At 42.8% G+C, this 144,179-nt stretch overlaps 1 protein-coding gene across 1 annotated transcript; it reads left to right on the top strand.

Moving 5' to 3' along the window:
• The first annotated feature begins 85,578 nt into the window (after nucleotides 1-85,578).
• ASB5 (ankyrin repeat and SOCS box containing 5) lies at nucleotides 85,579-140,355 on the top strand. The gene is made up of 7 exons (XM_069744262.1): nucleotides 85,579-85,758; nucleotides 123,425-123,504; nucleotides 128,839-128,946; nucleotides 129,559-129,709; nucleotides 130,553-130,687; nucleotides 130,765-130,956; nucleotides 139,667-140,355. Exons 1-7 carry the CDS (start codon nucleotides 85,647-85,649, stop codon nucleotides 139,810-139,812), a joined length of 924 nt encoding a protein of 307 aa, XP_069600363.1. The 5' UTR covers nucleotides 85,579-85,646; the 3' UTR covers nucleotides 139,813-140,355.
• Nucleotides 140,356-144,179: the final 3,824 nt, after the last annotated feature.

Raw genomic sequence — 144,179 nt, 5'->3', positions numbered from 1 at the left:
ATGCCTGGGTCCTGCTGCATCGGGAGGGGGCCGGTCCGAAAAGCCATGCCAGGGTCCTGCGGCATCGTGGTGTCAGTGGAGGAGGTCCAAGCCGGAGCAGCGGTTGTCACGGTGGTGGCGGTGGGATGTCCAACAGCACTCGTCATGGTGTTGGCACTGTAGTGGAGTACACCTGTGGAAGGAATTGAGGTGGCCGTGCAGTGGTATGCAGCAGAGGTAGGAATGGAGGGTAATCGTGACAGTGATGGCACAGTTGGATATGCCGCCACTGTCTGCTGTAAATTGCGACTCTGCTGCATAGCCTGCACAAAAGCAGCATTGCAGGCCTGCATCACACTGAGCTGGAGATCAGGGCTAAGGTGTTCCAACATGCCCTGCTCAATTTGGTTGAAAAAATGATGAGCTGGCCTCTGAAGGTCGGCTTTAACTTGATCAAGGCTTTTGGTGACCTCCTGGATACGGCAATTCAAGAGGTTATGAGACACATCCATTCGGTCACCTAAAGCCTTGATTGCTTCGTGTAAAACCGAGGTCAAGTGCAAAAACTCGGACATGAGTGACCTGTCCGAAGCCCTCTATCGCTGCCGGGATGAGCCCGCATAAAAGGGTGCAGTGAAAGAGGACTGCGAAAGGGGAAGACCTGATGGGCCAGCTCTCTGGTCTCCACTTAGTGTGGAAGGCCCACCTGCTGCGGCGCTGCTGGATAGCTGGGACGGGTCCGTGGCTGCCGGCTGAAGGACCGCTCCAGAACCTGGGGCGACAGTCGTGCTGTGTGTGCTGTGAAAAAAGGAAACAGAAAATTAATACCAAAAAATAACCAGACGCTAAATCCTGTGGAATTTGAAAATACATATTATGTCAATGCAATACAACCGGAAGCATGTGAGAAATACTTACGTTCTCTGGAGAAGGACCGGTCTTAAAAATGACAGCACACGATGGTATTTGTACAGTCTGTGCCTTGCTCCGGAACCACTTGCAGCACGACTCTCTTCACGCAGGTCCTTGTTGAAGCGGTCCTTCATGGAACGCCAACGTGTTCTTATTTTGTCCACTGTTAAATAAAAATAAAATATAATGGTCAGTAAATGGACTTTTGGCCGTGCAAAGACAACTGTGTGTGATGAAAGAAACTCCGAAGAGTTTCTTTCATCACACACAGTCAAGAGAGCACGGCCAAGGTCTCTGCTGCTTCACACTGCAGTGCAATACTTACCAAATGCATTACGGACCCGTGGCGTGGCATTGTCCCAGCTATCCCACAACGCTTGGGCCACCTCACTCCATAAACGGTGAAGCGTGCTGTTCATTGAATGCTGTGGATCCCAGCTGTCCCACAACGGAACTCGCTCCTGGACCAGGGTTATCAGGAGGTCGTTGTCGATACGGTCATCGTCCCGTCGTGAAACCTAAAATTAAAAGAAAATCATTAAAGTTTTCTCAATCACATAAGTAAAAGAAAGATAACAGATGATGAGAAATGGCATGAATATGAAAGTCTACATACAAAAGGATTCCAGAAGAAAAATTTAAAGAAATTCAAGGGTAAAGAAAGGAAGATTCAAGAATAGTACAATGAGGAAAGTCTGCCTTGTATACATACCCGCTGCCGTCTTCCCACCGGACCTTGACTCCGCTGCTCCGGCCCTGTCTGTGCCTCAGTAGAAGTGCTCTAAAAAAAAGGAAAAATCAAATTGTCACATGTGTCGATGTGACAGTGAATACTTACCAAGCTGACGGGGCAAAAACTCACCTCACTGACATGCTCCACTTCCGACTGACGTGGCTGATATTCCTCATCAGATGAAGACTCCGCAGAAGACATTCTGATGCATGTAGAAAGAAATAAATGGAAGAAATTAGGACATGTAGTGCCAAAAAATAGAAAATAAAGGCATTGGCTAGGATATACTCACATTGATCTGGGTCTTGTCCTCCAAAATGCGGCCTGACAGTGTCTTGTCTTCTTGAGAGTCTGATGAGAAGTGTCCTGAAACTTCCCCCAAGCTCCCTTTTATCACCTTGATGCTAGGGGGTGGCTTATCAGTGTCTAGACATGCTTATCTTAATTGAAACGCATGCGTTCAAAAACGCATGCAAACGCATGTACGTAAAAAACGCATGCGTTTCCATAGACTCCAATGCATTTTTTGACGCAAAAAAAAAACGCAAACAAATGCATGCGTTTTTATGCGTCAAAAAAACGCCTCTGGAAATTACTACATGTTACATTTCTGCAAATAAACGCATGCAGCAAAAAAACGCATGCGTTGTAAAACGCGATCAAACGCGTATAAAAAAAACGCATGCGTTTTTAATGTTAAAGATAGGGAAAAAAAACGCATGCGTTTTTTTGCATTACAAACGCTGCAGATCAAAACGCAAGTGTGAAACCAGCCTAAGGAAGAAAAAAATCACATACCTTCCCAAAGGTTTGTCAACATCAACAGAAACAAACATCTCAACAATCTGTACGTCAAACGAATGGTAAAACAGGCAATATAAGAAGAAATTAAAAACATTAACCCCTTTCTGCCATTAGACGTACTATTGCGTCCATGTGGGGTGGGCTTTACTTCATGCGATCGGCAGCGCTCACGGGGGGAGCGCCGCCGATCGCGGCCGGGTGTCAGCTGTTTATCGCAGCTGACATCCGGCACTATGTGCCAGGAGCGGTCACGGACCGCCCCCGGCACATTAACCCCCGGCACACTGCGATCAAAGATGATCGCGATGTGCCGGCGGTGCAGGGAAGCACCGCGCAGGGAGGGGGCTCCCTGCAGGCTTCCCTGAGCCCCCCGCAGCAACGCGATGTGATCGCGTTGCTGCGAGGGTCTCACCTCCCTCCCTGCTCCCTCCAGCCCCGGATCCAAGATGGCCGCGGATCCGGGTCCTGCAGGGAGGGAGGTGGCTTCACAGAGCCTGCTCAGAGCAGGCACTGTGAAGGCTGCAGCGCTGCATGTCAGATCAGTGATCTGACAGAGTGCTGTGCAAACTGTCAGATCACTGATCTGTGATGTCCCCCCCTGGGACAAAGTAAAAAAGTAAAAAAAAAAAATTTCAAATGTGTAAAAAAAAATAAAAAAAAATATTCCAAAATAATGAAAAAAAAAAAAATATTATTCCCATAAATACATTTCTTTATCTAAATAAAAAAAACAAAACAATAAAAGTACACATATTTAGTATCGCCGCGTCCGTAACGGCCCGACCTATAAAACTGGCCCACTAGTTAACCCCTTCAGTAAACACCGTAAGAAAAAAAAAAAAAAAAACGAGGCAAAAAACAACGCTTTATTATCATACCGCCGAACAAAAAGTGGAATAACACGCGATCAAAAAGACAGATATAACTAACCATGGTACCGCTGAAAACGTCATCTTGTCCCGCAAAAAACGAGCCGCCATACAGCATCATCAGCAAAAAAATAAAAAAGTTATAGTCCTGAGAATAAAGCGATGCAAAAATAATTATTTTTTCTATAATATAGTTTTTATCGTATAAAAGCGCCAAAACATAAAAAAATGATATAAATGAGGTGTCGCTGTAATCGTACTGACCCGAAGAATAAAACTGCTTCATCAATTTTACCAAACGCGGAACGGTATAAACGCCTCCCCCAAAAGAAATTCATGAATAGCTGGTTTTTGGTCATTCTGCCTCACAAAAATCGGAATAAAAAGCGATCAAAAAATGTCACGTGCCCGAAAATGTTACCAATAAAAACATCAACTCGTCCCGCAAAAAACAAGACCTCACATGACTCTGTGGACCAAAATATAGAAAAATTATAGCTCTCAAAATGTGGTAACGCAAAAAATATTTTTTGCAATAAAAAGCGTCTTTCAGTGTGTGACGGCTGCCAATCATAAAAATCCGCTAAAAAACCCGCTATAAAAGTAAATCAAACCCCCCTTCATCACCGCCTTAGTTAGGGAAAAATTAAAAAAATGTATTTATTTCCATTTTCCCATTAGGGCTAGGGCTAGGGTTAGGGCTAGGGTTAGGGCTAGGGTTAGGGCTAGGGTTAGGGTTAGGGCTAGGGTTAGGGTTAGGGCTAGGGTTAGGGCTAGGGTTAGGGTTAGGGCTAGGGTTAGGGCTAGGGTTAGGGCTAGGGCTAGGGTTAGGGCTAGGGTTAGGGCTAGGGTTAGGATTAGGGTTAGGGCTAGGGTTAGGGCTAGGGCTACAGTTTGGGTTGGGGCTAAAGTTACAGTTAGGGTTTAGATTACATTTACGGTTGGGAATAGGGTTGGGATTAGGGTTAGGGGTGTGTCAGGGTTAGAGATGTGGTTAGGGTTACTGTTGGGATTAGGGTTAGGGCTGTGTTTGGATTAGGGTTTCAGTTATAATTGTGGGGTTTCCACTGTTTAGGCACATCAGGGGCTCTCCAAACGCGACATGGCGTCCGATCTCAATTCCAGCCAATTCTGCGTTGAAAAAGTAAAACAGTGCTTCTTCCCTTCCGAGCTCTCCCGTGTGCCCAAACAGGGGTTTACCCCAACATATGGGGTATCAGCGTACTCAGGACAAATAGGACAACAACTTTTGGGGTCCAATTTCTCCTGCTACCCTTGGGAAAATACAAAACTCGGGGCTAAAACATATTTTTTGTGGGAAAAAAAAAGATTTTTTATTTTCACGGCTCTGCGTTATAAACTGTAGTGAAACACTTGGGGGTTCAAAGTTCTCACAACACATCTAGATTAGTTCCCTGGAGGGTCTAGTTTCCAATATGGGGTCACTTGTGGGGGGTTTCTACTGTTTAGGTACATTAGGGGTTCTGCAAATGCAATGTGACGTCTGCAGACCATTCCATCTAAGTCTGCATTCCAAATGGCCCTCCTTCCCTTCCGAGCTCTGCCATGCGCTCAAACGTTGGTTTCCCCCAACATACGGGGTATCAGCGTACTCAGGACAAATTGGACAACAACTTTTGGGGTCGAATTTCTCCTCTTACCCTCGGGAAAATACAAAACTGGGGGCTAAAAAATAATTTTGGAGGGAAAGATTTTTTTTTTTAATTTTCACGGCTCTGCGTTACAAACTGTAGTGAAACACTTGGGGGTTCAAAGCTATCACAGCACATCTAGATGAGTTCCTTAGGGGGTCTAGTTTCCAAAATGGTGTCACTTGTGGGAGGTTTCTACTGTTTAGGTACATTAGGGGCTCTGCAAATGCAATGTGACACCTGCAGACCATTCCATCTAAGTCCTCATTCCAAATGGAGCTCCTTCCCTTCCGAGCCCTCCCATGCGCCCAAACAGTGGTTCCCCCCCACATATGGGGTATCAGCGCACTCAGGACAAATTGGACAACAAATTGTGGGGTCGAATTTCTCCTGTTACCCTCGGGAAAATACAAAACTGGGGGCTAAAAAATAATTTTTGTGGGATAAAATTTTTGTTTTATTTTTACGGCTCTCCATTATAAACTTCTGTGAAGCCCTTGGTGGGTCAAAGCGCTCAGCACACATCTAGATAAGTTCCTAAGGGGGTCTACTTTCCAAAATGGTGTCACTTGTGGGGGGTTTCTACTGTTTAGGTACATTAGGGGCTCTGCAAACGCAATGTGACACCTGCAGACCATTCCATCTAAGTCTGCATTCAAATGGCACTCCTTCCCTTCTGAGCCCTCCCATGTGCCCAAACAGTGGTTCCCCCCACATATGGTGTATCATCGCACTCAGGACAAATTGGGCAACAAATTTTGGGGTCCAATTTCTCCTGTTACCCTCAGGAAAATACAAAACTGGGGGCTAAAAAAATAATTTTTGTGGGAAAAAAATTTTGTTTTATTTTTACGGCTCTGCATTATAAACTTCTGTGAAGCACTTGGTGGGTCAAAGTGCTCACCACACCTCTAGATAAGTTCCTTAGGGGGTCTACTTTCCAAAATGGTGTCATTTGTGGGGGGTTTCAATGTTTAGGCACATCAGTGGCTCTTCAAACGCAACATGGCGTCCCATCTCAATTCCTGTCAATTTTGCTTTGAAAAGTCAAACGGCGCTCCTTCCCTTCCGAGCTCTCCCATCCACCCAAACAGTGGTTTACCCCCACATATGGGGTATCAGCGTACTCAGGACAAATTGTACAACAACTTTTGGGGTCCAATTTCTTCTCTTACCCCTGGGAAAATAAAAAATTGGGGGCAAAAAGATAATTTTTGTGAAAAAATATGATTTTTTATTTTTACGGTTCTACATTATAAACTTCTGTGAAGCACTTGGTGGGTCAAAGTGCTCACCACACCTCTAGATAAGTTCCTTAGGGGGTCTACTTTCCAAAATGGTGTCACTTGTGGGGGGTTTCAATGTTTAGGCACATCAGTGGCTCTTCAAACGCAACATGACGTCCCATCTCAATTCCTGTCAATTTTGCATTGAAAAGTCAAACGGCGCTCCTTCCCTTCCGAGCTCTCCCATCCGCCCAAACAGTGGTTTACCCCCACATATGGGGTATCAGCGTACTCAGGACAAATTGTACAACAACTTTTGGGGTCCAATTTCTTCTCTTACCCTTGGGAAAATAAAAAATTGGAAGCGAAAAGTTAATTTTTGTGAAAAAATATGATTTTTTATTTTTATGGTTCTACATTATAAACTTCTGTGAAGCACTTGTTGGGTCAAAGTGCTCACCACACCTCTAGATAAGTTCCTTAGGGGGTCTACTTTCCAAAATGGTGTCACTTGTGGGGGGTTTCAATGTTTAGCCACATCAGGGGCTCTCCAAACGAAACATGGCGTCCCATCTCAATTCCAGTCAATTTTGCATTGAAAAGTCAAATGGCACTCCTTCGCTTCCAAGCTCTGCCATGCGCCCAAACAGTGGTTTACCCCCACATGTGGGGTATTGGCATACTCAGGACAAATTGTACAACAATGCTTGGGGTCCATTTTCTCCTGTTACCCTTGGTAAAATAAAACAAATTGGAGCTGAATTAAATTTTTTGTGAAAAAAAGTTAAATGTTCATTTTTATTTAAACATTCAAAAAATTCCTGTGAAGCACCAGAAGGGTTAATAAACTTCTTGAATATGGTTTTGAGCACCTTGAGGGGTGTAGTTTTTAGAATGGTGTCACACTTGGGTATTTTCTATCATATAGACCCCTCAAAATGACTTCAAATGAGATGTGGTCCCTAAAATAAAATGGTGTTGTAGAAATGAGAAATTGCTGGTCAACTTTTAACCCTTATAACTCCCTAACAAAAAAAAATTTTGGTTCCAAAATTGTGCTGATGTAAAGTAGACATGTGGGAAATGTTACTTATTAAGTATTTTGTGTGACATATCTCTGTGATTTAATTGCATAAAAATTCAAAGTTGGAAAATTGCGAAATTTTCATAATTTTCGCCAAATTTCCGTTTTTTTCACAAATAAACGCAGATACTATCAAATAATTTTTACCATTGTCATGAAGTACAATGTGTCACGAGAAAACAATGTCAGAATCACCAGGATCCATTGAAGCGTTCCAGAGTTATAACCTCATAAAGGGACAGTGGTCAGAATTGTAAAAATTGGCCCGGTCATTAACGTGCAAACCACCCTTGGGGGTAAAGGGGTTAAATAAAAACACAGAAGTGGGAAATTCATTGGGAAATGATCAGAGAAGTGGAGCAAAACTAGAGGTTTCATTTAATCTGAAAGGCTAAACAGTATTCAGGGTCCAATCGATTTACTTGCAAATTGGGACAAGCAACTACTCACACCTGCTCAATTTGTGAATCAAGTTTGGATAAAACACGTAAGGTCGGCTGCACTGCTGGAGCAAAAGATATTCATTTTTTCACTTCAGAAAGATGCCAGTATGACGCTGAAATGTATTGTGAATAAAAAAAACCTTATTATCATCCTCATTGTTGAAGAATCAATATTTTTCCTGGAGGATTTGTCTGCCAGCCACGGGGCAGGAGCAGCTATTTTTCTGCATATACTGATATAGCATGTATACTGCATATATCAAATTAGACTAATGTAATGTGTGCAAATAATCTGCAGTTTGTGACACGCACACTTTGTGAGGCAGTCATAGAATTTTATTTTTATTTTTCACTAATCTTGGTATCCTGGTTCTGCATGAATTGCAAACAAAGTGTAAGTGAATTGTAGCAGGACAGCAGCACTGATCAATTTCTGCCAATCTTTCTTCCTATCAATTGAATCTCTGTATTATTATTTTTTCACACCCTAAGCTTAACTACAGTTCTATCACACACACTATATGTAAATGTTATTTAGTGTTTTATGGCTTTCTCTCTCTATTTCTATGACTAAGATGTCCACTGTAACATCATCTCCATATTCAGATTTACAAGAAAATTGATTTTTCATTCCCTGCTTTTGCTGTTATACAGGTTATAGTTTCCTACTGATTGGCAGAGCTATAATGAAAGATAAGAAACAGTTCCAATCATCTTATCTAATTGGCACACAGCATAAATTGTTCTCGAAACCAGTAGTTGAATCCAAGAAAATGGCTAGCACTGAATGCTCTAAAATCTTGACATACCGTCATGGCCGAAAGTGATGGCTCTCTTAAAATTATTCCAGAAAATTAAGTATTTTTCCCAGAAAATTATTGCAATTACACATGTTTTGTTACGCACATGTTCATTTCCTTTCTGTGTATTGGAACAACACAAAAAAAGAGAAAAAAGGCAAATTGGACATAATTTCTCACAAAACCCCCAAAATGGTGCGGACAAAATTGTTGGCACCCTCAACTTAATATTTGGTTGCACATGCTTTGGAATAAATAACTGTAATCAATCGCTTCCTATAACCATCAACAAGTTTCTTACACCTCTCAACTTGGATTTTAGACCACTCTTATTTTGCAAACTGCTCTAGGTCTCTCATATTTGAAGGGTGCTTTCCACCAAAGGCAATATTAAGATCTCTCCACTGGTGTTCAATGGGATTTAGATCCAGACTCATTGCTAGCCACTTCAGAACTCTTCAGTGCTTTGTTTCCATACATTTCTGGGTCTTCTATAAGTGTGTTTGGGGTTATTGTCCTGCTGGCAGACTGACAACCTCGGACGCAAACCCAGCTTTCTGACACTGGGTGCTACATTGCGACTCAAAATCTTTTGGAAATCTTCAGATTTCAATAAACCTTGTACACAGTCAAGGCACCCAGAGCCAGAGGCATCAGAAAAAGCACAAAACATCTTTGAACCTCCACCATATTTGATTGTAGGTACTACGTTCTTTTCTTCGTATGCCTTCGTATTACTGTTTTGGTAAATATATAAAACCTACAAGAGAAAAAATGAGCAAAAACCCTGCTGTAAATAAGTAAAAAGCAAAAAGGCGCATCTTAACACAGAGTTTTTAATAATACTGTTTTTGATCAAAAATAGCATAAAAGCCTTCCCACCACGTCATGGTAACTCTGATCGGGACGGTCCTACACTGTCTAATATTAAAAACCTTACCATGTGTCAATGTTGTCCTCAGTGTGAATAAGAGCAGACAACAGGACTGTTTTTTTAGATGCACCTTTTATATGTTTTGTGGCCAATGTGAACATGCGTTTATGTGCTGCATGTGTACCAACTTAAGTTAAGCTCAATTTTTGTTTTTTTTCTTTGTATTATTCCATTCTGTGCAAGCCAGGGCGTGGCTACCCTTTTCTGAGCTGGAGATTGTATATAAGGCTTCCCCAGGCTGGTGTTCTACTGGTTGGGCCCAGTCCTGTTGTCTGCCCTTATTCACACTGAGGTCAACATTGACACATGGTAAGGTTTTTAATATTAAACATTGTAGGACTGTCCCGATCAGAGTTACCGTGACGTGGTGGGATGGCTTTGATGCTATTTTTGATCAAAAACAGTATTACTAAAAACTCTGTGTTATTTAGATTCACTTATTGCTTTTTACTTATTTACAGCAGGGTTTTTGCTAATTTTTTCTCTTGTAGGTTTTATATGTTTTGTGGCCAACGTGAACATGCGTTTATGTGCTGCATGTGTACCAACTTAAGTTAAGCTCAATTTTTGTTTTTTTTCTTTGTACAGGGTGGCGCGCGGTAATTTGCTTTTTTGCACTGCATGCTGTGGCGGCACTGTCGGTCGAAGAGAGGGGAGAGTGGGTGTGGCTTACAGTGGCTGATGGGAGATTTGTATTCCTCTGCCTTTCAGTTGCCATCATGCAGTGGACACGTGAGGAGAAGTCATTTTGTGTTGAAGCGTATTTTTCAAATGCCCACTCGATCATTGCAGTGCAGCGTGCTTTTCGTTTACAATTCGCTGTTCCTCCACGCGGACGTGTTCCTGGACGGCAATCAATTGTAAATTGGGTGAATGCATTCAGAACAGCAGGGAATGTGTCATGTGTACGAAGGGGACCTGAGAGAAGGATTACAACACCACAAAACATCGAGAGAGTTAGAGCAGCAGTACTGCAATCTCCGAAACGCTCTGCTCGGAAGCAATCATTTGCTCTTGGCATTTCAAGACGTTCTCTCCACCGGATTCTTCATGATGAACTGAATTTTCACCCGTATAAAATGTGCGTGGTCCAACATTTGTCAGCATGGGACTATTTGACACGGCGGACCTCTTGTGAAGACATGTTAGCAACGATACCCCGTGACGCAATTGTGTTTTTTTCTGATGAGGCACTTTTTCACCTCAGTGGGTGTGTAAACAAACAAAATATGCGTTACTGGAGTGAAACAAACCCCAGAGAAGTTCACGAGAGACCTCTGCATTCGGACCGCGTCACTGTGTGGTGCGCCATATCACGAGTAGGCATCATTGGTCCTTACTTTTTTCAGGATAATGGTCATGCCATAACTGTGAACTCCGAACGGTACTTGTCTATGATACAGGATTATTTTCAGCCGGCTTACATGCTTGTTAGAGTTCATGAAAACTTCAGAAAACGTATGCAGCAGTGTGTGGATAGCGAAGGTCGACATTTGCCAGATACACTATTTAATACCATGTAATTTAAAAATTCCATTACTGTTCAGTATAATTAAAATATAAAATAAATTTTTCTAATGATCATAATTTTTTTATTTCATTCCCAAATCAGCAAATTACCGCGCTCCACCCTGTATTATTCCATTCTGTGCAAGCCAGGGCGTGGCTACCCTTTTCTGAGCTGGAGATTGTATATAAGGCTTCCCCAGGCTGGTGTTCTACTGGTTGGGCCCAGTCCTGTTGTCTGCCCTTATTCACACTGAGGTCAACATTGACACATGGTAAGGTTTTTAATGTTAGACATTGTAGGACTGTCCCGATCAGAGTTACCGTGACGTGGTGGGATGGCTTTTATGCTATTTTTGATCAAAAACAGTGTTACTAAAAACTCTGTGTTATTTAGATTCACTTTTTGCTTTTTACTTATTTACAGCAGGGTTTTTGCTAATTTTTTCTCTTGTAGGTTTTATATGTTTTGTGGCCAACGTGAACATGCGTTTATGTGCTGCATGTGTACCAACTTAAGGTAAGCTAAATTTTTGTGTTTTTTTTTTGTTTGTTTCAGTAAACAGTAGAACTATGTACTTACCCAAAAAGCTTGGTCTCATCTGTCCAAAAGACACTTTCATAGAAAGATTGTGGGTTACTGACATACATTTTGGTTAACTGCAGTCTAGCTTTATGTCTTTGTGTCAGTAATGGGGTCCTCCTGGGTCTCCTGCCATAGCATTTTATTTCATTTGAATGTCGACAGATAGTTTGCCCTGACTCCGATGCACCCTAAGCCTGTAGAACTGCTTGTTGATATTGTTCAACAATTTTGTCCCCTCAGACAGGTCTATTCTCATCTTTCTGTTATCCATACTTAGTGTGGCACACACAGACACAGAATGCAAAGATTGAGTAAACTTCTTCCCTTTCTATCTGGTTTCAGGTGTAATTTTCATATTGCCCACACCTTTTACTTGCCACAGGTGAGTTTGAACGAGCATCACATGCTTGAAAAAAGTTGTTTACCTACAATTTTTGGAAATGTGCCAACAATTTTGTCCTGCCCATTGTGGGGGTTTTGTGTGAGATTATGTCCAATTTGCCTATATTCACAGGTTTTTTTTTATGTTGCTCCAGTACACGGAAAGGAAATAAATGCATATAACAAAGCATGTGTGATTGCAATCGTCTTCTGTAAGAAATATTTTATTTTCTGGAACAATTTCATCAATTACAGCCATGACTGTAGATGACAACAGGTAAAGAATTGCATGCATTGGATGTGATAGTTGCAAGGCATTTTGTGGGAGCCCCCCCGACTGTGCCTGAGGTTATCTGAGTTTTCTCTTTCTGATGAAATATTCTGTAATGTGTAAAATGAAGGTGGCTATTTTTTTAAATTTGCAAGAAAATAACAAATAGTTTGAATTCTCTGGGTTCAACACAAACTTGATTTGCATCAAACAATTCCCTCATCTCTACCATGAAGACAAGTTTGGTGTATAAGTAGTATAAGTATATGACTGGCCACACAAAGCTCTGACCTCACCATCCTTTAGACACTGAAAAAGAATAGAAATTGTCAGCCAGAAACATTCATCCAACAACATCATCTGACCTCACAAATCCTCTTCTGGTCAAATGGGCAAAATTCCCACAGGCACACTCCAAAATCTTGTTAAAACTGTTTACTGAGGAGCGGAAGCTGTTTGATCTGCAAAGTGGGACCAATTCCGTATTAATGGTTATGGCTTTAAAATGAGATTTCATAATTCATGTACTGCAGATGTCAATACTTTTGCTGAGATAGTGTTGGATCTTACCTAATACATAAGCAAGTGTCCACTGATAGTCAACAGAGATGAAATTGCACTTTTTATAGCCGAGATGTAAGAAACTTCCAACTTTGTGATCGTGAATGTCGCACATTGTATCTTCTGCAGATATCGAGAATAATACCATACCAGTAACATCATTATTTCTCTTCACACATTATCTTCCTCTATAATGTTCTCCTATATTAACATTCAGTTCTCACTTCATCCTCACTTTTCTTTGTAGCAAAGTGACAAAATGTTCTTGGCAATTATACTCTCATGTATGAATACATCTTGGAACTACTAAAGGCACATACCTGGCTTGTGCCTTTTTTCCCTTTCTCCACTTACGGGCATTATGAACATTACAAAGTGAAGCTCGTCTACAATGACTTCAAGAAGTGTTCACTGATTCCAATGGTATTACAGGCACAGCTGTCTCTTGCTGCACTTTGTGATACTTATTTTTGGAACTAGCACATTGAAATTTCAATGTATTTTAGACACATCATTTAAGATACGGTAAGCCTTTTGGTTTTATGGGGATATTGAAACGCTGTCCAGATCTATTTATACTGGCGATACATGTCAGAAAACAAATCCATTGTAAACCATCCTGCATCCAAGATTCATGATTGACCGACAGTTGGCAAGGGGGTAGCCATCATTGATTTTAGATAAAGATGAGTGCTGTGGAGATCTGCGCTGGCCATTGTTAATTATCATAGTAACACTAACGCCTGACAGCTAGGATCCAAACCAAAATTACATGAACATTTTCACGCCTTCATGATATGTTCGATTTAATGCCCATAAGGGGTTCTCCTTGTACTTAAAGTACAAATCAAGATCCAGATCATTGACTGTGTCATCTTGTATGAGCTGGATATGATTCAATTAAAACAGATATGTATGAAAAAAATGCTCCTTGCATTCCAAAATATACAGAATATTCTGTAAGAGTACAATGTGCTAGGATGAAAGGAGCCAAGAAGTTTTTCAGTCACTGTTAAACAGAAGGATGACAACACTGCATGAAGTAAGGTGCGAGGAGCCAGCTGTGGACAGGTACTCAGCAGCCACCTATGACCAGACCCTATAAGGCATATCCAGTGAGTAGAGTACTGCCTAAGATCGAGATTAAGTGAGCAGAGAAAAATACTCGTACGTCCAGTGGATTTGTTGGGTGAGTTACTTGGCTAGATCTGACTGGATGCTGAAAACAATCATGCCAGAGGGTGAGTGTCAGGAGCACAGGAGCCACCTGTGAGAATGCAATGTGATGACTGATTCTTCAAAAAGATTGTAATTGTTTAAGTTGAATTCTCTCCTGCTCTTAGTTTTAATGTGCAACTTGTTAAACTGTTTCCTTGTCCTGTGACCTCTTGTCATGACTGACACTGTTGTGCTCAGTCTTGACCACAGAGGGTGTTTTCTTTATTTCTTCTTCTTTATTTTTTTTATATAGCGCTAACATATTCCGCAACGCTTTACAGTTTGCACACATTATCATCATTGTCCCCGATGGGGCTCACAATCTAGATTCGCTATCAGTATGTCTTTGGAATGTGGGAGGAAACCGGAGTGCCCGGAGGAAACCCACGCAAACACGGAGAGAACATACAAACTCTTTGCAGATGTTGTCCTGGGTGGGATTAGAACCCAGGACCCCAGCGCTGCAAGACTGCAGTGCTAACCACTGCGCCACCGTGCTGCTGTTTTATCATCTGGTGGATTTCTTACCACATTAAAGGGGTTGTCCACTACTAGGACAACCCCTTCTTAAACTAAATGTTCGGCCACAATAAAATAATAAAGCCTATACTCACCTCCTGTGCTGGCTCGATTCTAGCGGTGTCTGCACTCGCGGCGATCCCAGGGCTGTGATGCGGTGGAACGACACGTGATGCCCATCGCCCAATCAGCACTGACATCACTGACTCCGCCTTTGGACAAACTGAACATGAAGAGGAAGCCAGAGATCAGCTGCAGCCCGCACTTCCTCTTCATGATCAGTTTGCCCGAAGATGAAGACAGTGACGCCAGCGCTGAATGGATGTCGGTCATCACTTATCATTCCATCGCATCACAGCCCTGGGATCGCGAGTGCAGACACCGCTAGAACGGAGCCGGCACAGGAGGTGAGTATAGGCTTCATTATTTTATGAGGGCTGAACATTTAGTTTAAGAAGGGATTGTTTTACTAGTGGACAATCCCTTTAATATGGTAATAATAGAATTGATCTGCAAGGAAAAATGGAAAGGGGAGTGGGTGATAGTTTTTATTAGGGCAGTGCAGCTGAGCTAGGACTGAAATGTACCTGGAATTGTGGCCAAGTAACAACTAGTCACATGGTGAAGTATACTCACATGTGGGAAGACATTAACCCCTTCACCCCGAAGCTTATTTTCAACTTCCTGACCAGGCCATTTTTTTTCAATTCTGACCACTGTCACTTTATGTGGTCATAACTCTGAAACACTTCAACGGATCCTGGTGATTCTTAGATTTTCCCGTAACATATTGTACATTATGATAGCGGTAACATTTCTTCGATATGACTTGGTTTATTTGTGAAAAGAATGGAAACTTGGCGAAAATGTTGAAAATTTTGCAATTTTTTAAATTTTAGTTTTTATGCCCTTAAATTAGAGAGTCATATCATACAAAATAGTTAATAAATAGCATTACCCACATGTCTGCTTTACATTAGCACAATTTTGGAAACATAATTTTTTTTTTGTTAGGAAGTTATAAGGGTTAAAAGTTGACCAGCGATTTTCTCATTTTTACAACAAAATTTGCAAAACCATTTTTTTTGGGACCACCTCACACTTGAAGTGACTTTGAGGGGTCTATATGACAGAAAATGCCCAAAAGTGACACCATTCTGAAAACTGCACCCCTCAAGGTACTCAAAACCACATTCAAGAAGTTAATTAACCCTTCAGGTGCTTTACAGGAATTTTTGGAATGTTTAAAAAAAATAGAACATTTAACTTTTTTACACAAAATTTTTATTTCAGATCCAATTTGTTTTATTTTACCAAGAGTAACAGGAGAAATAGGATGACAAAAGTCGTTGTACAATTTGTCCTGAGTACGCCAATATCCCATATGTGGGGTAAACCACTGTTTGGGCACATGGCAGAGCTCGGAAGGGAAGGAGCGCCGTTTGACTTTTCAATGCAAAATTTGCTGGAATTGAGATTGGACACTATGTCGCATTTAGAGAGCCTCTGATATTTCTAAACAGTGGAAACCCCCCCACAAGTGACACCATTTTGGAAAGTAGACCCCCTAGGGAACTAATGTAGATGTGTGGTGAGCACTTTTAACCCCCAAGTGCTTCACAGAAGTTTATAATGTAATCATATTTTTTTCACAAAAATTATCTTTTTGCCCCAATTTTTTTATTTTCCCAAGGATAACAGGAGAAATTGGACCCCAAAAGTTGTTGTGCAATTTGTCCTGAGTACGCTGATAAACCACTGTTTGGGCGCATGTGGAGCGCCCCCAGACACAGGGCCGCAGGGTACCCGGTACCGGTCCTCTCTGTCTCGGTGCTGGGGTTGTCACGGTGGCTGGACCCGGTCCGTGACCCTGCTAAGGGACGTCCAATACAAGGGTGGTGAAAGTTTGTCAAGGGTTCGTGACGCCACCTGTGGTATTTGGTCGGGGTGACCGACGCTGCTTAGGGGTCCGCTGGGGTGATGGAATGGCAGCTAGATGGTATACCTTCCCACAGGTGAAGTATATCCCCAGGGCTTCCCAGTAGTGTAGGTGGCGATTATGTGAGGCGCAGTTAATAACGAGGACACGGGGTTGCAGTCTCTTTACCTTTTTTACTGAAGACTTCGGGGTCCGCAATCCAGGGCACTGCTAACAGGGCTGGCTGAGACCGGCCGGTCCAAAGGCACATCCAGAGTTCCCTTTGCAGGTGGAAATCAGTGCCTACCAACTAGCGCCTGTGTTGTAGTCCTTCCCTGCTGAGCATTCGGGATAGTCCTCACAACTTTCGTATTCTTTCTTTCTCTTCTCCGTCCCCCAAGTTTATCTGGCTAGGACGTACCCGTATGATGGGTAGGCTCGGAGCTATTCTGGGACCCTAGAGACGCCCCTCTCCACGTTTGCCCCCTATGTCTGCTTAGGTGATGTAAGGTAGACAGCCAACCTATAATCAACTGTCCTGCCGCTGTTTGAAGTAATGCTTGAAGTCTGTTACTTCCGCGGCATTCCGGCCGCAGGCTACGGCTCAGTAGGATGTTGCCGATCTCGGGGCACGACTCCTACTGGTTTATCTCCTTGTGCTGCGATTTCGTTTCTCACTTCTCCACAATATCCTTCGCTTTGTGTCCTTCCTTAGGATGCCGCCGCAAGGTAGTGCAGGTGCGGCTCCGTAACGTTCTGTCCTTTCTGCTAGGTACCTGCCAGGAACCCACCCCTGACAGGTCCTCCCTGGAGCTCTCCCAGGCTGCGTTCTAACTTCCTGTCCAACCCCCAGTTTTACCAGAGTGTGAGGAGTGGCCTAATACATAGAGCCTTTTGCTCCCCCTGGTGGCCGGAGTGTGAAGTGTAATCTGTGACTGTGATACCTGGTCAGGTGAACTCCTTTAGTGCAATCAGACATAACATCACTCCCCTTAGTGGCAGAGCAACATTACTGCAATGACCAGGACTCTGGGGCGCTGCACATGGCAGAGCTCAGAAGGGAAGGAGCGCCGTTTGACTTTTCAATGCAAAATTGGCTGGAATTGAGATCGGACACCATGTCGCGTTTGGAGAGCTCCTGATGTGCCTAAACAGTGTAAACCCCCAACAAGTGACCCCTTTTTGGAAAGTAGACCCCCTAAGGAACTTATCTAGATGTGTGGTGAGCACAAGTTTAGAATGTAGAGCAGTGAAAATTAAAAATATTTTTTTCCACAAAATGATCTTTTAGCCCGCAATTTATTTTCCCAAGGGTAACAGGAGAAATTGGACTGCAAAAGTTGTTGTCCAATTTGTCCTGAGTATGCTGATACCCCATATATGGGGGAGAACCACCAAATGTGCATGGCAGAGCTCGGAAGGGAAGAAGCGCTGTTTTGGAATGCAGACTTTGATGGAATGGTCTGCTGGTGTCACGTTGCATTTGCAGAGCCCCTGATGTACCTAAACAGTAGAAGCCCCCACAAGTGACCCCATATTGGAAACTAGACCCCCCAAGGAACTTATCTAGATGTGTTTTGAGAACTTTGAACCCCCAAGTGTTTCGCTAAAGTTTATAACGCAGAGCCGTGAAAATAAAAAATATATTTTTTTCCACGAAAAGGATATTTTAGCCCCCAAATTTTTATTTTCACAAGGGTAACAGGAGAAATTGGAATGCAAAAGTTGTTGTCCAATTTGTCCTGAGTATGCTGATACCCCATTGTGGGGGGGACCACTGTTTGGGCGCACGGCAGTGCTCGGAAGGGAAGGAGCACCATTTTACTTTTTCAACACAGAATTAGCTGGAATTGAGATCGGACGCCATGTCGCGTTTGGAGAGCCCCTGATATGCCTAAACAGTGGAAACCCCCAATTCTAACTCCAACCCTAACCCCAACGCACCCATAAGCCTAATCCCAACCATAAACCTAACCACACCCCTAACCCAAACACACTCCTAACCCTAATCCCAACCCTAACCATAATCCTGACCACACCCCTAACCCCAACACAACCCTAATACTAGCCCTAATCTCAACCATAACCCTAACCACACCCCTGACCCTGACACACCCCTAATCCCAACCCTAACCCCAACCGTAAGCATAATCCAAACCCTAACTTTAACTCCAACCCTAACCTTAGCCCCAACCCTAACCCTAACTTTATTCCCTAACCCTAACTTTAGCCCCAACCCTAACTTTAGCCCCAACCCTAACCCTAACATTAGCCCCCAACCCTAACCCTACATAATCAGGAGAACATGGAGTCTAAAATCCTAAAAAATGTACTTTTTATTGAAAATCAATTAACATGTAATAAATATCAGACAAAAAGTAACATGGGTTTCATATACATAAATCAGTGAAAAAATCCAAAGGTGTAATAAATGGCCTCAGAAAAGACAGGGAAAAAGACAAGGGATGGCAAGCACAGATGGTAAGGCTGCTAATAATAGCCTTGTGACAGATAAAGGTGCCCGAATGTATGTAACTAGCATAAAATGCGAAGTATTCTATTCAGGTCACAGCACCATCACTCCATTACTTGCTAAGTAGCTCTATATGCCTGTCATTCCTATATTAGTATCGCTATGGTAAACAAATGGAATAATTACCCATTGGTGTTGCTAGATCCCGTCTAGTCCTCGGCCATATACCCCGACGCACGTTTCACATACAAATGGTCTTGCTTCCTCACGCCCCCTGAGGATGCGAGATCATTTGTAAGCGAAACGCTCGTCTGGAGTAATGGAGTGACGGTGCTGTGACCTGAATAGAATACTAAGCATTTTATGCTAGTTACATACATTCGGGCACCTTTATCTGTCACAAAGCTATTATTAGCAGCTTTACCATCTGTGCTTGCCATCCCTTTTCTTTTTCCCTGTCTTTTCTGAGGCCATTGGTTACACCTTTGGATTTTTTCACTGATTTTTTCACTGATTTATGTATATGAAACCCATGTTACGTTTTGTCTGATATTTATTACATATGTTAATTGATTTTCAATAAAAAGTAAATTTTTTGGTATTTTAGACTCCATGTTCTCCTGATTATGTAGTACTTCATGAGTCACCATTTATATGGGTATACATGTTGTAAGACTCATGCTGGTGTGGTAGTTGGAGGCAGGTATATCTCGCCCAGGTGTTTGTCCTATGTGAATTAGGCCACTCAGTATCTTCAGGGTGCTAATGGGTTAATGATTGCAGGAATAAAAGATGACCAGCTGGGGGTTTCCAGCGTCTGCCTGGGGCACACAGATTGCCTGTCTGTGTGAGACAAACGTGAGTGAGAGCTATGTTCAAGAATTGTGTAATGTTAGCTGGGTGGGAGAAGCCCCCTCAGCTGTTGAGATAGCAACGTGTTGGTTTAGTTAGCGCCGGACAGGCTAGGATTTATTTTTATGTTTTGTTTTTCTGTGTTGCTTTCACGTTAATAAATCTGACCTGAGGTCAGCTTGCTCAGAAACCTGCTGTACGCCTCAGATTCAATGCACAAACCACGTGGCCTTTTACCCCAGCAAAGGCGATCCCAGACTGTTGTGTCACAATGTGTATTATCTGTCACTTGTACTTTGTTAGACCTAACCCTAACCCTAATGGGAAAATGGAAATAAATAAAAAATTTTAATTTTATTATTTTTCCCTAACTAAGGGGAGTGATAAAGGGGGGTTTGATTTACTGTTTATAGTGGGTTTTTATAGCGGGTTTTTGTTTGGCAGGTGTCACACGCTAAGAGATTCTTTTATTGCAAAAAATAGTTTTTGCATCACCACATTTTGAGAGCTATAATTTATCCATATTTTGGCCAACAGAGTCATGTGAGGTCTTGTTTTTTGCGAGACGAGTTGACTCTTTTATTGATACCATTTTTGGGGAACATAACATTTTTAGATCTCTTTTTATTCCGATTTTTGGGAGGCAGAATGAACAGAAACCAGCAATTCCTGAATTTCTTTTAGGGGGACGTTTATACTCTTCCGTGTGCGGTAAATTTGATAAATCAGCTTTATTCTTCAGGTTAGTACGATTACAGCGATACCTCATTTTTTTATGTTTTGGCGCTTTTACACAATAAAAACTATTTTATTTTAAAAATTATTGTTTTTGAATCGCTTTATTCTGAGAGCTATAACTTTTTTATTTTTCTGCTGATGACGCTGCATGGTAGCTTTTTTTTTGCGGGACAAGGTGACATTTTCAGCAGTACCATGTTTATATAAATCCGTATTTTTTATCACATTTTATTGCACTTTTTGTTTGGCAAAGTGATGATAAAGCATTTTTTGTCTCATTTTTTTTTTTGCGGTGTTCGCTGAAGGGGTTAACTAGTGGGATAGTTTTATAGAGTGGGTTGTTACTGACACGGCGATACCAAATATGTGTACTTTTATTGTTTTTTTATTATTTACATAAATGGATTTATTGGAAAATATTTATTTTTTTCTTTAGTTGGGGATTTTTTTTATTTTTTTTTTACTTTATAACCTTGTCCCAGGGTGGGACATCACTATGTTACATCAGGTCACTGCTCTGACACTTTGCATAGCACTTTCTCAGATCAGCAATCTGACAGGCAATGCAGGAGGCTTTCCGGCGCCTGTTCTCAGCAGGCGCCGGGAAGCCACCTCACTCCAGGACCCGGAAGGAGCCCCGTGGCCATTTTGGATCTGGGGACTCCTTTGAGAACACCAGAACAGCGCGATCGCATCACGTTGATCTGGTGGGAGAGCGGAGGGAGCCCCGTCCCTGCGCGATGCATCAGAGGGGTTAAATGTCCAAGATTGGCACTAGCGCTGATTGTGGGCATTGCTGTGGGCTGTCAGCCGTCATATACAGCTGACACCCGCACGCGATCACCGCGGTGTTCACCGTGAGACCGCGCGATCATGCCGCCATACTAATAATGTGGTTTGCGGGAACTCAGTTCCCGCAGAGCAGTACTAGTACAGCTCATATCGGGAAGGGGTTAACTACAGGTCTCCAGTATATTTTGTGTAACAAAAATACAGCACTCCACTTATTGGGTGATGCTCAAGTAGGATGCCATCCCATGTGGTAACAATATAGAAGACCTTGGCACTCATAGAAATTTGCAAATTAGTGTGTTTTATTTACAAGGGCAATCCACAGTTTAATACGGTATATAACGTTTTGAACAGATCCCTGACCTTCATAAGGTGCACAGATTGTTTTTTAGAACAGGGTGAAAGAAATCAAGTTATATGCTCTAAGAATAGCTTGTCATCGCTCTTCAAATTGATAGTAATTTGCTAAAAAAAGATTATGGTGCTGCGCCTGTATTATTGTGATACTTGAAGGATGACATATACATCTTATTTGTGCTACTTTCTTACTCAGTAATGTAATACAGGTGCATCTCACAAAATTAGAATATCATCAATAAGGTAATTTATTTCAGTTCTTCAATACAAAAAGTGAAACTCATATATTATAGAGTCATTACAAACAGAGTGATCTATTTCAAGTGTTTATTTCTGTTACTGTTGATGATTATGGCTTACAGTCAATGAGAACGCAAAAGTCATCTCAGTAAATTAGAATACTTTATAACACCAGCTTGAAAATTATTTTAAAATCTGAAATGTTGACCTACTGAAATGTATGTTTAGAAAATGCACTCAATACTTGGTCGGGGCTCCTTTGGCATCAATGTGGCGTGGCATGGATGCGATCAGCCTGCGGCACTGCTGAGGTGTTATGGAAGCCCAGGTTGCTTTGATAGCAGCCTTCAGCTTGTCTGCATTGTTGGGTCTGGTGTCTCTCATCTTCATCTTGACCATACCCCATAGATTCTCTATGGGGTTAAGGTCAGGCGAGTATTCTGGCCAATCAAGCACAGTGATACTGTTGTTATTAAACCAGGTATCGGTGCTTTTGGCAGTGTGCCACGTCCTGCTGGAGAATTAAATTTCCTTCTCCAAAAAGCTTGTCGGCAGAGGGGAGCATGAAGTACTCCGGGTAGACGGCTGCGCTGACTTTAGTCTTGATAAAACACAGTGTCCCTACACCAGCAGATGACATGGCTCCCCAAATCATCACTGATTATGGAAACATGAATCTTGACACTATTATGTGCTCTTTTCTCTACTACAAGCCTGCATTTCACACAATATGACGCACTTGTGAAGGTCTGGAACTATAGCCACAACCCAAGAGGCATGTGATGAAAGTGTCACAGACAGAAACCAGGACAGAACAAGGAGGAACAAAAAGATTGTATGATAGTATTGATCTTTATCTTACTAGTAATACTTGGTATCAGATCTGCAGTCTGTAGATCCTCCAGTAATACCATGTTAGCTTTGTGGCGTTTCTTGCAGGAGCCATCAATCACTCAGTGATGAGCAGCAGATTCCAGCTCTGGTCCCTACTAGATGCCATACTAGTGGCGAGAAGAATGGCACTAATCATGAGTGGCAGTACGAGGGACACAGTCTGACGGCTGAAATTGGATCCTTTCCTGTATTTGGGGTTCTATTTTGAAACGAAAGTGTCATCAAAAGAATTTCATAGGATTTGGTAACTATGTGATTCATAACATTTTTTTAAGTTCATTTTCCCTCTGTGCTTCATATGTGAATGATAACATTATAAACCTATAAAAGACACATTGAAACAACTTTATTCACCCCATGACTATGATTAAGGTGACACCACTAATACGAGGCAGCACCTTTAAATTGTTTCTTGTCAGTAATTGACTTTGACTTTAGGGAACTGGAAGTGGCCTTAGAAGTTATGCCCAACATAAATAATCCTCATATTTTCAGCAGCAAGCATCATGAGCACCTGGTATCTGATTTCGTGAGTACCAGCTGTTGTGAGCAGCGTCCGGCTGTAGCCATGTGATCCTGTCAACAGTTCAGACCCACTCCTAAACAGTGACAAAGACTTCTGGTACAGCTATGACGGTGCTGGAGGAAAAACCTTTTGCTGTGCAACTCTCCAATGTCTACTTCACTATACTGGCACTCTTCTGCTTCAAGTTATTTGTGAAAATCAGCCTCGCCATCCTCAGTCATTTCTACATAGTCCGGGGAAATCGTAAAGAAGCTGCTCGAATACAAGCAGAATTCTACACTGTGACCCAAGGACAAGGTACTGGACCCATAATACCCTGGTTATGCTAGTGATCAGTGTACATGGATTGTGGCTTTTCTCCAACTACAAGAAATCTGTATGGCTGTTAGCTGAGTGTAGGACAAATGATCATCTTAGTGATCAAGACCACAATTAGGAACTACGATCTGTCTGGCAAGTATGAAAAGATACAAACACTTTAGAATCTACACAGTTGATAAAATAACTCTGAGCTTTGTCCTCATGATTGTATATTAACCATGTATGTAAGAACACTAAAGATGAATATTGCACCAATATGAGCAGGGTTTTTTTGAAGCCTAGAAAATAGTTTTCAGTTACAGTAATATGTTCCCCATTTCCGCAATTACTGACCAAGTAGAAATACATTTTGGTTATATTTTACAAGGCTTATCCATTTATCTAAACAGCTATTCACTCAGCAAATGCAAATATGCACAAATATTGTCAATGGTAAATATTTGGTGAGGATTTTATTTATTTTGTGTATGTTGTGCCAGGTTGTTGGCTTTCTCCAGAGACTTACTGTATTTACTAGCCACAGTGGTTTATTTTGTTGCCTTTGGATACAGCTCAGTTTTGCACTTTACAAGCCACGTATATCTACTGAACAGTTCTGTCTTGTATCTTTGGGTGCTGTACGTAAAATTGACTTTAAAGTAATAAGGATATTATGATTCCATTTCAACCAGACAGTGGAAACTGTCTAAGGCTGCTTTCACACATCAGGTCTTTGGTTTCAGGCACAATCCGGCAGTTTCAGGCACAATCTAGATCAGTTTTTTTCTGATGCCTGATCCGTTTTTTCCCAATAGAGTTGTATTACTGCTGGATTGTGCCTGAAGGACATGCGTTTCATCCGTTTTGTGCCGGATCCGTCCCTTCAGGCTTTTTTGCCGGATACAAAAAACGTCTCCTGTAACGTTTTTTGTGTCCGGCGAAAAAGCCTTTAGGGACATTTCCGGCAATAAACGCATGGAACTGATGTGTGAAAGAACATTTCCGGCGACCGAATCCGTTTTTAACACACTGAGCATGCCTAGAAGCTTTGTTTTTGATTCTGGAATGGAGAATCTCTCTCTCTCTCTTCTCTCTCTCTCTCTTCTCTCTCTCTTCTCTCTCTCTTCTCTCTCCGGATCCAGCTAAAAAACGGATCCGGTGCATCAGTTTGCATCCGTTTTTTCACTATTTACACCGGATCCATTTTTTGGCAAATTTGCCAGATTGTGCCTGAAACCAAAAACCTGATGTGTGAAAGCAGCCTTAATGTGGATGAAATCTAAAGATTTGCAATCCTTGTAGTCCTTGTTTCTCCTATTGTAAAATATGAATATTTCTTAGCTGATTCTTCCAGATTTGTCATCTTCTTTTTCTGTGATATATATTGGTCATCAATTTTATTTTATAATTGTAGCAGTTTTCTGGCCTTCATAAATAATCACAAATCCAACGATCATTTGATTGAACAGTGTGGGTCTGACTATTAGGACCCCCACAAAGTACCTTGTGTCTTCCTATCTCCACAGTCCGCAAGACCCCATTTAGGATTTGAATGGAGCACACACTCCATTCAAGGTTTATAGCACTGATGAACATAGTTAAGCTCTGCCCTCAGAGAGCGAATCTTAATCAGGTCCATAATATAACATGTGGAAAGGAGTGTCCCCATTATTTCTTTATTATACATGCTTAAATAACGCCAACATATTTCATATCTTTTTACAGACATTATCATCACTGACTCCACTGGGGCCCACAATCTAAATTCCCTATCAGTATGTTCTTTTAGTATGTTTCAAAGCACATGGAGGACATACAAACACCTTGCAGATGTTGTGTTTTTGTGGATTTGAACCCAGGACCCCCAAACCACCCTTAAAGTACAATAAATGTAAGCAGTGTATATAGTATTACTAAACCCATGTAGCAAAGGTTTGTATACAGCCTTAGGCCGACGTCACACTACCGTGTTTTACGGACGTAAGAGGGGTGCTGAAAATACGGATTGCATACGGTACAATGCTTCTCTATGCCCCTGCTCCTATCAGCCGTATTTTACTGATCCGTATTATACGGTCTTCTACAGCCGTAGAAAATCGCAGCATGTTGCGTTTGTCACCGTATTGCGCAAAAAATACACCAATGAAAGTCTATGGGGGCCAGAAAAATACGGATTACACACGGACCAGCAGTGTGACTTGCGAGAAATACGCAGCGGTGTTCTATAGAAAAGCCGGCAATTCAGTGCGGTGTACAGTAAAATCACACTGACCGCTTACAATAGAATAGGTAGAATAAATGTGTACACATAGAATAGGTATAGATATATATATATATATATATGTCAGTGAGACACATATATGTATATATATTAATATTTCATACAGCGCTAGATAGCTTTAAAGCCGGTAATTCAATTGCCGGCTTTTGCTATCTCCTTCCTAAACCCGACATGATATGAGACATAGTTTACATACAGTAAACCATCTCATATTCCCATTTTTTTTTCATATTCCACACTACTAATGTTAGTAGTGTGTATGTGCAAAATTTGGGCGCTCTAGCTATTAAATTTAAGGGTTAAATGTCGGAAAAAATTGGCGTGGGCTCCCGCACAATTTTCTCCGCCAGAGTAGTAAAGCTAGTGACTGAGAGAAGATATTAATAACCTGGAGAGGGTCCAGCGTTATTGGCCCCCCCTGGCTAAAAACATCTGCCCCCAGCCACCCCAGAAAAGGCACAACTGCTGGATGTCCCTCGAGCGTGGGAAAAGTTCCCATGCTCGAGGTCATATGAGGACATCCAGCAGGGGGCGCATCACCGCGAATGAAGGTAACTACAGGTCATTGACCTACATTACCTTCATTCCCCGGGGTTTTACAGCCACGAGCACAGCTGCATTATAGCAGAGCTCCTGGCTGTAAAATATTTTAACCCCTTCAGACAGATTTACATTGTGGGACATTACAGATCATCGGAAGGTATGTATATTGTTGGTTTATGTTTCCTTTGTTACAGAGCGAGGATCTTCAGGTGGATTGAGAGAACAATAAAATATTCAAACAGACTGTATGTTCATTTCATTAAAATAATTTTTAATAATGTGTGTTTTTATTAACCATTTCATGCTATTGGATTAATAATGGATAGGTGTCAGAATTGACGCTTCTCCATTATTAATCTGGCTTAATGTCACCTTACAATAGCAAGGTAACATTAACCCTTCATTACCCCATATCCCACCGCTACACGGGAATGGGAAGAGAGTGGCCAAGTGCCAGAATAGGCGCATCTTCCAGATGTGCCTTTTCTGGGGTGGCTGGGGCAGATGTTTTTAGCCAAGGGGGGGGCCAAAAACCGTGGACCCTCTCCAGGCTATTAATATCTGCCCTCAGTCACTGGCTTTACTACTCTGGCTGGGAAAATTGCGCGGAAGCCCACGCCAATTTTTTCCGCCATTTAACCCTTAAATTTAATAGCTAGAGCGCCCAAATTTTGCACATACACACTACTAACATTAGTAGTGTGTAATATGCAAAAAAAAGGGGGATATGACATGGTTTACTGTATGTAAACCATGTCTTATATCATGTCGGGTTTAGGAAGGAGATAGCAATAGCCGGCAATTGAATTACCGGCTTTCTGCTATATCGCGCTGAAGTAAATATTAATATATATATATATATATATATATATATATATATATATATATATATATGTGTGTGTGTGTGTCTCAATGATATATATATATATATATATATTAATATTTACTTCAGCGCGATATAGCAGAAAGCCGATAATTCAATTCAATATATATATATATGTGTGTGTGTGTCTCAATGATTATATATATATATATGACAGTATATACGTTTTTATGATTTTTTGAGAACATGGATCCATTGTATGTCCGTATGTCGGTTTTGCAAGCCTGCGAGAAAATCTCGCAGTACGGATGCCATACGGATTACATACGGAGGATGCCATGCGCAAAATACGCTGACACCCTGCCTACGGAGGAGATATGGACCACTATTTTGGGGACTTTTCTGCGTATTACGGCCGTAAATTACGGACCGTATTTTTATACGCTGAGTATGACGCCGGCCTTACATTTACTTGGCAGGTCTTAGAGAGAAAAAATCTATCTTGGAAAAACACCTTTTGGAGCTTAATTTTAATTTTCTAAAAATGTACTGGAGAACCGTAGCTAGAGTTTCCTTCACTTAATTTAGTTTTCCATCCTTATCCTGCACCATACCTCTAAACTTTTAAAGATAAGAAAGAAGGACACAAAATGTAGCATGCAATGACAATTTTTATTTTACAACAAGCCAGTGAAGCCCATTAGTGTTCCCACATTATGGTGTCTCTTTAATGACCACTCTTTCATATGAATTGCCCACCAGGGCCAAGGGGTACTTGGTACTGGGTCCGGTCATTGTTAAAGGGGTGTCACGGTGGCGGCGACCGGAACCGTGGCCCTGGGCACCCAAATAAAAGGGATAGTTTTTAAAGGGAATTTTAAAGCAATAAAAGTTCGTGACGCCACCTGTGGTACTCGGTCAGGGGTGACCGACGCTGCTTAAAGGGGTCCTCTGGGGTGATGGTACGGCAGCAAGATGGTATCCCCAGGGCTCCCGGTGTGCTGGGCAGGGATGGTGTGGTGTGTGACGGGGTGTACGGCAGAGCAAGAAGGGACAACAGGCCGAGGGATGATTCAACAGATTTATTATCAAGAACGCTGGAACAACACATGCAGGTAGATCTACAGAGCCCACAATTAGTCCAACAGAACAGGTTCGGGGGCACCTCCCGATAATCCTTGTGCCAGCTAACAAAGCAATAGTCCACACGAGTCCAAGGGATCCCAAAACAATCCCACGAGCGACAAGATATGTCCTCAGCTCAAGTCTCGCCCCATTCGCTTCCGCAGTCACTGATGGACATGGGGTCTTGCCTCAGCTAAGAATCCCCACTCCATCTCCTTCAAGGATCAACTCACATCTGATCTCAAAATAAGAATGGATTGTCTGAGCTCCTGGGATCCGCCCATAAAGGGGGGTAGGGGTCACACCTTCTATTCAATGGTTAGGTCCACCAGAAGATTCTAGACTGGTGGGCTCCGCTTAAACTATGTAGTATGTACATTTGACTAGCCACCTGCTGTGAGGAAGAATGGCTATTCCTCCACTAGTGATGTTGACAAAGCTTAATTACATTAGAGCTTAGGGCTGCAAGTATTGGGGGAAGGAGACATATTGTTACAGGTGAACTCCCAGCACAAGAGAATACATAAATTACAGCTAATAGAAACCAGAGAACAGTTACATACATCAAATGGCATATTATTCAAATACAGGACAGGGCAAAAGTACATATCATGACATGGTGCCGGCAAATAAATGGAGGACACAGGGTTGCAACATCTTTACATGGTTTACTGGTTGAATAAGGCCACAGTCCAACAACAGGTGGTGATGAGGTCTGGCCAGCCTGTGGGCAATGGTGGATACCTCTCCCATGTGAGGTCCATAAGCCTTCCCGCTCGTGCTCGTATGTGAGGTCCTTGCTGTCTGTGGCTCCCTGACAAAGTCCTCTCTCTCCTGTCCTGGGACAGTGTGAGCCTTTTTATAGGGTCTCTATTAAGACCCGGGCTCTTCGTGTACTGCTGCACCTTCTGGTGTGGGTGCCCTCCAGTTCTGCTGTGCGACCTAGAGTTCAACACAACCTCGGGCTCCCGGTGCCCGGTTTCTGCGCTTCGGCTCAGAGAGTGCCCGGTCACAATTCCCCTCTAAGCTTTTTTCTTCTCCTTTGCTACTTTCCTCAGATGCTCACTATATTCCAACCCTTCATGTTATCTTTTGTCCTGGAACTGCAGCTCACACGTGGCTGCACAGCCCCACTCTCTGCTCCCACTCCTCTCTCCTCCACTGTCTCTGAACAACTAATCAACTCCTCCTCCAGACCAGAATACTTAAACCTGGGGAAGCTCCCCTGAATCCGGGTTCAGAGCTGCCCCTTCTGTCCTGCATTCAGAATGTGTTGAATGTAGGTGCTTTACCTGGTAAAGGGAATCCTCCTTGCCTCCAAGCATGATATCGCCTTCCCGGAAAGGAACGCAACATCACTGTAACAACTGGTTACCTGGGGTGTTATACATATTCTATATGCTACCTCCCCTCATAGTATGATACCCCCTATTGTTTGCACTACAAACAATATGCCTCCCACAGTTCCCTCCGCACATAGTATAATGTCCTCACATCCCGAAACACAGAATGATGTCCCCACACTGTATGATACCCTTCACAGCCCCCTCAAACAGTTTGATGCCACCACAGCTTCCATACACAATATAATGTCCTTGCAGCCCCACACACAGTATGATGCCTTCAACCCCTCACAAAGAGTATGATACCCTCCACAACCACCTGAGCACACTAATGCCCATCACAGTCTCCCTCATAGAGTATGATGCCCCTACAGCCCCCACACACAGTATGATTGCCACATAACCTTATACATAATAGAAGAGCCCAAACAGTCTCCTCACTCTCACAGTATAATGCCTCTATAGTCCCCCCACAAATTATGATGCCCCTGCAGCCCCTCAAATACACAATATGGTACCCCAAAGCCTCACATGCAAAATGGTGTCCCACACAGTCCCCTCCATACAATATGATGCCCCAAAGCCCCCCACCACACAGTGTAATTTCTCCATAACCCATGCCATACATCATGATACTCTCAAAGCCCTCAGACTGTAGTGCCCTCACAGCCCTAAAAAACAAACACAATGCCTATGCGTCCTCTCCTCTGCTGTTGGGGAGATTGTCTAGGTACGGTAATTACTTTTTTCATTTTATTTTTCTGTTGAACCACAATTCAATAGCCACAATTCAAAATGTCTGATTTTCATTCGTTAATATAAATTGAAAATTACTTTGATTAGTTTCTAGTTTCATTGTGGATTTATCTTACAGAAGGGTACCAACAATTTTGTATATGTGTGTAGACAGTGAGTATAAAAAGTCTACACGCCATTGTTAAAATATCAGAGTTTTGTCTTGTAAAAAAAATCATTCCAAGAAGAATCACTTTTGTCATCATCTATAATTTGTACAATTAAATTGAAAAATACATTAAATCTCTTCAGTGAATATAGAAAAATAAAGAAGTAAAATAATATGATTTCATAAATATGCACAACCTTAAACTAATACTTTGCTGAAGTACTGTTTGAATTTAAGATAGGATTTACTCTTAATAGCAGTAGCGCTACAAATCTGTCAGAATGCGAGGGCATCTCCTGTGTACAGCACCCTCTTTAGGTCAACCAGATTTTCAATTGGATTCAGGCCTATGTTCTGTCAGGGCTATTCCAACACTTTCATCTTCTTTGGGCTTCTTCCAGTGAATCCATTGTTTTGTTGATTTTAAAGTTATGTTTAGGTTCATTGTTGTGCTGAAAGGTGAAATTCATGTTCAGCCTTTTAACAGAGATCTGAAGGTTTTGTTGCAAAATTGACTGATATTTGGAATTTCTCATAATTTGCTCCACCTTGACTAACGTTCCCAGTTCCAGTTGCCAAAAAACAGCCTCAAAGCATAATACTGCCGCCAACATGCGTCACAATGGGTATGGTATTCTTTTGGTGTTATGCATATTAGCTTGCGCCAAACATGTCTTGTGAAATTATGGCAAAAAAGTTCAGATCATAACACATTTTCCCATATGCTTTTGGCAAACTTTATGTAAATTTTAGCAAAACATAGGCAGGCTTAGATGGTTTTCATTGTAATAAAAAAGCTTCCATCTTACCACCCTTCCACACAGGCCAGACATATGAAGAATATGCAGTGCTTGCCAGAACTACCTGCAGCTCATTTAACCCCTTACTGACATCGGACGGTATAGTACGTCCGATGTCAGCTCCCCTGCTTTGATGCAGGGCTCCGCGGTGAGCCCGCATCAAAGCCGGGACATGTCAGCTGTTTTGAACAGCTGACATGTGCCCGCAATAGCGGCGGGTGAAATCGCGATTCATCCGCCGCTATTAACTAGTTAAATGCCGCTGTCAAACGCAGACAGCAGCATTTAACTACCGCATCCAGCCGGGCGGCCGGAAATGACGTCATCGCCAACCCCCGTCACATGATCGGGGGTCGGCGATGCTTCTCCATTGTAACCATAGAGGTCCTTGAGACCTCTATGGTTACTGATCGCCTGTGGTCGGCGCTCACAGCACACCTGATTTTCTACTACATAGCAGCGAACAGCAGATCGCTGCTATGTAGCAGAGGCGATCGTGCTTTGCCTGCTTCTAGCCTCCCATGGAGGCTATTAAAGCATGGCAAAAGTTTAAAAAAAAGTTTAAAAAAAATGTGAAAAAAAAATAAATAAATAAAAGTTTAAATCACCCCCCTTTCACCCCAATCAAAATAAATCAATAAAAAAAAAATAAATCAAATCTACAGATATTTGGTATTGCCACGTTCAAAATCACCCAATCTATCAATAAAAAAAAGCATTAACCTGATCGCTAAATGGCGTAACGAGAAAAAAAATCGAAACGCCAGAATTACTTTTTTTTGGTCGCCGCGACATTGCATTAAAATGCAATAACGGGCGATCAAAAGCACGTATCTGCACTGAATTGGAATCATTAAAAACGCCAGCTCGGTACGCCAAAAATAAGCCCCAACCGACCCCAGATCATGAAAAATGGAGACGCTACGAGTATCGGAAAATGGCACAATTTTTTTTTTTTTTTTTTTTAGCAAAGTTTGGAATTTTTTTTCACTACTTAGGTAAAAAATAACCTAGTGATGTTAGGTGTCTCTATACTCGTAATGACCTGGAGAATCATAATGGCAGGTCAGTTTTAGCATTTAGTGAACCTAGCAAAAAAGCCAAAAAAAAAAAACAAGTGTGGGATTGCACTTTTTTTGCAATTTCAGCGCACTTGGAATTTTTTTCCCGTTTTCTAGTACAAGACATGGTAAAACCAATGATGTCGTTCAAAAGTACAACTCGTCCCGCAAAAAATAAGCCCTCACATGGCCAAATTGACGGAAAAATAAAAAAGTTATGGCTCTGAGAAGGAGGAGAGTGAAAAACGAACACGGAAAAACGAAAAATCCCACGGTCATGAAGGAGTTAATGTTGCTGTAGGCCTCTTGGTAGCCTACCAGACTAATTCCCATTTTTATCTTTTCAGCAATTTTTAAAGGGTGTCTAGTTCTAGGTAGTTTCCCTGTTGTGCTGGTAAGTTGTGATGATGGTCTTCACAGAGTTCCATGATATTTCTAATGCCTTGGAAATATTTTGTACCCTTCTCCTGACTGATAGCTTTCAACAATGAGATCCTACTGCTGTGTTATAAGCTGTTTACATACCATTTGCTGTAAAATGCAACTAATTTCCCACCTACAAAGAATGGAAAAGTCTGTATTTTTTTTATCGTAGGCACACTTCAACTGTGAGAGACAAAATCTAAAACTAAAAACCAGAAAATCACATTGTATGATTTGTACATAATTAATTTGCATTTTATTGCATGAAAAAAGTATTTGATACAATAGAAAAACAAAACTTTAATATTTAGTACCAAAATCTTTTGTTTGCAATTAGAGGTCAGACATGTCCTGTAGTTTTTTTACCAAGTTTGCACAGACTGCAGCAGGGATTTTCACTCCTCCATACAGATCTTCAGATCGTTCAGGTTTCGGAGCTATCGCTGGGCAACATTGAGTTTCAACTCCCTACAAAGATTTTCTGTTGGGTTCTGGTCTGGAGACTGGCTAGGCCACTCCATTACCTTGAAATGCTTCTTACTGAGCCACCCCTTAGTTGCCCTGGCTGTGTGATTTGGGTCATTGTCATGCTGGTACACCCAGCCTTGACCCATTTTCAATGCTCTTACTGAGTGAAGAAGGTTGTTGGCCAAAATCTCGCAATACAGGACCCTGTCCATCCTCCCTTCAATACAGTGCAGTCGTCTTGTCCTCTTTGCAGAAAAGAAAAGCAAAGTATGATGTTTCCCCCACATGCATAATGGTTGGGATGGTATTTTGGGGATTGTACTCATCCTTCTTCCTCCAAACACAGCGTTTTCTGTCTCCGCCATCTAATATTGTAACCCTGATTATCTGTTTGCGTAATTGCAGGTTTCTCAGTATGGATGTTCATATCTTTATTTGTTTTTAGTGCTTTGGCTCCCTCTAGCGGTCAGAGTTATGTTGGCAGTTCAGTCTTGTTTTTGTATTATCTATGTCTGATTCTCCTCCTCCTTTGCAATGCATTATGGTAGCTCAGCCTCCATTTCCCTCCATGTTTCCTTTCACTTTCTTCGGTTTGCCTTCAAGGAAAGACGCTTCACTTCATCCCCCTTGCGATTGCATTGCCGGTATGTCTTTATGCTTCCTATAGATATTTCTGCTCTATATTAGCTTAGTTTAACCAGTTGTACTCCTAGTTTAGTCACTAGCTTTCTAAATGTTATGCATAATGTATATCATGTGTATTATGTATCTGTTCTATGCCATGCACTGATTCTATGTATATCATTGTTCACAGTTTCACCGCATCAATATACCACTACGTTTAATAAAGCACAGACTCAATCACAGTCTCCTTATTGGACCCCGGTATAGCGGTTTAGCTGACTGTATAGCTACGTATGAGCCTGCCTCAGCTAGTGAGGACAGAACAGTGAAACGGCAGCCATCCAACTAGTGGGATTCAAGTCATCGGCTACTCAGAGACTAAATACAGCTACAGCAATCTCTGCACAGCCAAGCACTTTCCCAAGACACCATGTCTCACAAATCGCATAGGACAAGATCTGTTACTTCTGTCTCCTCAAAGACAACATCCATCAGCAGCGCTGTCGCCATTGCCCGCGCAAATGCTGAAGCTGCCAAAATACGAGCGAGCTTTGCTGACCAAGAGATGCAACTTAAATTAGAAAAAGCACGCCTAGATGACGAAGAGAGAAGGTCGCGCTTAGAGAGAGCCAATCAAGAGAGAAGGTTGCAGTTAGAAAAAGCATGCATAGATGATGAGAGAGCCGATCAAGAGAGAAGGTTGCAGTTAGAAAAAGCACGCATAGATGATGAGAGAGCCGATCAAGAGAGAAGGTCGCAGTTAGAGAAGGCACGTGTGGATGCCGCCTTAGAAAGCCTAGCAGCAAAAAGGGAAGCTGCCGCAGCCCTCGCCGAAGCAGAATCGCTAGAAGCCGCGCAAAATCCCAAGCTGCATAGCCAAAGCAGTACGTCGAGTCTGGAGTTTCCACTGCAAGACTCACCACAATGCACATCTCAGTATGTTAATGACCTTCCTGATCCAAACTATAACCCTGAACCAGTACCAAAACCAGAATACGACACCTCCAGCGAAGTGAGCGAGAGTCGTCACGAGGCTCAGGACAGAAACAAACTCGAAAATGTGAGGCAAAACAACTCTGCTAATGACTACCTTGCCCCTCATCAGGTAACCAACGTGGATCACCCTGCTGACGCACCGTACATCAGGCCGAAGCAATACGACACTGGCTGGCGCCACCATGAGGACACTAACAGGTACGAACGCACCTCACATCACTATCAGGGCGACCCGTCACCAGTATACTCTGCTGACAACCGGTTCACGACAGAATTTGCCAAGTTCTTCACTCGACGTGAACTGGTTGCCAAGGGACTCATGAAATTCACTGTCTGAGCTGAAGGTTACAGAGCTTGGAAAGCTTCCTTCCAAAATGTCATTAGAGACTTGGGGCTACAACACAGGGAAGAGATAGACCTGTTAGTCAAATACCTGGGAGAAGAGTCAGTCAAACACGCAGTAAGGATCAGAGACATTAATATAAACCGCCCTGAGACTGGCCTCAAAGAGATCTGGAAAAGGCTGGATGAGTGTTACGGCTCATCAGAAGTAATAGAAAGAGCCTTGTTCAAAAGAATCGATGACTTTCCTAAAATATCTAACAAAGGTCTCCAGAAACTTAGAGAGCTAAGCGACTTGCTAAAGGAAGTCCAAGTTGCCAAATACGAGGACGACCTACAGGGACTTGCATTTCTCGACACAGCCAGAGGTGTTAACGCTATAGTCCAGAAGTTGCCCTACAATCTACAGGAGAGGTGGCTCACACATGGTTCCACGTACAAATACAAACACAGCGTTCCATTCCCTCCCTTCTCCGTTTTTGTAGACTTCATACACCAACAAGCAAGAATTAGAAACGATCCCAGCTTTGACTTTGCAATACCATATGCCACACCGTCACCACCTGCAAATCCATGCAGAACATCTGTGGCAGTACACAAGACTTATGTTTCTTCTTCAGGTTCTAATTACAGGTCTGCTGGCTGCTCCCAATCAGAGACAAAGGTGCAGGACCCTGACAAGCAGTGCCCACTTCATCAGAAGCCTCATCCTCTCCTGAAATGCAAAGCCTTCAGAGGAAAATCTATGCCAGATCGCAGAAGCTTCCTGAAAGAAAACGGTATCTGCTACAAGTGCTGCTCGTCCACAGTTCATCTCGCCAAGGACTGCAAGGTCAGTGTAAAATGCACAGAATGTGGCACCACAGACCATAACACCGCTCTACACCCTGGCCCAGCTCCATGGAGTACACAAAACACACCTGCTGACAGTGAGCATGGCGGGGAGGAAAGGAACACTGATACAGCTATGCCAGAGATCACTTCACAATGCACCGAGGTCTGCAAAGGGACAATAGACAGTAGGTCCTGTTCAAAAATATGCCTCGTCAAAGTATACCCGAAGGGCCATAGAGACCAAGCTGTAAGACTGTATGCTATCTTGGATGATCAAAGTAATCGATCCTTGGCTAGATCAACGTTCTTTGACCTATTCAACATCAAAGGGCCAAGCACTCCCTACTCCTTAAAGACGTGTGCAGGTACTGTGACAACAGCAGGCAGGAAAGCTACTGACTACCAGATCGAGTCTTTAGACGGACAATTCTGCCTACCGCTACCTACGATCATCGAATGTAACCAGATCCCAGACAACAGATCTGAAATCCCTACACCAGATGTAGCAATCCATCACGCTCACTTAAAACGAATAGCACACCTTATACCGGAACTCAACCATCAGGCCCAGATAATTCTGCTGTTGGGGAGAGATATCCTGCAGGTTCATAAAGTGAGACGTTATATCAATGGACTCCACAATGCTCCCTATGCCCAAAGGCTAGACCTAGGATGGGTCATAATTGGCAACGTATGCTTGGGACGCATGCACGCCCCATCTTCTGTGACAAGCATGCTGACAAATACATTGGAGAAAGGACGTCCATCTCTGTTTCAACCTTGTAACAATGAGTTCCATGTCAGGGAACTGCCACACAGCATCCAACTGCCCAACCATCTAATAGACTTTACTCACGACAGCAGTATAGTGTCGGGAAGCTATGAGGATCAGTTAGGGTGCACAGTCTTTTAGAGAACTAAGCAGGACAACCAAGTGGCAATGTCGGTAGAGGACAAGTTGTTCTTAGAGGTAATGGACAAGGGATTCATTAAAGATGAGACCAACAGCTGGGTCGCACCTCTTCCCTTCAAAACCCACAGACCACGTCTACCGAACAACAGAAATCAGGCATTACAACGTTTCTCCTCTCTCAAACGTAATCTGCAAAAGAAACCAGAGATGAAAGATCACTTTTTCTCCTTCATGTCAAAGATTTTTGAAAACCGTCACGCAGAACTAGCTGCCACTCTCAAAGACTCTGAAGAATGCTGGTTCCTACCCATGTTCGGAGTATACCACCCTAAAAAACCAGGCCAGATCAGAGTCGTGTTTGATTCCAGTGCTAAGTTTAATGATGTCTCCCTGAATGACGTTCTACTGACAGGACCAGACCTCAATAACAAACTACTGGGTGTACTTATGCGCTTCCGTAAGGATTCCATTGCCTTCATTGCTGACATCCAGCAAATGTTCCATTGTTTCCTTGTGAGAGAGGGAGACAGGAACTTCCTAAGGCTACGTTCACATTAGCGTTGCGCGCCGGTGCGTCGGCGACACAACGGCGACGCAATGCACGACGCATCAAAAAACGCACGCAAACGCACGCAAGAACGCTGCGTTTTGCGACGCGTGCGTCGTTTTTTGACGAAAATCGGATGCACAAAAAATGCAACTTGTTGCATTTTCTTGCGTCCGACGCTAGCGTCGAAAACGACGCACGTGTCGGAAAACGCACAAAAAAAAACGCACGCGTCCCCCATGTTAAACATAGGGGTGAGTCGCCGCTGCGTCGCCGACGCAACAGCGACGCACATTAGCGAAACGCTAATGTGAACGTAGCCTAAGATTCTTCTGGTACAGAGACAATGATCCTACTAAAGAAGTCACGGAGTATCGCATGAGAGTGCACATCTTTGGCAACAGTCCTTCACCTGCAGTCGCCATTTATGGACTCAAAAGGTCGGCTCAGGAAGGAGAAGCAGAATACGGAGCAGATGTCAGACAATTCATGGAAAAGGACTTTTATGTTGATGACTGTCTAAAAGCCATGCCTTCAAATGAGACTGCCATCAGTCTCCTCAGGAGAGCCCAGGACATGCTTGCCTGCTCGAACCTTAGGCTTCATAAAATAGCCTCAAACAGCCAAGAACTCATGGAAGAATTCCCTTCTCAGGACCTATGTAATGGTCTCAGAGACCTGGACCTGGGGTCAGATCCCGCACCAATGCAACGCAGCCTCGGGCTTCTCTGGAATCTGCAGTCAGACACTTTCACCTTTCAGGTCAGCCAGGAAGAGAGGCCTTTCACACGTAGAGGCGTCCTGTCTACCATCAACAGTCTGTATGATCCCTTGGGTTTCGCAGCTCCTGTTACTATACAAGGCAAGGCCCTACTAAGAGACTTAACTAGGGAAACATCTGACTGGGATGCCACTTTGCCACCTGATAAGAGGATCCAGTGGGAAGAGTGGAAGAACTCGTTAGCGGCACTCTCCAACTTGCATATGCCAAGACCATACACCCCTGTGCCATCTACTGAGATACAGAGCCAAAGACTGTACGTATTTGCAGATGCTTCTGTGAAAGCAATTGCCGCTGTTGCCTACCTCAAAACTGTAGACTCCAAATGTCAGTGCCACATTGGTTTCATCATGGGAAAGGCCAAACTCGCACCACAACCAGAGCACACTATACCCAGGTTAGAGCTTTGTGCCGCAGTCTTAGTCATTGAGTTAGCGGAGTTCATCGCATCCGAAATGGATATCGACCTGACACAGGCCAAGTTCTACTCAGACAGCAAAGTAGTCCTGGGATATATCCACAACGAAACCAGGCGATTCTACGTTTATGTCAATAACAGAGTGCTACGAATCAGGAGATCAGTTCACCCACAGCAGTGGCATTACATACCCACAGACCAGAATCCCGCAGATCATGCAACTAGAGCAGTTGACGCAAGTCGACTAGGAAGCACAACGTGGTTCTCTGGACCAAAACTATTGTACATTGAGGAATGTTTTCCAGACACCTTCGAACTAGTAGGAGAGGACTCAGATGCTGAAATCCGCCCTCAGGTGTCTACACTACATACAATGACCTCTGTTATCCAGCTTGGATCTTGCAGGTTCGACAGATTCTCAAGTTGGAAGTCACTTACTCGAGCCATTACCTGCCTGACACATATAGCTCGCTCATTCATGGCTACCAGAACTCGTGACATGGAAAAATGTAAAGGAGCAGCGAGGCTTACCCACTAAAGCCTAATCACCTTCATGGCTGAAGCTGCAGCTATAATCAATGCAAGACCCCTGGTTCCAGTTCCTAACGACCCTGAGGAGCCCTTGTTATTGACTCCAGCTACTCTACTTACCCAGAAAACGGGACTGTCCAGTGCCCCTCCAGGAGGATTCGATGCGAAGGACCTCTACAAGCGCCAATGGAGACAGGTACAAAGTCTTGCAAATACTTTCCGGGACAGGTGGCGCAAACAATATTTGTCTACCCTGCAGCCACGGATGAAGTGGCAATCTACTAAACCTAATCTGAACATAGGTGACCTTGTTCTTGTGAAAGACTGTCAAATTCATCGGAACCAGTGGCCACTTGGCCTAGTTACCACAACGTTCCCGAGCAAGGACGGCAACGTCCACAAAGTTGAGCTAAGGTTGACCAAAGGGAATGAACCTAAGACATTTTCCAGACCGGTATCTGAACTGGTCCTATTGTTGCCTTCGGAAGAAAGGAGTAGTGACATCCGTTGATGCCAGACGGGGAGTGTTCTGTCTCCGCCATCTAATATTGTAACCCTGATTATCTGTTTGCGTAATTGCAGGTTTCTCAGTATGGATGTTCATATCTTTATTTGTTTTTAGTGCTTTGGCTCCCTCTAGCGGTCAGAGTTATGTTGGCAGTTCAATCTTGTTTTTGTATTATCCATGTCTGATTCTCCTCCTCCTTTGCAATGCATTATGGTAGCTCAGCCTCCATTTCCCTCCATTTTTCCTTTCACTTTCTTCGGTTTGCCTTCAAGGAAAGACGCTTCACTTCATCCCCCTTGCGATTGCGTTGCCGGTATGTCTTTATGCTTCCTATAGATATTTCTGCTCTATATTAGCTTAGTTTAACCAGTTGTACTCCTAGTTTAGTCACTAGCTTTCTAAATGTTATGCATAATGTATATCATGTGTATTATGTATCTGTTCTATGCCATGCACTGATTCTATGTATATCATTGTTCACAGTTTCACCGCATCAATATACCACTACGTTTAATAAAGCACAGACTCAACCACAGTCTCCTTATTGGACCCCGGTATAGCGGTTTAGCTGACTGTATAGCTACGTATGAGCCTGCCTCAGCTAGTGAGGACAGAACACAGCGCGTGTAGTTGAACCCCAAAAAGTTCTCTTTTGGTCTTATCTGATCACATGACCTTCTCTCATGCTTCCTCTAGATCATCCAGACGGTCATTGGTGAACTTCAAAAGGGTCTGGACATGTGCAGGCATGAGCATGATGATTTTGCGTGTCCTGCAGGATTTTAATCCATGACGGCACAGTGTGTTAATGTTTGAGACTGTGGTCCCAGCTCTTTTCAGGTCATTAACTAGGTCCTCCCATGTAATTTTGGGCTGCTTCCTGACCTTTCTCAGAATCATCCCTGCCACACGAGGCGAGATCTTGCATGGAGGTTCAGACCGAGGAAGATTGACAGTCATCTTGTGTTTTCTCCATTTTGTAATAATCGTGCCAATAGTTGTTGTCTTCTCATCCAGCTGCTTGCCTACTGTCCTGTAGCCCATTCCAGCCTTGTGCAGGTCTACAGTTTTGTCCCTGGTGTCCTTAGACAGCTCTTTGGTCTTGACCATAGTGGAGATGTTGGACTGTGATTGATTGTGTGGACAATTGACTTTTATACAGGTAACGGGTTCAAACAGGTGCAATTAATACAGGTAATGAGTGCAGAGTAGGAGAGTGTCTTAAAGAAAAACTAACAGTTCTGTGAGAGCCAGAATCCTTGCTGGTTGGTAGGTGATCAAATATTTATTTCATGTAATAAAGTGCAATTTAATTATCTAAAAATCATGCATGTGATTTTGTGATTTTCTGTTTTTTATTTTTAGATTCTCTCTCACAGATGAAGTGTACTTACGATAAAAATTCAGACCTCACCATTCTTTGCAGGTGGGAAATCTTGCAAAATAGGCAGTGCATCAAATACCAAATTTTTCAGATTATAAGATGCACTTGATCCCTAAAATTAGGGGGAAAATGGGGATGCGTCTTATAAAGAAAACACTGTTCTTACTGAAGGGTCAAAGCTGCGGGCTCGGTGTGCGATGGTGGTACGGCGGGGAGCGGTGGTCCTGTGGTGGTGGTATGGTGGCGAGTGGTAGCCCTGCAGTGGTGGCATATGGTGGCCGCCATTGTTCTTCTGGGGTCCAGATTCTCATTCGGCGCAGGCACAGATGAAGGAAAGTCAAGATCTCCATCTTCGCCTGCCTCTACGCGATGTCTCCATGAAAATAGCCGCGGATGTGGCACAAGCGCAGATGGAGATCTCAGCACCAAGATCTCAGGAGATGAGATCTCAGCACCAAGATCTCCATCTGCACATGCGCCGCCCCGGCAGCCATTTCCCGGAGTACACCGCATAGTAAACAGTTTTTTCCCTATTTTTCTCCTCAAAATTTGGGGTGCATCTTATAATCCGGTGTGTCTTATAAACCGCAAAATACGGTTTTTATTTTCTCTACTGTAAATTTGTATTTCATGTTTTTTACTTAAACTATAGAATTGCATTGTTTTTTTAAATTACTATCAGTATGGTGTGCCGGTTTTCCTGACATACTTTTGACACACTCTATGTTCTTTGTAGGTGGGAAAACTTTCAAAATTGGCAGTGTATCAAATACTAATTTTCCCTGCTGTATATTTGTTTTCAGATATATAAAAATTTTGCATATATAAAAGTTTCAAGAGAAACTCAACTTTGCTTCTAATTTTTATGAAACCATGCTTTATATTGAGTCCATACTCTCGGCTATATGTGCATTCCTGTCTGCTGAGGTACGAATTTCATGACGTGCATGATAAATATGGAAAAATCAATTACAATGTTTGGTTACTCTTTTAATCAACCTTTTTGTTCCAAATGAAAATAGCAAAAGGTAATTAAAAAAAATTACATTTGATATTGCTGCATGCAAAATCACCTCAATCAATAAAATAGAAAAATAGAGATCAATTAATGCCGAAATATAACCTGTCAACAGCTCCAGTGTTTCATGGAGCGGCGCAGAGGTCACGTTTTACTACAAGCCTATGAGAGCCTCGTTCTGTCTCTCATAGACTTGCATTGAGAACTTGTGACGTAGCTTCTGACTTCCAGCCAGTCAGAAGCTGCACTCAGAAGATGGCTCCGCGGGACCATAAAGGTGATGAAAAACGGCCACTGCAGCCCTGTAAAAAACACTAGATTGGTTCTTTAAGATGTATAACACCCTAATTCATTTAGAGCATTCTTTAGCTGACAAGTAAAAAATGTGTTCCATTATGCCATTCACCGTCATGACCAGGCCAAATCTTACAACTCTGACCAGTGTCACTTTATGTGGTAAAAACTCTAAAAAAAAAAAAATGCTTCAACGATTCCGAGATTGTTTTCTCTTGACATATTGTACTTAATGCTAGTTGTAAAATTTGTTCGATATGACTGGCCCTTATTTATGAAAAAAAATCGAACATTTGGCTAAAATTTTGGCAAAATCAATCTTGCCATCAGACAAGGTGACTTTCTGGATTTGTTTTCTCATTTTGACTCTCATAGTTGTGGTCTACCCATGATGTCAATTACAGGCCTTTCTCATCTTGTTTAGTGGGAGAACTTGCACAATTGGTGGCTGACTAAATACTTTTTTCCCCACTGTATGTGTGTGACTATTTTTGTTTTGAAGTCCATGCCAAAGAGTGGAAAAACTGATGGACGCAGAACCAAGTAGCCAGAGTCATGTGTTTCTTGTCCCAGCTTTTAACAATTGATAGTGTCAGTCAGCAACAGTTGTTGTGGGAAATAAAGTGCAGATCACATTCTCAGCATTCATTCCAGACAGATCACAGGACTATAAATAAGAAGTAAATGTACACTATGTTTGCATAGGTTATTGTACCTTACTGTACTTTGTCATCGCTCTCAGAGTAGAAACATCCATTAGTTTACAGGACAACTGCAACACTGATCAAATTTCAATCTCCAGACTATGATATATATGAAGTTCTGGAAATATATAGAGACATATGTTATATCCAGCCAAAATATTTTTTCCCTGTTAGTACCGTTCTTGGCTTTAGACACGGAATATATTAATCACTTTGCCCTCAGAAATACACACGGATTAAGCAAGAGCAACATGGCGATGTAAGATCATAATGTTACTTTACACATCGTATCTAATGATAGACAATATAGTCAATTATCAGTGACCTGATAAAAATGAACCATCCTGGATTTCTGTGTGACCACAGTCCCCATCATTAGTTGTGACTGACAGCTTGATATTTATGATCTTAATGCTGTCCAGCCACAAGTCATCTTGTAGCTCTAGCTGTACATGTTGGATGCAGTCAGCTACAGGTGATGGCCATGCTTATAATGTCCTGTGGATATAAGGTAAAATCTTGGTCCAACCCCTTTTACTAAAATACACTAATTTTTACATCCTAAGATGATAGGACCAAAGGTACCAATCGTAGCGTGTTTAGGTCTTAGGCCGGGGTCACACTTGCGAGTGCAATGCGAGAAACTCGCACGACTCTCTCACATCAATACCCTGCACTGCTGGCACTCGGGAACGGCGGCAGTGCCGGGTATTGATGCGAGAGACTCGTGCAAGTTTCTCGCATTACACTCGCAAGTGTGACCCCGGTCTTAGGCTATGATCACATGTTGCGTTTTTGCAAATTAACCCCTTTCCGACGTTGGGCATAATAGTACACCTAACTGCTTTTTACAGTACCAGCAAAAATGTTGCGGATTTGCCTGTGGAGTTTTCCGCACAGAATCTGCATCTCTTGCCAGAAAACGCAGCTAAAAATCTGGGCATTTTTGTGTATTTTTTTTGTACGGATTTGATGCAATTTTTATGCTTTTTTTATTTGTTTTTTCATGCGGATTTGTATGCATTTTTGAAAGCTATATAAAGATCTATTATTAAAAAAAAAAAAAAAGAATTGTGATGTCATTTCTTGTCCAACCTCTTCATTTACATACTCCATTGAAGAATAATGTTTACACACACATAGAAAGATAGATAGATAGATCTATAGATAGATAATAGATAGATAGATGATAGATAATAGATAGATAGATCTATAGATAGATAATACCAAGCCCGATGTTAAATATAAATACATAATAAAATGGTACATAAAGAGTTAAATAAAGATATACAAAATCTGCATTGGCTGGGGTCACACTAGCGAAAAACTCGCACAAGTCTTGCACCTCAATACCCAGCACTGCCGCTGGCACTTGGACCGGTGCGTTCAGCTACATAGAAATAAATGCAGCCTCACACTCCAGTCCCGAGTGTCGAAGGCAGTGCCGGGTATTGAGGTGCCCGACTCGTGCGAGTTTCTCACAAGTGTGACCCTGGCCTTAAACGCAATATCTTTTTAATTTAAAAAAATTGAAAAAAAATTGCGTGCGCTCCAACGCAATTTTCAAGTCCAGAGTGGGAAAGCCAGCGACTGGGGGCTGATGTTTATAGCCTGGGAAGGGGTTAATACCCATGGAGCTTCCCAGGCTACGAATATCAGCCTGCAGCTGTATATTTAGCCTTTATTGGCTATTAGGACCCCCCCAAAAAAATGAAAAAATGGTGTGGGGTCCCCCTATAATTTATAGCCAGAAAGGCTATGCAGACAGCTGTGGGCTGATATTCATAGCCTACAGAGGGGCCATGGATATTGACCCCCCTGGCTTCAAATACCAGCTCCCAGCCACCCCAGAAATGGCGCATCTGTAGGATGCGCCAATTCTGGCACTTAGCCTCTCCCAACTGCCCTGTAGTGGTTGCATATGGGATAATAAGAGGTTAATGTCACCTTTGATTGTAAAGTGATATTAAGCCCGGTTAGTAATGGAGAGGCATCAATAAGACACCTATCCATTACTAATCCTATAGTAGTGAAAGAGTTAAAAAAAGGACACAGCCAGAAAAAAGTATTTTAATATTCTTAATTTCACCATACTTACAACCACCATCGATCACCTGCAAAAAATAAAAAATAAATCCAGTTAATAACGAGTGTCCCACGACGATCTCCCGTATAGAACAGTGACATCGGGTGATGTCACTGCTCTATAGGCCTCCAGTGAGACACTGACAGGAAACAATGGCTCCTGCAGTGTTATCACTGAGGGTTCAATGAGTTAATTGCTCTCACTTTACTGCACTGCTGCGTGAGAATTTTCCCACGCAGCTGTGCCGCAAGTGACAGTATGAACTATACTGTACTCACAGCGGCAGAGGGATACAGTGTGGAAGGATACCTTCAGCCATTGTATCACCGGTGCCCCTGCAGATGTGACAACTCTCCACGGGAGATCGTCGTGGGACACTTATTATTACGTGGATTACTGCGGATCAGGGAGTATATTGTTGGTTTATTATTTTTTATATTTATTACATGTGATCAATGGCTTTGAGGATTAGCTGTGTGGTGAGTATCTACTGTGTGTTGTATGTACTGTATGTATGTGTTTGTTTTTTGGGGATTTTTTTTACACTTGAACACAGTAGCCGGATGATGGGACTATACTGTGCCATCATCTGGCTAGATATCATTGTAGCAGGCATAGCCGGATGGGACTAGTAGTCCTATCGGACGATGTCTGCCTACACACAGACCTGCACGCACACAGCACCGCACACCCGCACGCACAAACACACACAGCCCCACAGACCCCTGCACAGCCCGGCACAGAGCTGCAGATCCCCGCACAGCCCCGCAGACCCCCGCACAGCCCCACAGACCCCAGCACAGCACCGCAGACCCCGGCACAGCCCCGCAGACACACACAGATACACACAAACACCAGCACACAGACACGTACATCTTCTCCGCACACACACAGTCTCTGCCCACACACAGTCTCCGCCCACATCACACACACACACACTCTTCCCCCTCCCGATCTGCAGCATTTCATCCACAGCAAATCTGCAGATTTTTACATCTGCGGGTTTGCTGCGGATTGGCCTGACACAATGGAAGTCAATGGGTGCAGAAACGCTGCAGATCCGCAAAAAGAATTTAAATGCTGCGGAAAATAAAACGCTGCGATTCCGCGTGTTTTTTTCCACAGCATGTGCACGACGTTTTTGTGTTTCCCATTGATTAACATTGTGTGCACAACCCACTGTGGATTTGAGGCAATTCCGTGCTTCCAAATACGCTGCGGAAATGCATCAAAATCCACAACGTGCGCACATACCCTTGTTGTTTTCCTGACTGAATTTGAAAGTTGATGCTTTTTTGAAAACTGTAACAATTCTTTCAATTTTTTTCCACCCATAGAAAGCAATGAGCAAGTGCAAAAAAACAGCAAAAACACAGCAAAGGCCATTACCATCATTTTGCTGCACTTTAGTGAACAACAGCAGGTACTGCAGAATCTAAAACCCATTTATTTTTGTGATTTTCTCAAGTTGAAACCAAAATGTCTTGGTCTCCTCACCTGAGCATGTCCATTAGTATTACTACAGTGTAATTAAATTAGTGATGTGTTAAACCAACTCAATGCCCTACCAGTGTGTAATATTGAACAATTCAAAAAACTGACCGTCACATCCAAACATAGAATAAGTGTGAGCAGGTGCTGAACCTAAAGTCACCAACTCGTATATAGTCATGTAAATAAGGCAGCACACTGCAGCGCTAAAACATGCAAACATGAAACACGAAAATTGAACAGCATTACTGCACTAGAAATATGAAAAATGAGAGCGTTTAGCGCAAAAAAATGGCCAGTTTTTTAAAATGTATTCTTTAGCCTTCTGACCGAGCACTCCGCCTCCTAGCCACAGATGTTTTAATCGCAACAGGTCCATAACCCCAGAAAAAGAAACAAGACACTACCGTAAAGCCCGCACACTACACCAAAGAATTATAACAATGTATCAAATTTTATTGGGTACACCATAACAGCATAACATGCTGTTATGGTGTACCCAATAAAATTTGATTAGGCAAAGTGAAGCACACTCCACTAACAGAAGAAAAGTGACTGAATAATACTGCCATAAATAATCATACAGGTATTTTACAGGACATCATCATGATGTAAAATGCATCTTTTTTACTGTAGATGAATAAAACAACTCAGCATAAATCATACAAGTTAAGTGGCAAACACGTTTAGAGCTATGTCCTTAATGAGGTATTTGCATCTTCAAGATCCTATCCCAATATGTAGTAGGTGTGATACTGATCCAAGCTGCAATAGTGGCGGTAAGAGTATAAATAAGATCCACATTAGTGAGATGCAGGCCCCACGCGGAAGGAAGATCTGAAACGCGCGTCGGGGCAGACACACTGGGACCGACCCATGCTATATATCCTGAACTGCCGGTAACTATTGTTATTTATTATACTGTGTGCACTTAGTCTGTCTTTTGATTTTTGGATATGGTCTAGACTAATGAATTATTATGGCCCGGTGTTCATGAGGGGTATGATGGAGGTGATAGACGATTGAATATACTTGGCATGATATATTATTGTGATTGACGGCTGGATAAATATTGATACCTCCTAGACACTGGTTTAGGTCCTAGCGTGGCCATGTTTTTGCACTTTACCTATGTGACAAATTTTGTGTGACTATTCCCCCTTACCCTTGTTTTCTGTGTTTTAATAATAAAATTTATACTTTTATACTAAGATAGACCTGAGTATCATCTGTTGTGTAGTTATGGTATAGCCCAAGTGGGCTAGTTTTTGTTTCAGTTTTTGCTTTGTTGAACCTGTTGCACCTTTTTCTGCTGGATTGAAGGTGCTGGTGCAACTGTGGGGGTATGAGACCATCAATAACAGAGACTGAGTTTTATTACCATCTACTCTAACCCTGAGTGATGGTGACCAAGTCCTAAGGACTGTTATTGGTGGAAGGCGGAATAGACGACCTGATGTTGCGTCCAGGGCAGAAACTTTGAACACTGTGGCCTTGGACAGCTGCTACTGTGTTGGCCTACGGGCCTCTGTTATGTATGGACATGGACACTTGGCTTTCAGGGTCCTTAGCAAGAAGGAACGGTGCTCGTAAAGCCTTAAAAAGATATGGACTGTGTCATTTATCGTTCTGGGGCCGACGTCCAGTGTGGAAAAGACGCTGGGGCAAGACTTCAGTCTGAGTGTTGTAGAGTGTTTTATGATGTGTACTATCCCTTCTTTTAAGGTCCTGTAAGGTCGATGATGAACATAATTAAAGTGTGGGGGAATGTGAGGTAGCCACAGGCGCTTCATTTATGTGGTTCCTGAAAAGTGGCCTGAAGATAGACAATGCAGGAAGGTTCAGTTAAAGTGTAATTTCAAGCTGGGAACATTGGCAGTCCCTAAAGGTACCGTCACATTAAGCGACGCTGCAGCGATATAGACAACGATGCCGATCGCTGCAGCGTCGCTGTTTAGGTCGCTACGAGACGTCAAACACGGCAACAGCAGAACGATGCAGGAGCGATCCAGTAACGTACTTATTGTTCTCGCTGGTTGTTCGCTCCATGAGAAAACATTGCAGGCATCGTTGCTTTTGCTGTCAAACATGACAAATCACGCCTGACGACCAAATAAAGTTCCGGACTTCTATCAACGACTGGCGAAGTCACAGCGGGATCCTGATCGCTGCTGCGTGTCAAACACAACGAGATCGCTATCCAGGACGCTGCAACGTCACGGATTGCAGTCGTTCTCGTTGGAAAGTTGCTCAGTGTGAAGGTACCTTAACTCTGTTTGTGAAAAGTCTCACCAATTGTGCAACTGAAAATTAAGGCCAGAGACACGTCACTGTTATGTCGCTTAACCCTTTTACCCCCAAGGGTGGTTTGCACATTAATGACCGGGCCAATTTTTACAATTCTGACCACTGTCCCTTTATGAGCTTATAACTCTGGAACGCTTGCATGGATCCCGGTGATTTTGTCAATATTTTCTCGTGACATATTGTACTTCACGATAGTGGTAAAATTTCCTTCATATTACTTGAGTTTATTTGTGAAAAAAACGGAATTTTCCAACTTTGAATTTTCATGCCCTTAAATCACAGAGATATGTCAAACAAAATACTTAATAAGTAACATTTCCGACATGTCTACTTTACATCAGCACAATTTTGGAACCAACATTTTTTTTTGTTAGGGAGTTATAAGGGTTAAAAGTTGACCAGCAATTTCTCATTTTTACAACACCATTGTTTTTAGGGACCACATCACATTTGAAGTCACTTTGAGGGGTCTATATGATAGAAAATACCCAAGTGTGACACCATTCTAAAAACTGAACCCCTCAAGGTGCTCAAAACCACATTCAAGAAGTTTATTAACCCTTCAGGTGTTTCACAGGAATTTTTGGAATTAATATTTTTAAAAAATGAACATTTAACTTTTTTTCACAATAAATTTACTTCAGATCCAATTTGCTTTATTTTCCCAAGGGAAACAGGAGAAATTGGACCCCCAACGTTGTTGTGCAATTTGTCCTGAGTATGCTGATACCCCATATGTGTGGGTAAACCACTGTTTGGGCGCATGGCAGAGCTCGGAAGCGAAGGAGCGCCAATTGACTTTTCAATGCAATATTTGCTGGAATTGAGAGAGGACGCCATGTCTCGTTTGGAGAGCCCCTGATGTGCCTAAACAGTGGAAACCCCCCAAAAGTGATGCCATTTTGGAAAGTAGACCTCCTATGGAACTTATCTAGATGTGTGGCGAGCACTTTGAACCCCCAAATGCTTCACAGAAGTTTATAATGTAGAGCCGTGAAAATTAAAGAATCATTTTTTTCACAAAAATGATCTTTTAGCACCAATTTTGTATTTTCTCAAGGGTACCGACACAAAAAGAGGACTTAAAAATCCTCCAAAATTTTTTTTTTTTCAAAATTTTTTTTGTATTGTGGCCCCAATATTAACCAATACCTTGCATACATTGATATGTTTTTTTGCATTTTAGCTTGCAGGGTGCGGTTGGACCAAGATGGTTCAGTAAACTGTGGCCTCTGTTCACACAGCATGCATTTGGTAGCAGTGGGCAGCCCGCCTGCATGTGCATTACTAATAGGCTGTTAGCCAGATGCTCTGCATTGCCTGTGTGAATAACGCCACATACAGACTGTTTTCGTTTATCTTTTTATGCACTAAAATACCAAGTAGCCAACACTGGATTGAAAGTAGTTGTTTCATCAGTATTGTTGCACCTGTGTTTCTGCCATCATTATTCGGGTCCACTGCACCCTGCCAGTGCATTTGTTTTGGAGGCCCGAGCAGGTGGTCATTTCTGCTTTTTTCTTTGACTTTTTTCCCAAGGGTATCTAGAGAAATTGGACCCCAAAAGTTGTTGTGCGATTTGTCCTAAGTACCCTGATTCCCCATATGTGGGAAGGGAAGAAGTGGCATTTTGGAATGCAGACTTTGATGGAATGGTCTGCGGGCTTCACGTTGCGTTTGCAGAGCCCCTGATGTACCTAAACAGTAGAAACCCCCAAGTGACCCCATATTGGAAACTAGACCCCCCAAGGAACTTATCTCGATGTGTTGTGAGAACTTTTAACCCCCAAGTGTTTTACTAAAGTTTATAACGCAGAGCCGTGAAAATAATACATTTTTTTCCACAGAATTGATTTTTTAGCCCCCAGTTTTGTATTTTTCCAAGGGTAACAGGAGAAATTGGACCCCAAAAGTTGTTGTCCAATTTGTCCTGAGTACGCTGATACCCCATGTGTGGGGGTAAACCACTGTTTGGGCACACGGCAGAGCTCGGAAGGAAAGGAGCACTGTTTTACTTTTTCAATGCAGAATTGTATGGATTGAGATCGGACGTCATGTTGGGTTTGCAGTGTGCCTAGACAGTGGAAACCTCCCAATTCTAACTCCAACCCTAACCCCAACACACCCCTAACCCTAATCCCAACACTAACCACACCCCTAACCCCAACACACCGCTAACACTAATCCCAACCCTAACCATACCTCTAACCCTGACACACCCCTAACCCAACCGTAAACGTAATCCAAACCCTAACACCAACTCTATCCCCAACCCTAACTTTAGCCCCAACCTTAATCCCAACTTTAGCCCCAACCTTAACTTTAGCCCCAACTCTAACCCTAATGGGAAAATGGAAATACTTTTTTTATTTTATTATTTTTTCCCTAACTAAGGCGGTGATAAAGGGGGGTTTGATTTACTATTTATAGCGGGTTTTTATGTTTGGCAGGTATATGACATTTTTTGATCGCTTTTTTTTCTGATTTTTGTTAGGCAGAATGAACAAAAACTAGCAATTCGTGAATTTCTTTTGGGGGGGTGTTTATACCATTCTGCGTTTGGAAAAATTGATAAAGCAGTTTTACTCTTCGGGTCAGTACGATTAGAGTGATACCTCAGTTATATCATTTTTTATGTTTTGGCGTTTTTATACAATAAAAACTATTTTATAGAAAAAAATATTATTTTTGCATCGGTTTATTCTGAGAGCTATAACTTTTTTATTTTTTTGCTGATGACGCTGTATGGTGGCTCGTTTTTTGCAGGGCAAGATGACGTTTTCAACAGGAGCATGGTTATTTATATCCGTCTTTTTGATTGCGTGTTATTCCACTTTTTGATCGGCGGTATGATGCTAAAGCATTGTTTTTTGCTTTTTTTTAACGGTGTTCACTGAAAGGGTTAACTAGTGGGACACTTTTATAGGTCGAGTCGTTACGGACGCGGCGATACTAAATATGTGTACCTTTATTGTTTTTTTTTATTTACATTAAGAAATGTATTTATTGGAACAATTTTTTTTTTATTTTAATTTTTGTAGGATTTTTTTATTTTATTTTTTACACATGTAAATATTTTTTTTTTACTTTTTTACATTATCCCAAGCTGAGACATCATGCTATAGTGTCAGATCACTGAGCTGACACTTTGCACAGCACTGTGTCAGATCAGTGCTGCAGAATTGCCGGCGCAGGCGCTTGCAAGCCACCTCCCTGCAGGACCCGGAAGGCCCCCCATGGCCAACTTGGATCCGGGGCCTGCAGGGAGGAGGATGGAGGAGACGCCCAGAACAACGCAATCACATCGCATTGTTCCGAGGGTCTCAGGGAAGCACACAGTGAGCCCCCTCCCTGCGCGATGCTTCCCTATGCCACCAGAACGCTGCGATTATGTTTTATCGCAGTGTTCCGGGGATAATAATCAGCTGACACCCGGCCACGATCGGCCGCGCTCCCCCCGGGAGCGCCGCTAATCGGTGATAACGTACTATCCCGTCAGTGGTCATAGGGGCCCAGACCACCTCGACGGGATATAGTACGTCTCATGTCAGAAAGGGGTTAACAAAGAATGTCAACAATTCCGGTTTTCTGCTGTGTGTTTTTACAACCATCAGTAAAGACGAGATTGATTTTATGCACTGTTGTAGTTTTCCTGTAGTTTGGGGTCATGGGGAATCATGGCCACAAAATACTTGGAGAGGAGAAGTATCCTCGTCAAAAACAGCATTACACACACGCTGGAGTCGACCTCTATTTTTCTGTAACGTGTCGGGCAGGAAACAGAATCCCTTGCCCATGGCTACCGCCCTGGGTACGTTCACATAATTATTTTCTGTAACTATTACCGATCCTGAACCTAAACATTGCCTTATCCATAACTGTAAAGACAGTAACAACTTAAAATGTAGCATAGTAAAGTACGTGTTTTTTTGTTTGTTTGATTTTTTTTAAAGGGGGACATTTTTACACTTTTGAAGGCTCTCACAGCAGGTCTGGCGTCTGCCTTTTAGCTGGGCACTGACCGTTGTGATAGACTTGATAGCAATGACAGCTGTAAAAATCCTATCACAGTATGGAGATTTCAGTGCTCTTGTTCTACATTGAACTGTAATCAGGACTAGGTCAAGGGCGACATATTAGGTGTGTGGCCTGCCTCAATTGGAGGTATGCTACCGATTCAAGGCAAAGTTTTGCCCATATATAGTGAGGAAAAATACATTTAAATGCATCATTAAAATATGCAATGCAAATGGTTGTTTGCCATCTAGTGGTCATTACTGGACATAACGTAAATGTGGATTGTTCAAGATAATCTACGGTAAGTGTTCTCAGTTATGCAATATACACATGAAGTTTGAAATGTGCAACATCATTCCCCCCGATTGTGACTTGTGATGGTTCGGTTACTTTATTTGTACTATGATATATTCTCAGAGATATACCGTACATTTGTTTAACCCCTTCATGACCGGGGGATTTTTCGTTTTTCCGTGTTCGTTTTTCGCTCCCCTCCTTCCCAGAGCCATAACTTTTTTATTTTTCCATCAATTTGGCCATGTGAGGGCTTATTTTTTGCGGGACGAGTTGTACTTTTGAACGACATCATTCGTTTTAGCATGTCGTGTACTAGAAAACAGGAAAAAAATTCCAAGTGCGGTAAAATTGCAAAAAAAGTGCAATCCCACATTGGTTTTTTGTTTGGCTTTTTTGCTAGGTTCACTAAATGCTAAAACTGACCTGCCATTATGATTCTCCAGGTCAGTACGAGTTCATAGACACCAAACATGACTAGGTTATTTTTTATCTAAGTGGTGAAAAAAAATTCCAAACTTTGCTAAAAAAAAAAAAAAAATTGCGCCATTTTCCAATACTCGTGGCGTCTCCATTTTTCATGATCTGGGGTCGGTTGAGGGCTTATTTTTTGCGTGCCGAGATGACGTTTTTAATGATAGCATTTCGGTGCAGATACGTTCTTTTGATCGCCTGTTATTGCATTTTAATGCAATGTCTCGGCGACCAAAAAAACGTAATTCTGGCGTTTCGAATTTTTTTCCCGCTACGCTGTTTAGCGATCAGGTTAATACTTTTTTTTAATTGATAGATCGGGCGATTCTGAGCGCGGCGATACCAAATATGCGTAGATTTGATATTTTTTTTATTGATTTATTTTGATTGGGGCGAAAGGGGGGTGATTTAAACTTTTATGTTTTTTTTATTTTTTTCACATTTTTTTAAACTTTTTTTTTTAACTCTTGCCATGCTTCAATAGCCTCCATGGGAGGCTAGAAGCAGGCACAACTCGATCGGCTCTGCTACATAGCAGCGATCTGCTGATCGCTGCTATGTAGCAGAAATGGAGGTGTGCTGTGAGCGCCGACCACAGGGTAGCGCTCACAGCCACCGGTCATCAGTAACCATAGAGGTCTCTAGGACCTCTATGGTTACCATCCAGACGCATCGCCGACCCCCGATCATGTGACGGGGGTCGGCGATGACGTCATTTCCGGCCGCCCGGCCGGAAGCGGTAGTTAAATGCCGCTGTCTGCGTTTGACAGCGGCATTTAACTAGTTAATAGGTGCGGGCAGATCGCGATTCTGCCCGCGCCTATTACGGGCACATGTCAGCTGTTCAAAACAGCTGACATGTCCCGGCTTTGATGCGGGCTCACCGCGGAGCCCTGCATCAAAGCAGGGGAGCCGGCATCGGACGGTATAGTACGTCCGATGCCGGTAAGGGGTTAAAATTAGTGATGAGCGAATATACTCGTTACTCGAGATTTCTCGAGCACGCTCGGGGGTCTTCCAAGTACTTTTTTAGTGCTCGGAGATTTCGTTTTTCTTGCCGCAGCTGAATGATTTACATCTGTTAGCCAGCATAAGTACATGTAAGGATTCCCTAGCAACCAGGCAACACCCACATGTACTTATGCTGGCTAACAGATGTAAATCATTCAGCTGCGGCAAGAAAAACAAAATCTCCGAGCACTAAAAAATACTCGGAGTACCCCCGAGCGTGCTCGAGAAATCTCGAGTAATGAGTATATTCACTCATCACTATATAAAATGGGTTGTTTGGTTTCCCAATGAAATTCGAACGCACCATAAATGCATGTAATCCGCACCTAAAGATGTCAATGCCAGAAAGTTTCAAAAACAAAACGGCTCTATTGAAAGAATGACACACCAAACACAGACAAAAAACACAACGTCAAAAGCACGATAAAAACGCAGTGTAAAGTGTAAAAAACGAACACAAAAATGCAATAAAAAAATGCAAGTAAACTAAGGTGTGGAGATGGTGCAGATAGCCTGCAGCGTCAAAAACTCAACAGTTACTGATTGTGGGAACGTAGCCTATCATATCAATCTTTCGACCGATATGACAATATTTATCCACACTCTTCTTAGCCTTAGCAGTAACAGGCTTCATATTCTCGTAAAAACAAGTTTAAAACCTTTGGATATTTTAGCAAATATTTTCAGCAGCAAGAAAAAAAGGGGTGATTATGGCCTGTTGAATTGGGCAAATGAATATCCCGACTACATCTATACACAGGCTCTAAGGGCAATTTTCCAGAAGACTCGGACATGTGATTGTCATAGGATGAACTTTGTACAGGTTAGCAAATAAGGACATGAGCCTCAATATTTATTAATTGCTGCTTCAAGACTTGATTGATCACTTCAGTCTGGCCATTAGCACTCGCTCACATGAGCGTGTACATCGGACCAATGTTATTCTATGGGGCAGTGCTGATCAGAGTTTTTCTTCTCACAACAATTCGGAATGAGAAAAAAAATCGCAACATTCTGTGATTTGTAATGCACATCAGATCAAACGCAAGTCTATGGGCCTTACATACAGCAATTCATACATCTCTTGGGGATATTTCAGTCTACATCCTATTTCTATTACTGAGCGATTGTATGAGTAAGGCCGGCTTCACACTCAGCGTATGAAAATACGGTCCGTATATTACGGCCGTAATACGCTGAAATGTCCCGAAAATAGTGGTCCGTAGCTCCTCCGTAGGCAGGGTGTGTCAGCGTTTTTTGCGCATGGCATCCTCCGTATGTAATCCGTATGGCATCCGTACTGCGTGGTTTTCTCGCAGGCTTGCAAAACCAACATACCGCTATAGAAATGATCCATGTGTCCCAAAAAGAAAAAAATATATATATATACTGTCTATATATATATATATATATATATATATATATATATATGTCATTAGACACATATATGTATATATATTAATATTTTTTCCAGCGCTATACAGATTGAAAGCCGGTAATTCAATTACCGGCTTTTTCTTTCTCCTTCCTAAAACCCGACATGATTTGAGACATGGTTTACATACAGTAAACCATGTCTTCTCTCCATTTTTTTTGCAGATTCCACACTACTAATGTCAGTAGAGTGTATCTGCAAAATTTGGCCGTTCTAGCTCTTAAAATAAAGGGTTAAATGGCGGAAAAAATTGGCGTGGGCTCCCGCGCAATTTTCTCCGCCAGAGTAGTAAAGCCAGTGACTGAGGGCAGATGTTAATAGCCTGGAGAGGGTCCATGGTTATTGGCCCCCCCCTGGCTAAAAATATCTGCCCCCAGCCACCCCAGAAAAGGCACATCTGGAAGATGCGCCTATTCTGGCACTTGGCCACTCTCTTCCCATTCCCGTGTAGCGGTGGGATATGGGGTAATGAAGGGTTAATGCCACCTTGCTATTGTAAGGTGACATTAAGCCTAATTAATAATGGAGAGGCGTCAATTATGACACCTATCCATTATTAATCCAATTGTAGTAAAGGGTTAAATAAAACACAAACACATTATTTAAAATTATTTTAATGAAATAAAAACAATGGTTGTTGGAGTATTTTATTCTACGCCCAATCCAGTCACTGAAGACCCTCGTTCTGTGAAAGAAAAAAAATAATAAACCAACAATATACTTACCCTCCGCAGATCTGTAACGTCCAACGATGTAAATCCTTCTGAAGGGGTTAAAACCTTTTGCAGCAAGGAGCTTTGCTAATGCAATGCTACTCCTCGCTGCAAAACCCCGGGGAATGAGTCTAAATATAGATCAATGAGCTACATTTAGCTTCATTTGCGGTGAGGCGCCCTCTGCTGGATGTTCATAGATCGTGGGAACTTTCCTAGATCCCAGCTCATTGATCTATATTTAGACTCATTCCCCGGGGTTTTGCAGCGAGGAGTAGCATTGCATTAGCAAAGCTCCTAGCTGCAAAAGGTTTTAACCCCTTCAGAAGGATTTACATCGTTGGACGTTACAGATCTGCGGAGGGTAAGTATATTGTTGGTTTATTATTTTTTTTCTTTCACAGAACGAGGGTCTTCAGTGACTGGATTGGGCGTAGAATAAAATACTCCAACAACCATTGTTTTTATTTCATTAAAATAATTTTAAATAATGTGTTTGTGTTTTATTTAACCCTTTACTACAATTGGATTAATAATGGATAGGTGTCATAATTGACGCCTCTCCATTATTAATTAGGCTTAATGTCACCTTACAATAGCAAGGTGGCATTAACCCTTCATTACCCCATATCCCACCGCTACACGGGAATGGGAAGAGAGTGGCCAAGTGCCAGAATAGGCGCATCTTCCAGATGTGCCTTTTCTGGGGTGGCTGGGGGCAGATATTTTTAGCCAGGGGGGCCAATAACCATGGACCCTCTCCAGGCTATTAATATCTGCTCTCAGTCACTGGCTTTACTACTCTGGCGGAGAAAATTGCGCGGGAGCCCACGCCAATTTTTTCCGCCATTTAACCCTTTATTTTAAGAGCTAGAACGGCCAAATTTTGCAGATACACTCTACTGACATTAGTAGTGTGGAATCTGCAAAAAAAATGGAGAGAAGACATGGTTTACTGTATGTAAACCATGTCTCAAATCATGTCGGGTTTTAGGAAGGAGAAAGAAAAAGCCGGTAATTGAATTACCGGCTTTCAATCTGTATAGCGCTGGAAAAAATATTAATATATATACATATATGTGTCTCACTGACATATATATATATATACCTATTCTATGTGTACACATTTATTCTACCTATTCTACTGTAAGCTGTCAGTGTGATTTTACTGTACACCGCACTGAATTACCGGCTTTTCTCTCTAACAGCGCTGCGTATTTCTCGCAAGTCACACTGCTTGTCCGTGTGTAATCCGTATTTTTCACGCTTCCATAGACTTTCATTGGCGTATTTCTTGCGCAGTACGGTGACAAACGCAGCATGCTGCGATTTTGTACGGCCGTAGAAAGCCGTATAATACTGATCAGTAAAATACGGCAGATAGGAGCAGGGGCATAGAGAATAATTGTGCCGTATTTTTTGCGAGTTTTACGGACGTAGTTTCTGCGCTCTTACGTCCGTAAAACTCGCAAGTGTGAAGCCGGCCTAAGACTCGGGAGGGTCGAAATGTCATTTAACCTCTGGTCGCTTACAGTGTATATATATGTTTTGCTCCACTTATTATGTCTCGTGAATAACATTTAATTTTTTTGCATCGTAAATACACTTGCGTGTGCGGTGTATTCTAAATTTCTACTATTGAGAACTGACACAGGGAAAAGGTATTGAACACATGAGCAAAGAGAGGTGCAAAAAGCCATGGAAAGTCATGACACCAGCTGCAATCTATCATTAATTAGAAATCAATCCTGCCACAACTGATGTCTTATAAAAAGGTGTCTCATTACCAAGGTTCCACAAAGGAAACATCTAATGATAGGTAAAACCAGTGAGCTGTTCTTGAGACAGACTTCGGAACGTTATTGATGCAAAACAGACTGATGGCAATGGTTTCAGAAGAATTTTTAAACTATTGAGGATTCCAGTGAGCACTGTTGGGGCCATAACCTGGAAGTATAAAGAAAATAATTTCACCATTAACCATCCACAATCAAGTGCTCCCCACAAGATTTCAGACACAGAAAATAATTATCAGAATGTGGAATGCTCCACCACAAGAGATGGCATACTCTATAACAGCTGGATGATTTCCTCTATACACATAACAATGTTGGTTATAGTTAATTTAGTGACAAAATGTACAATTAGTGGAGAAAGGTTGAACTTGACGGACCTAGGTCTTTTTTTCAACCTATGTAACTATGTAACTAAGAATTGTCAAGAGCCAATGGACCATCTGTTGAGAGCTACAGAAAGGCCTGGATTCAGCAAGTACAATAGTTTCAATAAAAACAATAAGTAATGTACTCAACTTCCATTGCCTGTATGCACGTCAACACGCAAGACATTTCTGAACAAAAAGCATGTTCAAGCGCGTTTAAAGGGACCCTGTCACCCCCAAAAATGACGATGAGCTAAGCCCACCAGCATCAGGGGCTTATCTACAGCATTCTGTAATGCTGTAGATAAGCCCCTGATGTATCCTGAAAGATGAGAAAAGGAGGTTAGATTATACGCACCCAGGGGTGGTCCCGCTGTGGTGGGCATCGCGGTCCGGTCCGAGGCCTCCCATCTTCTTACGATGACATCTTCTTGTCTTCACGCTGCGGCTCCGGTGCAGGCGTACTTTGTCTGCCCTGTTGAAAGCAGAGCAAAGTACTGTAGCGCGCAGGCGCTGGGCCTCTCTGACCTTTCCCAGCGCCTGCGCACTGCAGTACTTTGCTCTGCCCTCAACAGGGCAGACAAAGTACGCCTGCGCCGAAGCCGCAGCATGAAGACAAGAAGAAGACGTTATCGTAAGAAGATAGGAGGCCTCAGACCGGCCCGCGACACCCACCACAGCAGGACCGTCCCTGGGTGAGTGTAATCTGACCTCTTTTTCTCATCTTTCAGGATACATTGGGGGCTTATTTACAGCATTACAGAATGTTGTTGATAAGTCCCTGATGCTGGTGGGCTTAGCTCATCGTCGATTATGGGGGTGACAGGTTCCCTTTAATGTTTGCTATCAACATTTAGACAAAGCTGTGAAATACTTGGAGAATATAGTCTGGTCAGATGAAACCAAAAGCCAACTCTTTGGATGCCATAAGAGGCTCTGCATATCACCCCCAAAACATCATACCAACAGTGAAGTATTGGAGTTGGGAACATCATGGTGTTGGACTGTTCTTCAGCATACGACATTGAAAAACTTTATCTAATTGAAGGAAGGATGATTGAACAACTGTTCAGAGACATTCTTGATAAAAATCTGTTGCTATCTACCAGGATGATGAAAATGAAAACAGTGTGAACATTTCAGCAAGATCATGATCCCAAACAAACAGACAAGGAAACTCACAATTGGTTTCAGAGAAAGATAATTAAGCCACTAGAATGGCCAAGCCAATCACTAGACCGGAATCCAATAGAAAATGTATGGAAGAAACTAAAGCTTAGAGTTCATAGAAGGAGCCCATGGAAACTTGAGGACTTGAAGAGTGTTTGTGTGGAAGAATGGGCCAAAATTAGACCTGAGCAATGCATGTGACTAGTTTCTCCATACAGGAGGCATCTTGAAGCTGTCATCACCAACAAAGGATTTTGTACAATGTACTAAATACATTTCAGTAAGCGTGTTCAAAACTTTTTTTCCTGTGTCATTTCTCTTTATTACACATAACTCTGTAATAATTGCCTGTGTGGATTGGATGAGTTGTTACCGACATCTGGTGAGATTTTCATGTCAATAGCACCTTTAGAAATATATTTACACACTCATATAGACACATTTACACAAAGAAATATATATGCAGTGCAAATATATCATACCAAAAAGAATCATTTCAGAACTTTTTCCAACTTTAGTGTCACTCATTATTAGTATAATTCAATTGAAAAATAAACTGAAATCCTTTCAGTTGGAAAAAGACAAAGAATTAAAATGTGGCTGCATAAATAGCACACCTCTAAATGGTGTCGTTCAAAAGTACAACTCGTCCCGCAAAAAATAAGCCCTCACATGACCATATTGACGGAAAAATAAAAAAGTTATGGCTCTGGGAAGGAGGGGGAGCGAAAAACGAAAACACATAAACGAAAAAGGCCCGCGGCGGGAAGGGGTTAAAATTGGATGAAGGGTGTAGGAGTTTCAGCTCCTTAACATGTGCCACTCTGTTTTTAAAGGGACCAAAAGTAATTGGACAGATTAAATAATTTTAAATAAAATGTTCATTTCTAGTACTTGGTTGAAAACCCTTTGTTAGAAATGACTGCCTGAAGTCTTGAACTCATGGACATCATCAGACGCTGTGTTTCCTCCTTTTTGATGCTCTGCCAGGCCTTCACTGTGGTGGTTTTCAGTTGCTGTTTGTTTGTGGGCCTTTCTGTCTGAAGTTTAGTCTTTAACAAGTGACATGCATGCTCAATTGGGTTGAGATCAGGTGACTTACTTGGCCATTCAAGAATATTCCACTTCTTTGCTTTAATAAACTCCTGGGTTGCTTTGGCTTTATGTTTTGGGTCATTGTCCATCTAGTATGAAACGACGACCAATCAGTTTGGCTGCATTTGGCTGGATCTGAGCACACAGTATGGCGGCTCTGAATACCTTAGAATTCATTTGGCTGCTTCTGTCCTGTGTCACATCATCAATAAACACTAGTGACCCAGTGCCACTGGCAGCCATGCATGCCCAAGCCATCACACTGCCTCTGCCGTGTTTTACAGATGATGTGGTATGCTTTGGATCATGAGCTCTACCACGCCTTCGCCATACTTTTCTCTTTCCATCATTCTGGTAGAGGTTGATCTTGGTTTCATCTGTCCAAAGAAAGTTCTTCCAGAACTGTGCTGGCTTCTTTAGATGTTTTTTAGCAAAGTCCAGTCTAGCCTTTTTATTCTTGATGCTTATGAGTGGCTTGCACCGTGCAGTGAACCCTCTGTATTTACTTTCATGCAGTCTTCTCTTTATGGTAGATTTGGATATTGATACGCCTACCTCCTGGAGAGTGTTGTTCACTTGGTTGGCTGTTGTGAAGGGGTTTCTCTTCACCATGGAGATTATTCTGCGATCATCCACCACTGTTGTCTTCCGTGGGCGCCCAGGTCTTTTTGCATTGATGAGTTCACCATTGCTTTCTTTGTCAGGATGTACCAAACTCTAGATTTTGCCACTCCTAATATTGTAGCAATTTCTCAGATGGGTTTTTTCTGTTTTCGCAGCTTACCCCTGTACCCCCAAGCAGAGGCGTACCTAGGGTTTCCTGCACCCGGGGCAAGAATTCATTTTGGCGCCCCCCCAAGGACATATGCGATTTGCACACTTAGTCATGTACCGACGAGCTCCTCTCCCTAATGCTCTCAATGTTCAGTGAAGAACTGAGAGAAGCAGAAGAGAAGCTCGTTGTCACAGGACCACAAGTATGAAAATCGCATATGAGTGAGGTGTCCATGTGACGACTACTGGAACCTGCAGAGCGGAATACTGACATCGCAGGCTACTGAATTCTCTCAACTAATGCACTGCACAATTTTAGGGTTCTCCATGGCTGGTGGACAGTCATGTCAGCACAAGCATGTGATTTGTATACTTCTGACCACATTCCGACTAGACGTGCCTGACCTCGCTGAGTTCATTTTCATTGAGCGAGGCCACACATGTCTAGTCGGCACGTGATCGCATGTACGTAAATCACCAGCACCAGAGAATTCTGACAGCGTGCAGTGCGCACTGTGAGAACTTAGAAGTCTGCAGTCACAAAGAATGACTTCAGACTCATTACAAACCTGGACATCCCCTTTAATGCTCCTAACATAAATAGAAACATGAGTTAGTCAGTATCACAAATAACATTTACATCCAGGTACCTTATAGATGGCGTCGTCTCTCGAGCCGTTCTCCTTTTCTTCATCTTGTCCAGACCCCATGATGAGTTTTCTCATCCACAGCCATCTCTGCAGACATCCATCTTCTCCGTTCTTTTGCAGACAATCTCCACATGATGCCCTTAAAGATACAAGTGTCATCATAATGCTCCTGAATGAAAAATTGCCACTCACTATATTTTCTGCATAAAATATGACCCCCGCACTGTCCCTCTTATGGTACATGCTCTTTACACGGACCTCCCCTTTCCATACCGGCCCCCATTTTCACACTGTCCTCTCACACTTTGTCCCCCCTATAGTGCCTAGTATTTATACTGTACTCTCTCTCATCACACTCCCCCTCCTTGGTATACTGTCCCCTCCTGACTGTGCCCTTACACTGTCCCCCCATGCTACGCATGCACACATCCCAACACCCTCACTCCCCGTACTCTGTCCACATACGTTTTTCACATTGCTACTCATACTGTGTCTGTATACATTCCCCTGTTTGCTCCCCAAACTGTCTGCACCCATCCCCCATACTGTTTCCTCATATATGCCCCCCATTCCCCGGTATCGTTTCCTCATACATGCCCCCCCAACTCCCCCTTTGCTCTTCATTTTGTGTCCTCAAATCTCCCCCACACATAAAATCCCCCATCCCCATGACAAATATCACCCCACACATTAAACACCCCCATCCCCATGACAAATCTCCCCCACACATTAAATCCCCCATCCCCACTCCAAATATCACCCAACACATTAAACACCCCCATCCCCATGACAAATCTTCCCCCACACACATTCAATCCCCCATCTCCACTCACATTCTCCCCACATACAATAAATCCCCCATCTCCACTCACATTAAATCCCTTCCCCACAATAAATTCCCCCATCTCCACTCATATTAAATCTCCCCCATCCAATAATAAATCCCCACATCCCCACTCACATTAAATCCCCCCCACAATAAATCCCCCATCTCCACTCACATTGAATCCCTTCCCCATAATAAATTCCTCCATCTCCACTCATAATAAATATCCCCCATCCAATAATAAATCCCACCATCCCCACTCACATTAAATCCCCCCCACAATATATCCCCCCCTTTCCCACTCACATTAAATACCCCCTGCACCTTTGGTGTCTAAAGCTCCACTGGAGCACTTACCACCGATCTGCGTCTCAGTGCCTCTGCTGCTCTGCTTCTGCTCTGCAGCGCGGGCGAGTGACGTCAGCAGCGTGATCACATGACCTGATCACGCTGCTGGCGTCGCTCTGACCCGGCAATCAGAGCTTCAATTGTACTCGCATCTCGACTCAGATGCAGTACAATTGAACACTGGGAGTCGGCGCGCTGCAGCTTCTATGTGCTGGCTGTCAGCTTGACAGTCGGCACAGAGAACAGCTGACTCCCAGTGCGGGGGGCGGCAGAATGCAGCCGCCGGGGGAGACACTGCGGACCGCCTCATTAGGCGGCCCGACTGTGCCCCCCTGCAGGCAGTGCCCGGAGCACATGCCCCGACTGCCCCCCTTCCCCCCCAGATACGCCACTGCCCCCAAGGGTGGTTTGCACGTTAATGACCAGGCCAATTTTTACAATTCTGACCACTGTCCCTTTATGAGGTTATAACTCTGGAACGCTTCAACGGATCTCAGTGATTCTGACAATGTTTTCTCGTGACATATTGTACTTCATAATAGTGGTAACATTTCTTTGATACTACCGGCGTTTATTTGTGAAAAAAACAGAAATTTGGCGAACATTTAGAAAATTTAGCAATTTTCCAAATTTGAATTTTTATGCCCTTAAATCACAGAGGTATGTCACACAAAATACTTAATAAGTAACATTTCCCACATGTCTACTTTACATCAGCACAATTTTGGAGCCAATTTTTTTTTTGTTAGGGACTTATAAGGGTTAAAAGTTGACCAGCAATTTCTCAATTTTACAACACCGTTTTTTTTTTAGGGACCACATCATATTTGAAGTCATTTTGAGGGGTCTATATGATAGAAAATAACCAAGTGTGACAGCATTCTAAAAACTGCACACCTCAAGGTGCTCAATACCACACTCAAGAAGTTTATTAACCCTTCAGGTGTTTCACAGAAATTTTTGGAATGTTTAAAAAAATGAACATTTAACTTTTTTTCACAAAAAATTTACTTCAGCTCCAATTTGTTTTATTTTACCAAGGGTAACAGGAGAAATTGGACCTTAAAAGTTGTTGTGCAATTTGTCCTGAGTACGCCGATACCCCACATGTGGGCGTAAACCACTGTTTGGGCGCATGGCAGAGCTCGGAAGGGAAGGAGCGCCATTTGACTTTTCAATGCAAAATTGACTGGAATTGAGATGGGACTCCATGTTGCGTTTGGAAAGCCCTTGATGTGCCTAAACATTGAAACCCCCCACAAGTGACACCATTTTGGAAACTAGACCCCCTAAAGAACTTATCTAGATGTTTGGTGAGCACTTTGACCCACCAAGTGCTTCACAGAAGTTTATAATGCAGAGCCGTAAAAATAAAAAAATCATATTTTTTTCACAAAAATGATCTTTTTGCCCCCAATTTTCTATTTTCCCAAGGGTAAGAGAAGAAATTGGACCCCAAAAGTTGTTGTGCAGTTTGTCCTGAGTAGGCTGATACCCCATATTTGGGGCTAAACCACTGTTTGGGCGCATGGCAGAGCTCGGAAAGGAAGAAGCACCGTTTGACTTTTCAATGCAAAATTGACTGGAATTGAGATGGGACACCATGCTGCGTTTGGGGAGCCCCTGATGTGCCTAAACAGTGGAAACCCCCAATTCTAACTGAAACCCTAACCCAAACACACCCCTGAACCCAACCATACCCCTATCCCCAACACACCCCTAACCCTAATCCCAACTCTAACCACACCCCTAACCCTAATCCCAACTATAACCTTAACCACACCCCTAGCGCTGACACACCCCTAACCCTAATCCCAACCGTAAATGTAATCCAAACCCTAGCCCTAACCCTAGCCCTAACTCTAACCCTAGCCCCAATCCTAACCCGAGCCCTAACCCTAGCCCTAACCCTAGTGGGAAAATGGAAATAAATACATTTTTTTAATTTTTCCCTAACTAAGGGGGTGATGAAGGGGGGTTTGATTTACTTTTCTAGTGGGTTTTCTAGCGGATTTTTATGATTGGCAGCCGTCACACACTAAAAGACGCTTTTTATTGCAAAAAATATTTTTTGTGTTACCACTAGAGTTGAGTGACTTTTACTTTTTTAGGATCGAGTCGGGTTTCGCGAAACCCGATTTTGTCAAAAGTCGGGTCGGGTGAAATCGGCTGATTATTGCGAAAAGTCGGGGGCCGACCGAAACACGAAACCCAATGCAAGTCAATGGGGAATCAAAGTCAGCAGTGAGTGGAGGACAGGAAAACACCTACAGTGCCCATTTTAATGCCAAAAACATCAATTCTTATTTCTTAAGCTTGTCAATCTTAATTTACTTTATAATAATAGTTAGGCATTGAAAACAAGGGGTCATTTGGCTAAAGTTGTGGGGGGGTAGGGTTGGCTCAAGATTTTCGTGGGCCCAGGAAACGCGGAATACATCACGGCAGTGGAGCAGGGAGAGGTAAGTATTTCAACTTTGCAAGTGCTGTGATCCTGAGCAAGCAGGGGGGGCCCACTCGTTGGCACTAGCACAGGGCCCCTCATAGTACAGTGGTGTGTTTGACGGCGGGTGGCGCCTCCCACTGCCAGAGACACTTTTGCGTACTATAAGGGGCCCTGTGCCAGTGACGTCGCCAACGAGTATGCCCCCCACCTGATGAAGGAACCTGCACTTTCATCTGCACCTTCCTCTTTGTCCCCGTGTAAGGTGGTATAGTATGCGGGAAGTGGAACCTGACTTTCAGCAGGGTCAGATTCAGGCTGTGTAGAGTGCAAGGGGAATGTAGTGGTCTGGGTCAATGTACCAGCAGACTCATCTAGCAGTGGCTGGGCAATGGGCAGGATGAGGAGGAAACAGATCTAGGCCCAAATAATAAAGTAGGCTAAATGCAGTTCAAAATTGGTAACAGGACTAAACAGGCGGCATAGCTTTATTCAGTGGAGGACAGCTGTAATGAGTGGCGCAGACACAGTTAGTAGGCCCAAATACAAAAGTAGGCTAAATGCAGTTCAAAATTGGTAACAGGACTAAACAGGCGTCATAGCTTTGTTCAGTGGAGGACAACTGTACTGAGTGGTGCAGACACAGTTAGTAGGCCCAAAATAAAAAAGTAGGCTAAATGCAGTTCAAAATTGGTAACAGGACTAAACAGGCGGCATTGCTTTGTTCAGTGGAGGACAACTGTAATGAGTGGCGCAGACACAGTTTGTAGGCTCAAAATAAAAAAGTTGGCTAAATGCAGTTCAAAATTGGTAACAGGACTAAACAGGCGGCCTAGCTTTGTTCAGTGGAGAACAACTGTAATGAGTGGCGCAGGCACGGTTAGTAGGCCCAAATACAAAAGTAGGCTAAATGCAGTTCAAAATTGGTAACAGGACTAAACAGGTGGCATAGCTAGGTACTGGGGTGGGCTCCTCTGCTGAGTAGCAGACAGTAGCAGACAGTGGTAGTAGGCAGAAAGTATTAACTGGTCTAAATGGAGGCCAGGGCCCCTGTATATTTTAACTATCATCTATCATTTCAACAAATTTGTATTGGCAGTGCCATTGAAGGATTTAACAGCACAGACTACAAAGTGGTGGAGCAGGGAGAGGTAAGTATTGCAAGTGGTAGAGCACTGTTCGAGTTGGGGGGTACAATCTCTCGTGGGCGGCGGTACTGGCACAGGGCCCCTCATATTACGACGGTGTGTCTGACGTTGGTTGTGCACCACCACTGTCAGAGACACTTCATTGTACTATGAGGAACCCTGCGCCAGTGCCGTCGCCCAAGAGTGGGCGCACCCACCTGTCCAGGCAAACGGCACTCGCACGGGTGCTTGCACCAGGTGGTGACCACGGCCCTGTGGGGGGAGTCAGCCCATTTAGGGAGGTATAAAAATGGCCTATGGTGGACATTCAGCAGCTGTAAATGGCGGAATTGTAGAAGTCAGTAAAAGGAGGCCAAAAGCAAGACATTTTTCAGGCAAGCTACGTGTCAGCAGGAGAAGGGGCAAAATAATTTGAAATCCATGATAAGTTCATTTTAATGAAGGTTAGATCATCAACATTCTGGGTAGCCAGACATGTCCTTTTTTCGGTCATTATTGAACCAGCAGCACTGAAGACTCTTTCTGATAGCACACTAGAAGCAGGGCAAGCGAGCTCCTGTAATGCATATTCTGCCAATTCAGGCCAGGTGTCTATTTTAGATGCCCAGTAATCAAAGGGGAATGACCTGTGAAAAGTAGTTTGCAACCATACTGGACAAATGTTGTCTCCTGTCACTTTGAATCAATGCAGTGGCAGAAAGTGGCTGGAAGATATATGAAAAAATACAAGGACTGTAGTACAATTTCAATCTCCCTACAATGATCTCAGGAAAAGTATGGCAGCAATAAAAAAGGACTGCTGCTCACAAAAGTGTGGACAAATAAACAAGATAACTGTGCAGAAAGGAGCAACAGGATTTTTGCTTTTAAAAAAGCAGTTGGTTTGCACAGCGGCGTGCAAACAGCAATGCAGCTATCAGGGAGCCTTATAAGGCAGCCTAATAGGCTACAGAGCTGATGCACAAAATTATAGCCTCCACTGTCCCTGCAAACAAATGGTGGTGTTGGACAGTGGAAATCGCTACAGCACAAGCAGTTTGGGGGTTAATCTTCCCTCCCTAACTATATCCCTTCTTCTGATGAAGCTGTGGCAACCTCTCCCTATGCTACGATCGGCAGAAGTAAGATGGCAGTCGGCGTGCACGCCCCTTTATAGCCCCTGTGATGCCGCTGAAAGCAAGCCAATCACTATCATGCCCTTCTCTAAGATGGTGGGGACCGAGACCTATGTCATCACGCTGCCCACACTCTGCGCCCTCCTTCATTGGCTGAAAAATGGCGCTGAAAGCGTCATACGAAACGCGACTTTGGCGCGAAGATCGCCAACCTCATGGCCGATCCCACACTAGGATCGGGTCGGCGATTTTTGAATTTGTCCAATCCGTTTCGCTCAACCCTAGTTACCACAGTTTTAGAGCTATAATTTTTCCATATTTTGGTCCACAGAGTCATGTGGAGTCTTGTTTTTTGCGGGACGAATTGACGTTTTTATTGGTAACATTTTCGGGCTCGTGACATTTTTTGATCGCTTTTTATTCTGATTTTTGTGAGGCAGAATGACCAAAAACCAGCTATTCATGAATTTCTTTTGGGGGGGGGGGGTCCTTTATACCGTTCCACGTTTGGTAAAATGGATAAAGCAGTTTTATTCTTCGGGTCAGTACGATTACAGTGATACCTCATTTATATTTTTTTTATGTTTTGGCGCTTTTATACAATAAAAACTACTTTATAGTAAAAAAATAATTATTTTTGCATCGCTTTATTCTGAGGACTATAACATTTTTATTTTTTCACTGATGATGCTGTACGGCAGCTCGGTTTTTGCGAGGCAAGATGACGTTTTCAGCGGTACTACGGTTATTCACATCTGTCTTTTTGATCGCGTGTTATTCCAATTTTGTTCGGCGGTATGATTATAAAGTGTTTTTTGCCTCGTTTTTTTTTTTTAGTGTTCATTGAAGGGGCTAACTAGTGGGACAGTTTTATAGGTTGGGTCGGCACGGACGCGGCGATACTAAATATGTGTACTTTTATTGTTTTTTTATTTAGATAAAGAAATGTATTTATGGGAACAACATACAGTGGGGCAAAAAAGTATTTAGTCAGTCAGCAATATTGCAAGTTTCACCACTTAAAAAGATGAGAGGCGTCTGTAAGTTACATCATAGGTAGACCTCAACTATGGGAGACAAACTGAGAAAAAAAAATCCAGAAAATCACATTGTCTGTTTTTTTATCATTTTATTTGCATATTATGGTGGTAAATAAGTATTTGGTCAGAAACAAACAATCAAGATTTCTGGCCCTCACAGACCTGTAACTTCTTATTTAAGAGTCTCCTCTTTCCTCCACTCATTACCTGTAGTAATGGCACCTGTTTAAACTTGTTATCAGTATAAAAAGACACCTGTGCACACCCTCAAACAGTCTGACTCCAAATTCCACTATGGTGAAGACCAAAGAGCTGTCAAAGGACACCAGAAACAAAATTGTAGCCCTGCACCAGGCTGGGAAGACTGAATCTGCAATAGCCAACCAGCTTGGAGTGAAGAAATCAACAGTGGGAGCAATAATTAGAAAATGGAAGACATACAAGCCCACTGATAATCTCCCTCGATCTGGGGCTCCACGCAAAATCCCACCCCGTGGGGTCAGAATGATCACAAGAACGGTGAGCAAAAATCCCAGAACCACGCGGGGGGACCTAGTGAATGAACTGCAGAGAGCTGGGACCAATGTAACAAGGCCTACCATAAGTAACACACTACGCCACCATGGACTCAGATCCTGCAGTGCCAGACGTGTCCCACTGCTTAAGCCAGTACATGTCCGGGCCCGTCTGAAGTTTGCTAGAGAGCATTTGGATGATCCAGAGGAGTTTTGGGAGAATGTCCTATGGTCTGATGAAACCAAACTGGAACTGTTTGGTAGAAACACCACTTGTCGTGTTTGGAGGAAAAAGAATACTGAGTTGCATCCATCAAACACCATACCTACTGTAAAGCATGGTGGTGGAAACATCATGCTTTGGGGCTGTTTCTCTGCAAAGGGGCCAGGACGACTGACCGGGTACATGAAAGAATGAATGGGGCCATGTATCGTGAGATTTTGAGTGCAAACCTCCTTCCATCAGCAAGGGCATTGAAGATGAAACGTGGCTGGGTCTTTCAACATGACAATGATCCAAAGCACACCGCCAGGGCAACGAAGGAGTGGCTTCGTAAGAAGCATTTCAAGGTCCTGGAGTGGCCTAGCCAGTCTCCAGATCTCAACCCTATAGAAAACCTTTCGAGGGAGTTGAAAGTCCGTGTTGCCAAGCGAAAAGCCAAAAACATCACTGCTCTAGAGGAGATCTGCATGGAGGAATGTGCCAACATACCAACAACAGTGTGTGGCAACCTTGTGAAGACTTACAGAAAACGTTTGACCTCTGTCATTGCCAACAAAGGATATATTACAAAGTATTGAGATGAAATTTTGTTTCTGACCAAATACTTATTTTCCACCATAATATGCAAATATAATGTTAAAAAAACAGACAATGTGATTTTCTGGATTTTTTTTTCTCAGTTTGTCTCCCATAGTTGAGGTCTACCTATGATGTAAATTACAGACGCCTCTCATCTTTTTAAGTGGTGGAACTTGCACTATTGCTGACTGACTAAATACTTTTTTGCCTCACTGTATATATATATTTTTTTAGGAATTTTTTTACATTTTTTTTTACACATCTGAATATTTTTTTCTTTGCACTATAACATTGCCCTGTGGTGGGGGGGGCATCATGTTATAGTGTAAGATCGCTGATCTGACACTTTGCTGTGCACTGTGTCAGATCAGCGATCTGACGTGCACTCCTGGAGGCTTCCAGGCGCTGGTATGCCACCTCCCTGCCAGACCCGGATGCAGCCCCGCGGCCATTTTGGATCCGGGGCCTGCAGGGAGAAGAAGGTAGGAGACCATTGGAGCAACGCAATCACATCACGTTACTCCGAGGGTCTCAGGGAAGCCCGCATGGAGCCCACTCCCTGCGCGATGCTTCCCTATACCGCCAGAACACTGAGATCATGTTTGATCGCAGTGTGCCAGAGGTTAATGTGCCGGGGGCGGTCTGTGACCGCTCCTGGCACATAGTGTCGGATGTCAGCTGCGATAGTCAGCTGACACCGGGCCGCGATCGGCCACGCTCCCCCTATGACATACTATCCCGTCGGTGGGCATACGGGCCCACCCCACCTCGACGAGATAGTACGTCTGATGTCAGAAAGGGGTTGAGGATGGCTTGTTTCACTTGCATGGAGAGCTCCTTTGACCGCATGTTTACTTCAAAGCAAAACCTTCCAAATGCAAGCACCACACCTCAAATCAACTCCAGGCCTTTTATCTGCTTAATTGAGAATGACATAACGAAGGGATTGCCCACACCTGTCCATGAAATAGCCTTGGAGTCAATTGTCTAGTTACTTTTGGTCCCTTTAAAAACAGGGTGGCACATGTTAAGGAGCTGAATCTCCAAAACCCTTCATCTAATTTTAATGTGGATACCCTCAAATGAAAGCTGAAAGTCTGAACTTCAACTGAATCTGAATTGTTTTGTTTAAAATTCATTGTGGTAATGTCTATAACCAAAATAAGAAAAATGTTGTCTATGTCCAAATATATACGGACTTAAATGTATGAAGAATATGGGAAACTGATATCATATGCTGTACACAACCAATACTTACCATAAATTCCTATGGCTCCATTGCTGTAGGCCTCTCAGCCGCCTCCTGGACCAATTTCCTTATTGTCTTTTTGTAAATGTTTGAGGGATGCCAAGTTCTAGGTAAGTAATGTCACTGTTATGTCAAATTTAAGCCACTTCTTGATTGTCGCCCTCACAATGTTCCATGCTATATCTAATGCCTTAAGAAATGTTTTGTGCCCTTTTCCTAACTGATAACTTTTAAAAATCAGAGCCCTTTGCTATGTTATAAACAGTTTATGGACCATGGCTTATTATATAAAATGCAACAAAGAAAATATCAGGAAAATCCTACTGGAACAGCTACACTTAATATGGGTTTGTTCAGAGTAAGACGGACAAATAAATCGATGCGAAATTGGAACGCAGTGCACGGACTGGTTGGCGGCTCTCTCAACCTGAGAATGACAGCTGTAGAGAAAGACATGCAGCTATCACGCTCGGTTCGGGAGAGCCGCCGGCCTGTCTGTACAATGTGTTCCGATCTTCTCACCCCGATTTATACAGCCATCTGACTGCCCTAAATGTGATTGGTTAATTCTGAACACAACCACATCCCCAATTATGAGGTGTTCATACTTATGCAACCACGTTATTTTAATTTTTTTTTTCCCCTACAAAATTATTTCAGCTTGTTTCTCAATGGATTTGTACAGATTAAGGATGGCATAAAAAGTGGGAAAAGCTGTGAAATGATTTTTCTTGATATGATTTTTTTATCTTTACCTGACTAGCATTTTAACAGGAGTGTGTAGACTTTTTATATCTTCTATATGTTTCACTCTGAGGCCGGTTTCACACGTCAGTGGCTCCGGTATGTGAGGTGACAGTTTCCTCACGTACCGGAGCTACTGACACATGTAGACACATTGAAATCAATGCATCTGTGCAGATGTCATTGATTTTTTGCGGACCGTGTCTCCGTGTGCCAAACACGGAGACATGTCAGTGTTCGTGGGAGCGCACGGATTACACGGACCCATTAAAGTCAATGGGTCCGTGTAAAACACGTACCGCACACGGATATTGTCCGTGTGCAGTCTGTGTGCCGTGCAGGAGACAGCTCTACATTAAGCGCTTTTCCCCCCCACTGGTGCTGAAGCCGCCATTCATATCTTCTTGGCAGCAGCGTTTGCTGTAGAGAAGATATGAATGATCGTGTTTAAAATAAAGATCCATGTCCCCTGCTGCACGCCTCCACGGAGTGAGATTCAGCATGGCCAGCATAATAAATGTCGACATGCTGATCATTTTGGTCCAGAAGAGGCCTGTGATTTGGGACCAAAGAGACCCCAACTATGCTAACAGGGCCCAAAAAGAGGCAGCATGGAGGAGCGTGTGTGGGTCCCTCTTCCCACATTCTGACCAGCAGCCACGTGAAGCACAGCGACAAATAAGTAAGTCCACTCATGTTTGAAATGTAATGTTCTTGTTAAACAGCAGGCCCTTACTACTTTGAATTTCTAAGCAAGAATTTATAAATCCAGAAAGAAATAGAAAGCACACCAGTAGATACATGGTGTTGTACATGATAAACGGATTTCAGGAATGTTTTTAATAGGTGTCCCTTACTAACAGTGTTTCCCAGTAATTGTGCTTTCTGGGATAGAGGGTAGCGGACTCTGTCCTTGTGGCCTTGCTTCATAATTGTGTGAGTTTTTCAAATTTAATAATAAATGTGCTCCACAAATGCCTATTTCTATGCTACACTTAAATCTGTGTAGTTAATTACACCTTGTGTGAGCACTCTGCATAATGGGCTAATCAATGTGTTTAATTTTTGTTGTTTCAGTGGTTGATGTTACAACAAGGTGGCGGAGTATCCATGACCAATATAGGAGGGAGAGGCAGCAGCGGGAGAGAAGTGGAGCCGGGGCACCTCCTAAAAAACGAAAATACGTGTATTTTGACCGGCTAACCTTTTTGAACCCCAGCATGGACCTCAGGCCGTAAGTAAAAACATCACAACCTTTTTTAATTATTGAAGTTGGAGAAATGATTACAAATAAAATTTAAACTAAATAATTTTTTCTTTTTCAGAACACAGTCTAACCTCACTGACAGGGAGACAGGGTCTGACTCTGAACTGGTCATTGACCCAGTTGATGAAGGTGAAGAGGTGGCTGGTCCATCTGCTGCTCCCTCAGGCTCCATCCCTCCAGGATCCTCCTCATCTGGCCAGCCAGCTCCAGCTGCAGCAGAACACCAGCAAGAGGCCCCACAGTTCGCATCTGCAGCATCAGCAGCAGCAGCAGCAGCACCACCACCTAGCCAGGATGACCCTGGAAATAGCAGCAGCCCTACTGTTGCCCTGGAGCGATCCCCACAGGCTGCAGTCAGACCACAGCGTTCACGCCGCAGGAGAGAGCTTCTCCAAAGCAGGAGAAACGTGGATGCTGGGGTCATGAACTATTTGGCACGGGTTCGAGAGGATGATGGGGAGGAGGGATTTACACATAGCCTTGCCCAGTACTTACGGTCCATAGAGCGGGAGTTGAGGCTTCGTGTGAGAGGGTGTTTTCAGATCCTTACTGATGCATGCACCCCTGTTGTGAATTCTGTGGCTGAGTTCACTTCTGTGGTCACAAGTGGTATTGCAGTCTCTGGGCTTCCTCCCTCAGGTGTTTTGGTGAGCTCGTTGGCTGCCTTGCTATTTGGCTCCACCTGAGTCTGTCTTCCTTGCTCCTTGTCAATGTTCCAGTGTTGGATCTGAGCTACTGCATCTTTCCTTGGGCCTGCTGCTCTGCTAGATAAGTGCTTCTAGTTTGTTTTCTGTTTTTTTCTGTCCAGCTTGTTATTATCTTTTGCTGGAAGCTCTGAGAAGCAAAGGGGTGCACCGCCGTGCTGTTAGTTCGGCACGGTGGGTCTTTTTTGCCCCTTTGCGTGGTTTTCGTTTTAGGGTTTTTTGTAGACTGCATAGTTCTCTTTGCTATCCTCGCTCTGTCTAGAATATCGGGCCTCACTTTGCTGAATCTATTTCATTCCTACGTTTGTCTTTTCATCTTGCTAACAGTCATTATATGTGGGGGCTGCCTATTCCTTTGGGGTATTTCTCTGAGGTAAGTCAGGCTTGTATTTCTATCTTCAGGCTAGTCAGCTCCTCAGGCAGTGCCGAGTTGCATAGGTAGTGGATAGGCGCAATCCACTGCTGCTTCCAGTTGTGTGAGGACAGTTCAGGTACTGCAGTCTACAGAGATTCCACGTCTCAGAGCTCGTCCTATTGTTTTTGGTTATTGCCAGATCTCTGTATGTGCGCTGATTACTGCACGCTGTGTTGCCTGATTGCCAGCCATAACACACCCCCCCAAATAACCCATACAATCTCTTGCAGATGATTGAACAGTGGCAGATGTCACCAGAAAATATTCTGCGGCCTCAGAGATTACAAGGCATGCATGCTCAACAAGGATCTGAAGCACCCCCTCCACGTCAGCCAACACCTCAACCCCAACCCACAACGAACCCACAATGGCAACCTTAGCACCATATGGCGGGATATCAGCAACCATCCCAATAAGGCCACTTGTCCACACCCAGTGCTAGAGGCTGGTCCCAACCTGGGTTTGGACAATATGGTCATTTTGGGTTGGGGTATGATTCCCGCCCATATGGTCATCAACATCAGGGGTATCTCCAAAATCCTGTCCCCACTCTTCAAAGTGCCCAGCATCATAGCAGGCCTAATGTCCCTCAGGCCACTACCACATTCGCACAGGGTGCTGGACAATTGGGCCTACAAAGGCCACCTGGTGCTGACCCTGAGCAATCAACATCTCCAGCACCTACCTACCAGGACTTGTAATTTTTTTTGTTTTATTTTTGTTTGGTTTTTAAATTTTAATTTATCCATTTTGTTTATTTTTTATCTTTGATTTGTCTACACAATATTGTGTTGGCTTGTGCTTACATAGCAATCTTGAATGTGGATGTTGTTCCTAATTTTTTATGGCCACAAAAAACTGTGGAATTTAAAACAAAAAAATGTTATGACAAATCAATAACCAACACCAAAAAAAAGTTACATAAGTAAAAGTTTCGTTAATAACAATCAAACTCTGGATGCGTTCTATTCATTCTTACATTACACGCACATGATATGCTCATAACCATATGTGAAATAATTAAATACAACAGACCTAGTTTCAAAATTGGGAAATTTTTTTTTTATATATATAACTAATTACACATGCAAAATTGCATAGTCTTGCCAGGGAGTAGCACCTTGAGGAGTCAAAAAATAATTTGTCAAGACATCACGAACTTTGAGGCCAGAAAGTGGACGACGCGGAGGAGGGACATATGGGGTAGGCCTACTAACATTGCTCATGAGGTGATCTTCAAAATTTGGAGAGGAACAATCATGTATTCTGGTGAAATTATGTAGAATAACACAGGCTTTGATCACTTCATTGATTGTAGCCTCTGTTGTGAATTCTGTTATCGAACTCCCTTCTGTGGTCATGAATGGTACTTCGGCGAGTTCTGTCCATGGACTCCCTCTGGTGGCTGTGAGTGGAGCTGCTGCATCTGAGGTTCCTTCCACAGGTGACGTAGGTTATTCTTTGGCTGGCTGCTCTATTTAACTCCACTCAGATCGTTACTCCATGCCAGCTGTCAATGTTCTTGTACTGGTTCAGTTCGCTCTTGGATCTTTCTGGTGACCTGTCTACTAAAGCAGAAGCTAAGTCCCTGCTAGTTAATTATTTGTTCATTGTTTCCTTGTCCAGCTGGCTATCATGATTTTTCCTTGCTAGCTGGAAGCTCTGGGATGCAGAGTGGCACCTCCGCACCGTGAGTCGGTGCGGAGGTCTTTTTGCACACTCTGCGTGGTCTTTTTGTAGTTTTTTGTGCTGACCGCAAAGATACCTTTCCTATCCTCAGTCTGTTTAGTAAGTCTGGCCTCCCTTTGCTGAAACCTGTTTCATTTCTGTGTTTGTGACTTTCATCTTAACTCACAGTCAATATATGTGGGGGGCTGCCTTTTCCTTTGGGGAATTTCTCTGAGGCAAGGTAGGCTTTACTTTCTATCTTTAGGGCTAGTTAGCTTTTAGGCTGGGAAGAGGCGTCTAGGTCGTGTTAGGTACGCTCCACGGCTATTTCTAGTTGTGTGATAGGATTAGGGGTTGCGGTCAGCAGAGCTCCCACTTCCCAGAGCTTGTCCTGTGTGAGTTTAACCATCAGGTCGTTCCGGGTGCTCCTAACCACCAGGTCCATAACAGTACAGCTGGCCCAAAGTATTAATGCATCTCAATAGAGGGATAAGAGAAGTTCTGAGACCATTTTTTTTCTCTGCAGTGTTTTTTGTCTTTCTTTTCCCCTTAACCTCTGGGTGGTTCAGGACACAGGTGTAGATATGGACTTACAAGGTCTGTCCTCTTGTGTGGATCATCTCACTGCAAGGGTACAAAACATTCAAGATTTTGTGGTTCAGAATCCGATGTTAGAGCCTAGAATTCCAATTCCTGATTTGTTTTTTGGAGATAGATCTAAGTTCCTGAATTTCAAAAATAATTGTAAACTGTTTCTAGCTTTGAAACCCCGCTCCTCTGGTGACCCCGTTTAACAAGTAAAAATCATTATTTCTTTGTTGCATGGTGACCCTCAAGACTGGGCATTTTCCCTTGCGCCAGGAGATCCTGCATTGCGTGATGTAGATGCGTTTTTTCTGGCGCTTGGATTGCTTTATGATGAACCAAATTCAGTGGATCAGGCAGAGAAAATCTTGCTGGCTTTGTGTCAGGGTCAGGATGAAGCGGAGTTGTACTGTCAGAAGTTTAGAAAGTAGTCTGTGCTTACTCAGTGGAATGAGTGTGCCCTGGCGACAATTTTCAGGAAGGGTCTTTCTGAAGCCCTTAAGGATGTCATGGTGGGATTTCCCATGCCTGCTGGTCTGAATGATTCTATGTCCTTGGCCATTCAGATTGATCGGCGCTTGCATGAGCGCAAAGCTGTGCACCATTTGGCGGTATTCTTTGAGCATAGGCCTGAGCCTATGCAATGTGATAGGACTTTGACCAGAGCTGAACGGCAAGAACACAGACGTCGGAATGGGCTGTGTTTTTACTGTGGTGAATCCACTCATGCTATCTCCGATTGTCCTAAGCGCACTAAGCGGTTCGCTAGGTCTGCCACCATTGGTATGGTACAGTCTAAATTTCTTTTGTCCGTTACTCTGATTTGCTCTCTGTCGTCCTATTCTGTTATGGCATTTGTGGATTCAGGCGCTGCCCTGAATTTGATGGACTTGGAGTTTGCCAGGCGGTGTGGTTTTTTCTTGGAGCCCTTGCAGTATCCTATTCCATTGAGAGGAATTGATGTTACGCCTTTGGCCAAGAATAAGCCTCAGTACTGGACTCAATTGACCATGTGCATGGCTCCTGCACATCAGGAGGATATTCGCTTTTTGGTGTTGCATAATCTGCATGATGTGGTCGTTTTGGGGTTGCCATGGCTACAGGTCTATAATCCAGTATTGGATTGGAAATCTGTGTCTGTGTCCGGCTGGGGTTGTCAGGGGGTACATGGTGATGTTCCATTGCTGTCAATTTCCCCTTCCACTCCTTCTGAAGTCCCTGAGTTTTTGTCAGATTACCGGGATGCATTTGAAGAGCCCAAATCCGGTGCCTTACCTCCTCATAGGGATTGCGATTGTGCTATTGATTTGATTCCTGGTAGTAAGTTTCCTAAGGGTCGACTGTTTAATTTATCTGCGCCAGAGCACGCCGCTATGCGGAGTTATATAAAGGAATCCTTGGAGAAAGGTCATATTCGCCCGTCGTCATCACCGTTGGGAGCAGGGTTCTTTTTTGTGGCCAAGAAGGATGGCTCTTTGAGACCTTGTATTGATTACCGCCTTCTTAATAAGATCACAGTCAAATTTCAGTACCCTTTGCCGCTGCTGTCTGATTTGTTTGCTCGGATTAAGGGGGCTAGTTGGTTCACCAAGATAGATCTTCATGGGGCGTATAATCTTGTGCGAATTAAACAGGGCGATGAATGGAAAACAGCATTTAATACGCCCGAGGGCCATTTTGAGTACCTGGTTATGCCATTCGGGCTTTCTAATGCTCCATCTGTGTTTCAGTCCTTTATGCATGACATCTTCCGAGAGTACCTGGATGGATTCATGATTGTATATTTGGATGATATTTTGGTCTTTTCGGATGATTGGGAGTCTCATGTGAAGCAGGTCAGAATGGTGTTCCAGGTCCTTCGTGCGAATTCCTTGTTTGTGAAGGGGTCAAAATGTCTCTTTGGGGTTCAGAAGGTTTCATTTTTGGGTTTCATTTTTTCCCCTTCTACTATCGAGATGGACCCTGTTAAAGTTCAGGCCATTTATGATTGGACTCAGCCGACATCTGTGAAGAGCCTGCAGAAGTTCCTGGACTTTGCTAATTTTTACCGTCGCTTCATCGCTAATTTTTCTAGTGTTGCTAAACCGTTGACTGATTTGACCAAGAAAGGTGCTGATGTGGTCAATTGGTCCTCTGCGGCTGTAGAGGCTTTTCAGGAGTTGAAGCATCATTTTTCTTCTGCCCCTGTGTTGTGCCAGCCAGATGTTTCGCTCCCGTTTCAGGTCGAGGTTGATGCTTCTGAAATTGGAGCAGGGACTGTTTTGGTGCAAAGAAGTTCTGATGGCTCGGTGATGAAACCATGTGAACTTCTTTTCTAGAAAATTCTCGCCTGCTGAGCGCAATTATGATGTTGGCAATCGAGAGTTGTTGGCCATGAAGTGGGCATTCGAGGAGTGGCGACATTGGCTTGAAGGAGCCAAGCATCGCGTGGTGGTCTTGACGGATCACAAGAATTTGACTTATCTCGAGTCTGCCAAACGGTTGAATCCTAGACAGGCTCGATGGTCGCTGTTTTTCTCCCGTTTTGATTTTGTGGTTTCGTACCTTCCGGGCTCTAAGAATGTGAAGGCTGATGCCCTGTCAAGGAGTTTTGTGCCTGACTCTCCGGGTGTTCCTGAGCCGGCGGGTATTCTCAAAGAGGGGGTAATTTTGTCTGCCATCTCCCCTGATTTGCGGCGCGTGCTGCAGAAGTTTCAGGCTGATAGACCTGACCGTTGTCCAGCAGAGAAACTGTTTGTCCCTGATAGATGGACTAGTAGAGTTATCTCTGACGTTCATTGTTCGGTGTTGGCGGGTCATCCTGGAATCTTTGGTACCAGAGATTTGGTGGCTAGATCCTTTTGGTGGCCTTCTTTGTCACGGGATGTGCGTTCTTTTGTGCAGTCCTGTGGGACTTGTGCTCGGGCTAAGCCCTGCTGTTCTCGTGCCAGTGGGTTGCTTTTGCCCTTGCCGGTCCCGAACAGGCCCTGGACGCATATTTCCATGGATTTTATTTCAGATCTCCCTGTCTCTCAAAGGATGTCGGTCATTTGGGTGGTTTGTGATCGCTTCTCTAAGATGGTCCATTTGGTACCCTTGTCTAAATTGCCTTCCTCATCTGATTTGGTACCATTGTTTTTCCAGCATGTGGTTCGTATGCATGGCATTCCATAGAACATCGTCTCGGACAGAGGTTCCCAGTTTGTTTCGAGGTTTTGGCGGTCCTTTTGTGCTAAGATGGGCATTGATTTGTCTTTTTCTTCGGCTTTTCATCCTCAGACAAATGGCCAAACCGAACGAACTAATCAGACTTTGGATACATATCTGAGATGCTTTGTTTCTGCTGATCAGGATGATTGGGTGTCCTTCTTGCCTTTGGCTGAGTTCGCCCTTAATAATCGGGCCAGCTCGGCTACTTTGGTTTCACCTTTTTTCTGTAATTCTGGTTTCCATCCTCGTTTCTCTTCAGGGCAGGTTGAGCCTTCGGACTGTCCTGGTGTGGATACGGTGGTGGACAGGTTGCAGCAGATTTGGACTCATGTGGTGGACAATTTGACATTGTCCCAGGAGAAGGCTCAACGTTTCGCTAACCGCCGGCGCTGTTTTGGTCCCCGACTTCGTGTTGGGGATTTGGTTTGGTTGTCATCTCGTCATGTTCCTATGAAGGTTTCCTCTCCTAAGTTTCAGCCTCGTTTCATTGGTCCGTATAAGATTTCTGAAGTTCTCAATCCTGTGTCATTTCGTTTGGCCCTTCCAGCTTCTTTTGCCATCCATAATGTGTTCCATAGGTCGTTATTGCGGAGATACGTGGCGCCTATGGTTCCCTCCGTTGATCCTCCTGCCCCGGTGTTGGTCGAGGGGGAGTTGGAGTATGTGGTGGAGAAGATTTTGGATTCTCGTGTTTCGAGACGGAGGCTCCAGTACCTGGTCAAGTGGAAGGGTTATGGTCAGGAAGATAATTCCTGGGTTTTTGCCTCTGATGTTCATGCTGCCGATCTAGTTCGTGCCTTTCATTTGGCTCGTCCTGATCGGCCTGGGGGCTCTGGTGAGGGTTCGGTGACCCCTCCTCAAGGGGGGGGGGGTACTGTTGTGAATTCTGTTATCGAACTCCCTCCTGTGGTCATGAATGGTACTTCGGCGAGTTCTGTCCATGGACTCCCTCTGGTGGCTGTGAGTGGAGCTGCTGCTTCTGAGGTTCCTTCCACAGGTGACGTAGGTTATTCTGGCTGCTCTATTTAACTCCACTCAGATCGTTACTCCATGCCAGCTGTCAATGTTCTTGTACTGGTTCAGTTCGCTCTTGGATCTTTCTGGTGACCTGTCTACTCCAGCAGAAGCTAAGTCCCTGCTAGTTAATTATTTGTTCATTGTTTCCTTGTCCAGCTGGCTATCAAGATTTTTTCTTGCTAGCTGGAAGCTCTGGGATGCAGAGTGGCACCTCCGCACCGTGCGTCGGTGCGGAGGTCTTTTTGCACACTCTGCGTGGTCTTTTTGTAGTTTTTTGTGCTGACCGCAAAGATACCTTTCCTATCCTCAGTCTGTTTAGTAAGTCTGGCCTCCCTTTGCTGAAACCTGTTTCATTTCTGTGTTTGTGACTTTCATCTTAACTCACAGTCAATATATGTGGGGGGCTGCCTTTTCCGTTGGGGAATTTCTCTGAGGCAAGGTAGGCTTTATTTTCTATCTTTAGGGCTAGTTAGCTCTTAGGCTGTGAAGAGGCATCTAGGTCGTGTTAGGTACGCTCCACGGCTATTTCTAGTTGTGCGATAGGATTAGGGGTTGCAGTCAGCAGAGCTCCCACTTCCCAGAGCTTGTCCTGTGTGAGTTTAACCATCAGGTCGTTCCGGGTGCTCCTAACCACCAGGTCCATAACAAGCCTCACTCAGCTGGATGCAGACTGAAGAACCTGCCATTTGGCTACAAGAATCCCAAAGGCGCACTCCACCAGTCTCCATGCCCTGGCAAGTCTCAAATTAAACACCCTCCGCCGGTGGTCAAGGTTGCACCTGGGGTAAGGCCTCATGACGTGCCTCGTCAGTTGGAATGCCTCATCTCCAACCAAAACAAAAGGCACTGCTTCCGCATTTGAGCCTTGGAGTTGTTGTGGTGGTGGGAGGTTCAACTGGTTGTCACGTAGCCGCCGACCCATTATGGACGAATTGAAGCCCCTAGAGTCTCCAGTTCGCCCATAGGCCCCAATGTCTACTATTATAAACCTGTAGTTACTGTCAGCAACTGCTAACAGAACTATAGAGAAAAACTGCTTATAATTGTAGAACTGGGAACCAGAGTTCGGCGGCTTACGCACCCTGATATGTTTGCCATCCACAGCTCCAATGCAGTTAGGGAAGTCACAAGTATTTTTGAAACCAGTGGCGATTTTAAGCCAATCCTCCTGTTTGGGCTCAGGCATCACAACTTCCTGAAGTTGCTGCCATATTTGGGAACAGGTTGTCCTAACAATGCCTGAAATTGTCGACCGCCCAATCAGAAACTCCAGGTGTAGACCCGCATAGGACAAGCCTGTGGACAGGAAGACGAAATACAAGAAAAATAAAAAAAAAAACATTAACATGAGGACTAAGAAAACATGAAGAAGCACAAGTGTATATTTCATTTACAATGACATTATTTACAATATAAAAATGTTCATTTAACATTCTTACTATACTAGAATATTAACAACATTTTTTTTATGTGCTTGTGGCTTCATGTCCAACTAAAGTTACTGAAACATAGTAGGACACAACACATTTAAAAAAAACCACAAAAAAAAACCATACAGTATGTGCGAATGTTGAATACATACCGTAAGGTTAGGAGCAGTCGCTCCTCAGCAGAGATGGCTTTTCTCATCCAGGTGTCCTGATAGGTGATCCCAGGACGTAAGATCTCCAACAACATGTCAAAAGTCCTGATGGACATGCGACTATACAGGTAAAACTTGTCAGGATGTGCCCTCAAAGCTGAATATAGTCTCTGGATATGTCCTTTACTCTGGCGTTGGGTCAATAGAGGATGTACCCACAATCTTCGTCTCCTCCTTCGCGGATCAACATTGACCGGATATGGCTGGCCAAAGCGACGAGACAACACCCAGTGAAGCAACACCCGCTGAGTTGTGCTTAAAAACACATGGTCAGACATGTTTGTAAGGTCAAAGCAACACAGCCAAAATATGCTAGAGAACATATAGGGCAGATAGGAGGGGTCCACCTGTTGTAGAGGGCTTAAATAGTGTTGTTAATGATGGTTTAAATGATTTGCAGGCCTGAAAACCGTTAAATGTCCATTTTGTGATGGTGCGTGCAAAATACGCCATACGGATCACATACGGATTACACACGCACAAGCACATGCGCAAAATACGCGACCACACCTAAGCAACGCATTAACTACGGAAGTAGATTTCGGGGACATTTTGGCGTATTGAACGCGTAGTTCGGACGTATAATACGTTCCGTATTGTCTTACGCCAAGTGTGACGCCGGCCTAAGGCTGAGCTTCACAGAAGAATCGAGATGACAGCAACAGGGGTCTTCAGCAGACCCTTGACTGTGATAGTAAGCCATAGGTCCCCCGTGATTACATTGCAGGGGAGCAATTGATGTACGTGGGTACCAGCAAACATTACATTTAAATGCTGCTGTCAGAGATTAACAGTGGCATTTACATGGTTAACAGCTGCGGCTGTTAGAGACAAATGCCAGCTATATAGTATAGTCAGTATCTGCCGCGTGTGGAGGGAGCTCTGCTCCTGAGCTTCCTCCACACATGAGAACCCCTTCCCAGGATATGCACACAATGGCATTTTGCAGGAAGGGGTTGAACAGACATTTAAAAGCCTTACAGGGACCATGTCGAATGGGTGACAAGTCCAAAAATCCAGTCGCCGGTGGTTTCTTCATGTCCCCACCCTTGGGCGACTGATCTCTCCCTATGTGTATATGGTTGAGACCTATCACTCAAGAGGATTGGGTGAGGTGAAGCCAAGTAGAACCAACCTTTTGGACCCAGAACCTGACCAGCATGGCCCCCAACAGACTTGTAAAATTATGATATTCTCTGAAATGTCACAGTGTCATTGTGAAATGATACATCCAGTGTCTGATACTTCTGTGGTTCGGGCAGCATGGATCAGGTGTAGTGTAGATGTAGGTGACCAGTTCATTGCTGTTCTTTTTTCCTCCGCTGACCTTGACATTTGTAGCCTGTACTGACCTGTAAGTTTATCACATGGGATGGTAATAAAGTTTTACTTTTGACCCAGATTGTTTGGACCTGTATTGCAGGCAATGCATTGTGGAATTCCAGCCAAGAAGTTAATCATGCCCAGTACACTGACACTTTCTTTCATGGGAAGCAGAGTTAAAGCGCAGCACAAACAGGAACACAGTTTTTGGCTTCTGCTCAGAATGAAAATAGACGCCTGAACGACCGCTGCATCCTAAGTGACTGGCCCTGATGCAACTTTCATTTACTAGAATATCTGATCAACCTTCACTATTACCAGATGACTGTGAGATCTGAGAACAGATACACCGCCCTGACTGCAGACCCTCTGGGGTGCGATACACATCTCAGCAATGATTTGCTGCTCTTAGAATCTATTCTTTGTAGGCAAAATACATTGCTCCTTCCCCTCCAAAGTGCTGGGTCCTTCTGCAGCTAAGCTGATTTTTGTCCTGCTTTATAAATAGCAAGCACTAGTGCAGTCCATCGTCCCCCCCTTCCCCCTCTGAATACCCACCAGGCCAGCCTATGAAGTGCTACTGAAAAGGTCTCACTGTATTCTGCATACACTGCAAAACACTACTGGGCGAAATAGCAGAGGAGGCTTAGTACTGTTCCCAATCCACAGGGAGGGAGACGGATGCAAGGAGTAGCATGTCTATAGAGCCTGAACCACAGCATAGTCGCAAGAGGAAAAGGACAGTAGACAGCGCAGAAAAGTGTCCTGCAAAGAGAAGCACAAGCTGGGGTCTCCTCACTAACCAAGGTCAGTAAGGTGGTGGGGCTCTGGAAGCCCATCATCTGGGACATCTGCAATATTCATCTTACTAATTGTTGCTCGTTGCGTTGTTGGATATTTCTGCGTTAAATCTCCCATGTGCTGTAATTCTATTGCTGAACCCTAAATGTGTCCCTGGTTAGAATATTGGACGTATTGATGGCCAGTTTGCGTTACTACTATGATGTATGAGAAGTTTTTATCACACATATCAAAAATGGTGAATTTGCTTGAAATAAAATCCCACTGCTGGACATCCTACTGCGGGGGCCCGGCTTTATTTGCCTGAGGCCCCTTGACTGGCCGGACAGTGCTTAGGGGTAGTTCCGTTCTCCGGCACGCAAGGAAATAGTTAACGTATAGTTCCCTCCCCTCCTCCTTTTGAGCTCGGGATGAGCATGCTACTTCCGGCGCGAAGTTTACCTCAGATGGCGCACTAAAATTTGGTGGTGCCTGAGGTGAATTTGCCGCTTGTTTCAGCGAGGTTTTGTCAGCTGCCCACCCACCCTCCCTTTAAATTTTTCGTTGAAGTTGTTTAAATAAATGGAATTGGTTTGAGAGTTTTTTATAAAGTGTATGCAAGTTGCAGCAGTTGGTGGAATAGCGAGGTGGGTTACATGTGTCGGGAGTCCGGTGGCATATCCCCACAACTTCCGGTGGTTTAATGTGATGAGCTGCGACCGTACCCCTCCAACAGGAAACTGGGTTATGATTTATAAAAGATGAGAGATGTTTTTGTTTTGTTACTCTCCAAAATAAAAAATATGTTTGGAATTGAAAAATTGTGTGATTATTTCCTTGCGTCAGGAGAACGGGGGGAGGTATTAAGTTACGGGCAGTCATTCATAGCCTTGAAGGAACGTCCATGAACCAAAACACTGCACTATGTATCTAATAATGTCTAGCAGATCCTGCCCTTGTTTTCTTATGGATATAAGGCATTGATACTCCTGCTGGACAGACCCACACCGCTATCTCTCATGTAAACCTTTCCATGTCTATTGCCATTCTGTTTATTTCATAACTGCCTTGTGGGCATAGGGTTATTACTACTAGAGACCAGTAGAAATGAATGATTTTGTTTGTCTAATGCATTTAATGGAAATGGGCTGGAGGTGGTTTTATATGCACTCCTCAAAAAATGCAAGCAGACATTAAAGATCAATCAACAGTAAAGCAAAATTTTCAGTTAAAGGGAATCTATCACCAGGTTTTTGCTGCCTCATCTGAGAGCACCTTGATGTAGGGAAAGAGAAGCTGAATCCAACGATGTATCACTTAGTTTACTGGTTGCAGCAGTTGTGACACAATCAGAGTCTTTAGATATAACATGAAGTAGAGCTGAGAAGCTGCCCACACCAGGCTCTGTATGTTCATTGTCTATAGACAGTGAGGCGCTTATCACAGGAGGGGGAGGAGTCACACTAGCATGCTCTGTAGATCGAGCAATGATAATCACCAAGTGATACAACCTTCATTTTAAGTAAACAACAGCACACAGCCTAACCTGTGACATATCTGTGAAATCTGTTTTTTAACCCCTACCTGATGATGACCTCAGATTACATAGCAAAAACCTGCTGACAGTTTCCCTTTAAATGTATGCAGAGCAATCAGGATTTAGTAGACAGAGACCAGAAAGAAGCCTTTCATGGTGACAGAAAAATAATAAATCATTTTGTAAATGAAACCATGTTTAAATGTGGCCTTTAAAAGTCACAAAATATTAGTGCAAAAAGAGTCAATAAATATTTACTAACTATATCTAGCTATCTAGATAGTTATTTGATGTTATCTACTAGGTGGTGTCTGCACAGAGAAATTACAGTATACAGCAATTAGGGAATAACTAAAGCCATTCCTGCTTTCCAAACAAATGCAACATGTCACTGAGACGCTCACAGGGACTTAACTAGTATTTAACAAAAAATATCCACTTTATAATGTGGATTATTGTCGTCTTCATCATAATGACTGCACCTAATGACTATAAATTAATATTTGTTAATTAATTGCTATTAATACCCATTTTCATGGACTTATCACACCTCACCTTGTGGTCAACATTCAGTACCAGAACATCAGCCACTTCATGTCTCCTGAGTTTTCTGTAATGGTAATAACCCAACTGGGGAACCCCACAGTGCGCTCAACAAACTAGCCCCTGTGTGATCAACATACCCCCCACTGTGTACACACTACCCCCCACTGTGCACTCACCACACCCCCCACAGTGCACTCACCACCCCCCCACTTTGCACGCACCACACACCCCACTGTGCACTCAGACTAGCCTCTGTGCGATCACCCCCCCACTGTGCACTCACCACACACCCCACTATGCACTCCTACACCCCCCACTGTGCGCTCACCAGACTAGCCACTGTGTGATCACTACACCCCCCCACTGTGCACTCCTACACCCCCTACTGTGCACTCACCACACCCACCACTGTGCGCTCACCAGACTAGCCACTGTGCGATCACTACACCCCCCACTGTGCACTCATCAGACTAGCCTCTGTGCGATCACCACCGCCCACTGTGCACTCACCACACCCCCCACTGTGCACTCCTACACCCCCCACTGTGCACTCACCACACCCCCTACTGTGCATTCCTACACCCCCCACTGTGCACTCACCACACCCCCACTGTGCAATCACCAGACCAGCCACTGTGTGATCAGCTTACCCACCACTGTGCACTCGCCCCTCACCCACTGTGCACTCACCACACACCTCACTATGCACTCCTACACCCCCACTGTGCACTCACCACACCCCACTGTGCAATCACCAGACCAGCCACTGTGCAATCACCAGAACAGCCACTGTGTGATCAGCTTACCCACCACTGTGCACTCGCCGCTCACCCACTGTGCACTCACCACACACCTCACTGTGCACTCCTACACCCCCCACTGTACGCTTGTAGGGGTAGGGCAGGGTGATAGTCGTGGCTGAAGTAAAAGTCTCTTGCACACCCTGACCTCCCCTCACATAAAATCCACAACTCTCAGTCAGCATACCTGCAGCTCCTTTTCCCTTTGGGGCTTCCTATAAAGATCTGCATGTTTTCCTCAGCCGAAGCAGAATCACAGTCCCGTTGAACACTTGAAAATGAACTTTACTTGAAACAGGCACATAACAGTTCTTTTCAGAATTTACAGCAGGCTTTGCAAAACGCAGTTTCTTCTCTGTCCCAGTCTTTCCTTCATCTTTACTAAGCCCGCTTCCGGAACGGACCATGCTTACCGGTCTTCCAGCATTCTCTGTACCCAGTCTTTATTAGGGATTCCTCTAAACCATTTCGCCCTGGTCCTGAGTGCATCCACTTAGCAAGCCGCCACATTCTGAGTGACCAGTCCGTACTGCTTAGTTCTTTTCTAGCACCTACAGCCGCAGTCCCACTTATACTGCACTGTCAGTGACCCTTTCAATGCCTTCCTTCTTTCTCTCATAGCCTTCCTGGCCCTGATGCTGCCTGACTGGATCTTGGGCTGCTGCCGAGCTGACTGCACTGACAGGGCGCTCCCGCCCAACTGATTCAAATTTCCAGATGTTTCACAGATTAACTGACTTTAGCTCCTCCCACTTAACTATTTACAAGCTGAATAACTCTGCACCCCCATATAGTGGCCAAACTAGAGTACTACACTTTCCCTACAACAATAACAGTAATTATACATAGCAGGGAAATGCACAACATGAACACTTACAAAGACATTACAAGTAATATTTACGGAGAGCTCCTTGTGTGCCTTACACGCTCACCAGACCATCCACTCTGCGCTCATTACACCCTCCAACTGAGCACTCACCAGACCCCCACTGTGCGCTCATCAGACCAGCCACTGTGTGATTACCACACCCACTTGACACTCACCACACCACCCACTGTGCTCTCACCACACCCCAAACCGAGCACTTACCACACCCCAGTTGCACACTCACCTCACCCCCACTGTGCTCTCACCACACCCCCATGCTTTGGAATCTATTGGTAAATCAAAGTATATGTCAGTCAATGTAAAATTTTGCCTTCATCTCTAGTCAATGATCTTGTGCCACAGATCTGGCACCTAGAGCTCACAAAACGTTAAAGCCGGTGCACTTTTCTTTATTGCACATGTGCTGAATGCCATTAGAATTGGCTTGTAAAGCCATATCCCCATCTGTGAAATTTTAATTAGGACAGAAATCGTGTTTTAGGCACCATCTAGGGTGCAGCATAATCCCCATGTGTGAATATGTTATATGCTTTGTTTAAAGGGAACCAGTCAGCTGATTTATGGTGCCCAAACCAGGATGATTTACACTGATATGCTGCAGCATTGCAGAGAAAACACACATTGAAAAGTCATCCAGGTGTATCGTCTGGGATGACAGGATGCATCTGAGATGGTTTTCAAAGTAAAACATACAGTGGCAAGTAAAAGTTTGGGCACCCTTGTTCAAAATTACTGTTATTGTGATCAGTTAAGCAAGTAGAAAATGATGTGTAAAAAACCTAAAGTTAAAGCTGACACACTTCTGTTGTATTTTAGGCAATATATAAATATATATTTGTTTTCATTTTTTACATTTTAAAAAATACAAAATGGAAATTAGACCAATGCAAAAGTTTGGGCACCCTTGGAGATTTGTGTGTGCAGGTAACTTTGACCAAGATTTCAGACCTTAATTATCCCGATAGGGTTATGGCTTGCTCCCTATCTGTTGTGAATTCTGCTTTTGGGCTCCCTCCGGTGGTTGTAGATGGTAATGCAGTTGTGCCTGGACTGCAGGATTGGACAGGTGTATCTGCTAATTGCAAAGCTGACTGGGGTATTTAGCTTTGCAGGACTCATTAGTCCCTGCCAGTTGTCAATGTTCTATTGCCAGTATTGGTTCTTTGCCTGGCCTCTCCTGCTTAGCTGCAATTTCAGCAAAGATAAGTGTTTTTGTTTTTGTCTCTGTGGCACACTGTTGTGTGCTTGTTTCAGTTTATTCCTGCTCTGTTTGTAGGATTCACTGGAGTTGCAGATATACGCTCCTACATCTTTAGTTGGATGTGGGAAGTATTTTGTATATTCTGCGGTGGATTTTTGACCGCACAGAACTCTGTCCTATCCTGTCCTATCTAGCTAGAGTGGCCTCCTGTGCTAAATCCTGTTTTTTTCTGCCTGTGTATGTTTTTTCCTCTCCGACTCACCGCCAATATTTGTGGGGGGCTGTCTAACCTTTGGGGATTTTCTCTGAGGCAGGATAGTATTCCAATTTCCATCTTTAGGGGAAATTAGTTCTCCGGCTGTGACGAGGTGTCTAGGTGTGTTAGGTACACTCCACGGCTACTTCTAGTGGCGGTGTTAAGTTCAGGATTGCGGTCAGTATAGTGGCCACTTTCTCCAGTGAAAGTTCTCATGCAGCTCCAAGGTCACCGGATCATAACACTATCATCGTTAAGGAAGGCCAGGTGATGCAAATTTCCAAACTTTCTAAAAACCCAGCCTCCTATTACCTTGTGGCAAAAAACAATAGCTATGGGTTCTTCTAGGCAACTTCCTAGCACTCTGAAGATGATAAGGCTCACAAAGCAGGAGAAGGCTATAAGACGATAGCAAAGCCTTTTCAAATTGCCCTTTCCTCAGTTCGACATGTAATTAAGAAATGGCAGTTAACAGGAACAGTGGTCAAGATAAGGTCTGGAACATCAAGCAAAGTTTCAGTGAGAGCTGCTCGTAGGATTGCTACAGAGGCAAATCAGAACCCCTGCATGACCGCAAAAGACCTTCAGAAAGATTTGGCAGATTCTGGAGTTATGATACATTGTTCTACTGTTCAGAGGCACATGCACAAATATGGCCTTCATGGAAGAGTCATCAAAAGAAAACCTCTCCTGCATCCTCACCATAAAATTCAATATCAAAAGTATGCAAAAGAACATCTAAATAAGCCTGATACATTTTGAAAACAAGTCCTGTGGACCGATGAGGTTAAAATAGAACTCTTTGGCCCCAATGATCAATGGTATGTGTGGAGAAAAAAGGGCAAGGAATTTCAGGAAATAAACATCCCTCCAACAATTAAGCACGGGGAAGGATCAATCATGCTTTGGGGTTGTGTTGCAGCCAACGGCACGGGAAATATTTCATGGATATAAGGAAGAATGGATTCAAAGAAAATTCAAATTCTTGATGCAAACATAACACCATCTGTAAAAAAGCTAAAGTTGAAAAGGGGATGGCTTCTACAAATGGATAATAATCCTAAACACACTTCAAAATCCACAATACACTACCTCAAAGGACGCAAGCTGAAGGTTTTACAATGGCCCTCACAGTCCCCTGACCGGAACATCATTGAAAATCTGTAGCTAGACCTCAAAATAGCAGGGACTGCAATACGAACCCGGAATGTCACAGAACTGGAAGAATTTTCCAAGGAAGAATGGATGAAAATCCCTCAAACAAGAATTGAAAGACTCTTCTGTGGCTACAAAACGCATTTACAAGCTGTGATACTTTCAAAAGGGGGACACTAACCATGCAGGGTGCCCAAACTTTGCATCTGCCCATTTTTTTTGCTTGAAATACAAAGGAAATGTGTTATCTTTAACTTTCGCCCTTTAGAGATCATTTCATCTTCAACTTGCATAACTGTTCACAATAATTGTAATTTTGACCAGGGTTGCCCAAACTTTTACAACTTGCACATTGCTGAGATAGTGCAGCCAACGTCTGATTCATGCTGCCCATGGATCAGTAAACGTGAATCAGCTGAAAAGTTCCCTTAAGGATATGTGCAGAAGTTAAGTAATTGGCTGCAGCACATGTCCACTGCGTCCAAAGAGCTGCCGGTTATTGAACGCAGGTGAATCTGTGTGTGTTCATTGAACTGTGCGGATTCACTGCATCCAATGCATTATATGGGTGAAATGAATCTTGTGGAGACTCCGAAAGATAAATAGACGTGCTGCGGTCTCAAAAGACGTGCCACATGTCCGTCTCTGCGGGTGAGCCGCTGGCATCTCTGAACGCATAGTGGACATGGGATTTTTGGAAATCCCATCCACTCTGCTGTAACATCTGGCTGCCGCAGGTTGGATGCTGTGCAAGTACGCAGCGTCCAACCCGCAGCGTTTACTGACCATGGGAACATACCCTTAAAATCATTTTATTAATGTCTTATGTTTTATATTGTATATATATTATTTTTGTATAATATTTATTATCAATGTAACGTGCTATACAATAATAATAACGCGTTTAGAAACCTATCACACTCCATTTGTGGGAGATCAGGATGGAAAATATCCTGACAAGTTCCCTTTATAGACCTTTCCCCGTGCATACGTATACAGAGAGGCATGTTGTCAGAAGTAACTACCGAGGGAGTTAAATTACAAGTCCTCAAACATGACAGCAGATCTCCGCTCCCAAATATGAGAATCAGCTTGATATAGCCAAGACATGAGTGCTTTTTTGGTGCATGGTGACTGGTTTGAGGTTCCTTGGGGAGACGGTGATCTAGGTAATATACGAGCCATTTGTCTGCATTAGACCTTGTTTGTTTATCGGTACGTGCAGGATTTGGTATTACGCTCGCGTACCTCAGATGACTCGGATCATGCTGATAATCTAAATTTAGGTCACAGCCAGGCAGATCACTGAAAATTACAACCGGGCAGCCATTACTGCTTTCATCTGAACTGCTAGAGATTTCACTTCTTTCTGATTCCTACAAGGTTTAGGAATCGGGCTTTTCATCCACTTATTTAGTCATTTTGTTTCCCTCCAGCAGTTTCTGGATAATGCTATATGTAAGTAGAGAGAACGGATATGAACATGTCAGAAGCAGCATTTTAATATTAACCTTAACAATCACATTTTTGGTGCAGTCAAATTATGACTTTCTGCTAAGCAATTTTGGTGATATTCATTTGCTTTTTGATAATGATTGCACTTTTAATTAAAGAGAGGGACATATAAAATAATAGAAACAGCTAAAATACAAATCTAACATCTTTATAATGCATCAGGTTTCTGTTTTTACTTTCTAGTTTGTTTTTAGTGCTGTAAGTGTAGAAAATAGATCCTGGAGACCTAGAAATTGACAACAAGATGCTTTTATTCGCTGTCCCTAATACATTGCGTGCCTAATTGTATAGGGTTGTTAATAGGGCTGAAGGGTTGTTTTATGAAGAAAAACCTGAACTTTTAGGCTGTGTGCACACGTTGCAGTTTTTTCGCGTTTTTTCCCGATAAAAACGCTATAAAACCGCAAAAAAAAACCGCATACAATAAGCATCCGATCATTTAGAATGAATTCCGCATGTTTTGTGCACATGATGCGTTTTTTTCCGCAAAAAAATGCATCGCGGCAAAAAACGCAGCATGTTCATTAATTTTCCGGGTTTTTTGCGGATTTCTCACTCCAAAATGCATTGGGAAGTGTCCAGAAAAAAAACGCGTCAAAACCGCGGCAAAAACGCGGCAAAACCGCGGCAAAAACGCATGCTGTTTTCTTGCGGATTTCTTGCAGAAAATGTCCGGAATTCTCAGGAATTTTCTGCAAGAAATCCTGAACGTGTGCACATAGCCTTAGAATTGACAGCAGAACGCCACTGAGCAAGGGCGGCAGACATTTAGAAGTGAATTATTACATCTCCCCCATATTCAATTGGCAACATTGAAGAGGTAACATGTAATAATTTACATAGTACTTAACCCCTTTACCCCCAAGGGTGGTTTGCACGTTAATGACCGGGCCAATTTTTACAATTCTGACCACTGTCCCTTTATGAGGTTAGAACTCTGGAGCGCTTCCCTCGATGCCGGTGATTCTGACATTGTTTTCTCCTTCACGTTAGTGGTAAAATTTCTTTGATGTGACTTGTGTTTATTTGTGAAAAAAAAACAGAAATTTGACAAAAATTTAGAATTTTGCAATTTTCCAACTTTCAATTTTCATGCCCTTAAATCACAGAGATATGTCACATAAAATACTTAACACGTTAAATTTGCCACATGTTTACTTTACATCAGCACAATTTTGGAACTAAACTTTTTTTGATAGGAAGTTATAAGGGTTAAGAGTTAAACAGTGATTTCTCATTTTTACAACACCATTTTATTTCACATTTGAAGTCACTTTGAGGGGTCTATATGATAAAAAAAATACCCAAAAGTGACACCATTCTAAAAACTGCACGCCTGAAGGTGCTAAAAACCGCATTCAAGAAGTTTATTAACCCTTCAGGTGCTTCACAGGAATATTTGGAATGTTTAAAAAAAAATGAACGTTTAACTTTTTTTCGCAAAAATTTACTTCAGATCCAATTTTTTATTTACTTTACCAACTGTAACAGGAGAAACTGGACCCCAAAAGTTGTTGTGCAATTTGTCCTGAGTATGCTGATACCCCATATGTGCGGGTAAACCACTGTTTGGGCGCATGGCAGAGCTTGGAAGGGAAGGAGCACCATTTTACTTTTTCAACGCAAAATTGGCTGAAATTAAGATTGGACACCATATCATGTTTGGAGAGCCCCTGATGTGCCTAAACACTGGAAACCCCCCACAAGCGACACTATTTTGGAAATTAGACCTCCTAAGGAACTTATCTAGATGTGTGGTGAGCACTTTAAACCCCCAAGTGTTTCACAAAAGTTTATAACATAGAGCCGTAAAAATAAAAAATCATATTTTTTTTCACAAAAATTATATTTTTGCCCCCAATTTTTTATTTTCCTAAGGGTAACATAAGAAATTGGACCCCAAAAGTTATTGTGCAAATTGTACTGAGTACATTGATACCCCACATATGGGGATAAACCACTGTTTGGGCGCATGGCAGAGCTCAGAAGGGAAGGAGCGCCAGATTTAACTGTTATGGTTTGCAGGTGCCATGACCCACTGGGAGAGCCCATGAGATGCCAAAACAGCAGAATACCCCCATGAGTGACCCAATTTTACGAACTACACCTCTCAATGAATTCATCAGGGGTGCAGTGATCATATTGGCGCCATAGGTGTGTGTCACATAATTTTATACCATTGGGCAGTGAGGACAAAATAACTATATTTTTACCACCAAAATTTTGTTTTAGTCAAAGATTTTACGCTTTCACATAAGAAGTGGGTAAAAATGGCAAAAAAATGTGTCCCACAATTTCTACTGAACGTGGGAATACCCCATATGTGGCTGTACAGTACTACTAAAGCTAGTTTCACATTTGCGGTTGAGTCCGCAGCGTATCGTTCACAACCGCAACCAAAAATGCATACAAACGCATGATAGCGCAGCGTTTTTTTATCCGCATCAGCTTACACATGACGGGAAAAAACGCAGCGTTTGTATGCATTTTTACATGCATTTGCGTTTTTTATGCGCATGCGTTTGATATTTCCAGGAGGGTGTGTCTCAATGTACGTTTCTAAATCAGTTCCTGGACATGTGCAGTTTGAAGTATGCAAGCGCATCGAACGCATGCGTAAGGAAAGACATGTGTACGCATGCATTTCCATAGACAGTAATGCGTTTTTTTAACGCACTCATCCGCATGTGCATGCCTGCACATATTTGATGGAAATTTGCTGCCTCAAAAATTCCAACATGGTGCGTTAGCTGCGCCCCACTGCCTTCTGCGAAAAAACGCATGCATATGCAAATGCATGCACCTGCGTCTACAATGTTAAAGATAGGAAATCAAGACGCATGCGGATGTATGCATCAGAAACGCTGCGGACACAACTGCAGATGAATACTCCCATCCGCCACTCCTGCTGTCACTGTTATTAGGAGCAACAGGGATAGGCTGATGGGAGTAATAGTCCCATCAGCAGCCGCCTGCTGTCTCTTTTATTACTTAAATGTAACTCTCATCATTCTCCTCTGCTCGCATCGATCGCCAGCAAAGCAGGGGAGAATGATGAGAGCCGTGTTCAGCACCCAGCGCCGGGGAACAGCACTTACTGTAACGCTTCTTCCCCGTCCTTGTGGTACTGATGCAGCACACGCATGCCACACGTATGCCACAAGTATTACAGACAGGGACACTGACATCTCCGGTACTGGAAATATCAGGACTTGTGAAGGAGGCCTTACAGCAGGTTTTTATGTTTGGCTGCTGTCACATGCTAAAAGACGCTTTTTTTATTGCAAAAAAAATTGTTGCAACGCCACATTTTGAGAGCTATAATTTTTCCATATTTTGGCTCACTGAGTCATGTAAGCTCTCGTTTTTTGTGAGACGAACTGACGTTTTTATTGGTACCATTTTTGGGCACATGCCATTTTTTGATCGCTTTCTATTCCGATTTTTGGGAGTCAGAATGAGCAAAAACCAGCAATTCATGAATTTCTTTTTTTGGGGGGGGGGCATTTATACCGTTCCACGTTAGGTAAAATTGATAAAGCAGTTTTATTCTTCGGGTCAGTACGATTACAGCGATAACTCATTTATATTATTTTTTTATGTTTTGGCGCTTTTATATAATAAAAACTACTTTATAGAAAAAATTATTATGTTTGCATCGCTTTATTCTGACAGCTATAACTTTTTAATTTTTTCGCTGATGGAGCTGTATGGTGGCTCATTATTTGCGGGACAAGATGACATTTTCAGCGGTTCCATGTTTATTTATATCTGTCTTTTTGATTGCGTGTTATTCCACTTTTTGTTCGGCGGTATGATAATAAAGCATTGTTTTTTGCCCTTTTAATGGTGTTCACTAAAGGGGTCAGTTTTATAGGTTGGGTCATTGCAGACGCGGTGATACCAAATATGTGTACTTTTATTATTTAGATTTTTTTTCATTCAAATATTTATTTAATGATAAAGTATATATTGATTTTTTTAATTATTTATTTATTTATTTTTTTTAAATATTTTTAGAATTATTTAACTTTTTTTTTTACTTTTTCCTAACTTTTTAGTTTGTCCCACTATGGGACAATCATTGTTTTTCAGGCTGGTCGCTGCTATAGCATTCAGATGAAGCAGCATCTGCATGCCACAGAATCAGAATCAGCTGACACCCGGTGGCGATCGGCCGTGCAACCCCCCTCGTGAGCGCGGCCGATCGCTGAGATGTAATATTCCTTCCATTGTCAAATTGACCTAGGTCACATGAACGGAATATTAGGTCTGATGTCAGAAAGGGGTTAAAGGCTTTCTCCCACATCAGCACTACAGAAGAAATATATGGTCAACAAAACTAGGGATAGCAGCAGATAAGACGCAGGTTACAGAACAAACGTTTGGTCAACAATAGTAGAAACAACAAAAATTGGTAAATAAAATTCAGATGTGTTCACCCTATGTCTTTCTTGAATTGCATCAGATTATTTAAATTGTCATTAGGCCAATTCAATACTCTCTCATACCATTCAATGCCATGGTATTGATATCACCGTATGTTAGGTTTAAAACAAGTTAAAGGGAACCTGTCACCCCCCCCACCCAGGCGTTTATAACTAAAAGAGCCATCTTGTGCAGCACTAATGCTGCATTCTGACAAGGTGGCTCTTTTAGTTATTGTTCGTTGCACTGCAGAAATAATCGCTTTTGAATTTGGTCCCTCATACCTGTGAGGGGGAGGCAGGTCTTATCCCCCTCATTCATACACAACACAACTGTCACTCTGCGAGAAGGGCGCCACCTCCTCGGCGTTATTCAGTTGTCCAGGCGCCTGCACGGTCATATTCTGCCTTCGGCATGCGCAGTTCGCGCTGCCCGACAACTGACATCACTTGATGTCTTGTTTACTGCGCCTGCGCGCACGCGCTGCCCGAGATCCCGCAGTTGCACTCAGGCGCAGTAAACAGTTGTCGGGCAGCATGAACTGCGCATGCCCAAGGCAGAATATGGCCGCGCAGGTGCCTGGACAACTGAATAACGCCGAGGAGTCGGTGCCCTTCTCGCAGAGTGAAGGCTGGGAGGTGTCTAGATGAGGGGGGAAAGACCTGCCTCTCTGGCAATTTCACAGGTATGAGGGACCAAATTCAAAAGCGATTATTTCTGCAGTGCAACGAACAATAACTAAAAGAGCCACTTTGTCAGAATGCAGCATTAGTGCTGCACAAGATGGCCAAGCTTTAATCAGACAATGCTGCTTCTGACTTTTATTCATGAATGTAATAGAGATCTGCTGGTTAAAAGAGCCGCCCCATGGAGGCAAGTTATCATTTATCCACACCTGGTCACCTAATCTCTTGTTGATCTCTGAGAGTCCAATCTCTGGGATTCCTAGCAATCACAAGAACAGAGCTCTAAAATTCCCCTCTAGAATGCAGGGAGCGTGCCATTGCCTATTTATTGTCTATGGGACTGGCTGAATACAACACTCCTTTCCTATGGAGCATTTCAGTGCCCCGTAATCTTATTGGGACGACTCTTTTAGGTTCAGAGATCACTTCCCTATATTTTTAGATAACTACGGTATTTAACCAGTGGAAAATTAAGTGTTCCCTTTGCACTTTGTCTTTGTGGCTACATTATTTAGACATCAGTAACTGAACTTGAAGAAGAATATGAAAATGTTTGGAATGCAGCAGGCGCTATCTTGGATATTGACCCAGGTTTGTTGGATTTCCATAGGTGACTGCTAGAAAATTTAGTGATGTCATAGTAGTATGTATAAAATCACTGCAGTACTGTCTAATACAAGACACATGGTAAACATTTGTAATAAATAATATAATAACTAAAGATATAACAAATATGTTCAGCATATTGCCTTTTAATAATTTATGATTGTGTAATTGTATGTTAGGTTGTGTTACGTTACCTAGTAAATGGTCCTGCAACATTGATGGCTATCACAGAGCTGCTGTACAACTGAGTACATATACAGCAGTGATGAGTAGGGAAAGACTGGTCATGTTGTATTTTGACGACAATCTCCCCTGCTCCCAAATGTTTGACTTGCTACATCGTGTTCAGAAGTGGTTGCAAAAAACCTTACAAAGCAATACCAAGCGGAGTCCTAGACCAAGAGAAAAAAAACAAAAACACAAGGACCCCAAAAATATAACTTTTAATATATAAAGCTAAAAACACTTTGTTCCAAATTTAAAGACATTAATAAAAATATATATATATATATATATATATATATATATATATATATATACAAAACCACAGGGATAAGTATAATATGGACTAACTGACCCTCTATGGTGCCCTAATGCTGTTCGCTACCTGTTTGCGGAGGTTGGCACCCTAAGTTTCTGCGGTTGGAGCCCCCGCTCCACGATGACTGGCCCTGATAGCCCTAAATATTCCCTGTGGTCCCTAACAAGTCATGTCCCAAAAATCCAGTTACCCAAGAAAAATGAAAGTAATATAAAAAATCAGCAAAATAGTGAAAAAAATGAAAAAAACTCAGAAAAATGAACTAAATAAAAAAACTCAAAATAATTACTTTTAGCCAAGGCTGAGACCCTAAATAGGGTCTCAGCCTTGGCTAAAAGTAATTATTTTGAGCTCTCAAAATGTGGTGATGTAAAAACTATTTTTTGCAATAGAAAGTGTCTTTTGGTGTGTGACAGCAGCCAAACATAAAAACCCAAAATAAATCTGGTATCGCTGTAATCGCACCGACATGAAGAATAAAGTTGCCTAAATACCACACGAAGAATGGCGTACAAAATAAAATAAACCAGTTCTTCACATGTTGATTTTTTCATTCTGCCTCCCAAAGATTGTAGTAATGCTTGGCACACATTTATCCTGCTCTCTGCATTGAGCTCTTGCAGTGGGGATTTCATGTAAATCTCTGATATGTGATTCAGACGGAACCTCTGGCAGAAGATTCCCTATAATGAGGCAGATGGAGGCACTGTGGATGCCTTGCGACCTGTGATCCGGCGGTGTCCATCTTTTTAGGATAGCATAAAAGTGCCATTGGCCACAGTTTTGTGCACTTCTGTCAAGAAGGACACCGCTGAACAGAGGCCAGAGGGAGTTCAGAGTAACTCTGCTACCTCATTATAGTGAATAGATTCATCTGAATCACGTCACTCGGAGATTTAGATGGAAACCTCAAAGAAAGTGGTCAGCGTAGAGCGCTGAATAAATGTGAGCCCAAACATTATGTAAAATGATCCCAATAGAAGCTTCAACTCAATATCTAAAAAAAAGCAAGCCCTCACTCAGATCTGTCATCTGTTAACTGAAATATATGGGGCTTCCATGTTACTGGTAGCACAAAGGCTTGGGAAAAATGAAATGGCTCCTCACCTGCTAAAAGAAATTCAGCAAATTCTCCGCTCCCAAATCCAAATGCCCCTTTCCCTTCTGAGCCCCACAGTGTACCTGTCCACGTTTGACATTTCTGAAGCGATGAGAGCCCACCTAACCTATGGGTGCATGCCTCCAAAAGCACAGCCTGGGCATAACGTACTGGTCACTACAGCGTACTGGTTATTACAATGGCAATTTTCACTCGCCATCATTCATTGCCACTTGTTTCTGGAAAATACCCATGGAGCCAAATCATCGCTACACTTGTAGATAAATTCCCCCAGGGATATAGTTTCCTAAATGGGGTTAAATGAGGGGGGATTCACTCTTTTAGAAATTAGTGGCTCTGTAAATGGAGTCCGCAAACTGTTCTAGGAAAATCTGTGCTCCAGGAGGCAAATATCGTTCCGCTCCTACCGAGTCTCTCTGGCTAAGTAGTACTGTACAGCCACATATGGGGTATTGCCACATTCAATAGAAATTGTGAGACAAATTTTGGTTCCATTTTTACCCACTTCCTTTGTGAAAATGTAAAATCTGGGGCTAAAACAAAATTTTGGTGGTAAAAATGTAGTTATTTTTTCTTCACTGCCCAATGGTATAAAATTCTGTGACACACTCGTGGTGTCAATATGATCACTGCACCCCTAGATGAATTCATTGAGAGGTGTAGTTTGTAAAATAGGGTCACTTATGGATTTTTTTGCTGTTCTGGCACCTCATGGGTTCTCCCAGTGGGTCATGGCACAAGCAAACCATAACAGTTAAATCTGGCGCTCCGTACCTTCTGAGCTTTGCACTCACTGTGTCTGAAAAATATTTCACAATTACATGTAGGATATTGGCGCACTCAGGAAAAAATGGAGCTCAGTTTGTTGTAGTAACAGCTTGAAGACACCTCCTGTATGGAGACACTAGTTGCATGCATTGCTAAGGTGTGATTTTGTCCCATTCTTCCATACACACTCCAAATCCTGAAGGTCTCGTGGGTTCTTTCCTTGAACTATGAGCTTTAGTTCTTTCCATAAATTTTCTATTGAATTCAGGTCAGGTGATTAGCTGGACCTTTCTAACAGCTTTATTTTCTTTCTCTGAAACTAATTGAGAGTTTCCTTGGCTGTGTGTATGGGACCATTGTCTTGCTGAAATGTCCAACCTCGATCCATCTTCATTGTCCTGGTAGAAAGCAGCAGATTTTTATCAAGAATGTCTCGTTACATTTCTGTAACTGAACTAAATGAACTTTATTCTAATATTGTGAGAAGCACCTGTATGTTAGTGGCCTGCTGGAGGTCATTTTGCAGGGCTGTGGCTCCTCCTGTTCTTCCTTGCACAAAGAAGGAGATAGCAGTCCTGCTGCTGGGTTGTTCTCCTCCGGCAGCCCCCCAAACGTCTCCAGGTGTACTGACCTGTCTCATGATATCTGCTCCATGTTCTGGACACAGTGCTGACAGACATAGCTACCTTTCTTGCCACAGCTCGCATTGATATGCCGTCCTGGATGAGCTGAGCTTAAGCAACTTCTGTGGGTTCTAGACACTATCTAATGCTAATGTACAGTACCTATGGGGGTGAGAGCAATGAAAAAGTGCAAAAATTACGAAAACAATAGCCAAAAAGGAAGAGAACAGAGAAATGGCCTAAGAACCACTCCTTTATAGGGGTTGTCTTGCTAATTGCCTATCATTTCTACCTGTTGTCTGTTGCATTTGTACAATAGCAGGAGAAATTGATTCACAATCGGTGTTGCTTCAAAACTGGACAGGTTGATTTCATAGAAGTGCGATTGACTGGAGTTACATTGTGTTTAGTGATGATCGACCGTGCTCGTCACTACCCATGACTTGCTCAAGCATCAGTGTGCTCAGGATGCTCTTTACTCAGCGAGCATTTTTTAATGTTTAAGTGGAGCTCGAGTCCCCGCCCCACATGTTTGGCGCTTTTTAGACACCATGTAAACATGTGGGGATTTCCTGCCAGTCACTAATGCCATAGCCATCTTTGTTGTGGCATTACTGTGATTCGCTGGCCACATCAGGTCTATATAAGACCCAAGACACTATGCTTATCACACTGTACCGCGGAAAAAAGCAGAGCAGGCAAAAGTGCTGGTGAAATAGGGACAGAATTGCAGCTGCATCTTAGCCAGGGATTCAGCCACATTAACCCTCCGTCACATACAATATTCGGACTAACGAGTTCACATACAATGTGCCTGTCAGGCGCCTGCTGGAAAAATACCTATAATATCTAATGTTTGCAATCTCAGTGCTCTAAAAGTGATCAGTGACCTTCATAGGGATGTAATAAAAGAGACTACACATAATCAGTTGCAAAAAAAACATTTACTTAACATAAAACTAATAACTATGAAATACAAACTTTTCAAAACTCCCGCCAAATAGTCCCCAGTTCGACTCTCTCAAAAAAATGTACAAAGAAAATTTTTGAACTTAAGGTACCTTAAGTACTATTAAAAACATATTCAATCAGAAGTAGATGCTGAGGTTTCCCCACAAAAGTCACACTTGCAGAGCCAATAGCAAGAATTACACACCATTTTTGCATGTGTCAGGCAAATTGCTTTATGACTAGTGTTGAGCGATACCGTCCGATACTTGAAAGTATCGGTATCGGATAGTATCGGCCGATACCCGAAAAATATCGGATATCGCCGATACCGATATCCGATACCAATACAAGTCAATGGGACATCAAGTATCGGAAGGTATTCTCATGGTTCCCGGGGTCTGAAGGAGAGGAAACTCTCCTTCAGGCCCTGGGATCCATAGGGATGTGTAAAATAAAGAATTAAAATAAAAAATATTGATATGCTCACTTCTCCGGCGGCCCCTGGACTTCACGCTGCTAACCGGGAGGCTTCTTTGTTTAAAAAGCGCGCCTTTCGGACCTGTGAATGACGTCCCGGCTTCTGATTGGTCGCGTGCCGCCCATGTGACCGGCACGCGGCCAATCAGAAGCCGCGACGTCATTCTCATTCACAAAACTGCTAATTCTAGGAATTGAGGACCTGCGAATGACGTCGCGGCCTCTGATTGGTCGCGTGCCGGTCACATGGGCGGCACGCGACCAATCAGAAGCCGGGATGTCATTCACAGGTCCGAAAGGCGCGCTTTTTAAACAAAGAAGCCTCCCGGATAGCAGCGTGAAGTTCAGGGGCCGCCGGAGAGGTGAGCATATCAATATTTTTTATTTTAATTCTTTATTTTACACATCCCCATTGATTCGATACCGATACCCGATATCACAAAAATATCGGATCTCGGTATCGGAATTCCGATACCGCAAATATCGGCCGATACCCGATACTTGCGGTATCGGAATGTTCAACACTATTTATGACATTTGAGACATTCATAACTTGAAAGCCTTCTGGTTCCGCTTTCCGTTTGGCAGGTGGTGCATCTCCTTCTTTTGTGAGGTGGTGCAGATGGTGACTTTTCACCATCATCTTCTGGGCGGAACCTTTTGAGCTGAACTTGAAGGCGAGAGGGGATACCGATTGTTTTCACGCTTCTCCTGCGTAGCTCTCCAAGTACTAGTTCATGGGCCAATTTTTTCAGATACAATCGTCTACGGAGTGGTTCAAGCCTGTTTTCAAGATAAATTACTTGTGAATTTATACCACCCAAATTCAATATAGCAAAAAATATGACCATTGGCCAGCGTTTGATGTTTCTGCTGACGTTGAAAGTGGAGCACATCTGATCTGCTGTATCCACACCCCCTTTGGTGGCATTGTAAAATGTAATTATCTCCGGTTTTTTTTCTGCCCCAGTCCCAGGATCGATGGCAGCATCATCATGAAGTGTTGATAGAAGAAGTACGATTTTTTTGGCATGTGGTACATAGGAAACTAAAGCCTTTCCATTATGGAATGCAAACATACTGCTGTACTGTTGTCTCTCTTTCACACTTACAAACTGTGGCGGCAATTCCCTTTTGTTTTTTCTTACAGTTCCCACATATGACAGCTTCTGAATTTTCAGATAATCAATCAGATCACAACTTGTAAACCAATTGTCAGCTGTAATATTGCGACCCGATCCAAATAAGGGTTCAGCCAGTCTTTTTACAACATCAATGGGTTTGTTGCTCACACAGTAAGGACCTTCTGGTTGTTTTCCTGCATAAACTTCCAGGTTGTAAGTGTAGGTCTTACTGGCATCAACAAGGGCATAAATTTTTATTCCATATTTGTTTGGCTTTGATGGAGTATATTGACGAAAGGCACATCTACCACGAAAACCAGGGAGCATTTCGTCAATAGTGAGATTCTCTCCAGGGTAATAACTTTGTTTACAGTTTACAACAAATCTTTGAAATATATCACGAATTGGAGCAAGTCAGTCATGTGTTTTGCGTTCGGTTCGGGTAGTTCTGTCGTCAAACCGAAGGCAACGAATTAGAATCTTGAATCTGTTTATGGACATAACAAGGCTAAATTTTTCAACTCCATCCCCATCTTTACCCCAAAGTTCCTCAAAACTTTGTCTATTTGCCCTATAAGCTCCTGCAAGGTACAGTAATCCAAAAAAAGCACGCAGTACTATTTCATCTGTGGGCTTGATGGTTCTGTTGCAGATGTACTTGTCCTTTATAATGTCTATATATTGGTTGGTATATGTGACAATAGAGTCCAGAATGTCATCTGTAAATATACTGTTCCAGCATTCAACTGCAGTTTTTGCATTACGTGCAGTTCCTATTACTGCAGGAAGGTGAGTAATAATGTTTAAAGGTTCCCTACGTTTTTTCTGGAATGGCTTCTTGTTCCATTTAGTATTTTTATCTTTTCCAATATAATATGATCCAACTTCTTCATCCTCACCACTGTCACCATCTTGCTCTGTTTCAGAATCCAGAACACATTCTTCCACCTCATCATGAGAATCAATCTCACTTTCCTCTCCTAAATCCTCATTCAGTGTGAGGTCTCTATCATCTACCAGCATGTTTGTTACTTCCTCAACATCAAGTTGTTTGGATAAATTGTACATTTTCCTCTCCATTTCAGCAGATAATCTGAAGCAAGAGAAGGAATATGTTAGGGAACTACTGTATATGCCTGAGCAGCACACTTTCTTTTATAAAATCTCCCTTATTTCTATGAAATATCCTCACATTTTGTGCTATACATTCATAAAACAAGCTAAATAAACTATTGTGATGAATAAAAACATAAAATACCAACCTTACTGAATGTGACGTATTCACATACAATGAGCCTGAGAGATCTGTGCAGCTATATCCTCTCCCCTGAAGCTCTGAAATCCAACTGTGATATCAGGTTTCACAGACCTTCAAGAGACAGGAGACTACCTGGAGGGAGGGGGTTTCCTCACAATCTGGTGAGGAAGGAGAAATGAAAGTAAAAGAGAAGCGCCTGTCAGATCAGTTGTATGTGACGGAGGGTTAACATTTATTTTAGGTACAACAGCCCTTCTTAGCACTAATGATAATCAATATTAATACTTCTGTTAGCAGCACTTGGGTAGAGATTGTGAGGAAGGGATCATGTAGGACAGGATAGGGTGTATTGCACGTCCTTCATGCTGCAGCCTGCAACTCATACCAAAACCCCTTCTCAAGGCTAACAATATTCTTTTTGCTCTTAATCCTGCAAATTGTTCTGATCAGGGAAATATTATACACCAATTTATTGTGGCAGTTGCGCGTCAATAGCATACAGCCAGAGTTGGTTGGATCTCAACAGCATCGCTATATTGCTCATGCAGTGTAACCAGTCCATCTGAGGTGTGCATATTTTCCTGCAATAGTAATACTACAATATTTTTCAGGAGTGAAATTTTATAAGGCATTTATCGAGCTACACTTGTGCCTCAAAACAAAAAGAAATTGATTAGAAATAGCATAGTTATATTGATACTACAGTTTAAGACGTCCATCTGAAGTGGGCAAATTTTCCTGGCATTGTAATACTGCAATTTTTTTCAGCTGTGAAATTTTATACATCATTTATCTTTTTCCAGTTGTGCCTCAAAACACACAAAAACAACTTGTTAAGTTAGAAACAGCATTGCTATATTTATAATGCAATCTAAGAAGTCCATCTGAAGAGGGCAAATTTTCCTGCCATTGTAATATTGCAATGTTTTCTCAACAGGGATATACCATACATAATTTAAAATGGGCAAGGCGCGTGGTAAGGGATGGGGAAGTGGACATGATGTTGATGATGAGCGCAGAGGCCGAGGCCGTGGGCAAGGTGAAACTGTGGCTGCTGTCGGAGAACAATAAAGACATACATTGTAATGATCTAGCACCTGGTCCCACTTTGTAGTGGGATGTGGAACACCACTCTTGAAGCCAGACCAGTGTCAAAAGGTTGTTAGATGAACAGTAGATAATGCTTCTAGTCACTTTGCCTGCACCGCCCTGTCTTCCACACGGTCCAGTCTCAGCATCAGTGAAACTGGACCAAATAATCCTCATCCTGATCCTCCTTCCTTCCACCATGCTGCGTGCCCAGAGACAAGTGATCCCACACTTGGACACTCCAAAGAGCTATTCACATTTCCATTTATAGATTCTGGCTTCTTGCGCTGCCCGTTTTAAGTGGGAAATGAAGAGATTGCATGTAGTGATGCCCAAATATTTGCGCAGCCATGCCCACAAGAAGGCGATGGTGGAAAAATGCAGTTACTGTCGCAAGAGCTGGATGATGATGAGACAAAATTGACAACAAGTGGTGTTGTTACGTCAACAAGTCAAGAGGAGGACCAGGGTGTGGAAGAGGAAGATGAGGTGCTAGACGGTGAAGTGACTGACCCAACCTGGGAAGGTGACATGCAGAGTGAGGACTGCATCGCACAGGGTTAGGGATCTTCAGTACCACAACAGACAGGAAGAGGCAGTGGGGTGGCCAGAGAAACAGTGCGGGCGACTGTTCCCCAGAGCACCAACATGGGTGAAGTTTCCAAGCCAAGGGGTAGGTGTTCCTGAGTCTGGTGTTTTTTTGAAGACAGTCAAGTTAACCAAAAAAAAAGGCCATTTGCAACGTCTGCCATGCCAGCAGCAGGAGCAGCACAACTAATTGCCTGATGACCACCAGCATACTCAGGCACATGCAAGCAAAGCTGAACACCAGGGTCTAGAATCAGTGTCTGCAGGTGACACCATCGCCTATTCCCCTGTTCTACGTGCGCACCAATCCCCTGTCCATGATGCAGGCTAAGATGTCTCTCACCGTGCACCTGTCACTGCACATTTGCAACCATGTGAATGTCCTTTTCCCAGCACAGCATTCAGTTGTCCCTACCCTAGCCATTGGAACTCGAGCATAAATACTCAACCACCCACCCAAAGGTCAGAATACTGAACGACCACATTTCCAGACTGCTTGCCCTGGAAATGTTGCAGTTTAGGTTTGTGGAGACGGAACCTTTTCGCAACCTCATGGCAGCAGCCATTCCTCAGTACTCAGTCCCGTCATATTCTTGTCAGGCTCCGCACATAAGAGCTGATGAGTGGACATGTATGTCTGACATCTGAGCGGTTCTCTAAAACTTTAAGCACTCGATGGTGACCGGAGATGATGCCATAATCACCTTCACCATTCTGCTTCTCTGTCTATGGAAGTGCTTGCTGCTCACAATTAAAGAGGAGGCTTTGCAGGTGAAGCAAGCTGAGATGGAGCAAGAAACAATACTGGGTGATGCTACACAGCCCAGCCTCATCTCATATTCTCAACACAGATTGGGTGATAACGAGGATGAGGAGGAACAGAACCTGGTTGCCTGCGCTACAGACGGTAGTACCCACACCACTTTCATCCTGTCTTGACCGCATGGATGGCCTGAGGACAAGGAGGAGAGGGAGCAGGAGGAGGACAACACAGACAGTCGTCCTCTTGGTGGGGGCAGGGAAGACTTGGCTGTTGGCAGTAAGGCACACATGGCTGAGTTTATGTTCCGCTGCCTTTCCTGTAACCCTTGTGTTGTTACATATTTTGGCCATCACTAATTACTGGTTGGTCACCATTCTAGGCATACGTACAAGGAGAACTTTACATCGCTCTTCCAGTGGTTGAGAGGTCTAATAAAATTTTGAAGTACCAGGAGGCCCTAGTTGAAGAATTATTTATAAAATACCCATCTGACAATGCTGGCGGTAGAGGTCACAATTCCTAGGAGTGGACACTAAGGAGACACACACCAGATGTAACAGAAAAAGGGGAACACTCTCAAGGGTCTGCGACAGTATTCTCAGACCCTCCCATCAACCAAGCCCTGATGTGTGGGGTTCACTGACAAGGAGGGAAAAGTTTTGGAAGGTGCTGAAGGAGTACCTTGCCGACTGTACCAGCATCCTCTGTAATTCTCTATGCCTTACAACTATTGGGTATCCAAGCTAGACATATGTGAACTGGCTCTCTATGCCTTGGAGGTCCTGGCCTGCCCTGCCGCTAGCGTTTGGTCAGAGTGGGTTTTTAGTGCCACCGGGGGTATTATACTGATAGGTGCATCCACCTGTCAACTGAAAATGTTGACAGGCTGACTCTTAAGGTACCTTCATACTGAGCAACTTTAGAACGAGAACGACAGCGATCCGTGACGTTGCAGCGTCCTGGATAGCGATCTCGCTGTTTTTGACACGCAGCAGCGATCAGGATCCCGCTGTGACATCGCTGGTCATAGCTAGAAGTCCGGAACTTTATTTGGTCATCAGGCCGGCGTGATTCGTCATGTTTGACAGCAAAAGCAACGATGCCTGCAATGTTTTTTCATGGAGCTAACAACCAGCGAGAACGATAAGTACGTCACTGTATCGCTCCTGCATCGTTCTGCTGTTGCCGTGTTTGACGACTCCTAGCAACCTAAACAGCGACGCTGCAGCGATCGGCTCGTTGTCTATATCGCTGCAGCGTCGCTTAGTGTAACGGTACCTTTATTAAAAGGAACAAGGGCTGGATTGCATCAAACTTCTGTACACCACCGCATGACAGCAGAGGAACATAAACTCAACTGCAGTATTTTTCTAATTTTTTTAATGGTGTTATCCTACCCTAATTTGAGTATACACTTCAGGATTTCATCTTTTTTGTGTAAGCCTCTTCCACCACAATATCAACAGAGTAATCATGCTACCCTTGTTATAATTTTTTATGCGTCTTTATGATTCGCACATTGACAATTTTTAGAGGCCTACCTCAAACATTCTTATATATATATGTATACCCCCCAGGGGTAAATGTTTTTCAGGTCATGCACTTAGCGCATGGGCATTACCAGTCTAGGATACCCACTCCTTAATAATGGGAAAAAAATGTTTTATGAGGCCCTCCACTATGTCTCATCAAAAGGGTATTGGAGTGCCTCCTTCTAATTTTTTCGCATCCCTTGCACTTGGTGCATACGTTTTACCAGTCTAGGAGACCCACTCCTTAGTAATGGGAAAAAACGCTATTCTGAGGATCCGTCTTCTAGTTCACGGAACATTTTTTGAAACCAAAAGAGCTGGTGGGGCTATTCGTACATGATCCTTGTTGTGATATGTGAGGTAGTTGTCACTTAGGGAGTTCTCACACTGTATACAGGATTTCACTGCCAGGAAAGGAGGGTTTGTACAGTAAGTACAGAAGATCATGGTCTCCTCCATATCAGGCTGAGTAGATGCGTAACGCTTCACTATATTCCCCAGCAAGGTTAACAAAATAACAGTTCTTGATGCTGCTACATAACACCAATCTATTTTTCAGGACAAATTCAAATACATTCTATTCTGTTATAGTAATACCGCTCTTATCTATAATTCGTCTACGGTGAGGTGTTGGAGTAGGTATAGCGTATAACAGGTATCTAGTTAGGGATTATTACCAAATAAATTCTAAGTATTGCTGATACATTTTTTCATGGACTCATTGATGGATTCATTTTTTTTTTAAAGTGATCTGTACTCAGAAGTTAATTAAAGTTACCAGTTTTACTTACATTGCTCCAGAGTTTTTTGCCTGCCACGTACAAAAAAATCTTTTCAGGGCCAGTTCAAATCTCTTCTATATTCTACGATAATATCTCTCTTATCTGCAATTTGTCTATGGTGAGGTGTTGCAGTAGGTATAGAGTATGACCGGTATCTAGTCAGGGATTATTGCCTTATAAATTCTAAGCCTTGCTGCTGCTTTTTTCCATGGACTCATTGACCAATTCATGCTTTTTACGGTGATCTGTACTCAGAAATTCATCAAAGCAGGCAAAATTGACCTATTTTAATGTGTCCATTCACAGTTTCTCTCCAGCAATTGTATGTAAGAGGTAGAGGTGGGACACTTTACGCTACTGAAGCTGGAATTACCACTTCTGAATTCTAGAGCGCTTTGTTTCCATCTATTTATGGGTGCTTCTTTAAGTATGTTTGAGGTCATTGTTCTGCTGGAAGAACCATGACCTAAGATGCAATCCCAGCTTTACAACCCTGCGCAGTAAAATGCGACCCAAAATCCTTTGGGAATCTTCACATATCATGATGCCGTGCACACAGTCAAGGCACCCAGGGCCAGAGACAGCAGAACAACCGCATTATATCTTTGAACTTCCACCATATGTCACTGTAGCTACTGTGTTCTTTTTCTTGTAGGCCTCATTCCATTGACAGTAAACAGTAGAATATTGTGCTTTACCAAAAAACTTTCTTAGTCTCATCTGTCCACAAAAGGCCTGCTGACCCTCTAAAAATAGTGGGGGCCACCTGCTGTCCCTCTATAGATTGTGAGGGCCACCTGCTGGTCCCCCCAGCTTGGATGGATAAATTATATTGCAGTAGAGCAAAACGGCCATGCAAAGCATAGCCGTCTGCTGGCCCTCCAAAAATGCTTAATGAGGGCTGGCTGCTTGCCCTTTAAATTAGAGTGAGGCCTGCCTGGTGGCCCTCTGACAATTGTGAGGACCACCTGATGGCCTTCTAAAATTAGTAAGGGCTGCCTGATGGCCCTCTACAAATATTGGTGTATCCGTCTAATGGCCCTGAAAAAAAAAATTATGACTTTCAGATTTAGATATTTTTCTTCTTTTGGACTTTCAGATTCCCTCCTTCATAAATTAAACAGGATGTGTCTGGTCATGTCTTAAAATTATATTTCCGGTAGAAGTTTTTTTAACAACTCAAAGCACTGCAAACATTCAAAAACGCAGCAAAAAGACTACGTGTGAACATAGCCCATAGTGTGGAGGAGCATTTTTTTTCTCTTATTTATTTTGGCTTAAACAGTGGGTACGGAAAGTATTGAGACCCAATTAAAGTTTTCATTCTTTGTTTCATTGCAGCCATTTGGTAAATTCAAAAAAGTAAATTTGTTGCTCATTAATGTACACTCTGCACCCCATCTTGACTGAAAAAAAACAGAAATGTAGACATTTTTGCAAATTTATTAAAAAACAAAAACTGAAATATCACATGGTCATAAGTATTCAGAACCTTTGCTCAGTATTGAGTAGAAGCACCCTTTTGAGCTAGTACAGCCATGAGTCTTCTTGGGAATGATGCAACAAGTTTTTCTCACCTGAATTCGGGGATTCTCTGCCATTCTTCCTTGCAGATTCTCTCCAGTTCCGTCATGTTGGATGGTGAACTTTGTTGGACAGCCATTTTCAGGTCTCTCCAGAGATGCTCAATTGGGTTTGAGTCAGGGCTCTGGCTGGGCCAGTCAAGAATGGTCACAGAGTTGTTCTAAAACCACTCCTTTGTTATGCTTAAGGTCATTGTCTTGTTGGAAGGTGAACCTTCGGCCAAGTTTGAGGTCCAGAGCACTCTGGAAGAGGTTTTCTTCCACGATATCTCTGTACTTGGCCGCACTCATGTTTCCTTCAATGGCAACCAGTTGTCCTGTCCCTGAAGCTGAAAAACACTCACAAAGCATGATGCTGCCACCACCATTTTTTACTGTTGGGATTGTATTGGACAGGCGATGAGCAGTGCCTGGATTTCTCCACACACACTGATTAGAATTATTACCAAAAAGGTCTATCTTTGTCTCATCAGACCAGAGAATCTTATTTCTCATAGTCTGGGAGTCCTTTATGTGTGTTTTTTTAGCAAACTCTATGTGGGCTTTCATATGCATTGCACTGAGGAGAGGCTTCTGTCAGGCCACTCTGCCATAAAGGCCTGACTGGTGGAGGGAAACAGTGATAGTTGACTTTATGGAACTTTCTCCCATCTCCCTACTGCATCTCTGGAGCTCAGCCACAGTGATTTTGGAGTTCTTCTCTACCAAGGCTCTTCTCCCACTATTGCTCAGTTTGGCAGGACGGCCAGGTCTAGGAAGACTTCTGGTGGTCCCAAACTTCTTCCATTTAAGGATTATGCAGGCCACTGTGCTCTTAGGAACCTTGAGTACTGTAGAAATTATTTTGTAACCTTGGCCAGATCTGTCATGATCCCAATGGCAGGGGATCACAAAAATGACAAGCACAGATACAAACAAGCTCTAGGGCGATGGAACCTGAGCTGACCGCGACCCTGAACCTAACACACAAATAAAAGTAGCCGGGGAACGTGCCTACGATGATCCTAGATGTCTCGCTCCAGCCGAAGATCTAACTTCCCCTATCAGAAGAAACACAGACCTCTCTTGCCTCCAGAGAAATACCCCACAGCAAATAGCAGCCCCCCACATATAATGACGGTGAAATGAGAGGAAAGCACATACGTAGCATGAAAACAGTGTCAGCAAAATGAGGCCCGCTAAAGCTAGATAGCAGAGGATACAAAAGTGAACTGCGCGGTCAGCAAAAAACCCTTCAAAAAACCATCCTGAAATTACTTGAACTCATGTGCCAACTCATGGTACATGAAAAGCAATTTCAGCCCACTAGAGCAACCAGCAGCAGAGAATCACATATCTGCAGGCTGGACTAAAAACCAAATTAAGCAAAACACAAAACAGGAAAATCCAAACTTAGCTTGTCCAGAAGGTTCTAGGAGCAGGGAGCAGAGGTAACAAGACACACTGGATACATTGATAACCGGCGAGGAAATGCCAGCAAAGCCAGGTTAAATAGGAAACTCCCATATGCTGATGGAACAGGTGGAACCCAGAAATCCAGGAAAGACAAGTCACCCAGTACCATCAGTAACCACCAGAGGGAGCCCAAAAACAGAACTCACAACAGTACCCCCCCCTTGAGGAGGAGTCACCGAACCCTCACTAGAACCACCAGGGCGACCAGGATGAGCCCTATGAAAAGCGCGAACCAAATCATCAGCATGAACATCCGAGGCAACCACCCAAGAATTATCCTCCTGACCATAACCCTTCCACTTGACCAAATACTGGAGTTTCCGTCTGGAAACACGAGAATTCAAGATCTTCTCCACAACATACTCCAATTCTCCCTCCACCAGCACTGGAGCAGGAGGCTCAAGCGAAGGAACAACAGGTACCTCATACTTCCGCAACAACGACAGATGGAACACATTATGAATAGCAAACGATGCCGGGAGATCCAAACGAAACGACACAGGGTTAAGAATTTCCAAGATCCTATAGGGACCGATGAACCGAGGCTTGAACTTAGGAGAAGAGACCTTCATAGGAACAAAACGAGAAGACAACCACACCAAGTCACCAACAAGAAGTCGAGGACCCACGCGGCGACGGCGATTAGCAAACTGCTGAGCCTTCTCCTGGGACAACTTCAAATTGTCCACCACATGACTCCAAATCCGATGCAACCTATCCACCACCATGTCCACTCCAGGACAATCAGAAGGTTCCACCTGACCAGAGGAAAAACGAGGATGAAACCCCGAATTACAAAAGAAAGGAGAAACCAAGGTAGCAGAACTAGCCCGATTATTAAGGGCAAACTCGGCCAGCGGCAAAAAGGTAACCCAGTCATCCTGATCAGCAGAAACAAAACACCTTAAATAAGTTTCCAAGGTCTGATTAGTTCGTTCAGTCTGGCCATTCGTCTGAGGATGGAATGCAGACGAAAAGGACAAATCAATGCCCATCTTAGCACAGAACGTCCGCCAAAATCTAGACACAAACTGGGATCCCCTGTCAGAAACGATGTTCTCAGGAATCCCATGCAAACGAACCACATTCTGAAAAAACAGAGGGACCAACTCAGAGGAGGAAGGCAACTTAGGCAAGGGTACCAGATGAACCATTTTAGAAAAGCGATCACACACAACCCTGATGACGGACATTTTTTGAGAGACAGGGAGATCCGAAATAAAGTCCATGGAAATGTGCGTCCAAGGCCTCTTCGGGATAGGCAAAGGTGACAACAATCCACTGGCTCGAGAACAGCAAGGCTTAGCCCGAGCGCAAACCTCACAAGACTGCACAAAAGAACGCACATCCCTCGACAAGGAAGGCCACCAAAAAGACCTGGCCACCAAGTCTCTAGTACCAAATATTCCAGGATGACCTGCCAACGCAGAAGAATGGACCTCGGAGATGACTCTACTGGTCCAATTATCCGGAACAAACAGTCTCTCAGGCGGACAACGATCAGGTTTACCCGCCTGAAACTCCTGCAAAGCACGTCGCAAGTCTGGGGAGACAGCAGACAAAATCACCCCATCCCTAAGGATACCAGAGGGCTCAGAATTTCCAAGGGAGTCAGGCACAAAACTCCTAGAAAGAGCATCCGCCTTCACATTCTTTGAACCTGGCAGGTATGAAACCACAAAATTGAAACGAGAGAAAAACAGTGACCAACGAGCCTGTCTCGGATTCAGACGCCTGGCAGACTCAAGGTAAATCAAATTTTTGTGATCAGTCAAGACCACCACACGATGTCTAGCACCCTCTAGCCAATGACGCCACTCCTCAAATGCCCACTTCATGGCCAAAAGTTCCCGATTACCAACATCATAATTCCGCTCAGCCGGCGAAAACTTTCTAGAAAAAAACGCGCATGGCTTCATCACTGAGCCATCGGAGCTTCTCTGTGACAAAACCGCCCCCGCTCCAATCTCGGAAGCATCAACCTCAACCTGAAAAGGGAGCGAAACATCTGGCTGACGCAACACAGGAGCAGAAGAAAACCGGCGCTTAAGTTCCTGAAAGGCCTCCACAGCCGCAGGAGACCAATTAGCAACATCAGCACCCTTCTTAGTCAAATCCGTCAAAGGCTTAACAACACTAGAAAAATTAGTTATAAAACGACGATAGAAATTAGCAAAGCCCAAGAAATTCTGTAGACTCTTAAGAGATGTAGGCTGCGTCCAGTCACAAATAGCCTGAACCTTGACGGGATCCATCTCAATAGTAGAAGGGGAAAAAATATACCCCAAGAAAGAAATCTTCTGGACTCCAAAGAGACACTTTGAGCCTTTTACAAACAAGGAATTGGCCCGCAGGACCTGAAACACCTTCCTGACCTGCTGAACATGAGACTCCCAGTCATCAGAAAAAACCAAAATATCATCCAAATACACAATCATAAATTTATCCAGATATTCACGGAAAATATCGTGCATAAAGGACTGGAAGACTGAAGGAGCATTAGAAAGTCCAAAAGGCATTACCAAATACTCAAAATGGCCCTCAGGCGTATTAAATGCGGTTTTCCACTCATCACCTTGCTTTATTCGTATAAGATTATACGCACCCCGAAGATCAATCTTAGTGAACCATTTAGCCCCCTTAATGCGAGCAAACAAATCAGTCAACAATGGCAAAGGATACTGATATTTTACGGTAATCTTATTCAAAAGACGATAATCTATACAAGGCCTCAAGGAACCATCTTTTTTGGCCACGAAAAAAAAACCTGCTCCCAAAGGGGACAAAGATGGACGGATATGTCCCTTTTCCAAGGACTCCTTAACATAATCCCGCATAGCAGTATGCTCTGGCACTGACAGATTGAACAAACGACCTTTAGGAAATTTACTGCCTGGAATTAAATTTATAGCACAATCGCAATCCCTGTGAGGAGGAAGCGAACTGAGCTTAGGCTCCTCAAAAACATCCCGATAATAAGACAAAAACACAGGAATCTCAGAAGGAGTAGATGAAGCGATAGAAATCGGAGGTGCATCATCATGAACCCCCTGACAACCCCAGCTTAACACAGACATTGATTTCCAGTCAAGGACTGGATTATGAGTTTGTAACCATGGCAGACCAAGTACTAGAACATCATGCAAATTATACAGTACCAGGAAGCGAATCACCTCCTGATGAACGGGAGTCATACGCATGGTCACTTGTGTCCAGTACTGAGGTTTATTCATAGCCAAAGGTGTAGAGTCAATTCCCTTCAAAGGAATAGGGACTTCCAGAGGCTCCAGACTAAACCCACAGCGATTGGCAAATGACCAATCCATAAGACTCAGGGCAGCGCCTGAATCCACATAGGCATCGACGGAAATGGATGATAATGAACAAATCAGAGTCACAGACAGAATGAACTTAGACTGTAAAGTACTAATGGCAACAGACTTATCAACCTTTTATGTGCGTTTAGAGCATGCTGATATAACATGAGCTGAATCACCACAATAAAAGCACAACCCTTTTTTCCGCCTATACTTTTGCCGTTCACTTCTGGACTGAATTCTATCACATTGCATTATCTCAGGTGACGGTTCAGACGACACCGCCAAATGATGCACAGGTTTGCGCTCCCGTAAACGCCGATCAATCTGAACAGCCATAGTCATAGACTCATTCAGACCAGCAGGCGCAGGGAACCCCACCATAACATCTTTAATGGCCTCAGAAAGGCCATCTCTAAACTTTGCAGCCAGAGCGCACTCATTCCACTGAGTAAGCACCGACGACTTCCGAAATTTTTGACAATAAATTTCTGCTTCATCTTGCCCCTGAGAGAGGGCCAACAAAGCTTTTTCAGCCTGAATCTCTTGGTTAGGTTCCTCATAGAGCAAACCCAATGCCAGAAAAAATGCATCCGCATTAAGCAACGCAGGGTCCCCTGGTGCCAATGCAAATGCCCAATCCTGAGGGTCACCCCGCAGGAAAGATATAATTATCTTGACTTGCTGAGCAGGGTCTCCAGAGGAGCGAGATTTCAAAGAAAGAAACAACTTGCAATTGTTCCTAAAATTCAGAAAACGAGATCTATCTCCAGAAAAAAACTCTGGGACAGGAATTCTAGGTTCAGACATAGGAGCATGTACAACAAAATCCTGTATATTTTGAACCTTAGCGGCAAGATTATTCAGGCTGGAAGCCAAACTCTGGACGTCCATGATAAACAGCTGAGATCAGAGCCATTCAAAGATTAAGAGGAGGAGGAAGTAGCCAGGCTGCAATAAGGCTAGGCAGCAAACTCTGAGGGAAAGGGGAAAGAAAAAAAAAAAAAAAAACTTCCTCAGACTACTTATCCTCCTACTTCAGCCAATACAATTAACACTTTGTGGGCCGGTTATACTGTCATGATCCCAATGGCAGGGGATCACAAAAATGACAAGCACAGATAGAAACAAGCTCTAGGGCGATGGAACCTGAGCTGACCGCGACCCTGAACCTAACACACAAATAAAAGTAGCCGGGGAACGTGCCTACGATGATCCTAGACGTCTCGCTCCAGCCGAAGATCTAACTTCCCCTATCAGAAGAAACACAGACCTCTCTTGCCTCCAGAGAAATACCCCACAGCAAATAGCAGCCCCCCACATATAATGACGGTGAAATGAGAGGAAAGCACATACGTAGTATGAAAACAGTGTCAGCAAAATGAGGCCCGCTAAAGCTAGATAGCAGAGGATACAAAAGTGAACTGCGCGGTCAGCGAAAAACCCTTCAAAAAACCATCCTGAAATTACTTGAACTCATGTGCCAACTCATGGTACATGAAAAGCAATTTCAGCCCACTAGAGCAACCAGCAGCAGAGAATCACATATCTGCAGGCTGGACTAAAAACCAAATTAAGCAAAACACAAAACAGGAAAATCCAAACTTAGCTTGTCCAGAAGGTTCTAGGAGCAGGGAGCAGAGGTAACAAGACACACTGGATACATTGATAACCGGCGAGGAAATGCCAGCAAAGCCAGGTTAAATAGGAAACTCCCATATGCTGATGGAACAGGTGGAACCCAGAAACCCAGGAAAGACAAGTCACCCAGTACCATCAGTAACCACCAGAGGGAGCCCAAAAACAGAACTCACAACACAGATCTGTGCCTTGCCACAATTCTGTCTCTGAGCTCCTTGGCCAGTTCCTTTGACCTCATGATTCTCATTTGGTCTGACATGCACTGTGAGCTGTGAGGTCTTGTATAGATAGGTGTGTACCTTTCCAAATTAGGTCCTATCAGTCTAACTAAACACAGCTGGACTCCAATGAAGGAGTAGAACCATCTCAAGGAGGATCGCAAGGAAATGGACAGCATGTGACTTAAATATGAGTGTCTGAGCAAAGGGTCTGAATACATACAGTCATGGCCAAAAGTATTGACACCCCTGCAATTCTGTCAGCTAATACTCAGTTTCTTCCTGAAAATGATTGCAAACACAAATTATTTGGTATTATTATCTTCATTTAATTTGTCTTAAATGAAAAAGCACAAAAAGAATTGTCCTAAAGCCAAATTGGATATAATTCCACACCAAACATAAAAAAGGGGGTTGACAAAAGTATTGACACTGTTCGAAAAATCATGTGATGCTTCTCTAATTTGTGTAATTAACAGCACCTGTAACTTACCTGTGGCACCTAACAGGTGTTGGCAATAACTAAATCACACTTGCAGCCAGTTGACATGGATTAAAGTTGACTCAACCTCTGTCCTGTGTCCTTGTGTGCACCACATTGAGCATGGAGAAAAGAAAGAAGACCAAAGAACTGTAAGAGGACTTGAGAAACCAAATTGTGAGGATGCATGAGCAATCTCAAGGCTACAAGTCCATCTCCAAAGACCTGAATGTTCCTGTGTCTACCGTGCGCAGTGTCATCAAGAAGTTTAAAGCCCATGGCACTGTGGCTAACCTCCCTAGATGTGGACGGAAAAGAAAAATTGACAAGAGATTTCAACGCAAGATTGTGCGGATGTTGGATAAAGAACCTCGACTAACATCCAAACAAGTTCAAGCTGCCCTGCAGTCCAAGGGTACAACAGTGTCAACCCGTACTATCCGTCGGCGTCTGAATGAAAAGGGACTGTATGCTAGGAGATCCAGGAACACCCCACTTCTTACCCCGAGACATAAAAAAGCCAGGCTGGAGTTTGCCAAAACTTACCTGAAAAAGCCTAAAATGTTTTTGAAGAATGTTCTCTGCTCAGATGAGACAAAAGTAGAGCTTTTTGGGCAAAGGCATCAACATAGAGTTTACAGGAGAAAAAAAGAGGCATTCAAAGAAAAGATCACGGTCCCTACAGTCAAACATGGCAGAGGTTCCCTGATGTTTTGGGGTTGCTTTGCTGCCTCTGGCACTGGACTGCTTGACCGTGTGCATGGCATTATGAAGTCTGAAGATTACCAACAAATTTTGCAGCATAATGTAGGACACAGTGTGAGAAAGCTGGGTCTCCCTCAGAGGTCATGGGTCTTCCAGCAGGACAATGACCCAAAACACACTTCAAAAAGCACTAGAAAATGGTTTGAGAGAAAGCACTGGAGACTTCTAAGGTGGCCAGCAATGAGTCCAGACCTGAATCCCATAGAACACCTGTGGAGAGATCTAAAAATGGCAGTTTGGAGAAGGCGCCCTTCAAATATCAGGGACCTGGAGCAGTTTGCCAAAGAAGAATGGTCTAAAATTCCAGCAGAGCATTGTAAGAAACTCATTAATGGTTACCGGAAGTGGTTGGTCACAGTTATTTTGGCTAAAGGTTGTGCAACCAAGTATTAGGCTGAGGGTGCCAATACTTTTGTCTGGCCCATTTTTGGAGTTTTGTGTGAAATGATCAATGTTTTGCTTTTTGCTTCATTCTCTTTTGTGTTTCAAAGAAGCTTCCAGGGGTCTTCCCCATGCTGTTCCCATACCATTACAGTACTGTTTACATAGTTTTCAGCAATTTTTAGCCCCCTTCCATACCTCTGGTGTGGGAGGGGGGATGCCGGAAAAGTTCTCGAGTTTCCTATTGACTTCCATTATACTTGTTACTCTGATCAAGCACCCAAGCATTACAATTTTCTCAATTCGAGTAACAAGGATCCAAGCATTTTAGTGCTTGCTCATCACTAATTGTGTTGTTTAAGTGTTCCCTTTATTTTTTTTAGCAATATACAGTATATGCAGTTGAAACCAGAAGTTTTCATACATTATAAAAAAAGACACATATGCATGCTTTCTCAATATCTGACGTCAAATCAAAATAAACCTTTCCTGTTTTATGTCAATAAGGATTACCATAATTATTTGCCAAATGCCAGAATAATGAGCAAGAGAGAGAATGTTTTAAGACATTTTTATTGCTTACTGCAAAGTCAAAAATTTATATACATCTCATTAGTATTTGGTACCATTGCCCTTAAACTGAATGACTTGGGTCAAACATTTGGGATATCCTTCCAGAAGCTTCTCACAGTAGTTGGTCGGAATATGGGCTCATTCCATCTGACAAAACTGGTGTAACTGATCAGGTTTGTAGGTCGCATTGCTCGCACCTCCCTTTTCAGCTTTACCCATAAATTATCCGTAGGATTGAGATGAGGGCTTTGTGATGGCCACTCCAAAACATTGACTTTGTTATCCTTAAGCCACTTTCTTACCATTTTGGCTGTATGTTTCGGGTCATATTTCACTTGGAAGACCCATTTCCTCCCAAGCTTTAACTTCCTGGTTGATGTCTTGAGCTGTTGCTTCAGTATTGCCACACAATCTTCTTTTCTCATGATGCCATCTATTTTGTGAAGTACACCAGTCCCTCCTGCAACAAAACAACCCCCCAACATGATGCTGCCACCCCCCATGTTTCACAGTTGGGATGGTGTTCTTAAGCTTCCAAGTTTTTCTCTTTTTCCTTCAAACATAATGATGGTCATTATGCTCAAAAAGTTCAATTTTAGTTTCATCAGACCACAGGACATGTCTCTAAAAACTAAGGTCTTTGTTCCTGTGTGCATTTGCAAACATTAATCTGGCTTTTTTATGTTTCTTTTGGAGTAATGGCTTCTTTCTGGCAGAGAGACATTTCAGCCCATGTTGATACAGTACTCATTTTACTGTGGATATTGATACAATCTTACCATCTTCCACCATCATCACCACAAGGTCTTTTGCTTTTGTCCTTGGGTTGAGATGCACGTCAGACCAAAAAATGTTCATCTCTGGGACACCAAACCCTTCTGCTTCCTGAGTGGTATGATGACTGGACATTCCCATCTTGTTTGTACTTGCATATAATTGTTTTGTACAGATGAACGAGGCACCTTCAGGTATCTTGAAATTGTACCCAAGAATGAGTTAGACTTGTGCAAGTCCTCAATTCTCTTCCTGATATTTTGCCTGATTTCTTTAGACTTTGCTACACAAAGAAGCAGTGTGTTTCAGGTGTGCAATTAAAATACATCCACAGGTGTGTCTCTAATTAACTCAGGTAAGAAGCTTCCAAACACATGACAGCATCATATTGGCAGTCCAGAATTATTTAAAGGCATAGTAATCTTAGTGTATGTAAACTTTTGTCTCTCTCTCATTATTCTGGCATTTGGCAAATATTAATAATTATGGTAATCCTAATTGACCTAAAACGGGAAAGGTTTGTTCTGATTTCATGTCAGATATTGAGAAAAGCATGCATATGTGTCTTTTTATATAGTGTATGTAAACTTCTGGTTTCAACTGTGTTATTAAACGAGTACTGTAGTATGGAAACAGGCCCAGTAGCTCAAGTAATCCAAAATTCCTGAATGCGCAGTTATGCTAATAGGAGCTATCAAACGATGCCATAAAGTTGAGTTTATTCATAAGGGGAGCTCTCCTCATGCCCTGATGCTCACTCTGTATCAATGACTGATGCACACTGGTGACTTGGAGAGGCTCAAATTTGTCATTGCTCCATACCCATATTCTAGTTGCCACTATTCAAATCAGACAGGATGTGGGCAATGATGGGGAGAATGGTTTAGATTCATGCAATGTACAGAATGTCAAAGGCAATTACTTACAGGTACTTACCTACGCCATTTACTCCATCGTCTTCGGTAAATCTTATACGTCAGGTGTATATTTAATCTTGTATCTGTATTCATTCTATAAAGTGGAACAATGTATTTGTGATCAGCCTCAAAACACGATCTTGCACTTCAGCTTTATCAGTGGATACAGGTATCCCTCAGTATTTTTGTCATCATCATGTATGATGCAACTTGTAAGAAATTAGTATTTGTCTTCATATTTTCCTTTTGACATTCTATTGAATTAGCGATGCATTTGGCTACAGATCATAATACATTTTGTATTGATTTATTAAATAGTGGCACATTATTTCATATTGTGATGTTCTTTGTAGGATCATGGGCAGATCGATCACCACTACATGAAGCGGCGAGCCAGGGAAGGCTGCTTGCATTGAAAACCTTGCTTTCTCAAGTAGGTAAACATTTTTATCCTAATGGCTGCGACTGCGAGACATTTGTAGATGTCTCACTATCAGCACATGACATTTATTCCAATATTGTTATAATGTATGCATTTTGTTCCATCTGTTAACTTGTAAGATGCCACAGTCATTTTGTCATTCATGAAAAGTAGCAAGGACATATTAAAGGAGGTGGTGTATCTTCCAGTGAGATGAAACCTAAAAAAATTGTATCACAGGGTACTAAACTGAGTTTTAGATTGAGGTCATAATCACATGTGGATTCAGCACACACACAGAAGTACACAGACCATATATACCTACATATTCGTATTTAGACATATAGACCTGGCACAGACTTGGTCAGCATAGGGCCAACGTTCGAGAAATACAGTATGTGTAGTTACTTCTCTTATATAGCAACATAAGAACAAAAACACACAAAAGTGTATATATATATATATTCATTAAAATCATATGTTCCGTCTGGACACCTGCTACACTACTTAGATTTGGAACACGCTACACATGAACCATTTACACGTGATGCATTAATTTTCATGTGCCACTTGTATGCAAGACCAATATGGAGGTTTTGCCACTTACATACCTGACTCATGCACTTCTCCTACATTGCACAGGTACCAGTGCCAGGGCCGGCCAGCTGGCAATTCTGGCAAATGCCAGATGGGCTGTTACTGTCGGTGGACCGCTCAGTCTCCTTAGAGAAGTCCATCCAATGATTTAATATTTTGATCTTTGTGCTGCTGCTGTGCAGGGATCAACTACAGCACTATGCGTTGCCTCTACCCACTGTCCCATGTGATGTCCTCTTCCTTAAGCGCTAGATTTGGTGCATCTTAAGGGTATGCCATTTCTGGGGTGGCTGAGGGATGTTGTTATTAGTCTGGGAGGGGACCAATATTCATGGTCCCTTCCTAGCCTATTAATATCAGCATGTAGCTGTCTGCCTAGCCTTTGCTGGTTTTTCATTATAGAGGGACCCCATGTCATTTTGTTTTAATGGGGTACCCCATTTTAATAACCAGTAAAGGCTACAAGCTGTGAGCTGATAATAATAGCCCGGTAAGCTCCATGTTTATTACCCCCTTCCCAGGCTATAAATATTAGCCCCTAGCTGTTGGCTTTACTTCAGCTGGTCATCTTATTCTGAGAAGTCGGGTTGTGAATTTACTGTACTCAACTGATGAAATATCAGGTTTCCTATGAGATGGGCGCAAAAAATCTCACGACACACGCATGGTCCATGGGCCGTGCAATTTTTTTCTTTCACCCATTGATTTCCCCTGGGAGATCTCAATCAATATATGCGGCCACTCACAGTATACTGTATTTTGTTTTCTCAGCACAATCTGAGCTGAGAAAAAAAATTGCAGATGAGCACTGAATCACTGAATTACATTAGTCAAAGTGCAATCATATTTTCTATTGTGCAATAGGGGGGGGGCGGGAATTCATCCTATGTTTTAGATAAGGGTGTATCTAGTTAACAGTCTTTTCTTGCGTCACTCACAAAAGAGGCATATAATATATTGATGTCTCTAGTGTTCACTGTGCCCACTTAGTCTCCTTGTGGAGGGTTCATACTGAGTGGCACTTTTTGATTTACAAATAGCCCTGTGACACTTTATTTGGTTATGGACCACTGATTTTTTTATTTAACCCTTAACGCCACAGCCATAACTTTTTTATTTTTCAATCAATATGTCCATGTTAGGGCTTGTTTTTTGCAGGACGAGTTGTACTTTTGAACAACACTATTGGTTTTACCATGTCGTGTACTCCAAAACGGGAAAAAAAATTCCAATTGTGGTGAAATTGCAAAAAAGTGCAATTCCACAACTATTTTTTAACTTCTGTTTTACAATCTTCACCAAACTAAAACTGTCCTGCTATTATGATTCTCCAGGTCATTACAAGTTCATAGATACCAAGCATGTATAGTTTTTTTTTTATTTAAATGGTGGAAAAAAAAATAAAGTTTGTTAAAAAAAAAGAAAAAAAAACTGCTCTATTTTCCAAGACCCGTAGCGTCTCCATTTTTCATGATCTGGGTGAAGGCTTATTTTTTATTTTTTGTGTGCCGAGCTGACATTTTTAATGATACCATTTTGGTGTGGATATGATCTCTTGATCACCCATTATTGCATTTTATTGCAATGTTGTGGCAACCAGGAAAAGGTAATTCTGGCGTTTTGATTTTTTTTTGCTTCGCCGTTTACTGATCGGATTAATTCTTTTTATAGCTTGATGGATCGGGTGATTCTTTAGGTGGCGATACCAAATATGTGTATATTTTATTTTTGTCTGTTTTATTTTGAATGGAGCGAATGGGGGGTGATTTGAACTTTTATATACATATTTTTCTAATATTTTTTTTTTTTACTTTTTGCATGCTTCAATAGTCTCCAAGGGAGACTAGAAGCTGCGATAACCCGATCGCCTCTGCTACACACAGGCGATGATCAGATCGCCAGTATGTAGCAGAAATGCTCAATTGCTATGAGCGGCTATAAGCGCTGATCACTGGGTGGCGCTCATAGCGATGCGGCAATGACAACCATAGAGGTCTGCTGACCCATCGGTGACCCGTGATCATGTGACGGGTCACCGATGGGCGGGATTAGTGATGCGCTCCATCACATTAAATGCTGCTGTCAGCGGGATTTAATGGGTTAACAGCTGCGGGTGGATGTTCAAGACAGCTGACATGTGCCAGGAAAGGTGTGGGCTCAGCGCCAGAGCCCACATCAAAGGGAGGGACATGACATGTGCCGTTCTAGTACGGCGCATGTTGTAAAGGGGTTAATAATGGTCATGATTGGTATTGGCACCAATCGCGCCCATTTAGTTACAGCCATCTGTCAGTCAGTGGCAGAGACACGGTTACACTCAGCGCTCACTATGCACAGAACAGTGACTGAAACTGTGCCAGCACCACCCCTATGACTGAAAGAGCAGGGCGGCTGGGGGGGAATAAAGGTCGCTTTTCAAAGTAAGTCTATGAGCGCCTCGTTCTGGCTCTCATAGACTCACAATAAGAGCTTATGACTGTTACTTCTGACTTGCGGTCAGTCAAAAGTTGAGGTCACAAAATGGCATCTTGGGACTGTAGCGGCGCTGATTAACAGTGGAGACAGCAACCGGTAAATATAATACTATGGTATGGGACCTTAGATTGGTAGCACCACTCCAACTCCACTCCAAAAAAATGCTGGAGCTGAGCTTTAACTGCACAACAAGTGGGCCGGTGTGCTCTCAAATGCCAGGGCTGAAGTTCAGTCCCAGTCCACACCTGGATGCCACCTACATAAGCCACAAGCACTATGCCACACTCCACTCAAACCCTGGATACATGTCACACTGACTACCCCAATAGATGCTGATAAAATTACAGGTAGCCATGCCCAGGTTTTAAGAAAACTGTTGAATTGTAAGTTATATCTGCCTACTCCATATAGCAGATTTTACATAAGGCATGATCGGCCAGTGCAGCCATATTGGGTGAACCTTCTGAATTGCTATCTCAAAAATGTTAGTAGTTTTGTCAGTATGTTCTATCAGTAGAGTATGGAATTAGATTAACTTTGGATTTAACCTCTTCACTGCCATTTACCAATTAGAATTGTTACTACTAAACACCTCAGAATCTAATATATAATTGCCTAGAATACTACTTCCTGCAATTTGTGCCAACTTCCTGTCCGGAGCTAATGTCCGGAGCTAATGTCCGGAGCTAATGTCCGGAGATAAGTGACGTCATCAGTGTCCAGTGTCTGATTGGTTGCCGCCTGCTGCGAGTGACCAATCAGAAACGCGCCGTACTGTGACACACTCCGCCCGCCATTTTGGTGTGATTTTTAAATTTTTACCTCACAGCAAGTTTCTACTGCGTGGAGGCGGGCCCAGTGACGTTGCTCTTCAAGCTCCTGCCGAATTTCGTCAAAAAATGATAATACCATTTACCAAAACTATATATATTTAGTTGTGAAGTGGTTCAGTGACATTTTCACACCAATTTTGAACTTTTGTTTGGTGTTTTCTCCATATACTGCCTATTATTCACTGACTGTTATACTGAGAGACTGCCATTTATTAACCTCTTCTTTGCCACATTGGGTATATTGCTCTATTATTTGCCACATAAGGACATTGTCCATTATTGCCCAGCAATTTCTTAAATAACAAGAATTGTCAAGAGCTGGTAAGTGCAGCCATTTTTTGTTCTTTCTTACTATTATTTATTAATTGTATTATTCTTACATTTGAATAAATAAAGTATATATGGATTCTAGACTCCCGATTCTTTAGAATCGGGCTGCCATCTAGTCTAATATATAATTGCCTAGAATACTACTTCCTGCAATTTGTGCCAACTTCCGTGGCTTTGTCCGGAGCTAATGTCCAGAGCTAATGTCCGGAGCTAATGTCCGGAGCTAATGTCCGGAGATTAATTGCCTAGAATACTACTTCCTGCAATTTGTGCCAACTTCCGTGGCTTTGTTCGGAGCTAATGTCCGGAGCTAATGTCCGGAGCTAATGTGCGGAGATAATGTCCGGAGCTAATGTCCGGAGCTAATGTCCGGAGCTAATGTCCGGAGATAAGTGACGTCAACAGTGTCCAGTGTCTGATTGGTTGCCGCCTGCTGCGAGCGACCAATCAGAAATGTGCCGTACTGTGACACACTCTGCCCGCCATTTTGGTGTGATTTTTGAATTTTTACCTCACAGCAAGTTTCTACTGCGTGGAGGCGGGCCCAGTGATGTTGCTCTTCAAGCTCCTGCCGAATTTCGTCAAAAAAATGATAATACCATTTACCAAAACTATATATATTTAGTTGTGAAGTGGTTCAGTGACATTTTCACACCAATTTTGAACTTTTGTTTGGTGTTTTCTCCATATACTGCCTATTATTTTTGTTCTTTCTTACTATTATTTATTAATTGTATTATTCTTACATTTGAATAAATAAAGTATATATGGATTCTAGACTCCCGATTCTTTAGAATCAGGCTGCCATCTAGTATATCATAAATGTACTGGCATGCTGGGCAGTTTTTGCAACTCACTCATGGTATTCTTTGCCACAGCTGATTGATCTTTCCATCGCTTCAGTAAAAAAACCATAACACACGACACAGATTTGATTTTACACTATACCCCACAGTCTTTACACTAGCCCCTCAGTTTCCTTGCCGATAATAGCTTGATTTGTGCTGATGTTTTTTTACATTGGGATGTGATTATGTGTCAAATACTGTAGCTGAATATTCCGTGTTCTCTGTAGGTACTTTGACTAAAATATCCAATTTCTTACAATTAGGGTTACAATGTGAACACCTTAACTATTGATCATGTGACTCCACTACATGAAGCTTGCTTGGGAGATCATGTTGGATGTGCTCGGACACTTCTGGAGGCTGGAGCAAATGTAAGCGTTACTATACTATAGAGATAGGGAATTCCAGCTCACGGCTGTCACATTACTCTGAGACCCAGGGCACGGGTCAACGTCTCAGCCGGGACGTGTCTATGTTGGTAAAGGATCCAGCTCCATGGATATGCAATCTTCTTTATTAAGTAAGCAAATACAAAGTGAATGACCTGGCTAAAAACATCTGTGTTTCAGGTGCCCATAGCACTCTTAAACATGATGTTGAACTTCAGTTACCGATGCACCTTTATAGGTCTCTGCACTGGTAACTCAAGTTCAACATCATGATTAAGGGAGCTATGAGCACGATAAACACGGAGATGTTTTTAACCAGGTCATCCACTTTGTATTTACTTGCTTAATAAAGAATATTGAATGTCCATGGAGCTGGATCTCTAGTTACTATACCAATGGAGAGCAGATCTATGCTGAATGCATCGAGTACAGATAGCACTGTATGTTGGTGACAGCTCACTGCTGGCTGTCTCTACACATCCGACATTACACTACACATATAGTATCAGGCAATTGGAAAAAAAGGAATTTGGCTTAAGAGGTCACGGCAAATGTTCAACTTGTCTATCCAAGAAATTTTGTGATCTATTTTAGGTGAATGCTACAACTATTGATGGAGTGACTCCTTTATTTAATGCATGTTCAAGAGGCAGCGCTAATTGTGTAGAACTTCTTTTGGAGTATGGTGCAAAGGCGCAGCTAGAGACATGTCTCCCTTCACCTGCTCATGAGGCATCAAGTAAAGGTAATTATTAAATAAAATGATTTTTGAGTAAATTGTTGTATTAAAAAAAAAGATTCTTGAGCTTTAACATACAGTAATTCTCTGTCATTTCAAGCTACAGTAGTTTACAGTAGTTTACTAACTAATAAAACAATCTTACAGATATAGTTAGATAGTTAGATAGATGATAGATGTCATTGAGATATATAAATCCGTGCTTTGCGTGTGTAGCTAACTGTACATGTATTTAGTTAATAATTAGTTAATTTAGTTAATTAAATAAAAGAATAATATGGCGTGGGGGTCCCTCTAATTTTTCTTAACCAGCTGAGGGAAAGCTGACTGCTTGGGGCTGATGTTTATAGTCTGGGAAGGGGTAATAAATATGGAGCTTCCCTGGCTATTAATCAGTTCACAGCTGTCTACTTAGTCTTTACTAGTTATAAGAAGTAGTGACCCCCCCCCAAAAAAAAATGACATGGGGTCCCACCTATAATTAATAACTAGCAAAGGATAGGCAGATGGCTGCGGGCTGATATTAATAGCCTAGGAAGGGGACATGGATATTGGCCCCTTCCCAGACAAAGAAGATCAGCCCTCAGCCAACCCAGAAATGGTATATCCATTAGATCCACCAATTCTGGAGCTTATCCTAAGCTCCTGCCAAGTGGAGTAATAGTAATAAATATATATATATATATATATATATATATATATATGTATGTATACACACACATTTTCCAATATACATCATACTTTATCTACAACTGAGGAGTCTCTGGTTCAGATGCTACAAAGACATTTTTGGATATATTCGAAGTTTAGGGATGTTATCGGCTTTTCTGAATGTGAATTCATTCGCAGGTCACAGTGACTGTCTAGAAGTATTGATTTCCTGGGGTATAGATGTGGACCAAGACATTCCTCATTTAGGCTCGCCTCTTTACGTAGCTTGTAAAGGACAGCATTTAGCTTGTGTAAGAAAACTTTTATATGCAGGTCAGTACTTGGCGAATGTATTGATTTTTATATGTGTAATGTTGGAAATATATAGTAAAGTTGATCTGATCCCCTAGGTGCTAATGTACAGCATGGCAGGCATTTGGACACCCCATTACATGCGGCAGCTCAGCAGTCTAATACAGATATTGTAAGTTTACTGCTCGATTTTGGAGCTGATATCAGTGCAAAAAACACAGATTGCAAGCGCCCAGTAGATGTAGCTGCTGCAAGGAGTCCAGTGGAAAGGCACCTTCTTCAATACGAGGGTAAGCATGTGGATTACTGCTGCTAGTTTTACTGTGGCCTGTTTACCTTGTAACTTATACACACCTGAAGAATAGACATTACAGTTTTCAGATGTTTTACCTGGTTTATGTCAGCCTTTGTACAAACCATAGCAGGCTTTAAGCACTGGCTGCAAAATGGCACATTTCTTGGGACATTTCTGCTGCTGTTACCCATTATGGGTAGAAATTCTACTGTCTGAAAAATCTGGAAATTTAATATATGTATATACACTTTGTGCAGACTTATTAGGCAATTTGTAGTTTTGAAGATTAATTTTATTAGTGAACATCTACAGTTCTGTCAGTTGATCCAAATGGTTAATAAACCTCTATTTTTAAGTATTTAAGAAAGCAAAAGTGAGGTTTTGTCTTTCTTGGGTATGCAAAATTATTGGGCAACCATTCATGTGCAGAATTATTATGCAATTAAATCAAGCACGTAAATTTTCCCATATGAGTTGTTTATTTTCATCTGTGATAATAATAACAAAATAATTCAAAATGTACAAAATACTTTTCTGACATTTCAAAAAAATATATAGGTGATGACCAATATAGCCACTATTCTTTTCAATAAAAGTCATAAGCCGTGCATCCTGGAGTCTGTCTGTTTCTTGAGCTTTTGACGACCAACTTTTTTGGCAGCACCAACCACAGTCCCCAGACACTAGTCAGAGAGCTGACTGTTTCCCTTCACTGTAAATCTCCCATTTAACAAGAGCCCACAAGTTCTCAATAGGGTTTAGGGCAAGTGAGGAAGGGGCCATGTCATTATTCTTTCATCTTCAAGGCCTTTACTGGCAGCCAGGCAGTGCAGTTCATCGATGCATGTGATGGAGCATTGTCCTACATGATAATCATGGTTTTCTTGAAAGATTCAGACTTTTTCCTGTGCCACGACTTGAAGAGTGTCTTCTAAAAACTGGCAGTAGGTTTGTGAGTTGATCTTGAGTCCATCCCCAACCCCCAAAAAGTCCAACTAGCTAATCTTTAATAATACCAACCCATAGCAGTACCCCACCTTTACCTCGCTGGCATGTGAGATGAACTGCAGATCTGTACCCATTACTAATCCAGCTATGGGCTCACCCATCCGGTCCGTCAAGAGTCAATCTATTCTCATTAGTCCATAAAACATTTGAAAAATCAGTCTTCAGATTTTTTTGACCCAGTCTTGATGTTTCAACTTCTGTATGTTGTTAAGTAGTAGTCAGGTTTCAGCCCTCCTCACATTGGCCATATTTGTTAGAAATTAACACCTTGTTTTGATTTTCTTGGCACTCCAGGGAGTTTGCAGTTCTGTAATATGACAGCACATAATGGCTTCCTGATCACTTAATGATTGATTATTCTCAGATCTCTGGCAGTTAAAGAAAGTATTTTTTTTATCAACATGTTTCTTGCGACCCTGTTGTCTATTTGGAAGAAAAGTTTGGATGGTTCTGTGATCACGCCGCAAGCAGGTGTCTCTGAACAGTACTACGATGTACCACAAGTACCAGAGTCTGCTAAATCTTTCTGAAGGTCTTTTGTAGTCAAACAGGGGTTCTCGTTTGTCCCTCTAGCAATCCTAAGAGCAGTTCTCACTGAAATTTTGCTTGGTCTTCCAGACCTTATCTTGACCTTCACTGTTCCTATTTACTGCCATTTCTTAATTACATTTCAAACTGAGGAAAGGGCAACTTGAAAATGCTTTGCTTTCTTCTTATAGTCTTCTCCTGCTTTGTGGGCCTCCACCATTTTAATTTTCAGAATGCTAGTCAGCTGCTTAGAAAAACACATAGCTGCGGTTTTTGGCATAAAGTTAGAGAAGGCTGGGTTTTTATAAGCTGGAAAATTTGCATCACTTGTTTTTTCAAGATGATGATAATGAACAAGCCATAACCATAAAGGGCTAATTAAGGTCAAAACCTTGGCCAATGTTATCAGAGGACCAAATCTCAAAGGGTGACCAAACTTTTTCATTGACCCATTTTCCTTTTATAATTTTTAAAATGTAAAAAAAAACAACAATTCTTTTTTCTGTCTAAAATACAAAGGAAATGTGTCATCTTTAACTTTAGGCTTTTTAGAGATCATTTCATCTTCAACTTGCTTAACTGTTCACAATAAGGCCGGCGTCACACTAGCGAGTTTTACGGACATATGAGCACATAAAATACGTCCGTAAAACACGCATTACACACGGCCCAATGATTCTCTATGCCCCAGCTCCTATCAGCCGTATTTCACTGATCCGTATTATACGGCTTTCTACGGCCATAGAAAATCTCAGCATGCTGCGTTTGTCACCGTATTGCGCAAAAAATACGTCAATGAAAGTCTATGGGTGCGAGAAAAATACGGATTACACACGGACCAGCAGTGTGACTTGCGAGAAATACACAGCGGTGCTAGCGAGAAAAGCCGGCAATTCAGTGCGGTGTACAGTAACATCACACTGACAGCTTACAATAGAATAGGTAGAATAAATGTGTACACATAGAATAGGTATATATATATATATATATATATATATATATATATATATATATATATATATATATATATATATATATATGTCATTGAGACACATATATATATATATATATATATATATTAATATTTCATCCAGCGCGAGATAGCTTTAAAGCCGGTAATTCAATTGCCGGCTTTTGCGATCTCCTTCCTAAACCCGACATTATATGAGACATGGTTTACATACAGTAAACCATCTCATATCCCCATTTTTTTGCATATTCCACACTACTAATGTTAGCAGTGTGTATGTGCAAAATTTTGGCGCTCTAGCTATTAAAGGGTTAAATGGCGGAAAAATTGTCGTGGGCTCCTGCGCAATTTTCTCCACCAGAGTAGTAAAGCCAGTGACTGAGGGCAGATATTAATAGCCTGGAGAGGGTCCATGGTTATTGGCCCCCCCCTGGCTAAAAACATCTGCCCCCCAGCCAACCCAGAAAAGGCACATCTGGAAGATGCGCCTATTCTGGCACTTGGCCACTCTCTTCCCATTCCCGTGTAGCGGTGGGATATGGGGTAATGAAGGGTTAATGTCACCTTGCTATTGTAAGGTGACATTAAGCCATATTAATAATGGAGAGGCGTCAATTATGACACCTATCCATTATTAATCCAGTTGTATGAAATGGTTAAAAAACACACACACACACACACACATGATTACAAAGTCTTTTAATGAAATAAAGACACAGGTTGTTGTAATATTTTATTAGACTCTTAATCCACCTGAAGACCCTCGCTCTGTAACAAAGGAAAAATAAAAAAACAACAATATCTCATACCTTCCAATGATCTGTCATATCCCACGATGTAAATCCATCTGAAGGGGTTAAATTATTTTACAGGCAGGAGCTCTGCCATAATGCAGCTGTGCTCCTGCCTGTAAAACCCCAGCGAATGAATGGAAAGTAGGTCAATGACCTGTAGTTACCTTCATTCGCGGTGATGCACTCTCTGCTGGTTGTCCCCATATGACCTCGAGGCTGGGAAAATATTCTGAAAAGTTCCCACGCTCGAGGTCATATGAGGACATCCAGCAGAGGGCGCATCACCGCGAATGAAGGTAACAGGGATCACAGCCTCACAATATATATATCTCAAGATGGAGGGGAGCCAGGTCCAAATCTTGCACCTGGGCCCATCAGACTCTAGTTATGCCACTGGTTAGGCCAAGTTAACATGTTATATATTTAGTGCAAATTGTATATGCTGATATTCCACACGAAAAATCCACAGCATTTTACAGAAAAGTGGATGAGTTTTAATTTAATCTCATTCACATGTTCCCTTTTTTCTTTTTTTGTTGCACTTTTTAATCTGCAGCATATCGTTTTTTGTGAGGAAATTCACCTTTTCAGTGCAGACTTTACCCATTCACTTCAATGGGGACCCTAAATCCGCAAGCTAATCCGCTGGCTGGACATTATATTCTTGCATTTTTGCTGCATTTCTGGAACAACAATATTGCGCCTAAAAATGCACTAAATATCCTCTGATTTTAGATGCATATCCGCAGCAGATTTCAGTTTAGAAATCGGAGTGTAAAATCTTCACCAAATACACAATGTAGACATCTAATGTGGTGTAATTAATTATTTGTATTAAATGTCCATTTGGGGGTCTGTATGTAGGGGAGACAGGGCAAAAGCTTAGAACAAGGATGAATTCTCACCGCCACACAATAAGAGAAAAAAGAATGGATCTACCAACGGATCTACCTCTGGCAAAACATTTTTGTATACCAGATCACAGCACAACGGACATGAGATTACTTGTATTAAAGGGTAATTTCAAATCTCAGAGAGACAAAAAAAAGTCTGGGAGTATAAACTCATGACAAACTTTGACACTCTCATTGCAGGAATGAATGTGTGATATGGATTTATGTCTTTATACATCACTTAAGGAATTTGCTCATCAGACTTTGTGGGGGCATCACAACACAGAACCACACCTTAATCAGAGGACAAAAAAACATTCACACTCCTTATCTATGAACTGTTCCAATATTTATGGACACAACTGTTTATCACTCTCCCATAATGATAGCTCTGCTTCACGTCACCTGTCTTATCTATGGCATTATTTCTGTGCTGTGTTGTGCATAAATATGTGATTCTTCAGATTTTGTTTTTGTCTTTGCCTGATGAAGAGACCTGAGCAGTCTTGAAAGCTTGCAATTTGTTAGCATCTTTTCAGTCTGCCATTAACCCCTTAATCCCATATGACGTACTATCCCGTCGAGGTGCCCTGGGACTTAATTCCCAGTGACGGGATAGTATGTCATAAGCGATCGGCCGCGCTCACGGGGGGAGCGCGGCCGATCGCGGCCGGGTGTCAGCTGCCTATCGCAGCTGACATCCGGCACTATGTGCCAGGAGCGGTCACGGACCGCTCCCGGCACATTAACCCCCGGCACACCGCGATCAAACATGATCGCGATGTGCCGGCGGTATAGGGAAGCTTCCCGCAGGGAGGGGGCTCCCTGCGGGCTTCCCTGAGCCCCCCGCAGCAACGCGATGTGATCGCGTTGCTGCGAGGGTCTTACCTCCCTCCCTGCCTGCTCCAGACCCGGATCCAATATGGCCACGGCATCCGGGTCCTGCAGGGAGGGAGGTGGCTTCACAGAAGCCTGCTCAGAGCAGGCACTGTGAAGCAGCCTGCACTTCTCTCAGATCGGTGATCTGACAGAGTGATGTGCAAACTGTCAGATCATCGATCTGTGATGTACCCCCCTGGGGCAAAGTAAAAAAGTAAAAAAAAAATGTCCAAATGTGTAAAAAAAAATTAAAAAAAATATTCCAAAATAATGAAAAAAAAAAAATATTATTCCCATAAATACATTTCTTTATCTAAATAAAAAAAAACAATAAAAGTACACATATTTAGTATCACCGCGTCCGTAACGACCCGACCTATAAAACTGGCCCACTAGTTAACCCCTTCAGTAAACACCGTAAGAAAAAAAAAAAAGCGAGGCAAAAAACAACGCTTTATTATCATACCGCCGAACAAAAAGTGGAATAACACGCGATCAAAAAGACAGATATAAATAACCTTGGTACCGCTGAAACCGTCATCTTGTCCCGCAAAAAACGAGCCACCAAACAGCATGATCAGCAAAAAAATAAAAAAGTTATAGTCCTCAGAATAAAGCGATGCAAAAATAATTATTTTTTCTATAAAATAGTTTTTATCGTATAAAAGCGCCAAAACATAAAAAAATAATATAAATGAGGTGTCGCTGTAATCGTACTGACCCAAAGAGTAAAACTGCTTTATCAATTTTACCAAACGCGGAACGGTATAAACGCCTCCCCCAAAAGAAATTCATGAATAGGTGGTTTTTGGTGGTTTTTGGTCATTCTGCCTCACAAAAATCGGAATAAAAAGCGATAAAAAAATGTGACGTGCTCAAAAGTGTTACCAATAAAAACGTCAACTCGTTCCGCAAAAAACAAGACCTCACATGACTCTGTGGACCAAAATATGGAAAATCTATAATCTCAAAATGTGGTAACGCAAAAAATATTTTTTGCAATAAAAAGCGTCTTTCAGTGTGTGACGGCTGCCAATCATAAAAATCCGCTAAAAAACTCGCTATAAAAGTAAATCAAACCCCCCTTCATCACCCCCTTAGTTAGGGAAAAATAAAAAAAATGTATTTATTTCCATTTTCCCATTAGGGCTAGGGTTAGGGCTAGGGTTAGGGTTGGGGCTAGGGTTAGGGCTAGGGTTAGGGTTAGGTCTAGGGTTAGGGCTGGGGCTAGGGTTAGGGCTAGGGTTAGGGTTAGGGCTAGGGTTAGGGCTAGGGTTACAGTTAGGGTTGGGGCTAAAGTTACGGTTAGGGTTTAGATTACATTTACGGTTGGGAATAGGGTTGGGATTGGGGTTAGGGGAGTGTCAGGGTTAGAGGTGTGGTTAGGGTTACTGTTGGGATTAGGGTTAGGGGTGTGTTTGGATTAGGGTTTCAGTTATAATTGGGGGGTTTCCACTGTTTAGGCACATCAGGGGCTCTCCAAACGCGACATGGCGTCCGATCTCAATTCCAGCCAATTCTGCGTTGAAAAAGTAAAGCAGTGCTCCTTCACTTCCGAGCTCTCCCGTGTGCCCAAACAGGGGTTTACCCCAACATATGGGGTATCAGCGTACTCAGGACAAATAGGACAACAACCTTTGGGGTCCAATTTCTCCTGTTACCCTTGGGAAAATACAAATCTGGGGGCTAAAAAATAATTTTTGTGGAAAAAAAAAGATTTTTTATTTTCACGGCTCTGCGTTATAAACTGTAGTGAAACACTTGGGGGTTCAAAGTTCTTACAACACATCTAGATAAGTTCCTTGGGGGGTCTAGTTTCCAAAATGGGGTCACTTGTGGGGGGCTTCTACTGTTTAGGTACAGTAGGGGCTCTGCAAACGCAATGTGACGCCTGCAGACCATTCCATCTAAGTCTGCATTCCAAATGGCGCTCCTTCCCTTCCGAGCCCTTCCATGCGTCCAAACGGTGGTTCCCCCCCACATATAGGGTATCAGCGCACTCAGGACAAATTGGACAACAACTTTTGGGGTCCAATTTCTCCTGTTACCCTCGGGAAAATACAAAACTGGGGGCTGAAAAATAATTTTTGTGGGAAAAAATTTTTGTTTTATTTTTACGGCTCTGCATTATAAACTTCTGTGAAGCCCTTGGTGGGTCAAAGCGCTCAAAACACATCTAGATAAGTTCCTTAGGGGGTCTACTTTCCAAAATGGTGTCACTTGTGGGGGGTTTCAATGTTTAGGCACATCAGTGGCTCTCCAAACGCAACATGGGGTCCCATCTCAATTCCTGTCAATTTTGCATTGAAAAGTCAAACGGCGCTACTTCCCTTCCGAGCTCTCCCATGCGCCCAAACAGTGGTTTACCCCCACATATGGGGTATCAGCGTACTCAGGACAAATTGTACAACAACTTTTGGGGTCCAATTTCTTCTCACCCTTGGGAAAATAAAAAATTGGGGGCAAAAATATAATTTTTGTGAAAAAATATGATTTTTTATTTTTACGGTTCTGCATTATAAACTTCTGTGAAGCACTTGGTGGGTCAAAGTGCTCACCACACCTCTAGATAAGTTCCTTAGGGGGTCTACTTTCCAAAATGGTGTCACTTGTGGGGGGTTTCAATGTTTAGGCACATCAGGGGCTCCCCAAACGCAACATGGCGTCCCATCTCAATTCCAGTCAATTTTGCATTGAAAAGTCAAATGGCGCTCCTTCGCTTCCGAGCTCTGTCATGCGCCCAAACAGTGGTTTACCCCCACATATGGGGTATCGGCGTACTCAGGACAAATTGTACAACAACTTTTGTGGTCCATTTTCTCCTGTTACCCTTGGTAAAATAAAACAAATTGGAGCTGAAGTAAATTTTTTGTGAAAAAAAGTTAAATGTTCATTTTTATTTAAACATTCCAAAAATTCCTGTGAAGCACCAGAAGGGTAAATAAACTTCTTGAATATGGTTTTGAGCACCTTGAGGGGTGCAGTTTTTAGAATGGTGTCACACTTGGGTATTTTCTATCATATAGTCCCCTCAAAATGACTTCAAATGAGATGTGGTCGCTAAAAAAAAATGGTGTTGTAAAAATGAGAAATTGCTGGTCAACTTTTAACCCTTATAACTCCCTAACAAAAAAAAATTTTGGTTCCAAAATTGTGCTGATGTAAAGTAGACATGTGGGAAATGTTACTTATTAAGTATTTTGTGTGACATATCTCTGTGATTTAATTGCATAACATTCAAAGTTGGAAAATTGCGAAATTTTCAAAATTTTCGCCAAATTTCAGTTTTTTTCACAAATAAACGCAGGTAATATCAAAGAAATTTTACCACTATCATGAAGTACAATACGTCTTGAGAAAACAGTGTCAGAATCACTGGGATCCGTTGAAGCGTTCCAGAGTTATAACCTCATAAAGGGACAGTGGTCAGAATTGTAAAAATTGGCCATTAACGTGCAAACCACCCTTGGGGCTTAAGGGGTTAAAAGTTATCAACCACTGAGGACTCACAATTCTAAATACTGAACAATGTTAGACACATTGGATCTAGAAAGTAATTATTGTGAATGTACATTTAGTCTTTAATAAAATACAAAGTTTCTTGCTAAACTCTCCATTTCTACTTCCATTTAGCAAATCCATGTTCACTCTGTCAGCTCTGCAGACTCCGTATCCGGAAATGCATCGGACAGTCGAGATTACACCTTATTCCAAGCCTTCAGTTGCCAACTATCCTGAAAAACTTCTTACAGTATCGAGAAAGTATACGGAACTTTTAATAGTTGTTGTTTTGTCCAGTATATTGTAAAAATGACGTTCGTGAAATAAGACACTAAGTAAAGACTGTTCATTTACCTCTCACAAAAATAACACACTTGAAATTTTAAAGGGACATTTTTTAGTTTAGCTGGAATGAATTCACTTTATTACTGACAATAATAAATGACATCACAGCCAAAACTTCACAACAAAACTTCTTTGTAAAATTTGAGGATTAACAATAGATTTTATAATGTAAAAAAAAATAACCCTGAAAAATTGAAGATTTCTCTATTCAGTCCAAATCTGTTACTTCACTCAATTAAACCAAACAATTGACCAACTGAAAGAAAAAACCTCCCATGATGGACTCTTTTGGGAGCGAAAGAGATGATGCCCTGTAACTTGGTCACCGGAACAAAATCTCATCAGTCTCTGCTGGAACCCTCCTGGGAATAGAATGGGTGAATATACCTTCTTTCATTCTGTTTCTCCATCCTTTGCTTGTGAATTTTTCTTTTTATGATTGGATAACCCTTTAAAGGGAACCTGTCAGCAGGATTGTGCCCAGTAACATACAGTGTAAAATCAGTGCTGTTATACTGATTAAAATGATACCTTGGTTGATGAAATCCGTCTTGTGGTTGTTGTTTAATCTTTATTTTCAGTTTTTAGTTAAAGGGAACCTGTCACCCCCAAAATCGAAGGTGAGCTAAGCCCACCAGCATCAGGGGCTTATCTACAGCATTCTGGAATGCTGTAGCTAAGCCCCCGATGTATCCTGAAAGATGAGAAAAAGCGGTTAGATTATACTCACCCAGGGGCGGTCCCGGTCCGATGGGTGTCGCGGTCCGGTCCGGCGCCTCCTATCTTCATCAGATGAAGTCCTCTTCTTGTCTTCACGCTGCGGCTCTGGCGCAGGCGTACTTTGTCTGCCCTGTTGAGGGCAGAGCAAAGTACTGCAGTGCGCAGGTGCTGGGCCTTTCTGACCTTTCCCGGCGCCTGCACACTGCAGTATTTTGTTCTGCCCTCAACAGGGCAGACAAAGTACGCCTGCGCCGGAGCCGCAGTGTGAAGACAAGAAGAAGACGTCATCGTAAGAAGATGGGAGGCGCCGGACCAGACCGTGACGCCCATCATACCGGGACCGCCCCCGGGTGAGTATAATCTAACCTCTTTTTCTCATCTTTCAGGATATATTGGGGGCTTATCTACAGCATTCCAAAATGCTGTAAATAAGCCCGTGATGCCAGTTGGCTTAGCTTACCTTCGATTTTGGGGGTCACAGGTTCCCTTTAATGATATACTCGTGCTCCGGGGCAGCCTGTGGGGGGTCTCCATGTGATGCTCTGCTTAGGTATTCATAATGCAGACCACTGACAGGTCACTGATCCACAAATACAGCTGAAAAAGGGCAGCACCGCTTACCTGCCCAGGTCTCTGTACAAATGCACAACAGGATGCAGCCAACCCATATTGCAAAGATGTTGCAAAACACTAAATAGCCACTCACAACCTACCAGTTCATGGAGGGGGTGACTGCTTAGTATACATTTTCACAATAGAGGTCTGAATAGGGCTCTGGTCACATGGAGGTAATGCATAGTGTCTGGCTCACAGCCTATTAGATCCCTTACTGACCTGCCCCTTAGTTTACATAATGAATATTATATATACATACTGAAGAAAAAAAAACACTTCCGTAGGCAGGTGCTTGCCGTGCTACCGGCGCTGCAGCATAACCGTATGTTTAATGTCCCAATAATAAATGTGGTTGATGTTGTTCAGATAGAAAAAAAAAATTTAATGGCGCCTGTCACGCCTGCGCAGTAGCAGCTATTGGTGTAGATAGGTGATCCGATAGCTGCTACTGCGAAGGCGCGGGCGGCACCATCTTGGAGGAGAGAATTTCTTTTTATTCTCCAGTAAGATGGTGCATGTGCAGTATATGCTATCGGATCACTTACATACACCAATAGCTGTTACTGCGCAGGCGTGACGGGCGCCATTTTAAAATTGTTTTTTTCTATCTGAATAATATCAACCACATTGGGATATTAAACATGCGATTATGCTGCAGAAGCGTTTTTTTTTTCTTCAGTTTGTACAGATATTCATTATGTAAACTAGGGGACAGGTCATAGAGGGATCAGTGACCGGTCAGCAGTCTGCATTATGAATATATAATTAGAGCACCACATGAAGCCCCCACAGGCCGCCCCGGGGATATCATTGATTGAAAACTGAAAATAAAGATTAAACAACAACCACAAGACGGATTTCATCAACCAAGGTATCATTTAAATCAGTATAACGGCGCCGACCTGACACTGTCTGTAAGTTACTGTGCACAATCCTGCTGACAGGTTCCCTTTAAATGCAGGAGAAAGCAGTAGTGCTCCATTACTGTGGACATGCAGGGGGTAAGCAGGGCAAGCAAGTAAAAGACTAGTGCGTTGCAACTTCAACAAATGGCTGAGGAGCATTATAAGAGTGACGGCTACTGGACAACCCCTATCACGCTGCAATATTTGCATTGTCTGGGGTTCACAGACACTGTATAGTACAGAGCGCACTCAAAACTTGCATTTTGGCGACCAACGTGAAGTAAATAATAACCCAGACCTCCATCACCCCACTTCTGAGTTTCTCTTAAATATTCAAGAAAGAATATACATGTACATTCATTTTTTTGTTCTTAAAAGAAGTGTCCAACAGTAAAATTAATATTTGTAGAGATGAGTGGATCTCTTCATCCAACGCTGGTCCACGGTCCAGGTCAGTGTTCTCTGGCCGCGGACAGGAGCTGCGCTAATTTCCTGACCTTCTGGGCTCATCTTATGATTTGTTGTACTGGGACATCGTCTCCTGTATGCTACATGGTGTACAGACGACATCACACTAGGCTGCTGAATTAAACGCCGCACCAAGGAACCCAGAAGGTCAGGAAATTCACGCAGCTCCTGTCCATGGCCAGAGACAACTGACCTGGACCATGGACCGGGGTTGTATGAAACAATCTGCTCATCTCTATTTTTAATCAATTCATGCTTTAAAAAAAAGCGGAGGTATACTCACCATCCAGCGCCACCGAGGATCCAGTGCAGACTGCTCTGGAGGTCTACGGCAACACTGTAAGTGGTGTCTGCCCCATATTGAAATCACAGCACCTCTGCAGCCTGCAACTTATCTGTGGTGTGCTGCCGTCAGGCGACTAGAAGGGTTCATCATCGGATGCTTTTCCAAGCCTTAAAAAAATAAAATTTACTGTCAGACAACCCCTTTAGCATATGTGGATGCATTGTATGGATACTGGATTTCCCTCTGTTTCACTTCTACACTACTAGACACAAGACTGCACTTTTCCATTTTTACCTTATGGTTTACCAGTACAAATTGCGCAACCAACCTCTGGTAAAATGCGTGTAGTTTGCAATGTAGTTCTTCGCTGTCTGGCACAACCTGGTACATGAACAGACACCCTCATTTCTCATTACATACACCTACGCACCTGATTCTGACTTTGCCAATTCTTCAATCTACAGTTGTGCTCAAAAGTTTACATACCCCAGTAGAATTTTTTCTTTCTTGGCCTTTTTTCAGAGAATATAAATGATAACACCAAAACTTTTTCTCCACTCATGGATAGTGGTTGGGTGAAGCCATTTATTGTCAAACTGCTGTGGTTTCTCTTTTTAAATCATAATGACAACCCAAAACTTCCATGTAACTCTGATCAAACGTTTACATGCCCCATTTCTTAATACCGTGTATTGACTTCTCTAACATCAATGAAAGCTTGAAGTCTTTTATGGATGAGGTTCTTTATTTTCTCAGAAGGTAAAGCTGCCCACTCTTGTTGGCAAAAAGCCTCCAGTTTCCTGTAAATTCCTGGGCTGTCTAGTATGAACTGCGCATTTCATATCTCTTCAAAGTGGCTGAATGATATTGAGGTCAGGAGACTGAGATGGCCACTCCAGAACCTTCACTTTGTTCTGCTGTAGCCAATGACAGGTCGACTTGGCCTTGTGTTTTGGATCATTGTCATGTTTGAACGTCCAAGTACGTCCATTCGCAGCTTCCAGGCTGATGAGTGCAAATTTGCCTCCAGTATTTGCTGATAACGTGCTGCATTCATCTTTTCTTCAACTTTGACCTGTGCCTTTGTAGCTCACACATCCCCAAAGCATCATCGATTCATCTCTATTTTTTACAGTAGGAATGGTGTTCCTTTCATCATAGGCCTTGTTGACCTTTCTCCAAATGCAATGTTTATGGTTGTAGCTAAAAAGTCCAAGTTTTGTCTCATCACTCCAAATTACCTTGTTCCAGACGTTTTGAGGCTTGTCTCTGTGCTATTATGCATATTGTAGGAGAGATACTTTGT

Source organism: Ranitomeya imitator, chromosome 1 (assembly GCF_032444005.1).
Source record: "Ranitomeya imitator isolate aRanImi1 chromosome 1, aRanImi1.pri, whole genome shotgun sequence".
In the NCBI taxonomy this organism is placed as follows: domain Eukaryota; kingdom Metazoa; phylum Chordata; class Amphibia; order Anura; family Dendrobatidae; genus Ranitomeya; species Ranitomeya imitator.
Note: the sequence above shows the minus strand (reverse complement) of the source record. Positions and strands in the feature narration are given on the sequence as shown.

What these genes read in the sequence shown, in the direction of transcription:
- ASB5 (XM_069744262.1), top strand. Translation starts at nt 85,647, where the DNA reads ATGTCTATAGAGCCTGAACCACAGCATAGTCGCAAGAGGAAAAGGACA. An exon ending in GGGTCTCCTCACTAACCAAG is followed by an intron (nt 85,759 to 123,424) that starts GTCAGTAAGGTG and finishes TGTTCTTTGTAG; the next exon opens with GATCATGGGCAGATCGATCA. An exon ending in AAGAAAACTTTTATATGCAG is followed by an intron (nt 130,688 to 130,764) that starts GTCAGTACTTGG and finishes CTGATCCCCTAG; the next exon opens with GTGCTAATGTACAGCATGGC.